This window comes from Erithacus rubecula, assembly GCF_903797595.1.
Source record: "Erithacus rubecula genome assembly, chromosome: 3".
Lineage (NCBI taxonomy): Eukaryota > Metazoa > Chordata > Aves > Passeriformes > Muscicapidae > Erithacus > Erithacus rubecula.
This window is the reverse complement of record NC_136689.1, coordinates 49196-161114: the sequence shown is the minus strand read 5'-3', so window position 1 is coordinate 161114 and position 111919 is coordinate 49196. Positions and strand designations below refer to the sequence as shown.

Below are 111919 nucleotides of genomic sequence, written 5' to 3'. Positions count from 1 at the left end.
AGCATGCTCCTCCATTCCCAACTCCAGCACACAGTTCTCTTCACAGGAGCTTGCTGTCTTCTCTTGGGCTTTGAGCATTGCCTTCTCACACATCCATTGTGAAATATTTTGTGGAGCACTGCAGACCATGTGCAGGTGCTGGCTGCCAGCTTGGTCTCAAGCCAGGAGTCATGGCCTGAACCCCACTATACCAGATGTTTCATGCCCCACTGTCCCTAGGCCTGTACTTCAGCTAAGGCAGTCCCCTCTCCCATTCCTATCTCTTTCCTGGATGTACTAGGCACTTACTTATCTTCTCAGCAAGCATGCTGAACTGTTGCTCATGGATTCTCAAAGGGGGCAATTTTCTGGTGACAGGTACCACAGAAACTCATTTTCCATTTGCAGGTGTTTTGCTGTCACAAATAACTGTAGGAAAAAGCTTGAAAATGTGACACAAAAAATGAAATAAAAAAGCCAAAAGCATGTGTACAGTCCCTCCTTAAAAACACCCACTGAGACTTAAATCCACCTTGTGATCTTCATCTTTCAGATTTGCACTGTTCTTCAGCATGTGAAGCTGTCAGGTTTGCTTGGCTCCTTGCAGGTGGAGCTCAGTCCTTCCACTGCTTCCTCACAGCTCCTTGAAACATCACCCCAAAGTATTGATTGTCAGTGCCCATTCTGTCCAACTTTCCCTCCACATCCCCATGGATTGCAGGGCTTTGGCAAATCACACTGAGGGTTCCTTCTGTTTGTCAAAGTGCAAGTCATAGAGATCTTCCCCCTGGGTGTTTAAGAAGCAATTTTCCTTTTCCTGTTAGAATTGACACTACACCACAAACCCATAGCCTGCCAGGCCCAGTACCCTCAGTTCACTCTCCCGGGAGTCACCAGCTCCTCAACACGAGAAAAAGCGTGCAGATAGTGGATGGCAGCTCTGGCCCATTCTGAATTAGAAGGACTAGACCTGCGTCAGAGCCCCCCTAGCCTGTTTGTTCTCTCATCCTGCTACGGTCGTCCCCATCGCCACTGGAATTCTCATGCTCTCAAGGTGAAGCCAAACCGCTGCGAGCCCCGCTCGGTCCCGGCTGGAAGCGCTGCCGAGCGGGCGGCTCTCGGCCCGGGCGGGGCAGGCTGTGCTCGGCCGAGCAGGTGCGGGTGGGGCGGGCTGTGCTCGGCTCGGGCAGTGCGGGCTGTGCTCGGCTCGGGCAGGTGCGGACGGGGCGGGCTGTGCTCGGCTCGGGCAGTGCGGGCTGTGCTCGGCTCGGGCAGGTGCGGGCGGGGCGGGCTGTGCTCGGCTCGGGCAGTGCGGGCTGTGCTCGGCTCGGGCAGGTGCGGGCGGGGCGGGCTGTGCTCGGCTCGGGCAGTGCGGGCTGTGCTCGGCTCGGGCAGGTGCGGGCGGGGCGGGCTGTGCTCGGTGCGGGCAGTGCGGGCTGTGCTCGGCTCGGGCAGGTGCGGGCGGGGCGGGCTGTGCGCGGTGCGGGCAGGTGCGGGCTGTGCTCGCCTCGGGCAGTGCGGGCTGTGCTCGGCTCGGGCAGGTGCGGGCGGGGCGGGCTGTGCTCGGCCGAGCAGGTGCGGGCAGTTCTCGGCCGGGCGGGGCGGGCGCTCTGCGGGCCCCGCGGCCCGGGGGCGATGCGGAGCGCGGACGGCAGGCGGCGCTGGGGAGCGCGCGGAGGCTGCGGCGGCGGCCCGGGAGCGCTGCGAGAGCGGCGGGGCTGCGGCGGCGGGGGCGGCAGGGGGCGGCGGTGAGTGCGGGGCGCCGAGTGCGGGGCCGGGGGCTGCGGTACAAAGGGGGCTGCGGCGGTGGTGTGCGGCGCCGGGGGGGAGAGAATGGGGCGGCTGTGGCGGCGACAGCAGGGGCGGCGGACCTAAAGCCAGTCCGACCCTCTCTCGAGCTCCGTCGGGGCGGCAGAGCCGGAGCGGTCTGCGGGGCCGGGAGCGTGTGGGCGCCGCACCCACCTGTCCCCGGGAGGAGCTCCGCGCCGCCCCCGCGGGGCTGGGAGCGGGGCCGGGGCCGCGGCTGCAGCGCCCTCCCGCCGCAGCGGCGCGGGCCCCGCGGGGCCGGGCTCTCCCGGCGCGGGACCGCGTCCCCGGCGAGCCGCACTTCACCGACGGCCCCGGCCGCTCTCCGCAGCGCCGCGCAGGCGCCCCGCGCGCAGCGGGGCATGGACGGGACGGAGAGCGCCGCGCTGCCCCTCCGCCCGGCCCGGGCCGCTGCGGGACGCGCGCGCCGGCGGGACCCCTGGCCGGGCACGGGCCCCGGGCAGCGCCGCCGCTGCTCCCGCCGGGGCGCCGCCCGCAGGGTTCGCCGGCCGGGAGCCTGGCGGAGCCCGGGCGGACCCCGCGCCGCCGGTATTGCCCGGCCGTACTGTGCCTCCTTCGTCCGCCGCCGCTCCCGCGGAGCCCGAAGCCCTGGCGGTGCCGCGCCGCGCTCTCCGGCCCTCGGGGCGGTGCAGCCCTCCCGGTGTCCCAGCGCGGCCCCGCCGAACCCCGCCGGCTCTGCTGCCTTGCAGGAACTCGGCTCGCTCCGAGAGGCAGGCGCGAAGGGGAAGCCCGGTGCTCATCTACCGCTCCCGAACATAAGCTGCAGGCCCCCTCGGAAGGGTCTCATTCAGCAGGCACTGACTTTACCGAGAGACACATCATCACTCTTCTGGATTTGCCCATCCTGCCTTGACACGGTTCATGCATCCTCTGGAGAGGAGGGTCCTCTCAACACCCTGTCCCTGGAGACACCCCAGCTCTGCCCTGCATCTGACTCCTGTCTCTGGTGCTCCAGGAACAACCATCTTTTGAGAGAGTACGACTTGCTGCCTCTAGGATGCTCATCAGTTCTGTCTTCAGAGGGAGATACATGGCCCAAGATGCTCTCTCAGGACTAACAGATCTGTATCGGTGGGAGACCGATGCTCTCTGTGGCCTTCTGGAATATCTCCTGCCTTCCCACACATGCAAGCCATCTCGCTTTGGCACCAGGAGCTTGCTGCTGGAGACTGCTGCTTCTCCCCTCCCTCTTGTTCCCTAAAGCCTGAAGTCTTCTCCATTTCCTCCATCACCGTGGTCTGAGGAGGATCCCTGTGTGCAAGTTGTTGCCGAGTGAAACCGAGGTAGAATTGAAACGAGGGACTGAGGAGCAAGCATTCACCAGTTAGCATGACCCAGGAGTGTGCATTATCCTTGCATGGTGCTCTCAGCACTGCCCTTCTTGGAGAGACTGACTTCATCCTACTGCCCATTCAAGTGTCTTCCCTCGCTGAATCCCCTCACCTCTCTGTGAGGAGGAACTTGCAGCTCAGCCTTGCCCCTGAGGCAGGGTGAGGACACTCAGCCTTTGCTCTCCTCCTTTTCCTCAGCGCTGCAGTAATGTTCCTTTCTGTGCCTCATGCACCCTCCCTTCTCACTTGTACTGCCTCCACTGCAGTGTTTGTCTCAGCCCCTGCTGCCTGGGCTCTGTCGTTCCTTGACTACAACTCTGTTTGAGCAGAATTCACCATTATCCACTTTTTGCTCTTTGTTCTTCTCTTTTCCTGACTCCACAAATCCAGAGCCTTGGTCCTGTCCCTGGTGGAGTTACCCGCTCTGCTCATGCTGCCTGTCACTGCCCAGGTTGCCACTGCAGTGCTCATGCTTCCCTTTCTTGCCTATCCATTCTTTGAACAGTTGTTTCTATCTGCATGTCTAGGTGTGAGCTTATGCTTGAGAATCCTGTGTGTGCTGGTTCTGAACCTGTTCTGCTTAATGCTGCTTTTCTTCATCAGCTACAGTACAGAGCTGTCAGGAGCAGCAGAGCTTTGTATGTGCACGTGTAGCTGGCTCAGCTCTTCCATGGAACAGGTGCCTTTTCCTTCTTAGTCTGGTTTGTCTTCTTTGGGACCCATCATAGCGTGCAGACACTGGAGCTCCCTGACTATGCCCTAAATCTGTGAGATCATTAATGATTCCAGTCTGCCACACTCTCCTTATCCTACAACTAATGGCAGCTAACAGTGCCTGATAAAATGCTAGAGTTTTCTAATCAGAGCTGATTTTTTTAAGGATGAAAGCAAACTGAATTGGTTAGCTAAACTGGAATGCCTTCCCAAGATTGAGAACATCTGTGTGAGAAGATAACCTTTCTTCTTGGGACAGGCAAATTCTAGGGGTCCACTCCAAACCTATCCACTCATCAGAGCCTGCTTAATATTTTGACAGGTTCTAGGCAAGCAATAACCTTCATCTTCTTTCCAGACTCCACAAATACAAGCTGGGTCCTGTGGAGAAAGTGAAGAGCCCACATGGAGGGGCCAGTGCCTGGGCAAAACTGCTGTGCTGGCAGCCTGGACATCTACCTATATATGCACAGTCTCCAAAGAAGTCCCAAACTACTATGCCAGTCTCATCTTCCCTTTCTTGCTCTTCTCCCCCCTCTTTTTTTTCCCCCAAGTTGTGCTGCTTATGAAGTGTCTCATAGGTTTATGCTAAAACATTATTTTTATTGTATGTTACTTCCCTCTCACCCAGTATCTACTTTCTCTTTTCAGAGCTGGATCCAAATGCATCCTCAGCCTTCTGTCTTAGAGCAGTTTCTGCTTAAGGTCAATGAGAACACCTCCTGCTAATTCATCATGACATAATATCTGGTGCCCTGCTCCATCCACAGGATAAGTTTGCTTCCTCTTGGTCTACGCAGATGTGACTCCAGGTGTTCAGCTGCCTTGTCTGGTACAGGTAGGTTTTAGCTCTTTGAAAAGTGAAATGTTTTAGTCAGGAAGGATGTGTCTGTGCTTTGTACTGGGGATGGAAAATGTTTACCTTTGGGCATATGGGAAGTACCATGTTGTGAAATAAGTCCTAAGATGCCAACTTGCTGCTGCTGACATAAACTGGTAATTTGTTACTCTCAGTTACTTCTGTGGTAGTTTGTGCTAGTGCTGGCAGGAAGATACTTATCTGGCAGAGGGGACTGGCTCAGAGGAAATGACATTGGAGGATGCAGTGGCTAAGAGGAGGAGGAGTAATAGTTGTAGTAGGTATTCTTTGTGGTAATTCATTACTCCATTTGCCACAAATAAACATGATTAGTTCTTGTCAGATGGTTATTGATCTCTGGGGTTCCCATATTTCTCAGTGCAGGTTTAAATTAGCTCTTCCCAGCTAGGAAGACTTCTTCAGTTCCTGCAGTTGCTGCATGGGCATTGGTCATCTCCATGTTAAGGTGCTCAATTCTGCTACTCACATCTTCATTTTCTACCATTAGTTACATTCTTGTTGCTGTTTCCACTGTGAATATCCACCTGTAACTACCTCTGTGTTTTCCCAGCCAGTACACAGTGTGCCTGTGGGAGATTTTGTTTTTGCCACACCTGGATTGGTGACTTCTCACCTTTCACAGCCTGCACAGGTTTACACTGGTAGTGTAAATTGTAATTTGTAAATTGTAAATTTACACTGGTAGTGTAAATTGTGTGGTAGAAGAAACACAAACTATTTTGGCTTTGGAAATAAACAGCCTAGGCTAAAACAATTCTCACTGGAATTGGAAGGGCTTATACATGAAAACTCCTTCAGGTTTTTGATGAAGATAAGATGTTAATGTTAGCATTCCGTTCTCTTTGTGACTCGATGTGTCTCCTTGTCCAGTGCAATGTTGTCACAGTGGTTTCCAAGCAGAGCTTGGGCTAACACCTGGAATTTGGTGGATTCTCCTTGAATTGAAGACCATTCCAGGAGCTTATCTTTTCTGGAAAGATGCAGGTGGAGGAATTGAATGGTTCTTATTTTAAACTGTGAAGGATTAAGAGTTTGGGTGTTATATCAGGGGAGTTATCCAGGTTTTGCATTTTTATAGAAATGTCGCAGTACATGGAAACAAGCAGGTGTCTACAGCTTATGTGCCTTTTCATTTAGTTTACAAGGTTGCACTGTGTTCTCCATAGTTTTCATAATGCAGACACTGGCTAATAGGCCTTGTTCAGGGAATGTTCCTCAGAGCTCATCAGGTGAGGGGTGTTTGATTTCCTCAGTGGTCATCAAGTGAGGTGTGAATTGACATCCTGAGATGCCCTTGTCAAATGTTTGCAATATTCACTGACTCAGTGTGGAAGTGACAATGATACTGTCATTTCTGTACCTGGAGGTGTTGGAGGGCACTGGCAGCTCCATGCTGGACAGGAACCTCATGAATTTTACAAAAAGCTGTTTTAGTCTTCCTTCCATTTAAAAAAACCCTCTGCATTCATAGGTTCCAGAGTTTAAGAGACAAACTTCCTATCCTTTTGCTTCTGGCCTCTTGCAGTCCTTTAGCCCTCTCTGTTTTCTGCACTGGCACAGAGGGGGTGTCTGTGCCAGTCTGTGATCAGTGCCCAAAACAAGAGAGAAAAGCATTTCTCTCTGAACAGAACTAGCCTTAGCTAGCTTGAAGGCCTTAGCTAGGCTGAAGAATTTGCCTGCTCCAAGAATGTCAGTGGAAGATTCTGTTCAACTTTGTATCTTTTTTACCCCAAATTTGGCACACTTACTCTCTCCCTGTGAATAAATTTTTTAAAATTACTTGTTTAGAGGTAGTTCAGCTCCTTTTGAGATCCTAAACTGCAGAGAGAAAACACAATTTAACAGTTATATATTCTTATATTTTCAGGCACAGATATTGCACTGAAGTGGGAAATCATGCAAACTTAACTTTTCAGCCTGTGACCTTTGATTTGCAAATATGCTTTTAATGAGCACCTCCCCTATGGAGACAGGCTGAGAAAGTTGGGACTGTTCAGTCTGGAGAAGAGAAGGTTTTGTGGAGGTGTCTGAAGGGGCTGCAGGGAAGCTGGAGAGGGATTCTTCGTTAGTAACTGCACTAAGAGGAAAAAAGAGTAACAGGTACAAACTGAAAAAGGAGAAATTTAGGTTAGATATTAGGAAGACTTTTTTTACTCTGAAGGTGGTTAGACACTGGAACAGGTTGCCCAGGAAGGTTGTGGATGCCTTGACCCTGGCAGTGCTCAGAGTTGGGTTGGATATGGGTGATCTGCTGTAGTGGGGTGACCCTGCCCAGGGCAGAGGGACTGGGGACTAGATGGTCTCTAAGTCCATTCCAACCCCTTAACATTTTATGAATGTATGATGTGAAAGAAATTTGACTTCACTTGGTGAAATTGCAAAGCCCAATAAAGTGTGATATTGAAAATTTGTAAATTTAAAAAATTTTAACCAGTCATTTTCTCCTGGCAAAATACTATGATTCATGGCAATGGCAGAATTCACAGGTATTAGGTGGTGTCTACATGGAATGGAAGAGCTGTGTTTGCAGCTGTGAGACCAGTGAGGAATGCTTTTAAAATATTATTTGAAGATTTTTAATATTTTCATTTTCATGGTAGAGAGAGGACATAGTGGAAGGTTATTTTAGGGGTTTTATTCTTGTTTGTTCCTTGAGATCATGGGGATAACCACATATTAACTGAATGAGCTGGCAGGCTGATCACACTGTGTGGACAGGGGCCCCTCTGAGCAGTTGCAGGAGAAAGTGCAAAGCTCATTCACTGTGGGTCACAGAGGGACAGAATGGGTTGGAAGGGGCCTTCACAGATCACCTAGTCACGTTCCAGTGTCTCACTTCACTCATTGTAAAAAATGTCTTCCTTAGGTCTAATCTAAAATTGCAGTATTTAAAACAGCAGTTCAAAAGTGTTGTCACTTGTCCTGTCTTACAGGCCTTGGTAAAAGGTCTCTCTCTGTCTTTCTTGTAAGCCCCCTTTAAATACTGAAAAGCTACAAGAAAATCTCCCTGGAGCCTTCTCTTCTCTAGGTCGAATACCCTCGTCTCTCTCAGCCCATCTCCAGAGCAGAGGGCCTTCAGCCCTCAGAGCCCTCTGGGCTTGCTCCAACAGATCCACGTTTGTACTGTGGCCCCAGGTGAGGTCTGGCAAGGGCAAACAGAATAATCCCCCCTGACATGCTGTCCCTGCTGTGGGATCAGCCCAGGACACAGGTTGTTTCTGGGATGGCAGCCCACGTGGGCAGGGCTCCTGTTCCCCCAATAAATGAGATGGAGAATTAGTGATGACCAAAATGGAGAAGGCTGAGGTACTCAACAACTTTCTCCTGCTCAGTTATCACTTGTAGTTGCTCTTCCCAAATCTCTGGAGTAGGGACGGGGAACAAAGTCCTTCCCACTGTAGGAGCAGATCAGGAGCTAGACCATCTGGGGAACATGTACATACAGGAGTTCATGGGACCTGATGAAACACATGCCAGGGTGCTCAGGGAAGTGGCTGATGGTGAATCCTGTCTCTCCTTAGTAATCTGTATTCATCAATGAACATCCCATGACTGGAGAAGCCAAAGCCTTGACATAACACCAGCCATGAAGCCAGGTGTTGATCTGCATTGATCATAGTCTTTTATACATTAATGGATCTTATGGTTAAAATAAACTTTTGGATCACCCGTATTTTACTGAGCACTTACAGTAAGCCTTACACCTTCCACAAAGACAAGCTGGTGAACCACTGGAAGTTGAAATGAGATATACTGTTTTTAGACTTTCTAGCAGTGGAGGGTTTAAGAATTTGGACAAATATATGTTAAGAAAGGTTTTGGCAGATCAAGGCTGACTTGGGACAAGGAAGGATTTAAAGCTCTAAAGCCACACCAGCCCCTCTGCTTCTTCTCTGAGTACTCAGCATTGTTGTATGAATGAAAGTCTCTAGTCCAAAGGTATCTGTATGTATTTTGTAAGTAATTCTTGTGCCAGTTTTGTGCTTGATAGTCCAGGCCTATCTTACTTAGGAAGTGAGCCAGTATGGACTGCTAAGAACAGCATGCCTAGATCTCCCTGGGATGTGCACAGACCAGCCAGGGACCAAGGCAGTGTGCCCTGAGACAGGACACTTGAGAAACATCTGCTCTCGTAACTTTGCTGTGGGCTGTCTGGTGCTTTTAGTCTCCACCGTCCTCTGAAGTAAATGCTGGTGTGTGTCTTGTAGACGTTTGACACATCCAGGTTTTGCCAAGTGGTTTGCAAATCTGAGAAAACTGGATGCTCCATATCTGGTTACTGCTTTTTGCATCTTCAATGTCTCTTGGCAAGTGTTAGTGTTAGTGTCCCAGGCTGGCTATTTTGCGTGGAAAAGATTTAATTCATTTTGAACTTAGTCCTCTATTTTTGTAGGTGATCCTCAAGTTCTTCTGTTACAAGATAATGTGCTCCTTTCATCACAGTGACAATTTTCATTCTGTATATTTCTCCCCTCCTCTGCAGTATAAGCAGGCACTGTGCTTCAGTTCCTCTTCATAAAAGGATTATTTTGTACCTAGTCTTTCTGTCTCTGTATGGTTATGATTCTGCTGTATGTTTTTAGAGATGTGACCAGCACTGGCTGCAGTGGGATAAACCAGTACTGACTGATGCCTTGTTCTATAATGTCTTCTGTCAGGCTCTTCATAACTCCTTCAAATTTTATTTTCTGAGTGAATGCTTCTGACAAGTGCTGCAGCCATCCCCACCCGTTAATATCTTTAACAATGTAAATTGCACACAAAGTTATAATTAGTGGAGTCCTGTTTTTGTTTGAAGATTTGGTGTGTAAGTGTGCCACTGCAGGTAAGGAGTCAGCGTGTCTTCTGCAGAGACAAACATATGTGTCCCATGGGTCTGTTATGTTCTTATTCTATTCTCCATTGTGTCCCTGTTTTATTAGGATTAGAATTGTTGATAGGTCATGTAAATAAAAGTAGGCTTGTCAGCATATTGCATTTCAGTGTTTTGAAAATGGCTCTCATCCAGGTTTCTAAATAATATAAAAGCTAATAAGGGAAATAGTCAATAAAGAAAGGCCATAAGCAGTAAGAGAAAGTAGTGAGTCATTCAATGGTTAAAGTTGGAAGGGCCTCTGGAGGTCATCAAGCAGAGCTGGTTCCAGACAGCCTTTCAAGATCTGCAGGCTGAGAGACTCCATCAGCTGACTGGGCAGCCTGTCACCCTCAGTGTAAAACACTATTTGGTGATGTGTCAAGGAACCTCTTGTGTTTCAGTTTGTGCCAGTGGCATCAAGTCCTGTCACTGGGCACCACTGAAAAGAGCCCAGATCCATCCTCATGCTCCCATCAGCTACTTATACACATTAATGAGCTCCCCTCTGAGCCTCCTCCAGACTGAGCAGTACCAGCTCTCCTGGCTTTCCTCACAGGAGAGATGTTCCAGTCCCTCTGTCATGCTCAGGGCTCTTGCCTGCACTCCCCATGTCTCTGTGGCACTGGGCACAGCACTGCAGCTCTGGCCTCACCGTGTCCCCTCCTGTCCCCATGGCCAGGGCATCCCAGGTGCCCTGCCCTGGCTGCTGCCTCCTGTTCCACCCAGGCTCTTCTGAGGAGCTGCTCTTGGGCTGAGTGGCCCCAGCAGGTCTTGATGCCTGGGGTTGCTCTTCCCCAGGGGCAGCAATTTGTACTTCAGGTGAATTTTGCTGGGAAATGTAAGGGTAGGTGCAAGGCGAGAGCACACCTCTTCTGCATTAAGGTCAGGCAGTCAAGGAGGTTCTCCAGGCAAAGGGGAAAATAAGTAAATGGGGAAAGTGCTACAGAGAGACACTGTTAGGCTGTTAATCAAGGGATCATGGCAACAAAGCCCAAAAGCAGACTTGCACTGGCTGATGAGCCTTTAGTAAACTACAGACATACCTTTCAAGAGGTGTGAGCTGGGTTAGTGCAATCCCTGGGACACTAGGGGTTGCTGTAGGTGGTGACTGTAAAATGTTGAATTCCTCCACCTTTCTGGTTCCCCACTGGTGCTCAGTGTATGATGAATGTTTTCCAAATGTCTAAGTAACAAAGCAACAAAATTAGATGATAATGTGTTATTATTTGGCACAGTAGAACCTAAATCTGTCTCTTGGGATTGGGGAAGAGTGTTTAAAAACTGGATGATAATACGGCAGAATAAATTCCAGGCTGATGAATTTATATGTAAAGTGCATAAATAAAATAAGCCTATTGATGTAGCCACATTGTTGCTAAAATTCTCTCTTTCAGCTCAGGAAGGAAATCTTGGCATCTTTATTGAGAGTTCTCTGTAAGCATGAGCTTAGCAGTAGTGATTAAAATGGAAAATTTGATGTTAGATATTACAGAAAAGGAATTAACAAAGCTGAAGTTACTGTTGCAATGTTGTATAAATCCATGGCTCTTTTAATGTTCTGAAGAAAGAATGGTGTTCTGTATCCCTTAAGGTGAAGTGACTAGTAGAAATAGAAGAATTCTAGAAAAAGTGATCAGGGTAGTCAGAGGTGCAGAGATTTCCATCAGAGGAGGCATGTGAGAATTCTTTAGAGAAATTATATAGGAAGGTAAAAGTGCTAGAGATCATCAGCCACCACTGAGGAAAGGCAAAGCACAAATGGACTTGGGATTTATAAAATATACAGACGTGTGATGAAATTATGAGGCAACAGGCTTAAAATTAGCACAAAATACTGTGGGTGCTGGGTTTTTTTTTTTCAGTTGAACATAAGCCCAGATGTGCCCAGGTGTGTGGGAGGCAGTGGCACCTGACTTGTCCCAGCTGTGTGGGCACAGCCCCAGGGCAGTGCTGAGCCACCTCCAGTGCTGGGGCAGCTCTGGGCCCCTTGTGACAAGAAAGAGCCTGAGGGGCTGGAGGTGTCCAGGGAAGGGAACAGAGCTGGGCAGGGAACAGCCCCAGGAGCTGGGGGAGCTGGAAAGGGGCTCAGTCTGGAGAAAAGGAGGCTCAGGGCCCTTGTGGCTCTGCACAGCTCCCTGACAGGAGGGGACAGCTGGGGGACAGGGCTCTGCTCCAGGGAACAGGGACAGGAGGAGAGGGAACAGCCTTAAGTTGTTGGGAAGTATTTCTTTACTGAAAGGGTTCTGAAGTCCCAGCACAGGCTTCTCAAGGAAGTATCAGGGTCACCATTCCTGGAGGGAATGGAAAATACTTATAGACATGACACCTGGGGACATGGCTTAGTGGTGGACTTGGCAATGCTGGACTTCTGTTGGATTTGATGATCTTGAAGATGTAAATGATTCTGTCGTTCTGTTGTGTGATTAGTAAGTGACCGTGTTCCCCTTCACTCTTAGGGCACTGCAGTGCCTTCACTCAGTAAATGGGGGTGAGGGCTGGAGAAGGGAAGGGGTCCCTGTGCTGCCAGGCTGCCCCGGGATGAGGTGTCTGCCCACTGCTCCTTTGAGCCCAGCCTGGCAGGGTCTCCTTCCCCAGGGTCTCCTTCCAGGTATATGGAGCAGCAGACCCGTTTCACTTGACACTCTACCCGAATTGCAAATCTTAAGTATCAGTGCAGTCTTTTCAGAAGGGTGGGGAAAAGGCTTGGGTGAGAGAGGAAGGAGAAAGTGTCATGGGGCTGGGGGGCAGCAGCAGTGCAGTGCATGCTGCACCTATGGAACTGCCCTGCTCCTCCTGCACGGCTGCAGGGCAGATCCCACCTGCACCAAGGTGCTGCAGGAGCTCTCCCTGCTGAGCTGGCCGAGCCACGGAGGGGCAGTAGGGACCTGCCAGGACTTGTCGAGACCTGCCGGGACCGTGTCGGTGCTGACCCGGCTGTGCAGAGCTCGGCAGCGTGGCACCAATCTGCCTGTGCTGCTGCCTGTGCTGCTGCTGCCTGTGCTGCCTGTGCTGCTGCTGCTGCCTGTGCTGCCTGTGCTGCCTGTGCTGCTGCCTGTGCTGCTGCTGCCTGTGCTGCCTGTGCTGCTGCTGCTGCCTGTGCTGCTGCTGCTGCCTGTGCTGCCTGTGCTGCCTGTGCTGCTGCTGGTGTCTGTGCTGCTGCTGCTGCCTGTGCTGCTGCCTGTGCTGCTGCTGCTGGTGTCTGTGCTGCTGCTGCTGCCTGTGCTGCTGCTGCTGGTTCTGCTGCTGGTGCTGCTGGTTCTGCTGCTGGTGTCTGTGCTGCTGCTGCTGCCTGTGCTGCTGTCTGTGCTGCTGGTGTCTGTTCTGCTGCTGCTGCCCGTGCTGCTGTCGCCTGTGCTGCTGCTGCTGGTTCTGCTGGTGTCTGTGCTGCTGCTGCCTGTGTTGCTGCCTGTGTTGCTGCCTGTGCTGCTGCCTGTGCTGCTGCTGCTGGTGTCTGTGCTGCTGGTGTCTGTGCTGCTGCTGCTGGTTCTGCTGCTGCCTGTGCTGCTGGTGCTGGTGCTGCTGGTGTCTGTGCTGCTGGTGTCTGTGCTGCTGCTGCCGCCTGTGCTGCTGCTGCTGGTTCTGCTGGTGTCTGTGCTGCTGGTGTCTGTGCTGCTGCTGCTGCCTGTGCTGCTGCCTGTGTTGCTGCCTGTGCTGCTGCTGCTGGTGTCTGTGCTGCTGGTGTCTGTGCTGCTGCTGCTGGTTCTGCTGCTGCCTGTGCTGCTGGTGCTGGTGCTGCTGGTTCTGCTGCTGGTGTCTGTGCTGCTGCTGCTGCCGCCTGTGCTGCTGGTGCTGGTGCTGGTGCTGGTGCTGGTGCTGCTGCCTGTGCTGCTGGTTCTGCCTGTGCTGCTGCCACTGCCTGTGCTGTTGCTGGTTCTGGTTCTGGTGCTGGTTCTGCCTGTGCTCCTGCTGCTGCTGCCTGTGCTGCTGCCTGTGCTTCTGCTCTGGTGCTGGTTCTGCTGCTTCTGCTGCCACGGGGCCTCCAGCGCTTGGAGCCTGCTGGTTTTACAGACGTGTTCTGGTTAAAGCTAGTGGTGAAGGCAGAAGAGAGATGGACGCTGCCTTTTGCCAACCAGCTTTTCTGGAAGTGCAGTTCTAGACCACAGGAAGCCCTTGGAGAGGAAGGAATCAGTTTTATTGTACATTAGATCAATGAGAGTGAATTGAAAGACAGGACAACAGGAGAAAAGACAGGCATACAGAGATGTGTAGGTTGGCAATATAATTTTAAATGTTGATATCAAAACCAGGTATTAGGGATAATCTGGCGTATTATAGCAAAATGCTTAAAACATATTCTGAAAATAGGAATGGGAGAATGATTGATATGCTTAACTGGGGGAGGTGATTATGACTGTGTAAAACTCCTTATGATCTTAAAGATGCTGAAATGCTTTGGGCACAGTCTCCAGCAGCAGTGGCTGTCTCCTTGGCAACAGGAAGGCATCCATCTGTTCCCATGGCAGCAGACTGGAGGGGTGCTCAAGGAGGGCTTGTGCAGAGCTCCCCAGCACAGGCTCCCAGCTCCTGGCTGCTCCTCCCTGGAGCAGAGGCTGTGGGCACATCCAGGTGCTCTGATCCTGCAGCTGACAAGGAGGAGTGAACTGGAATAGTGTGGTACTGTTTCTGCTCTCTGTCTAAAACAGATTAATTGTGCAGTGTTTTTCATCTGGGGAGTTCCTTTCTCAGTCCCTAATTGCCAGCATTAAAGACTTCTTTGCAGCTCCCCATAAGGAAAGCAGGATTTTTGCTATCCAGAGAGGCATCATAAAGTGTTTGATGTTGATTCTTTCAAAGGCTTGGACAGACAAATTTGAAAAACGGGAAACAACATATATGCAAGGAGTCTGCATCTCAGCAGCTCTTTCTGGCGTCTGGAAGGAGAACTGTGCAGAGACACTGACAGGCCTGTCTGCACTAGATCCACCACATAACATTATCATGCTAATAAAGTGAGCAAATTATGTATAATAGCCCCACTTTTTCTAAACCCACTCTGCTCTTCTAAGGGAGCCAGCTCATATTTAGCACCAGAAGTAGGACTGAAGCATGGTTGGATGTTTTTGCCTTTTTTAAATATGAGGCATGGGATGCAGAAACATTAATGTAACAGTGACAATTTCAGAGTGATGAACTGGGAAAATTATTTTAGCATCAGCATTTTGAATGCATTTATGTATTGTGTGTAGGTATTACTAAGCAGTGTTTGTTTAAATTTTTTTCATCAACAGCCTGCTTTTCATTCCAGTAGCTTCTTCCTAGTCCTGCATTAAAGGATAGCAAAATAGAAATAGATTACTTACCCTCATTGTTACACTGTTTTGCCCCCTAATACATACCTTTTAAGGCAAAAAACACTTTCTCTCACTGTTGCTGGACTGGCATGTGTGTTTGCAGGTAAGGGCACTCCAGGTGTTTTGTCCTTGCCTTGTTTCTGCTCCAGTCTCCAGGCTGGGGTTCCTCATATGAATTCACTGCATCTTGATTGGGCAAGTTGATTGAGTTACTTGTGATGTTTAAGTCTTTCCTGAGTATAATCATAAAATCATACAATGGTTGAAGTTAAAAAGGACCTTTGAGAACGTGTGTTCCAACCTCCATCTCAGAGCTGGGATAGCTTGAGCAATTTGCTGAGTACCAAGTTCAGTGAACTTCTAAATATCTGCAGTGATGGAGTGAACTTGCTCTTTCGGCTACCTTTTCTAAGTAAAAACCTGTTCACCTGTTGTGTATATCCATCTGGTTCAAACATCCCTAATCTGGTCTTCCTTCACTGACAGCAAGTCTTCCTCACTCCAGACTTCCTTACTGATCTTAGGAGCCTGGAATTCCTAAGAGCCAATCTTGCCAATAAAGATGCAAAGAAGGCACTCGGTACTTCAACGTTTTCTGTGTTCGTTCTCAGCAAATCTCCTCCCCACTAAGCCCACATTCTCACATGTCTATCTTTTACTGCTGAGATATTTGCAAAAACCTTTCTGTCTGCCCTTCATGTTCCTCATTAGATTCAACTTCAGGTGGGCTTTTGTTATCCTAATTGCTAATACACTGTCTTTGTATTCCTTCTGGGTTCCCTGCCCCTGCTTCTGCCTCTTGTAATGCTTCAGCTCAGTCAGGAGCTCCTTGTTCATGAATGCAGGTTTCCTGCTGCTTCTGATAAATTTCCTGCCTGTGGGATGAAGCAATCTTGAATTTGGAAGAGGTAATCCTTGAAAATCAAGCAGATCTCCTGGAACTCTCTTCTTTCCAAGGCTGTAACTCAGAATTCTTCCAGGATCGCTGAAGAGGCCAAAGTTTGCTTTTTTGAACTCTAGGGCTGTGATGTTGCTGTAGAGGTGGGTGTGATGTACAGACACACTACATCTCAGAAGGCTAACATCCCTTTATTAAAATAACCTGCTGTCTTTTATACCCTCTACAAAGTTTGCACTTTGTTCATTAGTTACACTAGATCAACATAATGTTCATTGGTGTAAAACCCACCTACACCTGTTTTTCCCAAGATTTTTCTAAAAATACTTTTCCCAGCGCAGGTTTTCTTCTGCTTATCTCCTTCTCCTCAGTCTCCAGGCCAAGGTATTCTTGATAGAATACCTTTCAGAAATAACCCTTATTCATTAACCCTCTCTGGCCCACAGACCAGCTGCCTGTCTCTCCAGAGTGTGATCCTGTTTTCTACCATGATCCATCCTCTCATGCTCCTGAAGTATCATCTCATGGTCTGGCCAAGGCTGCTCTGACCTTCACATTACTGGCCAGTTCTTCCAATCCCAGCAGGGCACCTCTCTGTCTGCCCCTCAGTTGCCCATGTTAGGGGTTTATCTTCAGTGTGACACAAGTGTCATCAACTGCCTGTGCCCTGCTCCGTTATCCCCTCAGCAGGCACTGGGCTGGTTGAAGTCTTCCATGGTACTGGGGACATGGGGGCTTTTCCTGCTGTCTGTGGTCTCACCACTTCTTCCTCAGCAGCTGGTCTGCAGCAGACACCTGCCTGCCTGATAACTCTGGTCCTGGCTCTGGTCTGTGAGCTCTTGCTCGTTCTCTGTCCATCCCAGGATGGAGCTCTGTGTGCTCCAGCCACACGCGTGGCTGAAGGGCAGCTCCTCTTCCTCACCCTCACCCCTGCCCTTGCTTGAAGAGTGTCTCCAGCCATCACAGCACTTCTGTCCTGTGGGCTGTCAGTTCCCTTGGAATTCAGTGCACGTTCAGGGTGAAAAGGGAGCAGAGGGAGCAGCACCAACAGTGGGGATGTTCAGAACTTGGGGTGCAGGGAGAGGTGTGCTGTTGGTCTGGGACCAGATACAGCACCATTGCTACAGGAGTCAGGAGAATATATCACACCTTCCTCAGTCTGAAAGACAATGACTGAGGGCCTTCTGTCCTCCAGCCATAGGCAATGGCAGAAAAAGCATTTCACACGGTCCTGCTCCCTCAGATGCTTTGCTGCAGGGAGACTGCAACAAGATCAGGAGCTGAAATGTTAACTATTGGAATTATATGTAGTCCATTCTTCACCAGGTGTGAAGTAATTTTCTGAGGGTGTTCTTCAGGACTTTGTCTAGTTTGAAATGATCAGAGACCTGTTGTTCCTGCAGGCAGGCAAGAGGGTTCACAGCACTGGTCTTTTAATAGACATATGGAATTGAAGTGTAAGGGAAGGTCATGAGCCTTAAAATAAGGCCGTAACAGGAGAGCTATGCAGGTCTGCCACTGATTTTTGATAAAATGTTTTCTTATGAGGAACTGTGATTGTTGACTCTTTGAAGCACTGTGGAAGAGACAAGGCATCCTGGGGTTGCATGGCAAAGTGGATACAGGGCAGGGTAAAATAAGCAAATGCATAAGGCTGATGCCATGCAGAGGGATGCAGAATTGGACCTTTATCTATATGCAGAATCTTTACTGCATATAGATAGTTTGAGACCAAATTTTTGCCTGTGGCATTCCAAGAGGATTTAATCAGAGTGAAGAAAGAAGCATTTGCCAAGTTCAGAAGAGACAGAATTTGTGATGTGCAACAGCAGGAACTTGAACTGGGGAGAGGAAGGGTTGACTTGAATAGAAAGAGGTGGAGAAACAGAAAAAAATGAGTAATTGTCAAAACAAAATTAGCCAAGTGTAAGAGTTAGTTGCTAAAAATTAAATGTGGCATAAAAGGAGTAAGTTATGTGATAGACAAAAGAACCTCTTTTGAAGAACAGAAATAAGACAAGTTTGTTTTGTGTTGGAATATTTCTTAGCTCCTGGTATTTCTTATTATTTGAATATTAGTTATTAACTTTCCATAACATAAACTTTCCAACAATATTTAGGTTTGTTTTATGCTTGTTTAGATTAGGTGAATATCCTACTGGATATTAATATCCAAGATCTTAACTAAAAGGATTTAAAGAAATACTGTTTTAATTTTCATGGTATCTCAGACTTACAATAACAATTTAGAAAGCCTTTCTCTCTATAACCTTAGCAGAAATTTATGTATTATTACTTGGCATCATATTTATAATTAGCATTTGGTGTTGCTGTGTCATATGTATATATAACAGCTTGGCTGTATATTCTGGTATATATATATATATATATATATATATATATATATATATATATATATATATATATATATCAGAACACTAGGGAATCTTTTTGAAGAAGGAAGCATAGCTATTTCCCAAGAGACAATAAGTGCCCCCACAAGTGCATTATTTCTATGGTTTCAAGTTGCAGGCTGGGTATAAATTTATCAGACAGCAGGTGGCAAGGATGGGGTGCAGAGGGTAGGAGTTTGGTGGCTGTTCCAAACAAGTGTAGCCAGACAGCTGGCATACCTGTCGGGATGGCTGGTGCTCTCTGTTCCACTGCGCTCCTTCTATTTCCATCTGATAACTTCTGTGAACTGTCAAGGGCAGAGACAACATTGTTCTTGGCTGCACCTGCTTTTACTCTCAGGCAGCATAAAGTACTGAGTCCCAAGAAGGGAAGGACTGTGGCATGTGACAGACTAAGTGACACAAGTGCAACACTCAGCTCTTGGCAGTTCATGGCCATGCACAAACAGCCCCTCTCCTGAAGGTTCTCCCAAGTAAACTGTGTTTTGAAAAGCACTAAATGCCATAATGATTCAACTTCCATTTCTTTTGCCTGCACGTTTTGAAGATGATTTAACAAGTAACTTGCGGCACCACTCATGTGCCTTTTGTTGTTGAGCTGTGCCTTCCGCTGGGACGGCTGCGGTGCCGCCGAGCCAAAGGCGGGCAGGGCCTGTGGGCTGGGCTGGGCTGGGCCGGGCTGGGATGGGCTGGGATGGGAATGGGCTGAGCTGGGCCGGGCTGGGATGGGCTGAGCTGAGCTATGCTGGGCTGAGCTGGGCCGAGCTGGGATGGGCTGAGCTGGGATGGGATGGGATGGGATGAGCTGAGCTATGCTGGGCTGAGCTGGGCCGGGCTGGGATGGGCTGGGCTGAGCTGAGCTATGCTGTGCTGGGCTGTGCTGGGCTGGGCTGGGCTGTGCTGTGCTGGGCTGTGCTGGGCTGGGCCGGGCTGGGATGGGCTGAGCTATGCTGGGCTGAGCTGGGCCGGGCTGGGATGGGCTGAGCTGAGCTATGCTGGGCTGAGCTGGGCCGAGCTGGGATGGGCTGAGCTGGGATGGGATGGGATGGGATGGGATGGGATGAGCTGAGCTATGCTGGGCTGAGCTGGGCCGGGCTGGGATGGGCTGGGCTGAGCTGGGCTGTGCTGTGCTGGGCTGGGCTGGGCTGTGCTGTGCTGTGCTGGGCTGGGCTGTGCTGGACTCGCTGGGCTGGGCTGGGCTGGGCTGGGCTGAGCTGAGCTATGCTGGGCTGTGCTGGGCTCTGCTGTGCTGGGCTGTGCTGTGCTGGGCTGGGCTGTGCTGTGCTGGGCTGGGCTGGGCTGGGCTGAGCTGAGCTGAGCTATGTGCTGGGCTGGGCTGGGCTGTGCTGTGCTGGGCTGGGCTGGGCTGGGCTGGGCTGGGCTGGGCTGGGCTGGGCTGGGCTGGGATGGGCTGGGCTGAGCTGAGCTATGCTGTGCTGGGCTGTGCTGGGCTGGGCTGTGCTGTGCTGTGCTGGGCTGGGCTGGGCTGGGCTGTGCTGGGCTGTGCTGGGCTGGGCTGAGCTGAGCTATGCTGGGCTGGGCTGGGCTGGGCTGGGCTGGGCTGGGCTGGGATGGGCTGGGCGCTGGGCTGTTCTGTTCTGTGCTGTGCTGTGCTGTTCTGTGCTGGGCCGGGCTGGGCTGTTGGAGAGGAGCACACAAACCCGTGTTATGCTGCAGCCTGATACACTTTCCACTTGTGCAGTACCTGTTTGCTCAGATAAGCCCTAGTCCAAGCCCACCGAGCAGCTGGAGCCCGGGTGGTGTCCCTGTGCCAGAGCTGCTGTGCTCACACGCCTCTGGTTTCAGACATTATTTATGGGCTGGTGGATCGGCGCTCCGAGGATGAGTGAGCCATCCTGCCTGCTGCACAGACACAGCACAGTTCTCCCACCACAGCAAAAATCTTCCACCAGCTTGATTCTTTCCATCTTAAATCTCCTGTCTAACATTTTAGGGCGATAGGAGTTTTTTATCCTCTCTCCTGGTTGGCTGTGAAACTTTTCCAAAATCCTCTTGTGTGAGGATTTAATCTACATATATTTCACTTTCTCTTTTAGATCTTTGAAGGAGGTAAAAAATCTGTATGTAACAACTCACCTTGGATTCCATAGCAGTCGCTTTCCTTCCACTTGTTTTTATTACTTGCTTATAAATTTTCAGTAATGGTACATGCAAATCCTATACAAATTATGTTCCTACTAAGAATTACAGGCATATGATAATGTTTTACTACATTGCCTCTAAGTCATATTTATCATTTCCTGCTGGCTGCCATTGTTTCTTTCCAAAGCCATTGTTTGCTGTAATGATGTATTGTTTGAGATTAACTTTGACTTTTTGGGGTAATCTGTAATTGTTGTAATTATTCTGCCAAATAAAATAATTTTAAAAGACATTTGGCCTTGTCTGGCAGTGCAGTTTTTTTTATGATCACCACTGTTACTTGCTCTGAGTTCCATCATGTTCTAAGGCAGATGTAATTGTATTCCCCTGCTAATTGTCCTTCCAGTTCAGCTGAAGTGAGAGCTGGATTTATGAGACACCCATGCCAAGATTGCTCTGTTTTCCTTCTTTGGTTCTGTGCTTTCTCCAGCCTCCTAGTGCTCAATTCTTAGGCAGCTTTGCATGGGAATACATCCTTCAGTCCATATTTACTTATCATTGATTTGCTTAAACTATTGATAATTTTCAAATTAATTTCAGTGAAAATAGACATAATTCTTAACATTGCTAGTATTAATCAAAATGGGCTTTAAATTTGTTTTTCCTGAAAACCAGGAACTCCTGTAGGTTTTCTGGGAGTAGAGAAGGGCAAGAGTATTCCAGGCAGATGTACTAACTTCATCCTAAGTCCATGCAAGGCTCAAGAATGATTTTTGAAAGAGAAAATAACTGAGTATGAAAGGAATATGCATGGTATGTAAAAACAGCCTAAGTTTACTGATCTGCTCTTTCTCAGATAAGCAATTCTCTGCACAAAGGAATCAGTGTCTTTCTTGTCTAGACTTGAGTGAAGCCTTTGATACAGTATGATCTGAAAATCTGGCTGGGACACAGAAGACAGGTAATAGCAGAACTGCAGAGTTGGTAAGGCTCCATAGAGAAGATACAAAAGACATTGCAGTTTCTTCAGTATTTGTCTTGGCATTGGTGTAATTTAATATTTTCACTAATGCCCTTGACACAAAAATAGGCAATGTAATAATTAAATTTGCTGATAATGCAAAGTATCTCTTGTTGAAGCAGAAGAGAGCAGGTTATATGGGAAGAACTGCTTGACTGTGAGTTGCACAAACAGGAACCAGCTGGTACCTGGTGACAGTGCAGTGCACAGCCACGAGTTTGGGCCCTGCTCACAGGAGTAGGCACTGTTTGCCAGAAGGGATCTAATGACAGTGCTTGAGAAGGAGAAGCAGCCTGGTACATCAGTTCACATTCAAGAGAATGTGGAGCTGTCACTGTCAGAATGTTGTGGAAGGCAGCTGTGAGCCCAGCAAGGTTTGATAGATTTCTGCTGGTGAGAAGCCTTAATGGCACACGAGCATGTGGCCTGGGCACTGGAGGCACAGTTCTGCATGCCCTTATTCTAGCCAGGTTAACTGGGACTGGCAGGAAAGGATGGAATGATGAGAAATGGGCACAGAGTTTTAAGAATGCAAATAACAGTTTCACTTGTTCAGTCTGATGAAAGGAGGAGTGAATGTGGATGTGACAGCTATGTAGAAATGCTTCAAAGCATAAACATTAGATATAAAGGACCACTAAGGACAATGTTGATAAGAGTAAATTAAAATAGCCACATATACAAAGCCCAGAACTCAGATTTTTAGCAGCTGTCCTATAGGAATATCAAGATTTAAAGTCCTGTGCAATAAACTTGTGTCTGAAAGAGTTACATGTGACATGGTTGCTGATTGATTATACTTAGAATCAGTGAACTGTAGAATGGTTTAAGTAGGAAGGAACCAAACAGACCAGGTTGCTCCAAGCCTGTCCAGCCTGGCCTGGGACACTTGGGCATGGGGGAGCCACAGCTTTTCTGAGCCAGGGCCTCACCACCCTCACTGGGAAGAGCCAGGGGTTCCCTCAGCTCTGTTTTGTCAGTGACTGACAGCAGATTAATCTTTTAAGATGCTCTTACCAAATGCACCCCAAAGCCATTATTCTAATCACCAAATATCATGAAAATACACTTTTTGGACTAGAGGGCAGTTGGTTTGAGGGCAATTGTTGATAGATGTTTTTCTCTGCTCCCTCAGGATTACCCACCAAGAATTCCTCTATTTCCTTCACTTTTGAAAAATTCAAATCTGTATTCCCAACTGCTCTCCTTCTATGGCCAAAGTTTTACTCCTAACCTCTCATGCTTTGCAGCTGTGCTCTGGCCTTGGCTAGAGGATCAGGATTGTGGCTGTTGCTTGCAGTGCTCTGGTTCTGTGCTTAGATGTTTGAAGTGGTGCACAGCTGTTGCTGCACACTTGGTGTAAAGAGGAGTGATGAGGATGGTGATGATGGAAAAGCAGAGATAAAGGCATGGTAGAACTAGACACCATACCATGAAGTGAAACAGAATTGCGCAGAATTGGCTAAAATATTAGTATGGTCAATGATGTGGTAATTGATGACTCATTATTTTGTATCCTATAATATTACATATTCATCTTATCTATTTATCTATCTTTTAGCATCCCTGTTGTTACCTTGATTACTTTAAAAATAATCAGGAAATAAGTTTCTCTATCTGCCTCTGCACAATCATGTTTGGAGCCTTCAGAGACAGAGACAAACACTTTTCTTTGTCTTAATCTTCCTTTCCCTTTCCCTTTCCCTTTCCCTTTCCCTTTCCCTTTCCCTTTCCCTTTCCCTTTCCCTTTCCCTTTCCCTTTCCCTTTCCCTTTCCCTTTCCCTTTCCCTTTCCCTTTCCCTTTCCCTTTCCCTTTCTTTCCACTTTCCTTCCCTCCCTTGCAGATAGATTTTAGAAACAAGTTCTGGAACAAGTACTTTCTCTAACAGAGAAAGAAACCTTTGTGTTATAAAATTTCCTACAGTTTCTGTGGGAAATAAGGCAGAAGGAACCTGTGGAAATCAGCTGGTCCTTTGTTCTGCCCCAAGCCAGAATCCACACCACCTACATCCCTCTGGATAGGTGCATGTCTAACCTGGTCTTGAAATCCCTATGGCGACTGAGATTCTCATCCTTGCTGAACAAATGATACCAGAACATCTCTACTGTCATTGCTGTGCTTCTTCTTAGTACCTAACATAAATCTTCCTGGGAGAAATTCACCCCATTATTTCCTGTACTCAGTGTGTGGGGAGCAGCTCTTCCCTGTATTTGCAGCAGCCTTTTGGATACCTGATGACTATTGTTTTATCTTGTTTGGGCCTTAGAGTTCTTGTCACTCTTATGTCCTCTCCTTCACCATCCTGGTTTCTCCCACATTTCCTCTGATGCACAGAGCCCCTGACTGCAAAGGTTGCTCTGGATGAGACATTGACAATTCATACCAGGATAGAATTGCTTTGGAGGAGTTCATCAGCAATTCTGGCAAAATTTAATTTTGCAACCTTAAGGAAATGTTGAGCTGGAACAGCTTGTTCCCTGGAGAGCTCAGGGGATGGGGAGAAGGAGGAGAGATGAGAAAAGAAGAATCTGGAGTATTGCTGTCAGTGCTGATGCTGCCACCAAGGGGATGAGAGCAGTGGGGCAGCATTCCTGCAGTTGATTATCTGTTTATTGTGTGACAGTGTACTACTGTGAACTCACATCAGCTTATGATCTATCATATCCCGAGATATTTTTTATGAAAAAAACTCTCTTCAATTAGTTGTTCCCTGTCTTCTGTATAAATAGTTGTTGATTTATGTCCTTATGTGGAACTCTGCACTGTTTCTGATTGAATTGTGGTTTGAAAAAAAACAGGACATATCTCCAGGTCCTCAGGATTTTAATTTTAATAATCTCTTGTAGCAAACTTTTAACCTCTCCAAACTGTATGTTGCTGGGAAATTGAATAAGCATGTTCTCTAAGTACATTATCCATATTGTTAATGAGACTATTGAATAATTCAGAACTCAGGAACAAGTGGACATTTCTCTAGATTAAGCAGAACCTTAGTCTTGGGATATTTTCTGGTTCCAGCATGTCTTCTATGCCATATTGCATCAGTTCCAAATCTGTTGCTGAATATTTTAAGTTTCAGTGAAAGGATGACTCTGACTTTAGTGAAACTTGGATGAGGAAACCACACCTGCTTAAGGCAGTCAGCACCTTAATGTACTTCTATAATTACCTACAGATCAAAAAATCACAAGTAACAGCAAACGTGTCTCCCCTAATACAACTTGGTTCATCTCTTTTCTAATGGGGCCATGTTGGTTTAACAGCCTGAAAATCCTGAATAGCAGTGCAGAAGTTACAGCAAAGCACAGACACGGGAAGCAGGTGGGCTGGCCGTGGGGCAGGAGGTGCCAGGGAAGGAGCTGAGCCCGTGTGTGGAGTGCAAGGGGCTGGAAAGGGGCAGGGAGCGGGCAGGGAGCAGGAGCGCCCCGGTGCGTGCCCAGCCCCGAGGGGCACAGCCCGAGCCCACGCTCCGAGCACCCCGGAGCGCACACCGCTGGCATGGCATCGGCACTTTATAGAGAACATCCACAATTATCTTACACACTTCTGTGAGAAAAAAAAAAAAAAAAAAAAAAAAAAAAAAAGGTTGGGAAAACAGAAACCCAACTTAAAATAAAATTATATGCTGTTTCTCTTAATATGGGAAGTTACATTCTTGCATGGTAACCTTCACGCTTTTGTGCAAATGCCTCGCACAGTAGTTTGAAGAATCACAGGAAATGGGTTTCATTCTCAGCTAGGTGATGTTGGGCAGTCACTTCCATCCCTTTGTACAGTATTTTCCATTTGCAAAATAGAAGAGCTGCATGTTCTGATTTATTTTCTATAGTGCTTGGAGAGCTACCATCATGCTAAATAAGAGCTGAGTTTTTATTGTTACAGGGTTTTAAAACTTCTTGGTTTTTTTACATTTACTCAGTCGACAGCTGAAGCGAGACTGCCATTCCTTCATTTTCAAGTGGCTGGCCTTGGAATTTGATGTTCAAGGAAATCTGTTTTTGGATGTCTGTTGAGAACATGCAGCTAGATTAGTTGTATATTGTATGTTTTTCAGTTTAAATTAGCAGCATCCATAGCAAATGTCCCGCTGCTGGGACGGCGGCGGCGGCAGCGCCAGGCCGCGTCTGCGGCGCGGAGCAAGAGCGGGAGGCGGGCCGAGCGCATGCGCGGCCGGGGACAAAGGCCGGGGCGCGCCCGCGCGGGGGGTGAGCGCGCTCCGCCCGCGCGTCCCCGCGGCCGCGCTGACCTTCACGGGGCTGCGCCGAGCATGCGCGCGCCGCGCCGGAGCCGCGAGGCCGCGCTTCTGCTCGCCCGGCCCGGCCCTGCCCGGCCCGGCGCGGTGGATCGGCCCGGGCCGGTCTCCGCCCGCCCGCGGCGGGGCCGAGGCCGTGGCAGGCGCACGCCCTGCCCGTGCCGGGCGCGCCGTTGCCATTCGGTGCCGATGGTGCTGGCGGCGGAGCGCGGGGGGACGCGAGGGGGGCCCGCGCGCCGCGCCCGGCACCGCGGCTGCTGCAGGAGCCGCTGCTGCAGGAGCCGCTGCGGCCCGGCCTCGGTGCCCTTTCGGGCGGGGAGGGCTCCCTCGAGGGGGCAACAGCCGCCGGGGCCGGGCCGGGACCGCTGGGACCGCCGGCCGGTGCGGCACAACAGCTCGTGCGGGCTGTGAGGAAAAGGCACGGTGTCTGCCGGGAGCGGGGCACGGGCTCAGTGGTGGCAGTCAGCATTTCTCTGTGAGTCTGGGGTCTGCAACGAACATGGCAGATACCAACTGGATGCTGCCTTGCCAGTCAAGCTGGCATGTAGAATTTAGAGTCGTTTAGGTTGGAAAAAGCCCTCTAGATAAGTTAACCTGACATTATTACGCCCACCAGACACACAGCAGTTTTTTCCAGATTATATGTGTCTTTAATTCAGCTAGAACTTGAGGAATTTTTCCAGCACAGAACAAGGCAAGGCTGTGTTGGTTTGCTGGCATATTCCTTCTGAGGGGCTGAGAGGGGGAGCGGATAACCACACTCACCCTCCCTAAGTTTCTCCGATTCCTAGGGCTGTTGCCACACACTAGCACTGACATTGGAGTGACCCTAAAAATCGTGGAGGTGCCTCTTCATCCCCATGTACAGAAGAGCACGTGACCTTGATGGCTTGCCTTTCACTGCCAGTCAGTGCAGCCTCTTCTGTGCTTGTTTTTAGTATTGGATGCGGGCAGAATATTTCTTATTTGCTTCTTATCTGATTATGTTCTGTTTGCAGTCTTGCCAGAAAATTCACAGCCCGTAGACGAGAATTTGAAGCAGAGGAGTAGAATAAAGCCCTGCTGTAAGCTGGCAGCACCGCGGCTGTTGCTGCGCTGAGGGAGCCCGGGAGCATCGGCCCCTGCGAGCTGCCGGGAGGCAGAGCGGGCCCGCGGAGGAGCCGCGCTGACTGCGGAATGGCCGCCGCGCCGCCCGCGCTGACAGGGGGTGAGCTGCCGCTCTCTGCTCCCCTCCCCGCGGGCTTCGTGTTCCCAGCAGTGCCCTGGCGTATCGCACACTGTCGAGCAGGGCTTTATGTGACAAGCAGCGAGCTGCTGATGTCTTAGAGCAGCTGCGGTGTTAATAATTAGTCTGCATCTGTCAATCGCCCGGGTCTCTAGAGGATGCATAACAGTGGTGCCAGAGAATCCCGAGAGTGGTCGCTGGGGAGAGGCGGTGGGAGTGGGGGTCGGCAGCAAGCCGTGGGAGCTGTGCCGCCATGCTGCCCCCCACCCCCTCCCTCCGCTCATCTCACACGCTTTCTTTCCCCTCGCTTCCACATGTTGTCCCTCCCTGTTCCCAGCTCCGGCCTCCCGCTGCTTCTCTTGTCCAAAGGGGTTAGCTCTCGTCTCTCATGCTGGAAATGCTGCCAGCGAATGTTTCTGTGTGCTGCCTGCCAGGTCCCTCGGGAAAGGGCCTGGAAATGCAGTGCGGGAGGAGCAGTGGGAGCAGGGGAAAACCACTGCTCGCCTGCTGCATTTTCTAATGAGAAAACATCTCTGCGAAGTGCTGAGCTCTGTGTCACTGCTGAAGTTGCCCCCTCCCCCTTCCCCTTGCCCCAGAATTTCCCATCCCTGATGCAGAGGAGGAGAGGCTGCAGCGCTACCACGGAAAACTGAGATGTGTTTTTCAATTTGCCTCCTGCTTATCTCTGCTGTTTGGACAGAGAGGTTTAAAAAGCTGGATTTTCTGTCCCTGCAGAGTAAACAGACAGAGCCCGGCAGCACAAACTATTTCTGGCTTATCAGTGGAGGAATGCAGCAGCTGAGGCTGAGCATGAGTGGGCCGTCAGGAAGGCCCTGAAGGGGCCCCCTCCCCACTCCGCGCTATTAGAAGTGTGAGAGCCCAGCAGGACTCAGAGGGGAGAGTTGGAGAAAAAGGCAGAAAAGGGAAAGAAAGAGGAAGAGAGAGAGTGAGAGAGGCTGAGGAGACCCTGATGGCTACAGATGAAGTTACAGGAGGGGCTCGCAAAGCTACGAAAAGCAAACTTTTTGAGTTTCTGGTCCATGGGGTGGTGAGTCGGGAAAGTTAGTGAGCTGGCTGGCTCTGAATAGAGGGATGAGTGGAAACTGGAGGTTCTGTGCTGGGCTGGATGGGCTCCTGCAGTGTGCTCCTGGGGCGCTGGTAGCTGCCTCACCAGGAGAACACCGGGGTCTGTGGAGCCCCCAGCCTATGCACTGATTCATGGATAATACAGGCTTGTGTCTGGGGGGATGTGTGCTGTGCTTTTTGCTGTGATTCTCCATGAATGGTGAATAGCATGCTTTTCAGCCTGATCATGGTGTAGAATCTGCTCTGGATCTAACCCAAATGGGCTTGTAGGACACTTTGTTCTGTAATCAAACTTGTGTTTTGAAAAACAATTCTGACAAGAGCCTGATGAAGCCTTGGGTGCTGCCTCTGGTTCTTGTCTCCAGTCTTGGCTCGTTATGTATCCTCTGGCTACTACTTAACAGGTGACTTTCAGGGGCTTGAAGAGATTAGCTCTGCAGATCTGTAACAGTCTATGGAAACTCACCCACGAGAGTATTTCAGGGTGCCATGCTTCATTAAAGCAATCCTTCAGGTCTTTAAAAATGTTCCAGCTTTTGTTTAAGAAGCAGGTCTTCGATCTCCATTTAAGGGGAAATGCTCACCCTGTTTTGCTGCCATTGGAAACGTTCTTTAAATGACTTTAGCGTCTGAGAGCAGTCACCATTTATAACATTTGGATTTCTAGCATTGATACACGTTTAACAGAAATAAGGCAGTTAAAGGAATGCAATATTGTTTGGATACTAATAGTCCCGAGTACTTATTTCTTGAGGATTCTGGCACCTCCTGTGACACCTTTTTGAAGACCTCAGGTGGGGGCTGTTGTAAAGAGATCACAGAAACCTGTGGGGATCATGGAAGATACTGAGTAGTCTCTGTGATTCAGGCTTACTCCAGACGTGTAGGATCTTGTGTGTGTCCTTTAGATCCTGGACATGGTGGGGCTGGCAGGTCCAAGGACTTTGAGGTGGCATTCTGTGTTGGTGAGAGCTGTGAAGAGATGATGTGGTGCCAGTGTACAGGAGCAGGCTGGGCGAGATTGGTAACTGTTTGGGGCTGGTGGAGAGTGGGTATGCAGGTGGTAGCAGTGGTTTTGTTGTGGACATGTGTGTTTGCCAGGGTGGTCTGAGTTGTGATGGCTGTATCTGAGCAGAACCAGAGCCAGAATAGGAGGGCAGATGGGATGATTTTGCCTTTTCTAAAGTTTCCCTTGGCATTTGCACACCACTGCTCTTCCTTTAGTATCAAGAAGAGCAGCAAAAATAGTTATGTGAATTTGCTTATTCCACATCTAGCTGGCCTTCGTGTGAAAGCAGCACGCAGGGCTCCTAAGCCTGGGAAATTTTTAATTTATACTGGAATGCATATAGCAGAACTCATTTCCATTACTTATTTGGATGCCAGGAAAGTTTGCCTTTTCTGCCCTGGGAGTTTTGTTGCTAGTGGCATCTTACTTGAATATATGCAATAGCTTGGAATATCTGTATACATCTTCCTGCTTCTTGTTGCCAGGGCTGGGTCTTCTTGGCTGTTGTTCTGGTGCTTCTTGTATCTCCCTCTCCTTTCCTTCATTATCATCTTCTTTAGTTCTGCTTTGGTACCTGGTTTGTTCTTTCCTTTAGTTTTTTGTTCATCTCAGGTTCATTTTGATCAAAACATGGGTTGGGGTAATCACTCTCCCATTACTTAAAAAAGATGAAAATAAGTTATAACTTCATTTTATCTCTCCAGGCCCTGTATCCTGCCAAATAAGAGAATGTACCATGCCAGCCATTACCTTGAGTTTACCTAGTGCTGGCACCTCTGTTTTATTGCTACCCAAAGTGTGTCAGCACCTGAATTAATTCCTTGAAAAGTCAAGTAGCATAGCAAATTTCAGTGGAATTTCTTGGAGTCAGATTCTGCTCTGATTTCAGGGACCAATCTCTTCTTCAAATGATTATTTTTTAAAAATTCTATCTATGATAACATTTTTTAATTTGGTTATTGAAAATTATTTTCTCCTCCCCCCCACAAAAGAAAGGGGGGGGGAGAAGCAAACAGAGATAGAATGTTGTGAGAAGTCTTTTTATTTATTTTTTTTTTTTTTTTCCTTGCTTTGTTGACACAAATGGACAGGATAATTCTGCCGTATTTCCGAAGGGCAGTTAGCTCTTGGATTCACTTGATCTTTCTGGAAACCTGTGTTCCTTTGCTAAGGTCACTTTGCCCTTTGCTCTTGTGCGCCTGATCCTGCTTTTGCGCTTTTCCATATTGCCAGCTTAGATTATGTCTTCTTTCTCATTTTTCCCAGGCAGAAAGGATCCTCCTGAAAGGTGAAATCTCTTAAAGTTGAAACTCTCAAGTGGGACCCTTCATTCTCTCCTCCTTGAGACCTTGATAGTTTGTTACACCTCTGGTTAGCAGTTGGGCTTTTAGAAAGGTTAAATTTCTTTCAGTTATTTCTTTTTACTATACTTATACTCCTGTTCAGTTTCATCAGTGTCTTGCACATCATTTTTGTGGGAGGAATGTTTTTCTCCCAAAGGCTTCATCCTGTACTTGCTCTTCTCTGTTGCTTTTGTTGTTCCTCTCTTTTTGTAGCATTTGCATGGACAAATGCAGCTTTAATCCCCACATTTATGTTTATTATCTTTTTATCAATGTGTTTTCTGCTGTCCAGTAGTACATTTCAGGCAGTCTTTATGACATTTCTCTAGGTAACCAGCTGTTGCCTTATATTTTGTTGAACAAGTTACTAGTCTTGCTGCAGTTCATTCCTTCCCTCAGTTTCCTCTCTCCTCTGGTCTCTGCCATAGGCCTTTACTGCTAGCTGGATCCCTTCAATGGATCCTGCCTGTGTCTCCCTCCCCTGCTTTTTTCTTTGTTTCTTTCTCTTTTTTCTTTTTCTTGTTCAAACAGGAATCTGCCTGTTTAGTCTTGAGAAGATCTGTGTTGCTGGTCTTGTCAAAACTCTTGTGCAGACATCTATCCTCTTGTGACTTGACTGCAGGAACCTTCACTTGGTACCTTGTGCTGGCGACCTTGGCTGTGTCATCTGCACACAAGAACCTGCTGAGAGGTTCATTTTCCTCTTTTGTTGTTCTGAACTTTTTAATCTGCTCCTGTGTCCTTTTCTGTTCCCACTTTATCTTCCAAAGCTAATCTTCTTGCCTTTTCTCCACCAGATACCCCTATAAAAGTCTATGTGCCTTTCTTAACTGTGGAGTCATAGCTGTATTTACAATGTACTTGCTGTCAGTTCAAATCACCTTCTTTTCCCCATAGTGATCTTGGTCTTTGTCCTCTTTGCTATGCTTAGGATGCTCTCTGTGGCAATATAAGTCCTTATCCATATTTATTTTCTGCTAATACATGTTATTTCATAGTTCCTGCTAATCTGTACAGTTTAATATTAGTTACACTCTGAGATTGCTAATTCATGCAAACTTGTGTATCGCTGATGTGACTCCTTTGCTTATCCTCTGTCCTCTTTTTGTTTGGCTATCTACCTCTCAAATTTGGTCATAGGATTTTATGGTAAATACATAAACTGTCTTATATGAAATGGCATTTACAGCAGGAAAGAAGAGTATCAGAGTATGCCAGTATGGTAACAAATATTTAATATATATGATAAATAACTTGTCAGTGTTAGAACAGACTGAACAACAGGTCTGATGGGTATGGAGGATCTATAACAGATTTATCAGTGATTTGGAAAAAGGGGTAAACAATGAGTTTCATAAATGAGTTTTTCATCTCCTGATACATTGTGGATTTAAATGAAATGTCACCATTCAGGAGGATGACTTGGATGTTCTGTGAGCTGCCTAGTGTCTAACTAGTAAGAAATCACGTAAACTGTTAGCCTGATTGGGAAGTGGGGCAAGGAATAATGCAGAAGCATTAATTCATGGCAATGGAATTGTAAACCCATGGCATATACTTAAAGAATGTTTTTGTGGTTTTGGTAATCTGTATGACTGACAAGCCAAAAGACTGAGAACTTGGAGGGCAGTACTGGTGGGAGACCTCTGAAGGCTTCATCAGTAAGGGAATAGGGGTATTTTTGGTTTTATTTATAATATCTAAGTATAGAGACTGATTACTCTGTCATTGGAGGTTCTTAGGTACTGGTTAGAGAAGTAGCATCTATCAAAGATGATGGAGATATTGGTGATACTTCTTTGAGATGAGGAAGAACTGCATGACCTCAAGGACTCACATTTCAGTATATTATAAAAATGATGGAGGTTTTATTAGAAGAAGAACTAAAGATATTTTCTCAAAATTGAATGGTGGTCTGTTTTAGTTTTTGAATAAAAGTGACTGTCTCTCCCAGTCAGTCACAAGGTTGTAAAGATCATCACTGGCAATAGTGAGGTAAAGAGAGTATGTGTGAAAACAGTGGAGCTTTGCCAATGAAAAATATCCTGCTAATTTTTCTTTTGTGATGGGTGTAGATACTGTCTTGTCAGAGCATGAGCCAGCTGACACTGGAGTGGCTGGAAGAGAGCCTCATGAGCTCTTTGTTTTGGACGTTGTACCACAGAGCTCCCTGCATGGTTCTGCAAGGGCATCCTTGGGGAGCAGGGCCTGGAATGGAGGCACTGGTTTGCTGGGGGCATGTTCCCTGTCGTGGTAAACAAGGAGGCATTTGGAGTGACTAAGGCAGCCTGAAGGAATCAAGGGACCTTACAGCAGGGAATTTGTTTGGGAAGGTAGTTGCAAGGAACAGCTACAGTGAAAATCTTGTGCAACGTTCAACTGTGTGAGCAAGCTGCTGGTAGATGCTGAAGGTTTGTCCTTTTCCAGCCATGGACTGGTTTCAGGCTGTGAAATAGAGAAAGGTTCATAAATAATGAAGAAAATAAAATCATATTGATGCTAGTCAAGGCTTTAATTGTGATCAGTGTGATTTTGTGCAACATGGGCTTGTTAAACAAATTTAAGTTGCTGTTTGAGAAAACTTGGATTTGCTGATGCATGTAGGTGTGTGGATAAAATGTATCTGTGAGATGTTTGAATTGCTCTTTTCTTTCTAAAAAAAACCAACCAACCAAACCTCAACTATAGGAATATAAAAATAGTCAGGATTGCTTAGTTCAGTGTCCCGTGCAGAATGGGGGCAGTGGAAGGCAGCATGGAAGTACAGGAGCAAGGCATAGCCTTAGTGATCCTTCATAAGAATACTCTGATTTGGAGCTTTCTGACCCAAAGCTGCCCTCTGTGTAGTGCCTCTATGTGGATTTTATTTATGGAGGTTAGTCTATTGATGTCTTCCTGAACTCTTCTAAACCTCTAGCAGTCAGTGTTTTGTGTCAGGAATTTTTTCAGCTTACCTTGCATAAGGAATTATCTGATCCTGCCAACTGTTTTTTAATTATTGTAATGGAAGAGACAATGAACTCTTGACCAGCTTCTTCTCTCTCCGTGCTAGTCATGGTGCTGCTGAGCTCTGTTGTTCCTCTCCTTCCCAAAGCCATCCTTTTCAAGAGGCACATTCTGGTAGCTCTTCATACAAAATCCCTTCCGTACATTTGATCACAGCAGTGGTATGATCTGATGTCTTAAAGCTGGTGGAACTCAAAGCTGGCCTGTAAGGTTTATTTGTTTTAATTCCAAAGACTTTTTTGGGGTTTTTGTTTGTTTGTTTTGTTTGGGGATTTTTTTGGTTTTTTTTTTTTGGTCTGTTTTGTTTTTTGGTTTTTTTTTGGTTGCATCCAAGTGTTCCACTGAGCTTGGTGGCAGATTGTTCTGAGCTGTGAACAGACACACATGAAATAGAACTGAGCTTCATTTCACGTTCCAATTCACAGTTCTGCAAATGGGATGTTTTCTCAGTTAAAGACTTCTGGATTGTTGTGGATGTTATATTAAAATGCATGGTACCTGGAAAACTTGGACTTACAGACTGCGAGCTTCTGGGAGATGGTGGAAGGTGAATATGGCAGGAAGCAAGAATTGTGATACTGATGTTTCATCTTACTAAGCCTCTAAAAGATTCATAGACATTGAAAATGGGAACTCGTGAAGTAACATCTATAATTGTAAGGAGGAGAGAAGCCTTGTACCAGTTTTATTTGTTGTACTTCTAAGAATCCATTTTGAAACAACACATCCAGTTGGGAAACCGTTTGTGCAGTCAGAAACTTGTTGCCATCACACAGTATCAATATAGTGTAAATATCTTAAGGGTTCCAGGTACTTCTAGTTACTCATTCTTACTTCAGACAGCATCAGGTATCTCATCTTGCTTGTGTTTATGCCCTATAGAAACCATAGAATTGGAAGGGTTTAGAATAGAATAGGTTTGGATTGGAAGGGACCTTAAAGATCATCTTGTCTCACCCCTCTGCCATGAGCAGGGACACCTTCCACTAGACCAGATTACTCCAAGCTCCATCCAGCCTGGCTTTGAGCACTTCCAGGGATAAGGCAGCTACAACCTGGGCCTCATGACCCTCATAAGTAAAGAATTTTCTTCTAGTCTAGATCTACTGTCTGTCAGTGTGAAGCCCCTCTCTCTTGTTCTGCCACTCCAGGCCCTTGTAAAGTCTCTTTCCATCTTTGTTGGAGGCTCCTTTTAGTTAATAAATGTGCTGTTTGTATACTTGGTGGTGGTGGTGATTTTCAGTCTGTCATTGTCTCTGTTGGCAGGAAGCTGGTGGCTGTTCCTCACGAGCCAGCCCTGAGAGCCTCCTGTGTGGTGCTGAGGTGGATGGAGTCTGTCAGGACAGGAGGTTGCTGTAAGTGCAGCTCAGCACTCAGCTGCAATGCAGCAACTCCTGGCTCTCTGTTCAGTCTCTTTCTAAGTCCTCTTGTGGGTGTGTTTGCTTTTCTTTTCTTGATGCTTCCTTTTACTTTCACCTGTCAGTTCCCAGGTTATTTTCTTCTTACTGGTATGTCCAGACAGGACTCCTTTTTTCTGCTTCTGTGTTTTGACTGCTGTGATACACATCCCCTGACAAAAGACTCCACGGTAGAAGAGTGTGGAAAAGCAGTGCTCCAATGTTGTGTTGTTACTGCTGTCTGACAGAAGTTCACTCAAGGATGACAAAGAGGACAGAGGCAGAGCTCTGCAGTGGCAGGAGGTTCCAGCAAGGAGGGCAGCAGACAAGGCAGAGGTGGCTCTGGAGGCTGGTCAGCGGGAGGCACTGGGCTGTGCAGCAGGTCTGGGGTGCTGTTGTGCTGCCTGCCCTGCTCACGCTGGAGCAGCTGCCCAGAGCAGTGCAGGGCTGTGCACACTGCACGGGAGCCACCAGAGCTGGCACCAGGACACGTGCCTGGAGCAGTGCTCGTGCCTTTGTGCACTCTGCTGCCTTTGCCTTGCTGCTGTGCCTCACCTCTGCTCTGCTCTCTGCTGCACTTGCTTTGAGCTGTGAGTGCTCCCTTCAGCTGGGGACAGGCTGGCTCCTCCTCATTTGCTATGGCCCACAGTGGTTTTGCCCTCTGTCCTGTGAGGTGTTTGTGCAGATTCATACATGTAAATTGAATCAATTAAGGAAAAAAGGAGGTGGAGCTGTGGGTACAGAGATGGGTCAGGGGTAGGGATGTCAGGTAGACGATTTCCTAGGAAGGAGGATGTGTCAGTGCTGTTTTGCACTGTGGCATTTCCTGTGGATGCTTCTTGTTTAAGACAGATACCATCCTGCTGAGGAAGAGGGGGAGAGGCAGCTACTACCCTGTAGATAGATGCACCTTCAAGATCTCTTTCAAAAGCCGTAATGATATTGGAATATTTTTTAGTATGAAAGCTTTTTTTTTTAAATGTGAAAAATGTGATGTATTGTCCCCCACTGTCTTGTCTCACTCATGTTTGAGAGCAAAATAAGCTTTTAGATAAGGTGAGATACTGCTTGTATGTTCTTCTTTTATAAAAACTTTAAATTCATAATACATGTATCTTGGGAGTCTGATGGGCTTGCAGCAGGAAGACAGTTGCACAGTTGTGTAGTGTGTAATATTTTATCTATGAGTGATATCAGAGGTGGGAACATGAGAACAGAGGCGAAGGAATGAGGCAGTCAAGGGCTGAGATCGAATATGCTTTTGCTAGAGCTGCTTCTCTTATGTTTGTTCTTTCTCTATGTTTCTCTGCTCTAGTGCTTAACAAAGGAAACTGGAGGAAGTTCAAAGACATAAGACCAAGACTGAGAGTAGATTTAGCTTGGACACCTTGTTCTTGAAGCCCTTGTTGTCCTTTAGAGCAGCACCAAAATGGGCCTTCATTTTTTTCCATTGGCCCGTCAGTGTCCGTGAGATGGCCGTGCTCGGGGTCGGGCTGCTCTGCACCACTGTCAGATGTCCCCAGCTGACTGACGGGCAGCAGCTGGCCCACAGCTCTGCCCCTTGCTGGAAGGAGGCCACAACGTGTGGCTTGACAGATGACAGATCCTCAATGCAGGCTCGAGAGAGAAGCATTTTCTGGGCTGTTTCTTTCTGTTGACTCTGCCTGGGTCAGAGGGTGGGGGCACATACACAGGGAACAGAGAGCACTGTTCCCTTCCAGCTGTTCTCAGGGCTCCAGGCTCATGGCAGAAGACTTCTGGAGCTTTGCACAAAGCTGTGGTTTGGTCTGTCAGCTGCTTGCTGCCCTCTCCATAGCCATGCCTGCCATTGCCTTCTTATGCTGACACTTGCTGAATTCACCTGCTTGGATTCCTGTGCTGGTGACTCTCCTGCCTCCTGCCTCTCTGTCCCTACCAGTTATAGCCCATATTGGTTCTTGGCTGATCATCCGTTCCCCTCCTTTTTCCAGTTCCCTTTATAGATACAAGTGTAAGGAGTATCTACGACTTGTGATGATCAAGGAGGCACTGAGCTGGGGCTTTGGGAGCTGTAATGGATTTGAGTGGTTAATTTCGAGATCTGGGTCCAAATTATTTTTAGAATTATGTTTTATTGTAATACATGGCTATATATTTAGAAACCATAGAAATTATGAGATAAAGATGAAGTAAACTTTAAAAAATAATTATATATGTTGACTGTGTACTAAATATTTTCTTCTCACCCCCAGTGGACTGGCTTGCATACCCTCAGGGCTGCATGCATCTTGGGGGTTTGGTACTGTATTTCTCCCAAGTACTTTCTCAGTCTGCAGCTGCTGAGCCAAGTATGTCTCCCATGTTGTTAGCACCCCTTTGAAGAGGGTTCCACAGGCCGATACCCATGGTGTGACAAACTCACCCCTCCAGTGGTCTGTGAGACTGACCCCTGTGCTGATGGCCAGGGTTCACTATTCTAGCAGGGGCAGTGAACAGTCAATACCCGACTGTCCTCCCCAGACACATGTGTAGAGCTCTGGCAAATGCCCCTTTAGATTGCTTTGGATCACCTCTTTCCAGATGAAAAGTCGCAATATACTTACCTTTACTTCCATGGATGCACTTCCATATGTTAAGAATTTCTGTGTCATTCTTGTCCTTGTTTCAGCTCTGCCCTGCCATCATTGAGCTGCTGGAGCCAGAGCTGCACACAGACCTTCACTTATGGGCACATCATGGTCATGGCACACTGATACCCTCTGTTCCCTCCACTCTTATTTCTCATTTCTTTATGACTTTTTTCTTATCTCTAGTAACCACCAAACTGATATTTTTCTGGAAGTGTCTTTTTAAACAAGATTTGGTTCTGCTTGAGAACAGTCAGCTCAGGACCCATCACCTAGTGGTTCTTGGATTTTTTTTCCCCTTCTGTAATTCAGTTCAATACGTATTGAACTACATTTGTATCTTCCTTTTAAGTGTTCATTCTCTCTCATAAAGTCCTTCTGCAGTTCTTGAAGCTGGCCTTCATCCTTGCCAGCGAGAATAACAGCATTTCCAACAAACTTTCTTACTTCCTTGCTTTTTTCCCTGGCTTTTTTGCTTCCTTTTTCCCCCAGGTTGTTTTAAATGTGCCAAAAAGGAGAAGTCCGAGCAGAATTTTACATTTACCTTTCTTTTATTTTAAGAATCAATTTCCCTAATTTCTATCCCTTAATCAATTGTTTATCCATAATGGATGCCATTGCATCTTGGTTTCCTTAAAAGACTTTGTAGAGGGACTTGGTTTTCAAAGGCCTTTTTTTGCATGGTTATTCTCATCCTGGTTCAAATGCCTAGAGAGTGTGTGTGTGGCTGTATTTTTGCATAACATGTTGATAATTCTCAGTATGAGACTAAGTTCATCTCTCTGTTTTGAATTACATTTTACAGGCAGTAATTATTTTATTGGTGGTTTTCTTGATGACCATAAACTTTTAGAATTCAGAATTGGGTTTACTGTGTGTCTCATGCAGCATTAAGCTTTTGATTTGAACCTCTGTCTCTTAAGAGCATGCAGAAGTCAGTATAAATGCCAGGGCTTTAGAATCCCTACAGGGACTGGTGAAAAACTACCACATAAATTTGTTTTTAAAAAAATTTATTTATTTTAAAGGCTTGGTCAGAGACATGACCTTTTTCTTAAAGGATTTGTGTTGCATTATGAGCTTACACTGCTCTCTGGTGTAGGCGAAGCAGAAGGCTCTTAATGGGCAGTGCTTCTCCTGTGTTTTGCCTGTGCTGGTTTGTGTCTGGCAGCTGATGAGAGCTGCCTGCTGGGCAGTGCACTGCAGTGGGAGCAGTGCAGCTCTGAGCAGCCCAGGAGCTGCACCAGTTTGGGCTGCTCTCCTCGGGCTGAAGGCAGAGCTCCCAGCTGGGACCTGCTCTGGATATGCTGCTGACCACTCAGTTTTCCCAAGCCTAATATTTGGCCTCCTTGTTTCCTGCCTGCTTTATCCCTGAATGCCTCTTCATGCCATCTATGATACACCAGTCACAGAGCTGGTGTACTTTGTGTTGCTGCTTAGTGCTTCCAGGATGGTCAAAACGGGGAACCTGTTGAGGCCAGTGTTGCATGATGTACAAATGTCTTGGCAGCTGCAGAAGCAGGAACCAAACTGGTTTTTCTTTCTGTTTGGCTTTTCCTCCAGCGCCCTGGGATGCCATCAGGAGCTCGAATGCCCCATCAGGGGGCTCCCATGGGTCCTCCAGGCCCCCAGTACGTTGGAAGCCCCTCTGTGCGACCTGGGATGCCCCAGACTGTGATGGAAACGACAAGAAAACGTGCTGCACCACAGCAGGTGCAGCAGCAGCAGGTGCAGCAGCAGGTGCAGCAGCAGCAGCAGCAAGCCACTCAGAACCGAGCTAGGAGGTGAGTGTTCTGGAAAGAAAACACAGCAGGGCCATTTGGGGAAGAAAAGGTGGTGCTGTTTAGTGGTAGGTAAGACCTTTAAGATCAAATGAGACAGAAGATCTATGTATTGTCAGTTTTTTTAAGCAGGAAAAACATTGGTAAAATTTACTCTTTTTTTTTGTTTGTGAATGGTCTTGAACAAATCAACCTTTAATAATGTCTGATTTTGAAGTTGCTCTGCTTTTACTTCGCAGATTCATTAGGCCATAAATCTGTCAAGTATGTTTAGCCTTTAGAATTAATGAACTGTTCTCTTCTAATATAGTACAATTATCATATTATTTGTTGCCTCTTCTGCATAATTGCTCTGATTTCAAACTGGCTAACATAGTAGTTTGTAAATGACACAAGTGGAAAAAACCTTGGTTTGTCATGTGAATGCTTGTACTGTGGTCACTCAGAAGCTTGACCATAAAACTTGCAGTTGTCCCAAGTGTTTTTACATATAGAGTAACTAAATATGCACTAAATAATTTAATAAAATTAGAGGGATTTCTATAAGAAACTTTCATTTGGAAATATGCTCACCTTACGCATTGCTGAATACATTCTTTCAAATAAGTTAACTAATTTCTTTTTGCAGTATATTAGATCTCATCAGTCTTGAGTGTTGAGTGTGATCCACACACTCATAGGGTGCAGTCATCTCTGTGGGCTACCTTTCACAAAATCATTATAGATGTATATAGAGCTTCAGGCAGTATTCTAGTGGTGTCAGGGAATCCAGCTGCAGCTAAAACACGACTCTCTAAGCTCAGTTCTTCAGGAGCCCTGCTCTGTCCAGGTTATATACCTTGGATCAGCAAGCCAGATTTGGGAATCCTTGTGTCTGGGATGCATCTGGAAAGGACACTGATCTTGACAGTATTAATATATGACAATTGAAAAAGGTTGAACAGAAGGAATGTGTGGGAGTGCAGCACGTGAGCACAAGCAGTGCATGTGCAAGTTGGAGGCCTTATCCAGCACCAGCCAGCATGCACATCCAGGAGGTTCTCCAGGGAACTGCACAAAATAATGACCAGTCTTCAGGTATTAGGGTGGATATAACCTGAAAAATTGCCCCTGCTGAATAATTAAGGTAAACTTCAGTCACTAACTAGTTTCCAGGGAGCATTAAAGTGCAGTATTTGCTAAAAGTTGGTGGCTTGACTCACAGAAAAAATGCCCTTCCCCTCTTAACTTCAGTGTTTCTAGTTTGGGACCCAGCAGTAATCTCTACTGCCTTGAGCCCAGTTCACACCAGTGCTCTCTGGGTTCTCAGAGAGTTTCTCTGTTTCTTCTGCCATGCCTTCCCTTCAGATAATGTGTTGAATGTTTTCCTTTTTTTTCATTTCCACCTCCCAGTCATTTCTCATTCTGTTTTTTCAGGCACACTTTTCAGCACCTTGGGTCCAGTTAGTAGGGGGGGGGCAGTAAATGAGTTCCATGTTTTCTAGCACAGGCCAAGAAAGTTGCACTTGTCCTTTCTTGGCAGGTTTGGTGGAAACAAAAATCTAATTTTGTAAAAAGCTATTGAAGAAGTATTTGAGATTCACATTGTTTGGGGATGTTGTTTTATTTTTTTCTTGCTTTTTATTTGCAAGCCTATGGGGTTGTTGCAGGTACATGCATATCCCAGTCCCTTTGGGGGGCTGGGGCTTGCTCAGCCTTTTCTTCCAGATTCTGTTCAGTGTTTCAGTGCAGATTTGATTTTGTGAGCTGTGGAAGGTACTGGAGTTTCACACTGTGTTGCATTCCATTCTCTTTATTCCTACACTTATAAAAAAGGACATTGTTCACCTATTAAGTTGGGTGTAACTGAATTTTCTGCCCTCTGTACCTCCAGGCACAGAGTTCCTCATCCTTGGCTTATGTGGGGATGGGGAAGAGTCTGATATTTCAGCCCTGGTTTATTATCAACAAACAAAGGAAGAGCATATGCCACACCAGTGTGCATGGAAACAGCTTTTATGTGGACATGGCTGATGATATTCTTCCAGTCTGGAAGTAAGGCGGGGTGTCCTTGTGACATGACAGAGTGGCAGCAGGTGGTTTGCTTTCTCCCATTTGTCTGTCACAGATGGAGTGATTCATCTCCTGCTGAAGATAAAGGCCTCACAAATTAAAGAGATGAAGAATAGGACCTCTTGGTCCTGTTAGAGAAAGCTGGGTGACAGGTTTGGTGGGAATGAACAGTTCTTAGAATCTGAAGACTGTCTTCCTGACAGTACTATTTCTCAGGCACGTACACATTTGTGTTTATGTACATGAGTACAAGTGTGTTTTTAAAAGCAGAGCTATAGAAATGTGCCTATGCCTGGGTATGGACACAGTATGTATTCACACTGCAGGCACACATACATCTTCCCACGTGTGCTCATAAAGATTAAGAAATGTGGAAATGTAAGGTCTTTTCCCTTTGTCCATGCAAATATGTTACAGTAAGAAAAAGTGTGTATGTAGGTGAGGAAGGAGGAGTGTGCATATGTGTGTGTTTTCATGCATCATATGAAATGCACACATACATATGGGCACGACTGAAGACAAGCGTGTTGTCTATTGACAAGTTGCCGTGCTGCTTGCAGGTGCTGGCCATGCCCGCGCACGGGTGTGGCCATGCCCACCACACCTGACACTGTCCCCTGCACGCTCCTCTGCCCCTAGAGCAGTGTGTGCACATGCACTTGCGTGCGCTGCCACCCTGCACCACAGACGCTGCGATCAAAGAACTTAGAGACTTCTTTCCAGGATGCATAACAGACAGCCCTGATTTATTCTTACCTAACTGCCTCCCCAGGCTGCTGAGAGAAGGGGTGCGAGGTCCTGGGCATGGGTGAGACCCTTTTGCTGATGCATGAACAGCTGTGCACCAGCATGTGGAGATGTCAGGATAATTTAGCAGGTGGCCTCGTTACTCCTAGATCTGTCACCATGGTAACGTGTTTTTTTCTTTAAAAAATGTACAGTGCCAAGAGGAGGAAGATGGCTGACAAAATTCTCCCTCAGAGGGTGAGTCGCTTTCATTTCCTATTCCCTTCCCAATCAGTTCAGCATCTTAGTGGAATTAGAGGAATTTTAGAAAATGGTTTCACTTTTTGTTTAGAAATGTAATTAAAAAGTAAGTAGGCAGCGTGTGAAGTGTGTAAGGCAGGCTGGGCCGGGCTGGCAGCGTGGGGCAGGGCCAGGCCTCGTGCCGGGTTAGCCGAGCCAGCAGTGCCGCTTGCTGGAGGTGCCCGGCGCTGGGCCCGGCTCCGGCACGGCTCCTCAGCCTGCCTGGGCTGGCAGCATGGAGCAGGGCCTGGCACCGGCTCCGGCACGGCTCCTCACCCTGTCTGGGCTGGCAGCATGGAGCAGGGCCTGGCACCGGCTCCGGCACGGCTCCTTAGTCTGCCTAGGCTGGCAGCATGGAGCAGGGCCCGGCACCAGCTCTGGCATGGCTCCTCACCCTGCCTGGGCTGGCAGCGTGGAGCAGGGTCTGGCTCCGGCATGGCTCCTCACCCTGCCTGGGCTGGCAGCATGGAGCAGGGCCCGGCACCGGCTCCGGCACAGCTCCTCACCCTGCCTGGGCTGCCCCAGACCTGTCCCCAGCCCGGCCCTGCCTCAGCGCTGCGCTCACACTCAGCTCTCTGGCCCAGCAGGGCTGCAGGGTTGTGATTTTTGTGCTTGTGCCACCTTAGGGCTGAAGTGATTATGTATAAACAACAGAGTCCAAGGGGTCTGTGCAGTCTGGAGAGTTACTAATTCTATTATCCCTGGGGATACGTCTAGCTTTTGGTGTCTGTCTGTGTTCTACGTTTTCTACTTCCTTTCTAAACATTGGAATTTCTCTCTGCTCTCCTCTCTCATTATTCCCATACTTTTCCTTTCCTTTACCCTCTTCAGTACAGTTCACAAGAGCCTGCTTGGTCCCTAAAGACTCCAAAACACACACCCTTCTCACATCCTAGTCTCAGCTGTTTTGACTGTTGGTGCTTTTTCTGGGCTCAGAATCCCTTGGACAGATGTGTCCTTTTCTTCCATATCCTTTTCAAGTTTTCAAGCTCCACTGCTAGTGTGAGCCCAAACTTGCTGGCAGACTCCAAAGTAACTTCTGGGAGATTTCACAGGTGCCTACTACCAGCCATCCAAAGAGGTGAGCCCACTTTGGTACCCCTGATGTTATATGATCACTTCTTCTCCTGCTATTCCTGCCACTTTCTGAAAGCAGAGCCTCTCATATGTAAGCCATTAGATCACTCATGTTGCTGTATTGAAATGACTAAGCTACTGTTAAACTCAGACCTTTGCACTACTTGCAGCCTCCCTGGTAATTGTGTTGCAGCCTCATTCCTGCTTTGCTGGTGGTCTGTACTTTTTTTATCATGAAAGCCAAATCTCTTGTAGTGTCAGTTTAGTATGTCCCACACAAACTGTTTTCACAGACAATGATACATCATCTATAGAGAGGCTCTTGCTGGAAATACTTGTCCATTCAAGATGCTTTGAGTTTTGTTTTGGATTGGCTGGTTGTGGGAGTGTTTTTATTTTTGGTTTTTACTTTGCCTGTTGCCTTTATAAGATTAAAAGGCACAAGAGGTAATCGAGCTTTTTTGCCAGTGGAAGATCGCTGACTCTGTTTACCAAGTCTGTGACAATTCTTTAATAGGTAGAATTGCTAGGTGGAATTAATAGGTAGAGCCTTATACAGGTATTTAAAAAATCTCTTCAGATGCTTTCCTGAGCCATGCTGCCACCAAATATTCTTGCTTTTCAGTATCTGTTGCTGCCAGCCAATAGCTTTAATGGATGGAGTAATAAGGCATTTGCTAGAGGTCTCTTCTGCAGTGGAGTTTTTATCAGTGCAGCTGCAGTGCTGGTATCAGTGATGTGACTTCTGTTTGGGTTAAGGTACTCTTTTAGGCTGCAGTTAGTGTGTAAGAAATCCCTTACACCATCTGTGGGATGAAGGTGTGTTGTGCTTATCATTGTCCTGTCAGGTGGAGGATTTGCACTGGTGGCTGTGGAATGCATGTGAAACAAGGGATAAAACTTCTTTAAGCTTTCTGGAACTACCTCTGGAGTGCTTTCCAGCCAGTCAGCATCTGTTACCCACATACTTTTTGCAGAACCTTGCTTATGATTTCTAGGAACTTTAAAGGGGAGATGGGACAATATTAAATATGTTTGACTCTTGAAAATGATCTTATCTAGTAATGGGAAAGGAGGTGCATTCTCAGTATTCCTCACTACAATAATGGCTCAGGCAGCTGGCACAGGTAACCTCTTGTTGGATTTCCAGCAAGTCTCTCTGGTCAAGCCTGTGCCATGGTTTTGGAGCATAGTGCTGGTTGGGTAGGACCACTGAGACACTCTGAAAAGGACTAATTGAAAAGGATTTAATTTTGCAAGAATGTAATTGTGTGAAAAAATCAACCCAGCAAACAATTGCAGATAGGAAGATTGGATTAGGGAGCTGCACGGGATATCCTGGCACTTCCAGTCTTGTTCCCTCTGTCATGGAAGCCATGGCACAACTGCCACTTCAAGACTAGTTAGGTTCCTCACTTGAGACATACTTTTGATCTGGCAGCTTGGGTTTTGTTTTGCTAGGCTCAGCAAGGGACATGCTTTTAGTTGGCCAAGTTAGAGAGGCTCCCCTCTTGAAATCCTCTTAGTAATTTGTTTTATCTGTTCCAGGCTAAACTAATGTCTTTCCAGCCTTTTTTAATCTAACTCTCAAGAAACCAGAACTATACGTAGTATTACAGATTGCCAGTATCACCAGTGCTTGAGTGCCACTCCTGCATTTTTAGCTCTGTTGGAAATAGCACTGCAAATTTGGGTTGCTGTGCTTGTTTCTTTTTTTTTTAAAGGCCTTTCTACATTGATACAGTCTCTGATCATTCTGTGATTGGCTCATACAAGTGAGCCATATTAGAGAAGTATTTTGACTCTGAGGCGTGATCCTGTGCATTGTGATGCTATATTTCATCCCATCTCCATTATACAGTTCTGAGCTGCCTTACATCCTCTGTACTAGCCTCTGCCTTGCAATGACAATGACAGTGACACCCAAATCTATCATTACTATTTATTAGCATACTTCTCCTTTTTGTACAAGAACACTTTTCCTATGCCAGGTCTTGTTTCATCTCCCATTTTTCAGTCTTAAGGAGTGGTTCCCTTTATGACTGTATATCAAATGCTTTACTTAAATCAAGTTGATTGTACTGACTGTCTATCTTTTGTCTAAAATGCAATTTTAATGAACTCAAGGACTTGGTTATGCTCACATTGACATACTGTAATATAACAAGGCTTAGTATTTTGTGTAGAGTATTTAACATTAACTCCAGTTCTGTCCAGCAAGCTCTTTCCTGCCCTATTTTCCTCACTTCTGGACCTTTCTCTTGTTCACACTTGGCTGTCGCTGGAACACTCACTCTATTTTGTAGAAATTCACAGGCATCTTCATTCATAGCTGGGGACCTAAATCTCTGGAGCTGATGATGTCCTTGTGACCCAAGTTTAGCAGCTGTGCCTCAATTTCGACCTCACACCACAAACTGTCTGTAGGGACACGTGACTGCACCTCACAGTGTACCTCTTTCTCCAGGCCTTGCCCCCTCATTATTTCTGATCAGTCTTATTTTCTCTTAGTAATGAATAATTACATTTTTTCCCAGGGAGCTATGAATGTGATCCACCATTCTGTTTTTTGACTTTCTTGCCTACCCATTCTGATGCAAGAATCTCAGCTGAGAACCATTCTGAGTTGATAGCTGTGCCTGTCTCTGCATTTCCTGGTTTAATTTGCTAAGTGGAGTGCAGCTTTGAAACAGCAAACTGCCTCTCCTTCAGTGGCATGCTTGTCTTTTAGTATTGGCTGCTGTTCTTCTCACTCAGCCCCAGATTTCTGAGGACTTTTTGTCTGGCTGTGCTGGCAGGTTTTTGTACACCTGTCCTCTCCTTTTAATCTTCTCTACTTAATTTTCTTTTATACAAATATTTAGTCAATTTTTGCTGCTGCTGTTCACTGATCACCATGTGGAATTCTCTGCACAGATCCCATGCCATAATAGCTGTCCTGCTGTGGTTTGGTCACTGCATGGCTGTTGTCCACTTCTTTCTTCATCTGAGCCAACCAGAGGTGAGGAACACCTGGATCTATCATTCACTTGTAAGAAAGAAGAGGTTAGGGGTGTGATAATCAGTGGTACAGTTGGATATAGCAGCTGTGAAATAAAGAAATTCAAGATCTTGCAGGGTATGAGAAAAGGAGAGTAGTCAAGTACAAACCCTGGACTCCAGACAAGCAGAGTTTAGCTTATTCAGGGAACTTGTAGGTGTGATTCCTTGAGAAGCAGCTCTGAAGGGCAAAGTGGCTCAGGGAAGCTGGGAAGTCTTTAAGGACCTTTAAGAGCAGCCTGTTTTAAATGCAGGAAAATGAACAGATTTACAAGGAGCCCAGAATAGGCTACTTGCAGTGGTGGTCCCAACATCAAAAGGCAGTGTACAGGAAGTGAAACAGGGACAGGCCACAAAGGGGGAGTTTAGAAACCTTGCCTGGGCATGCAGGGAATGATATCAGCAAAGTTAAAGCTGAGCTGTAGTTGAGATCTTTAAGGGACATCAAGGACAAGAAAAACTTATGCTATTGCACTAGTAATAAAGGCTGACCAGGGAAAATGTGTGCCCCATGCTGAGTGGGCTAGGTGCTCCAGTGATGAGGGAGGCAGTGAGTGTGAAGCACCCAAAGGCCTCTTTGTTCAGTCTGCGCTGCTGGTGCCTCCCATGCCCTGTGATCAGTGAGTAGCCGACCGAGGACGGAGACAGGACCAGGGATTAGTTGAAGAAACTTGACCCGCTCGACTCCGTGATACCCAACACACTGTGCTCAGGGAACTGGCCTATGTCCCTTCAAGGCTGCCCTCTCATACATAATAGTCTTGTATGCAGGTTGGGATATTTTGGTCTAAATGGGCTGACAGCCATGTGTTGGATGGTGAGGCTGAGGAGGTGGCTGATGGTTGCACTTGGCCATGAGGACAGTGACCGAATCACAGTAGTGCAGGGATGTGTCACAGCAGCTGTTCAGTCCAGCGTCTCTGCCCCTGCTGGAGGCAGCACAGTGCTTGCTTGTCAGATCTACAGATGGCACCAGTCACTGGGTGGAGAAGCCAGCTGATATGCTTGTGGACACACTGGAGGAATGAACCAACAAGAACTTTATGAAAGTCACCTAAGTCAAATGTCCTTCCTTGGGAAGGAGGAGGGCTGCCTGGCTGGGAAGCAGCGCTGCTGGAAAGGCCCTGGAGGCACTGGTGGCCAATGAGCTGAGTGTGAGCAGGAGCTGTGCCTTGTCAGCAAGGTGTGTGTACAGCAGTGTCCAGAGCTCTGTGGCCCAGAGCATAGCCAAGAGATGGAGGGGCTTGATTACCCTCCTAACGAGTACTCGTTAGCTCTTTGGTAGAGCACTGTGTCCAGTTCTGGGATCCTGAATTCAAGAAAAACATTGGCAGACTGGACTGAGGCCAGTGGATGATTGTCAGGTGGATCGAATGACTGCATCAGCACATGAGGAAAGACCGAGACACCTGACCTTGTTCAGCCTGGAGGAAGGCTCTGAGGGGACCTAGCAACAGCAATGTCTAGCCAACTTCTGAGAGAGGAGGACAAAGAATATGGATTGCTTTTGCCAATTTACTGGACTGTGTTACAATAAGAAATCCTCCTCAAACCACTCACTCTCTGGGGTCACAGGGTGCCACAGTTATGATTTATAAGGAGTGTCAGCCCTTAGCTGTCTTTCTTTGACCGTCATAGAAACATTAGTGGTAGGGACACTTTTGTCATAAAGCTATAGGCTGAAGTTTCCTAGTAGGGAAACTGTCCCGTAGCTGCTGAGTCAGACTTAAGGCACTGACACTTAACATATAAAAATTCTGGTTCTCAACAATACCTGTGGAATGTATGGGTCATGTTGATCTGCCATAGGCAGTAAAAAATGGGGTAAGGATCAAATCAAGCTTGTCAGACTTGGGAGAGTAACAGGTCTTGAATTTCATTACCTCTCTCAAAGATGGGAATTCTAGGGTAGACTAATTCTAAAGAAGCTGCCAAATCCCTATTTATTAGTGGTTTTTATGTTTTTTTTTTTTTTTTTGATCAAGATTCCTGAAACAGCTTTGTTTGTCCTGGTTAGGCAGTGGGGAATGCAGCTTCAATTGAAATAGATCCAATTTTATGTACTGGATTTTTTCCAGAACCTTGGAGGTGCACAACAATAGGACCTGTGAAGGTTGTGCAGGCCAGCTGTTATACAGACCATATTCCATTTACATCAGCTTGCTCAGGGCCTTGTCCAGACAGATTCTGAATACCTCCAGCCAAGGATGGACACTCCAGAGCATTTTTTGGCAGCCTGTTCCAAGGTTTTAATACCATCATGTGTTTTGTTTTGTCAGTGTTTTTTTACAAACCAGTTCCTTTATAGGGAGTGAATTGCTCATACTGCAGTGGGTTTCAGTTGCCTCTCACCCTAATCTCGTGCACCTCCAAGGGGAGACTGGCCCTGTCTGTGCTTCACCCGTGCACGTGGCCATCGCATTCTGCCAGGCAATCTCCTTTTCCCTTTTCTTCTGCAGGCTGGAGAAGCTCTTGCAGCTTCTCTGGGCAGGTCTGTGCTCCAGCCCCTATCCTACTGAGCCTCTGCAGGCCTTGCTCCAGAGTGTCACATCTTTGTGGTGCTGTGCCCACCAGTCCAGATCCAGTTTCAGCAGCGTGGCCTAGCAAGGAAGAGCCTCTTTCCTGGCCTTGATGGCAACGCCTGTGCTAGCACAGTCCTTTTTGCAACTGGCCTTTGCTATGGCTGCCCTAGCCCACAGGCTCCTTCTGCACGTGTTGTCTGTCCATCAGGGCCCCCAAGCCCTCTGCTGCCCACCTGTCCCCGTGCCCAGTGTCATTCTGTGCCAGGAGCAGAGCTGTTCCTGTGCTGAGCTTGACCGTGCTGAAGTGCCGTGCTGTTTCTGCAGCCTGTCAGGGTCCCTCTGCACAGCCCTGCTGCCCTGACTGCCTTGGGCTCAGGGCCCTGGGAGCCTGAGGACAGGACTCAGCCAGGAGCAATGGAGACAAAGACAACGTGGAGCCCTCCCTGTGGCTTTGGACACGAGTGGCAGAACCAGATCTGGACCTGGGTTTTCTTTAGCTTTCCTTCTGCAAGAAGTTCAGTTCCTCATTGCTTTCCCCAGCCTGCTGACTGCTGTTATTGCCTTCCAAGCTTTCGTAATGTGACAGCCAGAGCAACTATCCAAAGATACTGTTTGTATCCCAGGATTTGTGGTGTTGCAGCTGTTCCTTGGCTTCTGATTCTGTCTCATAAACCTTGCACATCCGTTTACAGGCAGGTGTTGTGGGGTCCCCACATTGTGCTGCTTCTACAAGGAAATTGTGAGAGACTCTCCCATCATGCCATTCCTTCCACGCTGTCCTCACTTGCAAGTTAGCCTTTTTTTTTTTGTCACCATTGATAAAAAAAACTTATGGAAATCAAGGATTAAAATACATAATTTAGTATAATTGCTTTTTACTCATCTTTAAAAGTTTGAATTTTCTTAATAGAAAGAGAAACAACTCCACCTTCAAGAAAGACATTGTCTTACTAATGTTCCTAGTAATCTCTTCCATTTATCCATGGAATAAAGAATAAGTGTATGTATTTCAAACCTTGCCTGACAAGATGCTGCCTCTGCTCGGTCCTTCATGTGGTTTGTTCGCTGTGGCTGCCGAGGCTGGGTGGTCCCAGCTTGAGCTAGCCAGGCACAGGGACTCTGGGACTCGCTGTGCAAGCTTCCAAAGGCACTTTGTTTCTCCAGAGTTTCCACTAGCAAATCTGGTTACATAGCATAGGAAGGGGTCTTCATAGATTTCAAAGGGATTGAAATTCTAACCAGTAAAATTATGAGTTGAGAAACTATCCAATTACTTTAAGATTCTAGGTAAGAAAAAGACCAATCATCTAGTAAAGTTAAAAACCAATAGAAATCCTAAATGATAACAGGGGTTTTGGCATGAAAGGTTCCATTGTCTTAGGGCACAAAATCCCAAGGGCCTTTTTCAGGCCTTCTTGTATCATCCACACTTCGATTAGATGAAGGCCAGAATGGAGAATTTAAGTACTGAAATACTCTTTTCACTTTTATAGTTAGAACTTTTGTAGGAGAGTGTAGACCTGCATGGAGCTATGAACATTTCAGTTAGGATAAACCATGGAAGAGAAGGAATTAGGCAGGCTGCACAGATCCTTATCATAGAAACACTATCTCTGCAGGCTCTCAATTCCTTGATGTTTTCAGGATAATGCTTGCACTTTGTGCTCATGTTTCTTGTATTATTCTGCTGATACTAACATTTTGAGAAAGCATACAAGCAGTTAAAAATATAATGGTTTGGCTAAAGCTGAACAGAGTTTTTGTTCTGTAGTTTCTGCTTTTCCAAAATATCAGTCTTGCAGTAAGTAAAGCAGGTATTCTACCATCTCAAAACAAATAGAGTAGGTCAAAAGAGACATTTGTTTGATAATCTTAATCAGTCTAAAAATACATCAGGGAGAAATTGTTCTTCTTCAGGCTGGAAAAGAAAATTATTAAGAAAGGGATGACAAAAACCTGTAAAACATATGGTGAAGGTGCCTAAGGAATGCCTGCCCTCTGCTGCTCCAGCAGTGCAGGGAAATGACATCAAATGAAACTCATGCATGGCAGGTTCCAAATGAACAAAAGGAGATTCTTCCTGCCACATTGCCTGGCAAGGTTCTGGAACGCTCTGCCTTGAGCTTTGGGGATACTAGAAGGCAGCAGCTTTGGAACCTTGTCAGAGATACAATTCTAGGAGAGCTGTTGGCATGGCCTCGTGCAATAATTTTCATGTCCTTGCAGGACACAGGGAACAGGTGCATGACTGGTGTCTCTAACATAAGTGTTTGTGTCTTACACCAGATATAAACTGTAATTTTAACTGTAACTAATTCTGATTCTAAAGCAAAACAGGAGTACCAACTCACTTTTAATTCCTATGGAAATGTTATAACAGTTAAATATTTTTGTTAAATAAGTGAAAGCTTGAGTGAACATTGTGAAAATAAAAAAGGTTGTATAATAGTCTATTTTAATTAGTACCTTACAGTACCTTGTTATATTGGTTTTTCCTGCATGAGTTATTCCAGATTAAGAACCAACATTTTATTTTAAAGGTGTACTTACCCATTTCTAAGCTCAGTTCATTAGGTCTTCCTTCCAACTTACTTCATAGTCGATCCTCTGCTAACTTCCTTGTAAAATAGAAAATTAAAAGGAGGGGTTGTCAATAGAACTAATGCGGTTAACTAATGTATTAAAATACCAATGAAAGTTGGCAGGATCATAAGTTGACACCCGAAAGGTTGTGATGTTGAAACTTTGATGTGAAGGTCAATTCCACTTCAGTCAGGAGGATGTGCTGACAAAGGCTGGCATCCTACGTGGCAGTTTTTACTTACAGTGGGTAACACTTATTTTTGAAACGTCAACATGAACATTTACACCCACCCTCCCCGCCCTGAGCCCTTTTAGTCTAGGGGTGTTCTAAGACTAAAATCTGTTTTTTAGTCTAGACAGATGCAGCACTCTTCTAGTTCTAGAACAGGAGAAATTCAGTGTACTTTGGTTTGCCAAGACTAGTGGCTCCCTGGCTTCTGGTAGCTAAGCCTCACTTGCAGAAAGCAGCCATGATCCAGACCTTGTGGGATCAGATGGGCTCTTCCAGAATGCAGCAGGCTCAGTTCTGTGCTCCTGCTTTCCAGTCTGTGCACGTCCCATGGCACTGGGACCTGCCCCACGCTCTGGGAGCTGCTCTCAGAGGGAGGACTCCTCTGGGCACGTCTGTCCCAGGGCTGGAAATGTGTCAGTGTTGCTGTGCTGGAACGTGGCACTTTCTGCTTGCAGTGCTTGGATGTTCTTGTTCCTCCTCAGATCCGGGAGCTGGTTCCTGAGTCCCAGGCCTACATGGACCTCTTGGCCTTTGAGCGCAAACTGGACCAGACCATTATGCGGAAGCGTGTGGATATTCAGGAAGCACTCAAGAGGCCAATGAAGGTATGCTGTGAGAAATTTGTTGATGTGGGAGGGGAGGGAAATAATTCTTGCAGTAAATGGTGGAAATACCTTTCCAGTAAAAGTCCCGTTAGCAGAAATGCTTTGGAATGGGTCAAAGCTCCAAAGGGCAAGCATCTGAGAGAATCAGCATGCATGGAAAGTGGTAGGGAAAACTGTGGCTGTTATCAGGTCTAGCTTCTGAAAGTCTTTAATAAGGGGAATAATAGCCTAGGGGTAAAGAAATGATAGATAAACACTGGCTTGGGAACTTTGCATTAAAATTATAAAAAAAGGGAAACTAAGGGATTACAGGAGTGTGCTGAAGGTATGTATTACATTTCCAATTCAAATGTAGTCAAAAATGGAACTTGTAGAATGACAGAACATACAATGGGAAGAATTACATACAGAAATTATAATTTGTGTAAGAAAAGAATGGATGACATTTTCTGCAGTTTTTAATAAATCAAGTCCAGCACTTCTCTCTTCCTAATATCCTAGTGAAATGGTCTGTTTTCTGAGTTTATTAATTGGAATCATGGAAGAGTTGAGATAGGAGGAAACTGGAAGTTATCTAGTTCAACCTTCTGCTAAAAACAGACTTGTCAAGGCTTTGTTGAATTTTGAAAATCTGTAAGAATGGAGATTTCACAGCCTCATCAGGCAGTCTGTTACATTTTTGCCTACTCTCATTGTGAAGAATTTCTTTTCATGTCTCCTTCAAGTTCTCATGACTGTTTGGGGTAGCTCATACTGTATTCCTCTAAAATTCCCCGTAGAAGGAAGGGTTTTGTAGCTGTATGTCTGCTGTGACATAAAGCTGTCAATCTTGTCTGTACCGCAGGGATGGGGGTCAGCCCAACAAAGATCAATATTCTGTTGTCTTTGTCACTGTACAGGTATCTGAAAAAATGTGGATGGCTTTTACCTCTTGGTGTTTTTCCAATTGATATATGTGAAAAAACAAACAAAAAAAGAGAAACAATTAAGTTCCATTAAAACCTAGATAGGTCGGAAACTGAATTGTGGATGGTCTAAATCATGAGTTCACTCTTAAAAAGTGTTGCACATAGTAGATTGTACTCTCAGAGGAATAATTTGTCATACTTTCTTGGTATGGGTAGAACACTATTCTTTTAAACTAGCTTGGAATCTGGCCTTATTTAAAGGTGGTTGAAGACTTTGACTTGAATTCGTAAATCAGAAGGGACTTATTTATTCTGGGGCAAACTCTTTAAAGAGCGAGTTAACCAGAAATAACAATGTCCTAGCTGTAAGCTGTGCAATGGAGATACTCGGTGTCTGGGATAGGGAAGAGTGTAGGAGGCACAACACTCTACAGAAACTGTAGACAGAAAATTCTGTTTCCATCTAGGATTCAGCTCATTTTCCATATCAATTACTCAGTTAACATCTAGAGAATGATCAAACAAATGCTTTTCAAATTCATGTGTAGATAGTCCTAGCATATAGGTACCAGACCTGTCAAAATAGAGCTAAACTTAGATAAACTTGCGTTTTTCTTAATGTTAAGTATCTCCATTTTATTACAGTTGCAGAATTGGTAACAGCAGTAGCAGCTCTCCCTGCATTTCCCTGTTTTGTTAAAGCTCTTCTCATTTTGAAATATTTGCCTTAAAACGGTGGTTCTCGAACTGGGATTGTAATCCTAGAAGACATATGAATTTGTCTGAGGTGTGTGAAATTATGTAAGGAATGTGCAGGATTACTCAGAGCTATCAGTTGTAGTTGCAGTTAGTGTTCATCACAGTGATTGAGCTGTAGCTAGAAACAGTCATATGGAACTGCAGATTTATGGTCTGGTGTTGCTCAGGCTGGGTTTTTTTTTTCTGTCTGAAGACTAACTATTCGGAATTTTAGGGGGAGGTGGTTTAAGGTTTTTTGGGGTTTTTTTGTGAGGTCAGTGCATAAAGTATGTTTGGCCTTTGGATCCTACTTGGATCTCCTGAGAGCAGTTGCACTCTGGAACCAGGTGACAGCCGTGAGATGGCTCAAGAAGTGAGGAGACCTGGGGTTTGTGCAGCTGTTGAAGGAGAAATGGCATTCCCCACCTGTCAGCTGCCAGCAGCCCCCTTCCTTCGGCTGCCAGCTTTTCCAGTTTAGCTCCTGCCTTGGCAGTTTGCTGCTGGTTGGGCGCTGCTGGGTACTCTCATCTTCTTCAGCCAGTCCTGCATTCTTGGATTGCATCTGTCATGAGAGTCTCAGAATTCCTTGTCTGCAAAGCAGCATTAGCAAGAGTCCTTGTACTCACTTCATGGAAGACCCATGTCGTCAGAATTCAGAAAGGACTTTTCGTGGTAGTCAGGCAGACAGGGCTGTTTGATAGATACAGCAAGCTCCATGGCCTGGAGGAAACAGAAACTGTGCACTCAACTCCAGACCAGCAGATGTCATTAAAGAATGAATTACTGAAAGTCTATGCAGCTCTAAGGCCATGGTGGACTTTGGGAGTGGGGTTTATTTGGCTAAGTGTGGACATAGCCATTTAATTAATTTTTATGTGAGTTACTCTCAACTCTCTTCATAGTTGAGAGATTAAGTTGGTATAGGCAGTGGTGTTCAGGGCACAGTTCTTCTCATAGAGAAGTGGATGTTTGAAAGAGTATAGATAAATAACACTCTAAAAAAATTCTCTCCATTGTGCAAGCCTGAGATAGATGGTTGTGGCCATAAACATAATTTTAATACTGAGATGATTTTCATCCCAAAGCTTGAACCAGGGTCTCCCAGCTGAAAGAGGGATGTGACCCATGTCACCAGCACGGCTCCTACTCCAAGTGCTGGCACCACAGACAGTACGTTTGTCTCACCCAAACCAGAGGCTGTCATCCAGGGACCATCACTCTTTTGCAGTGAACTGCTGTGAGACATTCAGAGTTTACCAGATAAGTGTATAGTTGCGTTTCAAAACTAAATTATTTGCTTCCAGGTTCTCAATTTTCAGGTGAAAAACAAGTAGTAGTGTCAAAATACAATTATAGTGTCTCTCTCCCTAGTTTTGTGAATTGAGATTTTTTTCCCCCCACTTTCAGGTTCTAAGATGGCTGAGGAATTGATCTCAAATCATTGCCAGGAAGGAATTTGGTTTTTTCTGAAGCACTTGTCTTGTGGCATAATTTTATCTGTTCTGCTTTTTGCATTATGAGATAAGGAAAATCCAAACACCTAATTTCCTTCTTTAATCAGTCAGTGTTTTCAATATGTCTTTCAGGCTCTTTAATGCTCTCTTTTCTCAGGTAAAAAATCAATTCCTCCCAATCAGTGTAGAAAAAGAATTTTTCAGTGCACCTGGCTTCTTCTTATTACCTGTCAGTATACAACTCCTCATTCTCTTCTGAAAAAGTACAATATACAAAACCCAAATAGGCTGCTACAGCTGATTTTGTTGACTATTGTGCATGCTAATTTCCATTTTATTCTTCAGTTGTGTTTGCTTCACCTTTTTTTTACTTTTGTTGTTGTTGTTTAAGCTTTTATAGAACTGTCTACAGGTGTTTTTCATGTGTTGGTGCAATTTTGAACTCAGCACATGTTGTCTCGTTCCTGTTATTATTTATGGTGCTTGTGTAGTTTAGCAAGTCACTGGTTTTTCTGGTTTGGGTTGACCATTTTTAAGTTCTTGTCCATTTTTCTTGGGAGTTACCTAACTAATTTTTTTCCTCTACAAATTTTGACATATCTTGCTGCTGCTCTGAGTGAAATGCCTCTATATTCCAGCTCTGATATGGACACTCTTTGTTTAATTCGGGTTTTTTATAATGATTAGACAGTGGTCATTGTTTTTTCTGTCTCCTGATGTTTAGTTTCCATGCTACCACTGTTCATTTTGCTTCCTAAAAAGTTTTTTGGTTTTTTTTTTTTTTTTTTTTCCTGTGAGACAAGGAAACATTTACTCTATATGCACAGGCAGAAACACAGATTTTAATCTTTTCTGGGCTTTCTGCTTGATGTTTTTGTCAGTCAGCAATAGGGCATCTGTTAATGGCTTTGTTAGTTTGTTAGAAATCCCAAGCACAACTTCCCTGGAAGTGTCCTGGAGGTTTTATGTCCAGACTGAGAGTTCATTAAAGGAAACTAACTTAAGCAGTTGATGGAGATTTGTCTGGAGGATAGTACACAGGTCATGGGATCAGATACTTCCTCATTCGACTTGTTAGGAATTCAATACTAATGGGGAAAAAAAAAGTAACACTGTAAACCGGGGAAGTTTTCTGAAGGATTTAACAGATCTCCAGCATTTCACCCATTTACTTGAACTTAAAGCAGTATTGATTTCTGTGAAGATGACATCAGAGAACTTGGAGAGAGAGCAAACTGTAGGTGTGCTGCTCCACCATTCCTGTCAGGCTCCCCTTCAGATCTGTTTGATTTCACAGGAGCTCTCCCTGCAGCTGTGCTGAGGCCTTTGCAGGAGTTCATTGCTGACATGACTACTCATCTGTTACATATAATTACTTTTTTTCCCTCTTCATTTTCTTAAGGAGAAATGGTAAGTGAAGTACAATGGGTTTAGGGGAAGACTTTTCATTTTAATATGACTGCTGTTTAAAGTTCCTTTTGCTGAAGCTGAGTCAAAGATCTATGTCTTACTCTTAGAGAACAAGCATTTACGGATTTTTGGAAAAGAGATGATTTGATTCACTATGTTAATCAACGTTTTGTGAAGTTCCCCCTGCTTAGCTTTGCCTTTTTGGGTAGTAAAGTTCTGGCATGTCTGAAGAGATGAAGTATGATGTTTTCTTTTTGCCCTAGGGCTGTAAGTCTTCTCTTTAGTTTTTGCTCCCAGCTACTGAGAATCCTTTGGTTGCTTGCTCTGCTGTTCTCTGAGAATCCACCATACAAAGAGTAGAACAGATTTTAGGCATGTGTGATAAAGCACATGGCTAAGAAATTTGCAGAATTTATTGAAGGACAGTGGCTTCTTGCCACTGCTTTATTTGAGCTGCAGAGCAATCAAGTTGCTGATGAATTTTATCACTGCCTGCCTGGATTAGATGGAGTTGCTCAACTGGAGATGAAAGAATATGTCCTTCTGAGAGTCATCTGAATATGAACTTGACATTATTGTGGAACACAGAGGTACTGAGAGTGAACCAAATGCAGTGTTTTTTGGTGTGTGTTAGCAGCTGAAGAGACTTAATGGCCTGTACTCTACAGCACCATGTTGGTTGGTGTCTTTCTTGAGCTCAGTTTGGACTAAATCTCATCTCTGAACTGGCATCTTCCAACAGTGGGAGTCCCTGTAATAGCAATATAGCTGTGCATGCTGGAGTTGTTACTCACTGGATGGATCTCTTCAGGTAGGATTCAGACTTTACTCTTGGGTCTCTGCCAAGTCTTGCTTCACAGGCTCAGTGGTAGTTTGAATCAGTTGCCAAGAGAATAGTCATGGTAGGAGAAAAGGAGCTTGAGCTTCCAAAATAACTGTTCCTGGCTGTAGAGCCATGGTTCTGAAATTTTGCTAGGGATTTCTAAATTTGTTTTCTTTAAATTCCACCTCATGAAGTTGTTGATAAGGATATGTAGGGCAACTTCAAGTGCCACTGTCTAGTTTCTGGACTTGGAAGAGGGGATAGCCTCCCAAAATGTCTGGAAGCAGAACCGTTCCTAGGTAGCTCTTACAAGGAGCTAGTGGTGCTGGTGACACTGCATGTCTATTAGGTAAAAGCCTGCTTGTGTATGTAGGTACAGTTCTGCAAGTAATCAAGGTTAGGGTACAGTTTAGGAATGGTGCATAAAATGTGCAGGGTAATTTGAAGAGATTTGAGTTTAGAAATGTGAAGTCCTTCACAAGTCTACCACACCAAATAGAGATTTGGGTTTATTAAAATAATTATATTATGAAAGAGCACTTTGGCAACAGAAACCCTGTGGGAAAGGATGGAGAAAACATGGATTCACAAGAATATTTTTCTGCCTATCTGATTGTTCTTACCTGTGTAAACCTGTCATTTTCTGCTCTGATGGCACTTTGGAGAATCCTGTTCCCTTGTCACAGCATACTGTTGATGCTCCATTTCTGTAAAACCTCTCTTGCCACTGTCTTCCCCAGATTTGGCAAAATGTAGTAATTTTCCTATTCCTCTTCAGCCATACATCTCTGCCTTCCCCATTCCTCTGTGCCAGATTATGCTGTATAATCTGCTGTATGTAACTTCATTCTCTCCTATGTGTGTGTGAAAGCTTTAGAAAATTGCTCCTTGCTTACACTGTTTTGTCAGCATTAACTTGGTAACTGTGGCATTTTTGACATTGTGTTATGCCTAAATATTGAAGATTAGAGTCCCAAAGTAATTTGGTAATAATCTTTTCTGGAATCCATGTGTCAGGCTTAATGGCTGGGTTTCCACATGGTGCTTGGAAGGAAGGGCACTGAGAAATGACACAGCCATAAGCCACTACAGTGACTGGGAAACTTCAGGTAGTCTGTAAAAATGACAGTGTACAGGCATGATTGTATCTCTGACAGAATTGAGCAGCTGGGTTAGGCATGAAGCAGAGTGCCCTCCTTCAGTCAGGTCTCCCAGGCAAGCTGGAGCTACCCCGTGTTTGCTGAGGCTGGAGGCAGGTGGGGTGAGTAGCAGGGTAAGGCAGCCGTTGTGGGTGTCACTATGTTCAGGTGTGTCTGCAGCAAGATTATTACCAGATGCTGCATGATGGTAGAATGGAGATGGGCAGAGATGTCCCCAGCAGTAGTTTGGAGCATGAGCTGTATTTGTGACTGCCATTTACAAATCTGAACTAATGCAACTATGAAAGGCATTTATGTTGCAATGGAGTTCCACTGAATTTTAGCAATCTAGCTAGGTTGAAGCCAGAAAGGACATCATATCATGCTTTTCACACAATGATTTCTCAAATATCTAATCCAAAAGTACAGGATATATCACTTTTCAGGCTTGGCAACCTCTTATCTTCTTCCATTTACAGTGAATTTTAGCATGTTTGTATAGCCAGGAGGTTTTGAAAGGAATTTTCCGATTCAGCTGTTCAATGTATTTTTGTACATGTAACAGAATCTTAAATTCTAAAACAACCGGTACAACTGTACAAAACATGGAGATTCCCTATTAAATGTGTAACTATCATCTTTCCTGCGGCTTCCTCAGATATTGAACTTAAACTGGATGTGTACTTTTCCCTTGTGCATAACAGCAAAAGCGGAAACTGAGACTCTACATCTCCAACACATTTAATCCTGCAAAATCAGATGCTGATGACTCGGATGGCAGCATTGCTTCGTGGGAGCTGCGCGTGGAGGGGAAGCTCCTGGACGATGTATGGCTTGTCTCTGCTTCCCTGGGGCTGGCAGGAGTCTTAAGATTGTTCTTTGGGGTGGTGGGTTGTACTGGGGGCATCAGCTGAGACAAGACGTGTCTGGATGGCAGTGTTGCCTTGTTGCTGCTGGGAAGGCACTGTGCCCAACCCACGCTCTAATGGGAATGTTGGGGAGTGCAGCCGAAAATGAGACAGACATAAGGACAGGATAGGTGGGAGGAAGTGGAGAGGGCTGAGATGAATCCCTTTAAAGAGATGGAAGGGTTCAGGTTACAACAGGTGTGATAATTCAGGCCTGCAGTGGGCATTGCATGTGGTGAAGCGCAGGATAACGAGGAGAAGGCAGTGCTTCATATTCTTAGGAGGTACAACATGATGTATGAATGATTAGAGCAAGGATGGAAGAAACATTTTACCCTTATGAAGTCTTCAGAAACCTCAGTGCTGTCCTTGGGGAAGGCTGGACATTCCTAATAAAGGTGTCATCTATATGAATAGACTTCACAAGCAAGAGTTTATGGGCTGAACAGATGGAACATGCATGCATGGAGAGGGCAAGATTTCAATCTGTCTGGAGGTAACTGTACATGAATCAGAGTCTTGCTGGAGGGGGAAGTGGTGATGAAGTGCAACATCTGCAAATTGAAGTTAGACAAATTCAGTTTAGGAATTAGAACATATATTTCAATAAAGAAAGAAATTCTTTATTTTAACAGCATAGCTTTTCAATTACCAGCATTTTTAATAAGATATTATCTGCATTAAATACAAAGAAATAAATTGGAATTCTGTGACCTGTATTCTATGGAGAGTTATATTAGGTAATATTTAAGTATGGATAGTATGAACTGTGCAATAAACAACAAATACTGATAATTAAATGGAAATAAAAAATTCAAAAGGAAATAGTTTTTCTTAGTGTATGACCGGTCTGTAAATTTACTGTAGTCAGACCAAGAAATTAGCATTCATCAAAAAAACCCAGGCTGTTAAAAAGAAAAGGACATAGAGGACTTGGGATCATAGAATGGTTTGGGTTGGAAGGGATCTTGAAGTCCATCTGATTCTATCCCACTGCCCTTGACAGGGACACGTTCCATTAGCCTGTGTTGCTCAAAGCCTCATGCAGCCTGGCCTGGAACACTTTCAGAGATAGGTCTGCCACAGCTTCTGCAGGCAACCTGTGCCAGGGCCTCACCACCCTGGACTAGAAAAACGCCTTTAAGACCAGTCCAAAGTTACAGTCTTTCATTAAAGCCATTGCCCCTTGTCCTGTCACTGCAGTTCTTGGTGAAAAGTCTCCCTCAATGTTTCTTACAAGCCCCCTTTAAATACTCCCCGGAGCTTGTGTTTCTGTGAGCTCAACACCCCCAGCTCTCTCAGCCTGTCCTCTCAGGAGAGGTGCTCCAGTCCTGAGATAATTTTCATGGCTGTTCTCTGGATCTTTCTCATGCTGTGTTCACTTTACAAGCCAGTCCTTTTCAATAGCATTAAGAGTCAAGGAAATCTTCCCTAAAGTGTGCACTGTTCCACTGCTGTTGAAGTTTTTGCATCTTAGCCTGTGTTTGTCAGAGGGAGTGCTCAATTAGACTGATCACACTTGTGGTTTACATGAGATTTAATGTTCAAGACAGAGAGACTGAGAAGAAAGTCTAGGACACAAGCTAATAAATGCAGCCTTATACATGTCTGGTTCTTCTGCTTGTACAGCTCAGCAAACAGAAACGGAAGTTTTCATCTTTTTTTAAGAGTTTGGTGATTGAGCTGGACAAAGATCTTTATGGACCTGACAATCATCTTGTGGAGGTGAGAAGGCTGTGCACCCTTTGCACACAAACCAGTTGCTGATACACATAAACACCTGGTGCCTGTTGCCTCCCTTGTTTAAGGGACCTTGCATTCATTATCTCATTTAAGGTATTTTCAAAGTTTCCAGAATTCCATTCTTCTTAAGAATGTTTGCTAAAGGAATCTTCTCTAAAAACATAGATATATTAGTGATGTAGTGCACATCTTATAACAGAATGTATGAAAATATGAAAATAATATTCACATTTCTCCTAACAAGTAAAGTGTGTTAAGAGCAGAGCAGATTCTGCACTAAAGCTGAATTGAAATGATTGGGACTTGGAGGGAGGGGAGTGTTGTGGTCTGGTTTTGTTAGTGTCAGGTTTCTTTTTTAGATTGCTGGATCTTCAGAAAGCTTGTACTTGTCTGATTCTGGCATGGTGTACTGCACAAGATGCACCTCCATGGACAATGGTGAAAAAAAGACCAACAACTTTGTTTTTCCCTTTGTTAGTGGCACAGAACTCCTACGACCCAGGAGACGGATGGCTTCCAGGTGAAGAGGCCTGGGGATGTCAGCGTGCGATGCACGTTACTCCTCATGTTGGACTACCAGGTCAGTGCCCTGCTTTAACCTGGAACTTAGAGCCCCTGGGACCTAGTGCAACAGAACAAACTCATCTTGGCACACACCTCAAAACCCAATATACTTGTACTTGCAATGCCACATTGAAGTTAGAATGATTATTTAAAAATTAAAGGGGACAAATCAAGTGAGTTTCTAATATAGTCTAGCAAAATATTGGCATTATAATAATTAGTATTTTTATTAGCCACCTCCATAAAATATATGCATTTCCTCCTCTAGCTTCTTGGAGAATAGTCAGATGTGTTGCACACAAGCTACATGTGTGGTTCTTTAAAAAAATTCCGAGAAGTAGCTTTTGCTAGTAGTACCTGAACTAGCTGTGTAGCTGTGGCAGCCTGACCTTGGCACAAGCAATTGATACTGCAGTTGTGGAGCTCACTAATCTGACCATAGGTGGAAGAAATGTTTTGTCTTAAGGAAATTGTTGAGAATGCACTGCTGCGTGTAGATGAGATCCCCCTTTTCAATGACAGCTCAGGCGCAGATGCATTTTGGTAGTATAACTTTAAAAACTTGTTCTCTGTCACCTTCTTTTGCCTCCAGGCAAGTAGCATCTGTTCAGGATGTAGACACTCAATTTTATGTTAACAGAGAGAAAATTCTATTACTTTTAGGGAGTGTATGGGCTAACTGAAGTACTGACGTAGGCAGCAATGATTTTTACTATTAAGACAATATAATGTGTTTTTTATGCTCACCTTTATTATAAATTTATGCTTTAAAAGAGATGTTCTTTTATCCTTAGGTTTTAATGTGTTATAAAGCTAGCTTTGGGTGACCTGCCACCCATCAGAGTAATCCTTGCTTAATAATGTGGTGAATGCTGAACCCCTGAGTATGAGTATACACTTGAAGAAGCATCAAATTCCAAATTATCCAAGGAATTTATGCTACAGGAGATGAAGAACAGGAAAGTTGAATTGTGTCACTGAGATCAGGAAGAGAAATAAAATCCATTGACAGGTTGCGGTTGGGTAAATGTTTTGGTGTGCACCAGAATGGTGGGAACATGCCTGAACAAAGAGTTCCAAGACAGTGCATTGATGTGAGACAGCAGTTATTGGCAACTGTGGAAGTGTCATCCTGCCTTCCTTCTCTCTCTCTGTGATTAACTTCCAGTAGTTAGAGGAAGGGCCGTTCTTTTTCTTCTCCCGTTCCCAAAAGTCAAATTTTGTATCGATGTTGAAAGGGAAAATTCTTCCTGAGTCTTTGTGCAAGTTTTTATTATTTAAAGCATGCTCTACGTGTAGTCTGTGTGCAGGTACAATGTTCCTCTTCTAGAACACCAGTGGTGGGCTACAAGAATACAAACTTGTAGTTTTGCAGTCTCTGCCACTGAAGGGGATGCTTCTCCTGAGGAGCAGAGTCCCCCGAGAATGCAGAGTGAAGGTTGGTGCTTGGTCTGCCTGCTGGGCTCTGTATTGCTGCCTGCTCTGTGTTGCAGCCTCCTCAGTTCAAGCTGGACCCGCGGCTGGCCCGGCTGCTGGGGATCCACACACAGACGCGCTCGGCCATCATCCAGGCTCTCTGGCAGTACATCAAAACCAACAAGCTCCAGGACTCCCACGACAAGGAATACATTAACTGCGACAAGTACTTCCAGCAGGTAACTCTTTTTTGGACACAGCAGCTCTTTAGAAGCAAACTGTAACATCCAGCCACAAATTTGGGATGAATGAAAATTATTTTTATTTTTCCCTTAATGATTTGCGATATCCTCAGGACCGAATGGCTTTCAGCAGCCACTGCAGTTAATATCATTAACACCCATGTGCCAGTGTTGACAAAACACCCTGCATCTGGTGGTTCAGAACTCTACAAAGTTGTGGCCTTTCCAGGAAAGAGGACTTCTGTATTGATTGAATGGTGTTTTTTCCTCCATTGTATCATTTTATACTAAGAAACATGAAATCATCTGCTGATTCTGATTATCAAATTGTATGTAGACCTGTCTTCTTCCCTTCACTTTCCCTGTTTATGAAGGAATACGACATGGAAGATATAATTAGAAAAGCTGTGTTTTCTTAAATCTTCTTCAGATAATGAAATACCTTTAATGATCTACATGATATTTTGAAAGTAGCATGTTAAGACTTTCTGTCTTTCACAATGACCTGTAGAATTAACCAAGAAGGCCACTTAAAAGTATCTCTGCCCTTTCTGTAAATATGATTATGGGGGTTTTTTTTGAAAGGTAATATTAAATGACCTATCACTGGCTTACCTGGCTTTGTTTTTCAGGCTTACATGACTTATTGTGAAAGTAATTGAATGGTTTGTGACATACTTCTGTGTAAGGAAAGTACTGGCAGTTACCATGAATAAATAGTGTTTTAGCGAGCAATGAAAGTAAATGTTGTGATTAAACTTGTGACCTGGTTTTCTTTTTAAGTTTTTATTTTTTGTTATTTATTTGTCCTACTACAAAGTAGCCAATGCTTGAAGTAAGCCTAAAGACAGCTTTGCACATTTAAAAATACAAAATGCAGCAAAATAATTATGAGACTCATGGGTATTTTTAGGTATCTAGAACCACAGTGATCAGGATTATATAGTTACTCGCTTGTTTGTTTGGGTTTTGGTTTTTTGAGAATTACAACATATAGTGTTTTTCACAAATAGTGAAAACTCTATTAAAACCACGTAAGAATTTTTGGCAAAATGACAATTCTGTTTGTTCTCTTGATTAGATGATTTGATTTGCATTATTTATTTATCTATAGCCCATTTAGACTGAGTTTTGTTTCTGCCAGCCCAAAGAGGAAATGGGGAAGTGGAGGTGGAAAACATTTGAAAAATCATAAACAGAAAGAAAAAGGTAGAAAAGGAGTAATTTTTAAATATTTTGGTCAATAATTACAGTCCATCAACTAAAATGGCAGGTAGCAAATTGAAAACAAACAAAAGGACTCAAGTATATTTAAACTTCAACACTCCTTGTTATAAAACCTTGCAAATGCTAGAAGTGTATATAGGTTCCAAAAGTGACAAACCAATGGATGAAAAATCTTGGGCTGTTTTAAATGCAAATCTGTGGAAGTTTGGGGGACTTTTTTGGAGAAGAATCAGTATATGCTTCTCCTGTTCTTACATTTTTCCTTTAGTATTCACTTTCGGCCACTACCAAGGGCAGGACAGTAGAGTAGATCTGCAGCAGATTCTTTGTGTGACCCTGTATAGATGTACATATCTTATTTTTAGTACGCAGGAGGGCCTTATCAATTTTACTTATTTTAACTTTCAGTTTAAGAAGTTTGCTAAAATAAGAACTTGTTGAAGCTATCTTCTCCTTGTGCATCTCATTAGAAAATTATTTGTTCTTAGGTCTGCTTTGTCTTAGAACTCTGCAGGAATGCTATGGCACCTTTTTGTCTTCTCATCCTCAGAAGATGAGTCAAGTGAGATGAGAGAGTTGGGAAGTAGCTGATTGCTTTTCTAGAAGACTGAATCTCACACCCACAAGAGCTGGCTGATCAGCAATAGTTTCATAAGAATGCAGTGCTTGCACAGCTTTAAATCATAAATGGGATTGTTTTGAGTAATTCTGTTTTTCTTAGGTCTCTGGCAAAATTGTCCTAATTAGCTGATCTTGCTTTCAAAACTGATGCTACTTCTTAAGAATCCAAATCTCCTTACAATAAATGGAATATTTCATTGTGAGGTTTTTTTTGTTTTTCACTCTAGTACTCTCAGGTCGAGAGATGGAGGTCAAAGGAATTGAGTTAGTAATGCCTTCCAGTCTGAGAATATTTCTGTAGATTCTATAGTTTTAGCCACATAACTCCTGGAAGGAAAACTGTGTGTAGCACTCAGGGAAGCAGTACATAATGCACCAGTGCCTCTGCCATTCCCCTTGTGGTGCTGGTCTTCTCATTTGGTGTGCCAGCTTTTCTGAATCCTGCACTGCTGTATTGTGGTTATGTCTAAAGACAGTCCAGTCTAAGAGACTTACCACTGAATGAGTTACCTGACCCACTAGGATCACTGTAGCCACAGAGGCTTTCAGAGCCTAACTTAGTTTTGACCACTAACTCCAGTTAGGCAGGAATGTGAGAAGTTTTAGGAAAAATCCAGCCACCTTTAGTTTTCAGCCTCCCATCCTCCTCTGACTAATGTGTGTCCTTGATCCATTTTCCCTTCCTAAAGCTCTTGTCACTCGGGCATGCATCCGTGCCAGGAGTTTGACATTGAGTGTTGAGCCAGTGGTGGCAGCAGATGGGATGGAGCTTGGTGTGGAGAGATTTTGGGTGGAAATTCCACAGTCACCTCTATCAAGTGTCAGAATTCAGAGCTCAAATAAGGAGTGAGCTGCAGACTCGGTAGGTTTTGTTACTTACTTGTTCTTCAGAAACTAGCTGGCTGAATTCCTGATGCAGACAAGTCCAACACAGGTTTTAGAGTTGATGAAGGTGGATCCTTTTCTGTTTTAAAAATACTGTTTACATCAGCAGGGAGATTGTAAAACACAGACTGTGTTACAAGCAAAAGCAAGAGAAAAGGTTCAAAGGTATTTCAAAAGCAATAGAACCTTACAAATGATTCCTAGAGCTGGCTCCTAGTTATTTCTGCTGCCAAATTCACTCACTTGAGAAAACTGTGAATTTCAAAAGATACCCCTATCTGAGGACCCAGAGCATCTGCCTTTGTATGTCTATTCTACAACCTGAGAGTCCTTTATTTTCAACCCTGCCTGCATCCTTTGTCTCTGGTGCTGCAAAGGTTGTTTCTGTTTGTAGATACAATACTATGAGTTGTATATCTCTTTTGTCAGGTGAAAATAGTTTCCCTAAGAGGCGTTTGCATAGGCCTGAACATTTTTGCAAATTGCTTCCCCATAAAGAGAACATTTTTAGGCAAATGTTAATATATAAAAAGTTCAGGTTTAGGATTTTTTAAGGTCAGCTTAAATGGAATGTCTTTAGAGAAAGTCCGTTTGCTTGTTCAGAGCATTTAAAATCTCAGTAGGAAACAAAGGCTGCAATAATTATATTTCTGAAAACTCCGGGTGCAAAGAGTTTTTCTATATTCATGGCAATGCACTGCAATTACTCACAGAAAATTTCTGAACTCTATGGCTTTTAATTCTTTCCAGAAGATAGTTTTTTTTCCCCCCCTGAATTCAGTAGAAAATAATTGTGTGATTTTTGGGTTTGTCCTGTGCAGAGCCAGGAGTTGAACAGCATATGCTGTGAGTCTATGATTCTGTTTAGCTTCTGAACCATAGTAAAGAGAAGGTAGCCATGAACCATTGTTTGGAAAGGGGTGAATCCCTCCCAAGAGGCTGTTCAGGCTTTGCTTAAAAACAAATAGTATCACATTGACTTTATTTTTCCATAATCCTAAAAACCCCACAAATTACAAATGGTTTTAAAATCTCAAAATGTTTTCTTCTACTTTTCTTTAGCATGAAATATTGCAGGAAACATTCCTTGGGGGAAAAGAGGCAAACTCTTTTTATGTTTTCTCTGGTAAAACAATACAGTCATTTTCTTAACAACATGCTGTTGCATAAACCCTCAGTAAGAGAGGGAGTGTTTGCTTCTCTCCCATCATTGATACCATTGATCCTGATGTCCCAATAAAGTGTCCTTTTCCCTCCAGCAGCTAAACGAAAAGAGAGATACCTGAAATTGTCACAACCTGATGGATATGTCTGCAAGCCCAGATGAAAGAACAGGGACAGAAGTGACCAAAAATTTAATCTGTGCAAGGAACTTGAATTACAGCTTTCAAAATCACCTTCCGTAACTGTCCCAGTTTCTTGTGATCTGCAGATTTCTTACCTTCTCATTTATCTGCAAGATAGGTTTCAGATAAACAGCTCTTGTTGTTTATTGTGTTCCAGATCTTTGACTGTCCACGGCTAAAGTTTTCTGAAATTCCTCAGAGACTCACTAACCTACTGCTGCCACCAGACCCGATAGTGATAAACCACATCATCAGGTAAACTCAGCATGTCATGTGCAAAACACTAGATAAAGTACAGAAACAGCTTCAGTAGCTGTAGGGACCAGAATCCAGTTTTTATGACTACCTTGGACTGTTGTATGTTCGTTCTACGTGTCATTGTAGTTTGTATAATTCTGAATTATTTTCAGTAGCATGGCACCAATTTTCTAGGAGTATGAAAAAAACAGCTTTTATATTTACTAGAATACCGTTGAGAAAATTGGTTGGGCTTTTTTCCTAAGGAAAGAGGAGTGAAAGTTTGAACCCACAAAAAGAGATAAAAAAGAAATTAAAATGAGGTATTGTATATCATGGGCAATCATTCTAATCACTGATATATTATGGAAAATGAACAACAGCATTACGATTTCAAATGCAGGGCCATTCCATGCATGCTTTGTTGGGATTGGGTCAGTCTTATCCTGAGAACGCCAAGGAGTCAAGAGATCTCCAGAGATTTACAACAAAGAATTCCTGGATTCAGAGGAGGTCATTGTGACCAAGATACTGAGCTCTCGTATCCTTGTCAAGACAGAAGTCTTTGTGGCATAGCAGATGAAACACAACTTTCAGCTCTCTAGGGCTCTTCCAGCATGTGCCTTATTTAAGTGACAACTGTGTACATGGAGGAGGGGGATAAAGACACTTCTGGGGATTGCAACTTTACTGTTTATATATTTCAATCCTTTTCAAGTTTCTTTGTGGTCAGGGTCAAAAATCTGATTCTGGGTGTTTAAACATTATTATTGTTTAAGTTACTGATTTGATTTCCTACAGAATATTGACAGCCAATATTTCTGAATTTGCTTAAAATTGGGCTCTTTATTTTAAATTTGTAACATACATAATAAAAGTTTAAGTATTGCATAGGCTATGAAAATAAAATTAGATTTTTGATCCATTTGAATATATCAGAGTAATGAAAAAGCAGCTTGGTGCCATGCAGATGGAGAGCTGTGTACGTGCTGTCATTGGGCACAACATTGGGCCTGTCAGATGGGCCACCATAAAGCTGAGATCCTCAGAGTTAGATAGTCATTGCTTAGAGAAAAATGTCAAGGAACTGGTGATTATGTTTCCAAGGGCAGAGAGAGATGCTGAAAAGGTACTGCAGGAAGTGTTTTTTGTCAGGTACCAGCTAAAAACCAGGTGTGTGTCACAAAGCTACAGCTTTGTGTCTTGCATCATTCTCTGATCTCCTGTGTGCACACCACACAGCACCTGACAACCTTGAATGGTTCTAATATAATGGTGTGGGAAAGGAAGAATTAATTTCCTGGGAACAAACAGTACTTTTACAGTGTCAGGCTAAGCTAAAATAAATCTGAAAGTCTGTCACTGAATTTAAAGAAAGTAAGTAATTTTTAGACTTATCACAGAATAATTTACAGTAGAAGGGATTGCTGGTGGTCATTGAGATCTCCCCCATCCAAACTCAAATCAGCTTCAAAATCTATCCAGGCTACTTAAGGGCCTGGTCCACCCAAGCTTAAAACAGGGTCACACAAATGCTGTGCCCTGTCACCCCGCATTCAGTTTTTCAGAGTGAATGTAGTCAGCCACTGAAACAATACATGCCAACTGCCTGTCCTGGTCTAATCCAATCTTCAGCTCAGACTGCCCATCCACTCGTTCTCTCTCCAGCGGGGCAGGGGTAAGTGCTGAAAAGGTAAAAGGGAGAAAATTCACGAGTTGAGATAAAGACTATAACAAAGGATGATGGTGATGATTATGATGATGGTGATGAACAAAGTCAAACACTACAAGTGATACAGATGTTGCTCACCACTGAGTGATGCCCAGGGAGACCCTGAGCAGTGAACACCTGGCCCAGTTTACTGCTGAGGATGGTGCCACATGGTTTGGAGTATCCCTGGGGTCAGCTGTCCCAGCTGTGTCACTTCTCAGCTCTTTGTGCACGCCCAGCCTCCTTGGTGGCGGGCAGTGTGAGCAGCTGAAAAGGTCTTGGCATGCTGTAAGCAACTATCAGCAATAACAAAAACATCTCTGTGTGACCAGCCATTTCCAGTGCAAATTCACAACACAGTCCCATACCAGCTGCTGTGGAGAAAATGAACTCTATCCCAGCCAAAACCAGCACACTACTACAGGGAATTTTTCATCACTAGTAATTGTGAGTATATGTGCTCTTAATTCAGATCAATCCTCAGGCCAGCCTTTTACAGGAAGATCAAGTAGATCAAAATTATTCATTCTAGCTCTGGGCAGTATGCCGAGAGACAAAAATTTGACGTATTCTAAACTTGTTCTAGAATCTATAATAGTATTGTAGAATCACTCTCTGGGCACCAACAACCTTCCTTTAAAAAAAAATGGAAGAAACAATGCAATGGGGTCGAAGTGGACATAAAGTAGAGATGAACAAAAAGTTTCTGATCTTGACAAATATTTTAAATACTGGGTAGATTCAAATATGCAGAATGCAATTAAAAATAGAGATTCTGTAGTGGTTTCTGATTCCCACAATACTGAATGCATCAAATCTAAAGCTGGCAGAAGTTACATCTTACCAGAGCTCAAGCTAGAAGTGGAGATTTTGAGTTGCGCTCCTAATTGCAACTGACACACCTGAAATCAGAGGTGAAAAGAATAACCTCTGTGGGATTTCCATTTCGGCAAAGAAGTAAGACATCTTCCACACAAGTAAAGAACACAAGCAGACTGCAAAGCATAGCTCTCCAGTGTTCTTGTAGTACAAACAGGTTATCTCTGGCTTCCCCCTTTTTGACTACCATTATGATTTTTGCAAACCAGTTCCTTTATAGGGAGTGAATTGCTCATACTGCAGTGGGTTTCAGTTGCCTCTCACCCTAATCTCGTGCACCTCCAAGGGGAGACTGGCCCTGTCTGTGCTTCACCCGTGCACGTGGCCATCGCATTCTGCCAGGCAATCTCCTTTTCCCTTTTCTTCTGCAGGCTGGAGAAGCTCTTGCAGCTTCTCTGGGCAGGTCTGTGCTCCAGCCCCTATCCTACTGAGCCTCTGCAGGCCTTGCTCCAGAGTGTCACATCTTTGTGGTGCTGTGCCCACCAGTCCAGATCCAGTTTCAGCAGCGTGGCCTAGCAAGGAAGAGCCTCTTTCCTGGCCTTGATGGCAACGCCTGTGCTAGCACAGTCCTTTTTGCAACTGGCCTTTGCTATGGCTGCCCTAGCCCACAGGCTCCTTCTGCACGTGTTGTCTGTCCATCAGGGCCCCCAAGCCCTCTGCTGCCCACCTGTCCCCGTGCCCAGTGTCATTCTGTGCCAGGAGCAGAGCTGTTCCTGTGCTGAGCTTGACCGTGCTGAAGTGCCGTGCTGTTTCTGCAGCCTGTCAGGGTCCCTCTGCACAGCCCTGCTGCCCTGACTGCCTTGGGCTCAGGGCCCTGGGAGCCTGAGGACAGGACTCAGCCAGGAGCAATGGAGACAAAGACAACGTGGAGCCCTCCCTGTGGCTTTGGACACGAGTGGCAGAACCAGATCTGGACCTGGGTTTTCTTTAGCTTTCCTTCTGCTGCTGAACTTCTTGCAGCTGGCCACAGCATCATAGATTGTCAGAATGTTTGAGGTTGGAAGGGACCTCTGGAAATCAAATGAACTCCCTCTGTTCAGGCATAGCCACCTGTAGCAGGTTGGCCACAGCCATGTTCCAGATGGCTTTGGAGTGTCTCCAGCATGGGAGACTCTGGGCTGGGGGAACAGCAGATGGGCTTTGAGGGTCTTACTGCAACTTGTGCTACTGCTTGGTCACCCTTACAGTAAAAATGTTTCCTGGTGTTCAGATGGAGCCTCCTGTGTTTCAGTTTGCACCAACTGCCTCTTGTCCTGTCACTGGGTACCACTGAAAAGATCCTGGCTCTATCTTCTTTAAACCCTCCCTTCAAGTTTTGGTAAGTTCCCTCCCCATCAGCTTTCTGGTTTCTAGGCTGAATAGTCCCAGACGTCTCAGCCTTTCCTCAGCTGTGAGGTGCTCCAATGCCCTAATCATCTTCATGGACCTTTGCAAAATTCTCTCCAGTAGCTCTATATATCTCTTGCACTGGAAAGCTCAGCACTGAACACAGACACACACTCCAGGTTGTCCTCATCAGTCTTGAGAATAGAGAAGGATCACCTTCCTCTACCTGCTTAGAACTCTGCTAATGCAAATCCATCCCTCAAAGTTCTTCCGTTCCCCCAAGTCTGTCAAGTTCAATTAGATCCTGAGCAAATTTTTTTACTACCTACTGCAGATGTACACAACCCACACATTTCCCAGGTAGGGCTGAGAAGCCGGCATTTTTATGTTGCAAGGAACAATTCTGATATACCAACTAGTGCACCAAAGACTGTTTTCTTGCTAAGAAACTTTAGTTTAACAATAAAGTAAATGTTAAGTCTAAACGTTGGCAAATTAAATATAAATTTAGGACTGGATAAGCCAAAGAATGATACTGGTATTTAATGTAACAGGTGTCAGGAGGATGTTAGAAATTAAATTTGATGGTCTGGGCAAATGCTCCAGCTCAAAAGTCTGAAATCTGACTGACAAAAGATGATAGAATATACCAGAAAATGAAAAATTATAAATGTACCCTGTTCTAAATCTTTTTTCACAGCATCTGCAACAGGCTTTATTGAAGAATGAATTCTGGGCTGGATTAAAATTCATGCTGATTCATTATGGCAGTTCTCATGATCTTGTGCTATATTTTCCATAGTGTTGACCCCAACGATCAGAAGAAGACGGCCTGCTATGACATAGATGTAGAAGTTGAAGACCCATTAAAGGGCCAGATGAGTAGTTTTCTTCTCTCAACAGCTAACCAACAGGAGATAACAGCATTGGATAATAAGGTATGAGCCCAAGAAGCAAGTCCCATGGTCCATGTACTCATTGTGTAGCTTCATGTTGGTTTGGTGTCATGTGTCAAAGACAATAATGTTGTGAGATGGGCCTTGTTCAGGGCGTGTGCTTTCAAGGGATGAATCAGCCAAATGCAGTGGGAATACATCAGATTGAATGGCATTCCCACTTAGGATTTGATCCAAGGCAACATGGTTGTTGAGGTGATAGAGTTTCACAGGTAGTGTACTGAGTCCCCTGACACTTGAGAGCCACATGAACTGTCCTATTAACTTTTTATGGAGAAGTCATGATAGCTTGCCAAATTGCTAAGCCAAAGCTAGGAGAATCTCATACTCAGGCATGGGTTTTGTGTTCATAGTTGCAGCATGGCTCTGTGTTAGGTGGAAATATGCAACCTACATGGCAGGAAAATCACTTGGAGTATTTTTTCAGTTTTAACTGTTAGTGGAAGAGGATCATGTGCACTTCAAATAATATCTGTCTTAAGGCAGTAGTGGGTTTTGCAGGCTGTTTTAGGGGTTCATGTCCTAGGGGCTGATAGGCAGTTCTGGCATGTGTCAATGGCTGATTTGGGTCAAAAAGAGATAAAGAAAAATACCTTCTCAGAGCAAGGCCCAGCTTCTCTTTGTTTACTGCTAATACAAACAAGCATGTTATACTCTGGTCTTCATGCAGCTTTAAAGGGGCTCTGGGCACCAGCAATGCAGTGGATTCTGGTAAATGTCACGGTGTCTTTGCTGTCATGGCTCTTGAGGAAGGTCCTTTCCAGCAGGGCAGCTCCTCAGTCAGTTGGCTCTGAGCCTATATAAGCCTGCAAGCAGCATGCATAGGGTTATTCTGTTCCCAGTCCCACTCACCTTTTCCTGTGTCTGTGTCACCTCTTTTTTGAATGTTTGCTACAGCACAGGGCAAGCTGTGTTCAGTGAAGCTACTGAGGTAACTGCTGGGAATGGGCATGGGCTGTTCCTGTTACCCTCTGTGTATTGCTTTGCTGTCCTGCCATGGAGTGGCCTCCTAGGAATTCAGCACACACCAATGGAATTCACTTTGCACAGCCATACCATTTTCCCAAAGAAGGAATTATTTTAAATGGACAGCAGCTCCCTTCTCTTAAGTTACCATGTTGTACCTACGCTGGTGGCCTTGATGGCAGAAGCAGATCAGGGGACGATAATTTTCTCCCACGTGCTTGGTCACCTTAGCTGTTTGGGCAAAAGAGATGAATATATGAAGCTAAACAAGATAGGTTTACTATTTCAAATTAGAATGTTAGAGTAACAGGGTAGCAAATGTTCACTTTTGTGTATGTTTATGTGCAAATGATTCATGAACTGTCCTCTACCTGTTCATACTTGATGATATTATCCATTATAGGACCCTAACTACCCTTCAGTCTTCATTCTTCCCTACTAGTTAATATTTCTGCCGTAATATTTCTGAAGATACGATTCATTTTCTAGAAACCTTCCATACTCATGATTTCTCATTGTTCTCTCTTCTTTTTGAAGCCATTGTGACTTTTACAGACTTCCTCTTAAGAAAAAGCCTAGCAGTCATGGCTATTCATTTGACATGGACTTGATCAGGAAACTCTAGAGTTTTTTAGGATTACATTAGGATGTTGAAGATGTGATAATGATGATGGTAACCAGGGAAATAACTGCTTTCTTGTACTGGGCACTGCTTACCTGCATATTTATGTAGCACCTTTCCTGAAAGATCCCACTCTTGGTAGGCAGAGTGATTCTACCCAGGGAATTATTACATTTTACAGTGGCATGGCTTAGTTCTGCATGCCAAGCAGGAGTTCAGTGCAGGAAGTGAAGGAGAATCCTATACATACTTGTATTGCAGAAGTACAAGTGAAACCAAAATGTAGTAGCAGGATTGCAGTTAAGTTGCTACTTGATTAATTGAAAAAGCCCTAGGAAGAGCTGCACAGGTTTGTAGTGTAGAATTGTCACCTTTGTACATTACTGGGAGTATGAAGATAGTAACGGAGCTGACCCGATAGTCGCTGGAGCATGGGAGAAATTAAAGAATATCTGCTTTGTTTCTTTTCTGTCAGATTCATGAGACAATTGAGTCCATAAATCAGCTAAAAATACAACGTGATTTTATGCTGAGTTTCTCCAAGGATCCCAAAGGATACATCCAAGACCTTCTCCGGTCCCAAAGTAGGGATCTTAAGGTGAGCTAAGGTTTGAAAAATAATGAATAGTGGAACCAGAATGGAAGAATTTTACCTAAATGTACATAGAGTGCATAGCCAAACATCTAGGATGGATAATTGGTGGCAGACAGACAATGAGTGGACTACTGCAATCCCAGAGTAGGCAGTATGCAGGAAAGATAGTTTAGGTTGTATTCCGCTTCCAGTGGAGTAGTGGCGTTTCATGGGAGTGGTAAGTCAATTTGTGGCTGGACAGTAAGTTCAAAAATGCAGAGCTTTGTTGATGTATTCTGTAAATTCAAACCTGTGTCAAACTCAGAAGGAGCATCCTATAGTGTGAGAACACAATCTAGGTGCTGGTTCATAATTTAATCTTATCCGCTTGATAAGAGTTTTTCTTTGAGATATGCAAGAAATGGAATGTAAAGAAGTTCAGTTGTTTGACAGCAAAAATTAATAATTTGCTTCTCATAAAGTTTCACATTTTCTGCCCTTAACTGAAATGCCTCAAAATCAGTTGTATTATTGAATCCATGAAATTATTTTAATAAAATTATTGTGTCTTTCTTCTGTAAATGCATATCGTTAAGTGAATAGTCTTCCAAAAATCTACTGTTAAGATTATATATTGTATTCAAAGAGGGACAGGCATCTGAAAGTATGTTTAAATAAAGCATACTTTGACTTGAGGAACTTACAAAGAAAGGTGTTGTGGAATTTCTCTAGCTATATACATGGAATAGCTAGCTGTTCACAGTTTTCACTGACTGACAGCTAGACCCATTGGAGCCTTTTCTATTAATGTTCTGCCGTGCTGGCATCAGAGTTGTGATTCCGCAGCACTGCTTTTCAGAATATACCAATAACTATATTTACCTGTGATTCTGTGATGCTGGAGACATAGTCATCAGAATTCTATTTTTTTGTAGAATGGTTCTAACCCCCTGCTGCCCTGTCCCTGGAGGCAGATTGGACAGGGCTTGGAGCATCTGATCTTGACACCTGACCTGAAGGTGCCCCTGCCCATGGCAGGGGGTGGAATGAGATGAGTTTAAAGGTCCCTTCCAACACAAACCACTTGATCATTCTATGATCCTGTTTTGGCAGTAAGCGCACATTGTCCATTGCTTTGGGCTTTCAGAACAGTTCTGACCATTTTTATGTGTAATGTAGAAAAATTTTCACTCTGGGTAAATCTGAAAGTTTCTATGTGTGGTAGAAGAGCTGTGGTGGAAAATGGTTTTATTTTTGTCACAGGTGATGACTGATGTGGTTGGAAACCCGGAGGAAGAACGCAGAGCTGAATTTTATCACGAGCCATGGTCTCAAGAAGCTGTGAGCAGATATTTCTACTGCAAGGTATGAAAAGAAATATCCACGCTGCTGACTTATAAATGCATTTCCTGCCACTGAGCAATTTAATCTGCTAAACTGTACAGTGTGTCTTTTTCTTTAAGATCCAGCAGCGCCGACAGGAATTGGAACAATCTCTGGGAGTGCGCAACACATAAGTACTGCTCACAAGATTCCATTGGCATCATGACCACCAAACCAACCAGTGGACTTGTCAGTGTTACTCAGCTCACTGTTACACATGGACCTGCTTCCTGACTGGATGAGACCATGCTGTCAAAACACCAGTCAGAACACCAGCTTTAGAGTGACCCTTGAAAATCTTGCCCAGGACAGATGTCTCAAACCATTCCATGCCAGAGATAGCGCCATACAAGTGTCAGTGTGAAAGACAACTAAAGGTTTACTCATCAGCGCACATCGTGAAGTTTTAGTGGGAAGTTAAACACTACACGGCACATCCTAATGGGCTGTGCTTAGATCGTGGGTGGCACCGAGGGGGAGGTTGAGATGGGTTTTCTAGGACAGTACAGATGAAGAGAAATAAATGCAGTTCTTACCCTACTTCAAACAGTAGCTTATTTGAAATTACACAAGATAGTCTGTCTTACAGTTGAGGAATGCTTTATATTCCTGAAGAGAGTTTTTATTTCAGCTAGACCGATGCAAGAAGCTATCTCACCATCTGAAAGAGCAAACTAGGAGCATTCGCATCCCGGAATGCAGAGCCTGTCTGGAAGGAAAGCATATAGTCAGGCCATCTCTTCTGCATCTCTTTTCTTCCCCTTGTCCCAGCAGTGAAAGGTGGATTGAATCACATATCACTGGAGGGGTGGGATCCGTACACTGTTCAGAGAGAAAGCGAATCATCCCTGGGATAAGAGTTTCTTATGCATCCTTAATATTCATGGTATTAGCAACAAATGAGACATTCTGAGAAAACTAAAATAATGTAACGGTGCTTTGCTGATGCCTGCCTTTAACACAGCAGATTATTAAGAATAAGTATATATGTAAAATAACAGATTGTTTAAATGTTTCTCTATGTGCCTGTAGGGTTCATCACTGAAAATAACTTCATAATTCTTGGTGTAGAATCAAAGAAGCTTAACTTCATGTCACATGGTAGTTTTTCCTTTACTTCAGGATGTTAACAGAGTCCTTGGATTGGTCTCACATTTTGATCATATGTGAACTGCCTCATACTATGAATTTTTTAGCTCTCCCATACATGATACATGCTGGTTATTTTGGATGCTGTTGAGTTATAAAGCACTATCAGCCTTAAATAGCACAGAGAACATATCCCTTGGAAATCATCTTCTTTGTAAATGTACAACAAATTCAGACAATGGGAATTTATAGAACAATTACATGGAAGCAGCGACATCTTCCTTAAATCCTTCCCCTCCTCATTTTTTGTAGTGCACAGATGAGTTGTAATTAAAGGCCCAACATGTTTTCTAGTCCAAAAAGCTAGTGCCAAAGTATAACTGTCCATTTGATGTGGCACTCAAAATCCTTTTCTGGTTACTCCTTTTCACCTCCTTCTTTCACTTCCTTGGAAAGAGAATCAAATTCACATGTGGTATGGAAGGGAGACAGCTCTTCTGAATAAATTAATTTTTTCTCTAGTGTTGTGTTTTCTACTGTCTTTGCCAATTTGTCTCATAGTTTAACTAAAAAGTTTCTTCTGTTCAGTCACAGAAGAGATAGTCTTCTCTTTACCACTTTATTTAATATCTTTGTTTTCACATTAATAGTGTCATAGCTTTTAGTCCATCTGTTGTGTTCAGAGATGTCTTGGAAAATTAACTTTTGTTTGAATTTATGTGATGGCAGTACTCTCATCTTCTGTTGCTGTGAGAAAAAGTATGGCAGTACCTTGTTGTCTGAGGCCTTTTACTGTGAATAGCTTTTTGAAATTTTTCCCTTTTGTGTTAAAACCTCTTTTTGCAGTAAAATGTGAAATCCTGCAGTCTTGAACTGGTTATACTGAGGGGCTGTGAGGTTGCCGCAGTGATTGACTTGAAATGTTACTTAATTTAGGACTCTGCTATTTGGACTAGAAGCAAGCATTACAAGGGAAAAACAGTGGGTGTCATCTGCTGCTGTGCTTCCATATTTGTTATGCTGCTGTGTGCATGCTGCTCAGTGTATAAAACTCTTGTTTGTATGTGGCAAACAGAGCAGCTACATTCAGGGGCTGTGCTCAGTCTGCAGGAATAAGAAATGCAGAGAAAGATATGCAGGGATATGAGAAGGGCATGGGGCTGAGACAGATGCCTGCAGAATGTCTGCCAGGGAATTCTGGCGTTTGAGAGCCTTCCTGCTGAAGTGGTAGATATTTGAGAGCAATACCAGTGATTTGCCATAGCTGAAAATATGCTAGAGTCCAACCTGGTGTAGAGCCTCTGTAGAATTAATTGGATGGATCTGGTTCCAGGTTGCTTTCAGAGCAAATTAATGAAACTAATGTGTTGGTGCCACAACTGCATGGCTGAAAGCTGGAGCTCTGTCAAGCAGCAGGATTATACTGAAATGGGTGTGTGCATGAATCAGCTGGAGATGGCAGTCCAGAATGTAAATTCTTGTATCCCACTGTCTGTGAAAAAAGACTGATCACTACCAGTGAGTCTTATGAATAGCTGTTAGGTGTCTTTCCTTTGGTTAAACTGGGGTTTGAGATTTTGATGCCTTTTTCCAATGCTCAGGAGCTGTTCGGGTCTTTTACTCATGACAGAGAAAAATTTTGTCCTTTTTTCCATAGGTGCAGCTAAGAGCTTGCTTGTTTACAAAACAAACAAATTTGAAGATAAATAATGGAGCAATACTGGAAGCAACTAGGCCACATGTTGCTTGAGCACTGAAAATGAAAGGTAGTGGCCCTGAAAAGGCAGGTAATTATGGCAACTGTGAATGAGAAATTTATTTTAAGTTCAGGATGGTTGTCTTTTTGTGTGTATAAAAGATAACAAGAAGATGTTTCAGGGTCTTCTGTTGCCACAGTATGCATACCGCAAAAAAACATTCTGTGCATAGAAGTAGTTCATGTATAGATGATAATACAGATTGTTGGAAAATATAGCATCAAACTAGGAAAGGCTTCAACAGAATTCTGGAGTACCAGGAGTAGTGAAATGTATCTTGGAGCAGAAGTGTTGATGTGGCAGGTTAGAAACAGGCTTTTTTTTCAGTCTTTGGGTTGTTGGCCATGAGGCAGGAATCAGATCAAATGTTTCTAAGAGATTGAAGGGGAAGCAAATGTTCAGTTGTGCAATAAAGAGAATACAACAGTGGGAAAGGAAATATAAAAATGGAGCAGAGTGCCACTGAAGCACCAGTAAGACAGCACGAGACAAGGTGCAGAGTAGTCTTGGAAACAGCAGAGCCCAGGTGAGTATGTGTGGACACCGAGGGCACATGGGAGAAGAGACAGTCAGTCGAGGGAAGTGGGGGCCAAGGACAGAAACAAGAGTTTTACAAATAACTCTGAGACACTGTCAAAGCATTCTCACTGTTCATTCAGCTGCTCAACGTAGCAGGGCTGGTAGCTGACATCATCTCGGCTGGCAGGTTTTTAACCACATTGTTTAGAACTTATCCTGTGGAAGCCAAGTGAAAATATTAGTGTATAAATCGATATTGGTGCGTATCCTAGGGCTCCTAATTTTGCCAAAATGCTAATCAGGTATTAGCTAATCAGAGTTGTTGGCCTGGTTTTGTGTGGGGAGCTCTTCTATGGCAATGCAAAAAGATAAAGAGGGAAAGAAGGTTCTTTTTTCCTAAAGAAAGCTGTCTCCTTTCTGTAACTGCTCTGTTATTTAATAAGATATATCTGTTCTGCCAGATCCTGTATTATAAGCATCTTTTCCAAACTCACTGAAGAGAGAGGAACTCAATTTAAAAAATACAGCTGTGGGATTGTGAGAGTGAACAAATACATGTATAAAGAAGAGGGGGAAGGGAGAGATTCCCTCTACTCTGTAGCCACCACATCCATTGTATGATGCCCAGTGATTCGAGTGATTCATAGAAGAGCCTTTGACAATAAATACTTTGTTTCTTTGTATCTGGTGCACCAACCTTATGTGTCTTAATGAAGACAGGTACCTTGGTTTCTTTCTGCTCCTGATAATGATCTCTAGTGTTTGGATTTCTCTTCACTTGTGAATGCACACACAAGACAGGCAAACATTTACAGGTTTTAATGGGATATGACAAAGGTGAGAACAGTTTTGCCTTAGATCTTTCTTGTGAACTCCTTTTTTCACTAGATTCCACAATCAGCCATTTCATACTCAGTAAGTGAGAAATCCTTTCCGTGTGAGAGATCTGGTTCCTCTCATGGACAGCCTAGAGCTAAAGCTTGGGTGCTGAGAGGTGGTGTAGGAATTAGATAGTCACCATCTCCACTATGGTAGCAAATAGGTGGATGCTACTTCTATTAAAAAAATCAAATGGAGTTTCTTCTACTATGTGTAATATGTCATTGTAGTTCCAGATTGAGCCAGGAGCTTCTGAAGAGGAGACCCTTGCCAGCTGTCCATTGTTGAATATTGTTTTTGTTCTAGCATTGGGGAACATTGTGGTTTATCAGCTTCAGAGTTTGATTGCAAAAGTCACTGAAAAAAAGAATGACAGCAAGGTCAGAGTGGTGCTGTCAGACTCCACTTGACATCTTTGCTTTGTGTTGGGAGTGGTTGTGTATTTGCACTGCAGGGAATCAATGTCCCCTTCCCAGTTCAGCCCAGAAGGTCCCAAAGGCTCTTGCTGGGAATATTCCTTATTTACTTCCTTTCATTTCTTATAGCATAATCTCCAAACTGCCACGAGCAATTCCTTAATTTCTCCTGTAGAAAACCATGTGGCTGAGGCAGTTTGCAAAGGAGCCCAGAGTTGTGTTTCAAGAAGGGAGCGCAGTGTGTCCTGACAAGCTGCTGCATCTGCCTGTGTTCTTATTCCAGGAAAAAAAAAAAAAAAAAAAAAGCTATATGACAAGCCTCTTTCAGTTCTTTCACCTAGAAAAGCTCTTTGTGTAGCACAGGGTGGAGATAGTTTTTCCTCGGGTGCTCAGGCTGCACGGGGACCAATCTGCAGCTGAGGAATAATTTCATTTTTGCAGAAGAAAGCAGAAAAATCATGGACTTTCATGTACAAATGGTTGGAGAGAAACTTGGAAGAAGTCTTGACACTTGTTTATAGATGTATAACTTGTTTATAATAAATATGTATATATTTTTATATAACCCATCTTTCCCTGCCCCGCCACGTGCTGTGGTGGTTTCCTCTGCAGACTCTTGTTTCCCTCTTTGTCTCTGTATCCCTCAGTCCTTGCTGTGTGTTTGGCACTGTGTCTCTTCCTGCGTCCTTCTCCGTGCCTCACTCGTGTTCCTGTTTTATTCTCTGTGGCTCTGTGGAGCTCCCCGTGCCCATGGGTTTGTCCCATTTGCTGTCCCTGTTTTTAATCCCTCTCTGTGTGCGGCCCATTCACCATCCCAGGTGTTTTTGTTTTTTTAATTTTTTTTCCATTTCATCCTGCGCCTTGATACTAATTTTCTTGCTGTGTCCTCTCTGCTGGCACTCCCTTTTTCTGCCTCTCCTCGCCTGTGTCTGCGGGGCTGAGGAGGAACTTCAGCCCTTCTGGGGGCTGTACCCCCTTCCCAGTGTGAGCACAGTGCCTTTTTGGGGGGATGGACCGTGGGAAGGGTTCGAATAAAGCCCCGTGCTCCTTCCCGGGGCAGCTGGAGTCATTCTGTGCCTTCTTTGGGGGTGAGGAAAAAAGGCTGAGGGGGGACGGGGTGGAGACTCGGGGGCTCCGATGTCATTTGGGGCACCCCAAGGTCCTGGCAGAGGGAGCCACGCTGGCAAAGGAGCAGCTGAGTGGGGAATGGGGGGGTCGTGCCGGGTGCCCTCCCCCAGAGGGACCCAAGGGTGCAGGACACTCACAGAGAGGGCTGGGTGGAGAAGACAGGAAAAATAGAAATATAAAAAAATACCCAACTAAAGCTTAAATAAATGTTTTATTTGTGTTATTTGGTTGGAGGCAGGATTTTTAATAAATAATATCCATGTAATTAATATAACCAAAAATATAAATATAGAAATGTGCAATATATACAAACATAAAACTAAAAATATATCTGCATTTATAAATATATGTCCGTGTAAATATATATAAATATAAAATATAAACAAATAGAAGTATATATGTAGGATATAATATAAATTATATAATATATATTATAGTGTATAATATACTTAATATATAAATTACAGATATGAATATGATATATATAAATAAAAATATATTTAAATATAGTTAAAAAGGGTTTTTTTTAATTTGGCTAGAGGCAGAGCTTTTTAATAATATTAAAAATATAAACATACAAATGTATGTAAAGATATATATACATAAAATAGAAATAAATTCTAGTAATGTAAAGATTATGTACATAATAAAGAATAAAAGTGTAGTATATGCTATAATGTAAATTGCATAAAATTTATTAAATAATATATGTAATATATATAATATCAAATGTGAATATAAGCAGAAATTAAATATTAAAACAGGTATAAGTTTTCTGTATTTAAAGGGTTTTTTTGTTTTTTATTTGGTTATGGGCAGGGAGTTTTTTGGTTGTGGTTGGGCTTTTTTTGGGGCATTCATTTAGGAGAATTTTTTCTAGGATCGGGGCTCTCCTTTTTGGCCCAGGAGCTCGGGGCTGGCCCCAGCCTGGGGCCTCTCCTGCAGGTGAGCGTGACACAGTAGAAAAGGGAGCCAGGCTGTGTTCTGGGACTTAGAATCTACACAAATATTTTCCACCCGTGTTTGCAGAGATCCAGCTGTGGGGAAGCTGCAGAGAAGGCTGCCCAGCACAGCCCCCCAGAATGGGCCTCCCCCGACTGGGCTCCCGCAGAGGATGGGGCAGGTGCAGCCCCCTGCCATTGCTGTGAAATTCGCTGAGTCTGGGCAGGGGTTTCCTGACTGTCCCTGTCTCCAAGCAAGCTGTGCCTTGCTGTCCAGAAGCCCTGCCTGGGCACCCCGGCCTGGCACGGCTCCATTCCCTCTCCGGGCTCACCAGAGGGATGCAGAACCAGGAAAGTGTCAGGCTGGAAAGGGGCAGGTGGGGCCTGCAGCCACAGCAGGGGGAAGGACAGGAGGCAAAACCTCTCCACCAGCCTGGGGCCAGCCTGCCAGGAGAAGCTTCTGAGAGGCACCGGGGGCTCTGGTTTGCCCGGAAAGCTGCAGCCTAAAACACTCACTACCAGTGTCAACACCAACAATTCTGACCTAAACATTAATACCAATAGCACTTACTATGCATATTATTTCTACTAGTAGAGATCGGTAGCGTTCTTAACAGTGAGGCTTGCATGAAGAACAGGAGATTTATTGAAGTTGTTGATTATGCTATTGTAGTGTTGAAACACTACACGTCCACTGCAATACCCCACATTAGCCTCGATGGCCTCCCCAGCAGGTCCCGCGGCACCGGGGCGCAGATCAGCTTCGGTTTCACCGAGGACTGAGGAGGAGAAGGAGGGGGAGCAGTGGGCTCGCAGCGGGCGGGGAGCAGGCACTTCAGTATTTTGGCCAGAATGCTGATCTCGGCCAGCACCCAGCCGGGGCAGTCCAAGTCCCCGCAGAAGCGGAACGGCTGTGGACTCTGCACGCCCTCCCCGCCGCCTCTCCGCCGCCGACCCTCTCCCCACCGCGTCACCGCCGCTCCCCGGGCCGCGCAGCGACCGCACAGCCCGCCTTTGCCACCCGGAACCACTCCCGGGCAGGCTGCCGGCTGCGCCCGTCCCCGCCCCCTGCGGCGAGTGCCGATGGAGCGCTCCGAAAGGGCCTCTGCGGGGGCCTTTTGGCTGGGACCTGGGCACGAGAGACGGTGGGAGAAGGCGAGGGGGCTCTCGGGAGCGGGACCCAGCGGGATCCAGCGCGACCGTGGAGCCCTGGAGCAGCCCTTGCTCCGCCCGGCTGAGCGCCCCGCGCTCCCCTGGGCTGCAGCCTCGCAGCTTCCATGCCCCGCCAATCCCGGCCCGCCTTGTCCAATCACAGCTGCCCTTTCAGTCCGGGGGCGGCCCCGCCAAGCTCAGCCAGCTCGGTCGCGAACCCGCTCCCGTGTTTGCCTGAGGCGCTGCTCCCGCCGCCGCCGCTTTGAGAGATGGCGGAGCCGTGGCTCCGCTGCCGCGGCCTCGTCAGGACCTGTTGGAGCTTGCGAAGGGCGGGCGGGAGTTCTGCCAGGGAAACGGGGACACAGCGGGCAGTGGGCGGAATCACGGGAGCGGGGCTTGAGGGGACAGCGAGGGGTCGCGGAGCCGAGCGCGGCGGGAAGGGACGGGCTGGGATTGGCCGGACTGGCGCTGCCTCGGTTTGTGATTGGCTGGGCTGGCCGGCCCTGGGCTATAAATAGGGTGCGCTGTGGCGAGGCTGCAGGCATTAGTTCGGCGGCGGCGGCGGCGGCGGCGAGAGCGGCGGCGGCGGCGAGAGCGGCGGCGGCGGCGAGAGCGGCGGCGGCGGCAAGACGGGACCCTCGCGGATGCCGGACTGGGAAGCACTGGTGAGCACGGACGCGGGGCCCGCGTCTGCCGGGGCTGGTGGTGTCCAGTGGCGGCGGTGCGCGGCTTGGGCGGCTGGTGGGGGGGCCTAGGGCGCGGCGCATGGGGAGCGGCTGTTCCTACTGGGGGCCTGGGAGTAGCGTCGTGTGGTTTCTGGATTTAGAGGAACGATTAAAATACCGGGAATAAAGCTGGCTTTTTACACTTTTGTTATTTTGCTTTGCTTTTATTTTCAATATTCCCAGTTTTTTTCTTTATTAGTCTGCGTCATTATTTTGCTCTTCGTATTATGTTTTTAGTAAGTTTTTTTCACTGATCATCTGATGTTAATTCAATAAAGGTTGTAGGGCTGGGGCTGGAACACGGGCTGCCGGGGGGAGGTGAGGGGGCCTTTGGGCAAGTGCGGGGCTGAGCCCTGGTGGGGGGTCGGAAGGTGCCTGTTGGGCATCAGGCCTCAAATGCCCCCAGAGCGGGTATCCTGTTAGCACAGGGGGGACAACTCCTGGAGATACCGAAGTGATGAGAGTAACTGATTTCTGGCCTTATCAACAGCCTCAGGCTGCAGTGAGAAGCAGGAGCAGCTTTTAGCTGTTGGCAGTGAGAAGCTGAGGAACTGGAGCTGAGGAAGCAGAGCTGGAGGAGACAGAGATATGGTAGGGTTTGAGGAGAAACCTCAACATTTGTGAATGGGATAGGGAGCCGGGATGTGAAGTATGTGGCTGAAAGGGAAATCACAAAGGGTTGAAATAGGGAGCCTAGAGGCCTAAGTGGAGTAAGGACTGTGGGACAGGAGCAAAAAACAAGGCTTTGGGAAGTGACCTGAAACATTACGAAGAAAAACATCATGCCCTGGGATGGAGAAACAGGGTTATGTGGCATAACTCGAAGATGTGGATCAAGAAGTGAAAGATAAAAGAAGAGCTGGCAGTGCAATAAAGCTTGTGGGTTAGAAAAGAGCTGAAATCACTTAAGCCGGGGAAAAGGAGACTCTGGAATCACTGGGACTGGGCTAAAAGCCGCAAATGGGGCAGACGCTGCAAGGGCTGACATCGAGACTGTGGGATTGATGTACTGATGTCACTGGAGGCTTGGTCTGTTGGTGTGGGGCTGGGTCTTGTACCCGAGAATGGGATGGGATGGGTAGCGCTGCAAGGGGGTCCTTAGGATTGCTTGCGCCTGAACTCCCGGCCATGCTGGTGAATTGCCCGTGTGTGTGAGTGGTACTGTAGGGGCTGGAGGGCGGGGGCGTGGTGTTGTGTGGATGGGAAACGTAAAGTGGGGCTTGGATTGTGAGTGGGAATGGGAGGGAAACTGGGGAGCTCAGAAAAGGACTGTGAGACTGAGGCTGAAGCCACGGTGGGGCTGGCTGGATGTCTCTGCAGCTGGGATGGGGACCCGAGGGTTGGAGGTGAAATCACACTGGGACTGGGACACCTGCTGTGGGATGGGATGGGCTTCAGGAGTCTTGAATGGGAACTGAATTGCTGCTGAGCTGGAGCCAAGACAACGATGCTTTCCTTCAAGACTGCTCAAGATTCAGTCTACCGAGATGGAGAAAGGCTTGTCTGGAGCTGGAAGAGCAGAGCTGGCAGTGCAATAAAGCTTGTGGGTTGGGAAAGAGCTGAAATCACTTAGGCCGGGGAAAAGGAGACTCTGAAATGACTGGGACTGGGCTAAAAGCCGCAAATGGGGCAGACACTGCAAGCGCTGACATTGAGACTGTGGGATTGATGTACTGATGTCACTGGAGGCTTGGTCTGTTGGTGTGGGGCTGGGTCTTGTGCCAGAGCATGGGACGGGCCGGGTAGCGCTGCATGGGGGTCCTTAGGATTGCTTGCGCCTGAACTCCCGGCCATGCTGGTGAATTGCCCGTGTGTGTGAGTTGTACTATAGGGGCTGGAGGTGGAGGGTGCTGTGTTGTGGATGGGAAATGGGAAGTGGGGCTTGGATTGTGAGTGGGAATGGGAAGCAAACTGTGGAGCTCAGAAAAGGACTGTGAGACTGAGGCTGAAGCCATAGTGGGACTGGCTTGGTGTCTTTGCAGCTGGGATGGGAACCCGAGGGTTGGAGGTGAAATCACACTGGGATTGGGACACCAGCTGTGGGATGGGCTTCAAGAGTCTAGAATGGGAACTGAATTGCTGCTGAGCTGGAGCCAAGACAACGATGCTTTCCTTCAAGGCGGCAGAAGATTCAGTGTACTGAGATGGAGAAAGGCCTGTCTGGAGCTGGAAGAGCAGAGCTGGCAGTGCAATAAAGCTTGTGGGTTGACAGGTGAGCAGTGTGCTGACACCTGCACACACCTCAGGCCTGCAGTGTATCCAGAATGTGTTCCACAATGGACTGGAAGCAGAGTGGTGGAAGCTGACAGAAGAGAGAGAGATTAGGCCAGGCAGCCAGCCCACCCAGGAGACAGGCTGAGCTGGGGTTGTTCAGCCTGAAGTAGAGAATGATGCAGGGAGACTCTAGAGCTCCTTCCAGTGCCTGAAAGGGCTGCCAGAGAGCTCCAGAGGGATTTGGGACAAGGGCCTGGAATGACAACATATACTGGCTGGGCTTCCCACTGACAGAGGTCAGGGTTTAGCTGGGATTTGAGAATAAATCCTTCCCTGGAGGGTGGTGAGGCCCTGGCACCGGTTGCCCCAAGAAGCTGTGGCTGCCCCTTTGCTAGAAGTGTCCAAGGCCAGGTTGGATGGGGCCTAAAGCAATCTGGGTTAGTGTAAGGTGTGTAAGCCCATGGCAGGGGCTGGGAATGGACAGGCTTTAAAGTCTCTTCCAAGCCAGACTGTTCTGTGGTTCCATGACTCTGAAGGGAGAGCAGCCCTGAGGAGAAGGATTTGGGTGTGCTGGTGGACAAAAGCCTGGAAATGAGCTGACAACATGCAGTAGCAACCCAGCCAGCCACCCATGTCCTGGGATGCATCAAAAGAAGGGCAATCAGGGCATCAGGCCCAGCTAATTTGAGGCTGTGACAGGCAGGTCCTGTCTGACCAACCTGATCTCCCTGGAAAGGCTGCATCCATGTTCCCTATTCTCACTTGTGGAACAGATCCAGTTTTTTTATTTTAGGCCATAGATTAGAATTTTGACTTTCCACAGTCTAGGAGTTGCTTTACCTTTGCACAAAGGGATCAATCCTGTGGGCAGCTATGCTGAAAGGATAGTGCAGGAAGGAATCTTTCCCAATCACTTGCAGCTGTACTGATTACCAATGTCTGGAAACATCTGTGTCTGGCCAATCAGTCTGGCGGATGGGGTTAGCTGGCCACTAGTTACAGGCACTTGCAGGCACTTGGAGCTGTAGCTTGAGACTCAGGGTCTGCTGGAGTAAGAGGAGACTGCTGGCTGTTCTGTGAGGAGTTAGGGGACATGTGCCCACAGACACACAGCAGAATTGGATGGATTGGGGCAGCAATCCACAAGGATAATAGTGCCCATGTACACACAGGAGCATTGGATGGATTGGGGCAGCAATCCACAAGAACAATATTGACACGGACACACGGCAGTGTTGGATGGACTGGGCAGCAATCCTCAAAAATACAAGTGCAAGCAGACAGAAGGCAGCGTTGCATGGATTGGGGCAGCAATCCTCAAGGACAATAGTGCCCAGGGACACACGGCAGCATTGGATGGATTGGGCAGCAATCCAAAAGGACAATAGTGCCCAGGGACACACGGCAGCATTGGATGGATTGGGCTACAGTTCACGGGGGCAATAGTGCCCAAAAAAACACGACAGTGTTGGATGGACTGGGCGGCAATCCACAAGAACAGTAGTGCCAACGAGGACACAGGGCAGCATTGGATGGACTGGGCAGAAATCCACAAGGACAATAGAGCCCAAGGACACACGGCAGCGTTGGATGGATTGGGGCAGCAATGCACAAGGACAATAGTGCCCATGGATATGCGGTAGTGTTGTATAGACTTGGCAGCAATTCACAAGGATAATAGTGCCCACAGACACACGGCAGCATTGGATGGATTGGGCGGCACTCCACAAGGGTAATAGCATTCTGAAACATACGGCAGCGTTGTATAGACTGGGCAGGAATCCACGAGGACAATAGTGCCCATGGACACACGGCAGCATTGGATGGACTGGGCTACAATCGACGGGGGCAACAGTGCCCAAAAAAACATGGCAGCGTTGAAGGGAATGAGCAGCAATCCAGAAGGACAATAGTGCCCACGGACACACAGCAGCGTTGGATGGATTGGGGCAGCAATCCACAAGGACAATCGTGCCCACGGACACACGGCAACCATGGATGGAATGGGCAGCAATCCACAAGGACAATAGTACCCACAGACACACGCAACGTTGGATGGATTGTGGGGCAATCCACAAGGACAATAGTGCCCACGGACTGGCGGCGTTGGATGGATTGGGGCAACAATCCTTAAAGACAATACCGTGCACAGACACATGGCAGCGTTGGATGGATTGTGGCGGCAATCCACAAGGACAATAATGCCCACAGACACAGGGCATCGTTGGATGGACTGGCCTGCAATCCACAAGAATAATAGTGCTCATGGACACAGTGCAGCGTTGGATGGACTGGGCAGCAATCCACAAGGACAATAGTGCCCACGGACACACAGCAGCATTGGATGGATTGGGCAGCAATCCAAAAGGACAATAGTGCCCACGGACACACGGCAGCATTGGCTGGACTGTGAAGCAATCCACAAGGATAATAGTGCCCACAGAGGCACGGCAGCGTTGGATAGATTGGGGAGCAATACACAAGGACAATAGTGCCCACAGACATATGGTAGGGTTGGATGGACTGGGCAGCAATCCTCAAAGACTATAGTGCCCAGGGACACACGGCAACGTTGGATGGATTGGGGCAGCAATCCACAAGGACAATAGTGCTCACGGACACACAGCAGCATTGGATGGATTGGGCAGCAATCCAAAAGGACAATAGTGCCCACGGACATATGGTAGCGTTGGATGGATTGGGCAACAGTTGACGGGGGCAATAGTGCCCAAAAAACATGACAGAGTTGGATGGACTGGGCGGCAATCCACAAGAACAGTAGTGCCAACGGAAACACAGGGCAGCGTTGGATGGATTGGTGCAGCAATCCACAAGGACAATAGTGCCCACGGACACACAGCAGCATTGGTTGGACTGGGCAGAAATCTACAAGGACAATAGTGCCCACGGACACACGGCAGCCTTTGCCTGGGCAGCAATGCACACGGACAATAGCTCCCAAGGACACACGGTATCTTTGGATGGACTGGGCTGCAATCCACAAGGACAATAGTGCCCACGGGCACACAGCAGCATTGGATGGATTGGGCAGCAGTCCACAAGGATAATAGTGCCCACGGACACACGGCAGCATTGGCATGGCTGTGAAGCAATCCACAAGGATAATAGTGCCCACAGAGGCACGGCAGCGTTGGATAGATTGGGGAGCAATACATAAGGACAATAGTGCCCACAGACATACGGTAGGGTTGGATGGACTGGGCAGCAATCCTCAAAGACAATAGTGCCCAGGGACACACGGTAGCGTTGGATGGATTGGTCAGCAATCCACAAGGACAATAGTGGCCACAGAGAAACAGCAGCGTTGGATGGATTGGTCAGCAATCCACAAGGACAATAGTGCCCACAAACAGGCAGCAGCGTTGGACGGATAGGGCAGCACTCCTCCAGAACAATAGTTCCCACGGACAGATGGCAGCATTGGGTGGATTGGGGTAGCAATCCACAAAGACAATAGCGTGCACAGACACATGGCAGCGTTGGATGGATTGTGGCGGCAATCCACAAGGAAGATAGTGGCCATGGACACACGGCATCGTAGGATGGACTGGGCAGCAATCCACAAGAACGATTGTGCTCATGGACACAGGGCAGCGTTGGATGGATTGGTGCAGCAATCCACAAAGACAATAGTGCCCACGGACACAAGGCAGTGTTGGATGGAGAGGGCGGCAATCCATAAGGACAAGAGTGCCCAAAGAAGCACGGCAGCATTGGATGGATTGGGGCAGCAATCCACAAGGACAATAGTGCCCATGGACAGACGGCAGCGTTGAATGGATTGGGGCAACAATTGAAAAGGACAATAGTGCCCTCAGACACACTGCAGCGTTGGATGGAATGGGCATCATTCCAGAAGTACACTAGTGCCCAATGACACACGGTAGCATTGGATGGGATGGGCAGCAATCCACTAGGACAATAGTGCCTCCGGACACACGGCAGCGTTGGATAGATTGGGGCAGCAATCCACAAAAACAATAATGCCCAGGGATATATGGCAGCACTGAATGGATTGGGGCAGCAATCCTCAAGGACAATAGTGCCAACGGACACACGGCAACCTTGGATGGATTGGGCAGCAATCCACAAGGACAAGAGTAGCCACGGACAAACGGCAGTGTTGGATGGATTGTGGTGGCAATCTACAAGGACAATAGTGCCCACGGACATATGGTAGCGTTGGATGGATTGGGCTACAGTTGATGGGGGCAATAGTGCCCAAAAAACACGACAGAGTTGGATGGACTGGGCGGCAATCCACAAGAACAGTAGTGCCAACGGAAACACAGGGCAGCGTTGGATGGATTGGTGCAGCAATCCACAAGGACAATAGTGCCCACGGACACACAGCAGCATTGGTTGGACTGGGCAGCAATCTACAAGGACAATAGTGCCCACGGACACACGGCAGCCTTTGCCTGGGCAGCAATGCACACGGACAATAGCTCCCAAGGACACACGGTATCATTGGATGGACTGGGCTGCAATCCACAAGGACAATAGTGCCCAAGGACACACGGTAGCGTTGGATGGATTGGGGCAGCAATGCACAAGGACAATATTGCCCATGGATATGCGGTAGTGTTGTATAGACTGGGCAGCAATTCACAAGGATAATAGTGCCCACAGACACACGACAGCATTGGATGGATTGCGCGGCACTCCACAAGGGTAATAGTGTTCTGAAACATACGGCAGCATTGGATGGACTGGGCTACAATCGACGGGGGCAATAGTGCCCAAAAAACATGGCAGCGTTGAAGGGAATGAGCAGCAATCCAGAAGGACAATAGTGCCCACAGACACACAGCAGTGTTGGATGGATTGGGGCAGCAATCCACAAGGACAATCGTGCCCACGGACACACGGCAACCATGGATGGAATGGGCAGCAATCCACAAGGACAATAGTACCCACAGACACACGGCAACGTTGGATGGATTGTGGGGCACTCCACAAGGACAATAGTGCCCACGGACTGGCGGCGTTGGATGGATTGGGGCAACAATCCTTAAAGACAATACCGTGCACAGACACATGGCAGCGTTGGATGGATTGTGGCGGCAATCCACAAGGACAATAATGCCCACAGACACAGGGCATCGTTGGATGGACTGGCCTGCAATCCACAAGAATAATAGTGCTCATGGACACAGTGCAGCGTTGGATGGACTGGGCAGCAATCCACAAGGACAATAGTGCCCACGGACACACAGCAGCATTGGATGGATTGGGCAGCAGTCCACAAGAATAATAGTGCCCACGGACACACGGCAGCATTGGCTGGACTGTGAAGCAATCCACAAGGATAATAGTGCCCACAGAGGCACGGCAGCGTTGGATAGATTGGGGAGCAATACACAAGGACAATAGTGCCCACAGACATATGGTAGGGTTGGATGGACTGGGCAGCAATCCTCAAAGACAATAGTGCCCAGGGACACACGGTAGCGTTGGATGGATTGGTCAGCAATCCACAAGGACAATAGTGCCCACAAACAGGCAGCAGCGTTGGACGGATAGGGCAGCACTCCTCCAGAACAATAGTGCCCATAGACAGATGGCAGCATTGGGTGGATTGGGGTAGCAATCCACAAAGACAATAGTGCCCAAGGACACACGTCAGCGTTGGATGGATTGGGGCAGCAATACACAAGGACAATAAAGCCCACGGACACATGGCAGCATTAGCTGAATTGGGGCAGCAATCCACAAGGACAATAGTGCCCACGGACACAAGGCAGTGTTGGATGGTGATGGCGGCAATCCATAAGGACAAGAGTGCCCAAAGAAGCACGGCAGCATTGGATGGATTGGGGCAGCAATCCACAAGGACAATAGTGCCCACGGACAGACGGCAGCGTTGGATGGATTGGGGCAACAATTGAAAAGGACAATAGTGCCCGCAGACACACTGCAGCGTTGGATGGAATGGGCATCATTCCAGAAGTACACTAGTGCCCAATGACACACGGTAGCATTGGATGGGATGGGCAGCAATCCACTAGGACAATAGTGCCTCCGGACACACGGCAGCGTTGGATGGATTGGGGCAGCAATCCACAAAAACAATAATGCCCAGGGATATATGGCAGCACTGAGAGGATTGGGGCAGCAATCCTCAAGGACAATAGTGCCAACGGACACACGGCAACCTTGGATGGATTGGGCAGCAATCCACAAGGACAAGAGTAGCCACGGACAAACGGCAGTGTTGGATGGATTGTGGTGGCAATCTACAAGAACAGTAGTGCCCACGGACAGGCGGCAGCGTTGGACGGATTGGGCAGCAATCCTGAAGGACAATAGTGCCCACGGGCAGATGGCAGGGTTAGGTGGATTGGGGCGGCAATCCTTAAAGACACTAGCGTACACAGACACACGGCAGCGTTGGATGGATTGTGGCGCCATCCACAAAGACAATAGTACCCACGGACATATGGCAGTGTTGGACTGCGCAGCAATCCACAAGGACAATAGTGCCCACGGACATACGGCAGAGTTGGATGGACTGGGCAGAAATCCACAAGGACAATTGTGCCCACAGACACACGGCAGCATTGGCTGGACTGTGCAGCAATCCACAAGGATAATAGTGCCCACAGAGGCTCGGCAGCGTTGGATAGATTGGGGAGCAATACACAAGGACAATAGTGCCCATGGACACACGGTAGCGTTGGATGGATTGGTCAGCAATCCAAAAGGACAATAGTGCCCATGGACACACGGTAGCGTTGGATGGATTGGTGCAGCAATCCACAAGGAAAATAGTGCCCACCGACACTGGGCAGTGTTGCATGCGCTGGGCAGCAATTCCCAAGGGCAATAGTACCCACGGACACACTGCAGCGTTGGATGGATTGGGGCAGCAATCCCCAAAAACAGTAGTGCCTCAGGATATATGGCAGCATTGGATGGATTGGGGCTGCAATCCACAAGGACGATAGTGCCCACGGACAGGCGGCAGCGTTGGGTGGATTGCGGCAGCAATCCTTAAAGACAATAGCGTGCACAGCACACGGCAGTGTTGGATGGATTGTGGCGGCAATCCAAAAGGACACTAGTGCTTACAGACACGCGGCATCGTTGGATGGACTGGGCTGCAGTCCACAAGGACAATAATACCCAAGGACCCACGGCAGCGTTGGATGGATTGGGGCAGCAATGCACAAGGACAATAGTGCCCATGGACACACAGCAGCATTGGATGGATTGGGCAGTAGCTCACAAGGAAAATATTGCCCACGGATGTGCGGTAGCGTTGTATAGACTGGGCAGCAATTCACAAGGATAATAGTGCCCACGGACACGCGGCAGCATTGGATGGATTGGGCAGCACTCCACAAGGGCAATAGTGTTCTGAAATATACGGCAGCGTTGGATGGCCTGGGCAGCAATCCAGAAGGACAATAATGCCCATAGAGGCACGGCAGCCTTGCATGGATTTGGCAGCAATCCTCAAGGACAATAGTACCCACGGAAAGATGGCGGCGTTGGATGGATTGGGGCAGCAATCCTTAAAGACAATAGCGTGCACAGACACACGGCAGTGTTGGATGGATTGAGGCGGCAATCCACAAGGACAATAATGCCCGCAGACACACGGCAGCGTAGGGTGGATTGGTCAGCAATCCAAAAGGACAATAGTGCCCATGGACACACGGTAGCGTTGGATGGATTGGTCAGCAATCCACAAGGACAATAGTGCCCACAAACCTGTGGCAGCGTTGGATGGACTGGGCAGCGATCCAGAAGGACAATAGTGTCCACAGAGACACGGCAGCCTTGGATGGATTTTGGCAGCAAACCACAAGGACAATAGTGGCCACGGACACACGGCAGCGTAGGGTGGATTGTGGAGTAATCCATAAAGACAGTTATGCCCAAGGACACACGGCAGCATTGGATGAACTGGGCAGCAATCCACATGGACGATAGTGCCTGCGGACATGCGGCAGCGTTGGATGGATTGGTGCAGCAATCCACAAGGAAAATAGTGCCCACCGACACTGGGCAGCGTTGCATGCGCTGGGCAGCAATTCCCAAGGGCAATAGTACCCACGGACACACCGCAGTGTTGGATGGATTGGGGCAGCAATCCCCAAAAACAGTAGTGCCTCAGGATATATGGCAGCATTGGATGGATTGGGGCTGCAATCCACAAGGACGATAGTGCCCACGGACAGGCGGCAGCGTTGGGTGGATTGCGGCAGCAATCCTTAAAGACAATAGCGTGCACAGCACACGGCAGTGTTGGATGGATTGTGGCGGCAATCCAAAAGGACACTAGTGCTTACAGACACGCGGCATCGTTGGATGGACTGGGCTGCAGTCCACAAGGACAATAATACCCAAGGACCCACGGCAGCGTTGGATGGATTGGGGCAGCAATGCACAAGGACAATAGTGCCCATGGACACACAGCAGCATTGGATGGATTGGGCAGTAGCCCACAAGGAAAATATTGCCCACGGATGTGCGGTAGCGTTGTATAGACTGGGCAGCAATTCACAAGGATAATAGTGCCCACGGACACACGGCAGCATTGGATGGATTGGGCAGCACTCCACAAGGGCAATAGTGTTCTGAAATATACGGCAGCGTTGGATGGCCTGGGCAGCAATCCAGAAGGACAATAATGCCCATAGAGGCACGGCAGCCTTGCATGGATTTGGCAGCAATCCTCAAGGACAATAGTACCCACGGACAGATGGCGGCGTTTGATGGATTGGGGCAGCAATCCTTAAAGACAATAGCGTGCACAGACACACGGCAGTGTTGGATGGATTGAGGCGGCAATCCACAAGGACAATAATGCCCACAGACACAGGGCATCGTTGGATGGACTGGCCTGCAATCCACAAGAATAATAGTGCTCACGGACACAGTGCACCGTTGGATGGACTGGGCAGCAATCCACAAGGGCAATAGTGCCCACGGACACACAGCAGCATTGGATGGATTGGGCAGCAGTCCAGAAGGATAAAAGTGCCCACGGACATGCGATGGCATTGAATGGACTGGGCAGCAATCCACAAGGATAATCGTGCCCACGGACACACGGCAGCATTGGCTGGACTGTGCAGCAATCCACAAGGATAATAGTGCCCACAGAGGCACGGCAGCGTTGGATAGATTGAGGAGCAATACACAAGGACAATAGTGCCCATGGACACACGGTAGCGTTGGATGGATTGGTGCAGCAATCCAAAAGGACAATAGTGCCCATGGACACACGGTAGCGTTGGATGGATTGGTCAGCAATCCACAAGGACAATAGTGCCCACAAACACGCAGCAGCGTTGGACGGATAGGGCAGCACTCCTCAAGAACAATAGTGCCCACAGACAGATGGCAGCATTGGGTGGATTGGGGTAGCAGTCCACAAGGACAATATTGGCCACAGACACATGGCATTGTAGGATGGTCTGGGCAGCAATCCACAAGAACTATTGTGCTCATGGACACAGGGCAGCGTTGGATGGACTGGTGCAGCAATCCACAAAGACAATAGTGTCAAGGACACACGTCAGCATTGGATGGATTGGGGCAGCAATACACAAGGACAATAGAGCCCACGGACACACGGCAGCATTGGCTGAATTGGGGCAGCAATGCACAAGCACAATAATGCCCACGGACACAAGGCAGTGTTGGATGGAGAGGGTGGCAATCCATAAGGACAAGAGTGCCCAAAGAAGCACGGCAGCATTGGATGGATGGACTGGGCTGCAATCCACAAGGACAATAGTGCCCCAGGACACACGGCGGCGTTGGATGGATTGGGGCAGCAATCCACAAAAACAATAATGCCCAAGGATATATGGCAGCACTGGATGGATTGGGGCAGCAATCCTCAAGGACAGTAGTGCCCACGGACACACGGCAATCTTGGATGGATTGGGCAGTAATCCACAAGGATAATAGTACCCACGGACACACGGCAGTGTTGGATGGATTGTGGCGGCAATCCACAGGGACAATAGTGCCCACGGACAGGCGGCAGCGTTGGATGGTTTGGGCAGCAATCCTCAAGGACAATAGTGCCTACGGGCAGATGGCATGGTTAGGTGGATTGGGGCAGGAATCCTTAAAGACAATAGCGTACACAGACAAACGCCAGTGTTGGATGGATTGTGGCGCCATCCACAAGGACAATAGTACCCACGGACATATGTCAGTGTTGGACTGTGCAGCAATCCACAAGGACAATATTGCCCACGGACATACGGCAGCATTGGATGGACTGGGCAGAAATCCACAAGGACAATAATGCCCACGGGCACACGGCAGCATTGGCTGAATTGGGGCAGCAATCCACAAGGACAATAGTGCCCACGGACACAAGGCAGTGTTGGATGGAGAGGGTGGCAATCCATAAGGACAGGAGTGCCCAAAGAAGCACGGCAGCATTGGATGGAATGGGCATCACTCCAGAAGTACACTAGTGCCCAATGACACATGGTAGCATTGGATGGGCTGGGCAGATATCCACTAGGACAATAGTGCCCCCAGACACATGGCAGCGTTGGATGGATTGGGGCAGCAATCCACAAAAACAAAAATGCCCAGAGATATATGGCAGCACTAGATGGATTGGGGCAGCAATCCTCAAGGACAATAGTGCCCACTGACACACGGCAACCTTGGATGGATTGGGCAGCAATCCAAAAGGATAAGAGTACCCACGGACACACGGCAGTTTTGGATGGATTGTGGCAGCAATCCAGAAGGACAGTAGTGCCCACGGACAGGCGGCAGCGTTGGACGGATTGGGCAGCAATCCTCAAGGACAATAGTGCCTACGGGCAGATGGCAGGGTTAGGTGGATTGGGGCAGGAATCCTTAAAGACAATAGCATACACAAACACTTGGCAGCGTTGGATGGATTGTGGCGCCATCCACAAAGACAATAGTACCCATGGACATATGGCAGTGTTGGACTGGGCAGCAATCCACAAGGATAATAGTGCCCACGGACATATGGCAGCATTGGATGGAATGGGCAGAAATCCACAAGGACAATAGTGCCCACAGACACACAGCAGCATTGGATATATTGGGCAGCAATCCACAAGGACAATAGTGTTCACAGACACACGGCAGCATTGGATAGACTGTGCAGCAATCCACAAGGACAATAGTGCCCACAGAGACACGGCAGCGTTGGATGGATTGGGGCAGCAATCCACAAGGACAATAATGCCCACGGACACATGGCAGTGGTTGACTGGGCAGGAATCCAGAAGGAAAATAGTGACCATGGACACACGAAAGCGTTGGATGGATTGTGGTGCAATACACAAGGACAATAGCGCCCACGAACAGATGGCAACGTTGGATGGACTGGGCAGCAATCCACAAGGACAATAATGTGCAAGGACACACGGCAGCGTTGGATGGATTGGGCAGCAGTCCACAAGAATAATAGTGCCTACGGACATATAATAGCATTGGATGGATTGGGCTACAATTGACGGGGGTAATAGTGCCCAAAAACATACGGCAGCATTGGATAGACTGGGCAGAATTCCACATGGACAATCGTGCTTGCAGACACACAGCAGCATTGGATGGATTGGGGCAGCAATCCACAAGGACAATAGTGCCCACGGACACTCGGCAATCTTGGATGGACTGGGGCAGCAATTCACAAGGACAATATTGCCCACGGACACACGGCAACCATAGATGGACTGGGCAGCAATCCACAAGGATAATAGTGCCCACAGAAACACGGCAGTATTAGATGGATTTGGGCAGCATTCCACAAGGACAATAGTGCCCACGGACACCCAGCAGTGTTGGAAGGATTGGGCGGTACTCCACAAGGATGATAATGCCCACAAACCTGTGGCAGCATTGGATGGACTGGGCAGCAATCCAGAAGGACAGTAGTGCCCACAGAGACAAGGCAGCCTTGGATGGATTTGGGCAGTAATTCGCAAGGACAATAGTGCCCACGGACACACGGCAGTGTAGGATGGATTGTGGAGTAATCCATAAGGAGAATTATGCCCAAGGACACACGGCAGCCTTGGATGAACTGGGCAGCAATCCACATGGACGATAGTGCCTGCGGACACATGGCAGCGTTGGATGGATTGGGGCAGCAATCCACAAGGACAATAGTGCCCTGCGACACACGGCAGTGTTGGATGGTCTGGGGCAGCAATTGACAAGGACAATAGTGCCCACGGACACACGGCAGCGTTGGATGGATTGGGGAGCAATCCACAAGACCATAGTGCCCATGGACACACGGCAGCCTTGGATGGACTGGGCAGCAATCCACAAGGATAATAGTGCTCACGGACACACGGCAACCTTGGATGGATTGGGCAGTAATCCACAAGGAGAATAGTACCCACGGACACACGGCAGTTTTGCATGGATTGTGGGGCAATCCACAAGGACAATAGTGCCCACAGAGAAACGGCATCGTTGGCAGGATTGGGGCAGCCATCCACAAGGACAATAGTGCTCACGGACAGGCGGCAGCGTTGGACGGATTGGGCAGCAATCCTCAAAAACAGTAGTACCCTCGGACAGATGGCAGTGTTGGATGGATTGGGGCAGCAATCCTTAAAGACAATGGCGTGCACAGACACGCGGCATCATTGGCTGAATTGGGCTGCAATCCACAAGGACAATATTGCCCACGGAGAAAAGGCATCGTTGGATGGACTGGGCGGCAATCCATAAGGATAATAGTGCCCAAGAACACACGGCAGCATTGGATGTATTGGGGAGTAATCCACAAGGACAATAGTGCCCACGGACACACGGCAGCATTGGATGAACTGGGCAGCAATCCACATGGACGATAGTGCCTGCGGAAGCACGGCAGCGTTGGATGGATTGGGGCAGCAATCCACAAGGACAATAGTGCCCTCCGACACACAGCAGCTTTGGATGGACTGGGGCAGCAATTGACAAGGACAATAGTGCCCACGGACACACGGCAGCGTTGGATGGATTGAGGAGCAATCCACAAGGACAGTAGTGCCCACGGACACACGGCAGCGTTGGATGGATTGGGGCAGCAATCCTCAAAAACAATAGTGCCCATAGACACACTGCAGCGTTGGATAGAATGGGCATCACTGCAGAAGTACACTAGCGCCCAAGGACACACGGCAGCATTGGATGGGCTGGGAAAGAATCCACAAGGACAATAGCAACCACGGACACACGGCAGTGTTGGATGGATTGGTGCAGCAATCCACAAAAACAACAATGCCCAAGGATATATGGCAGCATTGGATGGATTGGGGCAGCAATCCTCAAGGACAATAGTGGCCACGGACACACGGTAACTTTGGATGGATTGGGCAGCAATCCACAAGGATAATAGTACCCACGGACACACGGCAGTGTTGGATGGATTGTGGGGCAATCCACAAGGACCATAGTGCGCACGGACAGGCGGCAGCATTGGACGGATAGGGTCAGCAATCCTCAAGGATAGTAGTACCCATGGACAGATGGCAGTATTGGCTGACTTGGGGCTGCAATCCACAAGGAAAATATTGCCCACGGACAAAAGGCATCATTGGATGGACTGGGCGACAATCCATAAGGACAATAGTTCCCACAGACACACGGCAGCTTTGGATAGACTGGGCATCACTGCATACGGACACTAGTACCCACGGACACACTGCAGCGTTGGATGGATTGGGGCAGCAATCCCCAAAAATAGTAGTGCCCCAGGATATATGGCAGCATTGGATGGATTGGGGCTGCAATCCACAAGGACAATAGTGCCCACAGACACACGGCAGCATTGAATGTATTGTGGGGCAATCGACAAGGACAATGGTGCCCAAAGAGAAACGGCAGCGTTGGATGCATTTGGCAGCAATCCACAAGGACAATAGTGCCCACGGACAGGCGGCAGCGTTGGGTGGATTGCGGCAGCAATCCTTAAAGACAATAGCGTGCACAGCACATGGCAGTGTTGGATGGATTGTGGCGGCAATCCAAAAGGACACTAGTGCCTACAGACACGCGGCATCGTTGGATGGACTGGGCTGCAGTCCACAAGGACAATAATGCCCAAGAACACACGGCAGCCTTGGATGGATTGGGGCAGCAATGCACAAGGACAATAGTGCCCATGGACAAACAGCAGCATTGGATGGATTGGGCAGCAGCCCACAAGGACAATATTGCCCACGGATATGCGGTAGCGTTGTATAGACTGGGCAGCAATTCACAAGGATAATAGTGCCCACGGACACACGGCAGCATTGGATGGATTGGGCAGCAATCCACATGAACAGTAGTGCCTGCGGACACACGGCAACCATGGATGGACTGGGCAGCAATCCACAAGGACAATAGTGCTCACGGACGCACGACAACCTTGGATGGATTGGACAGCAATCCACAAGGACATTAGTGCCCACAGACACACGGCAACATTGGATGGATTGTGGGGCAATCCACAAGGACAATAGTGCCCACGGACTGGCGACAGCATTGGACGTATTGGACAGCAATCCACAAGGACAATAGTGCCCACAGACACACGGCAACATTGGATGGATTGTGGGGCAATCCACAAGGGCAATAGTGCCCACGGACTGGCGACAGCGTTGGACGTATTGGGCAGCAATCCTCAAGGACAGTAGTACCCACGGACAGACTGCAGCGTTGGATGGATTGGGGCAGGAATCCTTAAAGACAATAGCGTGCACAGACACACGGCAGCGTTGGATGGATTGTGGCGGCAATCCACAAGGGCAATAGTGCCCACAGACACAGGGCATCGTTGGATGGAGTGGGCAGGAATCCACAAGGATAATAGTGCTCACGGACATACGGCAGCATTGGATGGATTGGGGCAGCAATGCATAAGGACAATAGTGCCCACGGAGACACAGCAGTATTGGATGAATTGGGGCAGCAATCCACAAGGACAATTGTGCCCACAGACACACGATAATATTGGATGGATTGGACAGCAATCCGCAAGGACAATAGTGCCCACGGACATACGGCAGTGTTGGATGGACGGGGCGGCACTCGATAACGACAATAGTGCCCACGAACACACAGCAGCGTTGGATGGATTGGGCAGCAATCCTCAAGGACAATAGTGCTCACGGGGAGACGGCAGCATTGGATGGATTGGGGCAGCAATCCTTAAAGACAATAGCGTGCACAGACACACAGCAGCGTTGGATAGATTGTGGCGGCAATCCACAAGGACAATTGTGCCCACGGACACAGGGCAATGTTGAATGGACTGGGCGGAAATCCACAAGGATAATAGTGCCCACGGACACACGGCAGCATTGGATGGACTGGGCAGCAATCCAGAAGAACAATAGTGCCCACGGACACACGGCAGCATTGGATAGACTTGGCCTCACTGCACAAGGACACTAGTGCCCAAGGAGACACGGCAGCATTGGATGGATTAGGCAGCAATCCACAAGGACAATAGTACCCACGCACACACAGCAGTGTTGGCTGAATTTTGGCAGCAATCAAAAAAACTATAGTGCCCAAGGATATATGGCAGCATTGGATGGATTGGGGCAGCAATCCTCAAGGACAGTCGTGCCCACGGACAGACGGCAGCGTTGGACGGATTGGGGCAGCAATCGTTGAAGACAATAGCGTGCACAGACACACGGCAGCGTTGGATGGATTGTGGCGGCAATCCACAAGGACAATAGCGCCCACGGACACAGGGCATCGTTTGATGGATTGGTGCAGCAATCCACAAGGATAGTAGTGCCCACGGACACACGGCAGCGTTGGACTGATTGTGGCAGCAATCCACAAGGACAATAGTGCCCACAGACACAAGGCAGCGTTGGATGGACTGGGTAGCAATCCACAAGGGCAATAGTTCCCACGGACACAAGTAGCATTGGATGGATTGGGCAGCTGTCCAGAGGGACAAAAGTGGCAACGTACATGCGGTAGCATTTGATGGACGGGGCAGCAATCCACAAGGATAATAGTGCGCACGGACACACGGCAGCATTGGCTGGACTGGGTAGAAATCCGCAAGGATAATAGTGCCCACGGAGACACGGCAGCATTGGATGGATTGGGGCAGCAATCCACAAGGATAATAGTGCCCCCGGACACACTGCAGCATTGGATGGACTGGGCAGCAATCCACACGGCAATAATACCCAGAGACGCATGGAAGCGTTGGATAGACTTGGAATCACTGCAGAAGGACACTTGTGCCCAAGGAGACATGGCAGCGTTGGATGGGCTGGGCATTAATCCACAAGGACAATAGTACCCACAAAATGGCGGCAGCGTTGGATGGATTGTGGTGGGAATCCACAAGGACAATAGTGCTCACGGGCACAGGGCAGCCTTGGATGCGTTGGTGCAGCAATCCACAAGGGCGATAGTGTCCAAGGACACATGGCAGCATTGGATGGATTGGGACAGCCATGCACAAGGACAATAGTGCCCACGGACACACGTCAGCATTGGATGAATTGGGGCAGCAGTCTACAAGGGCTATAGTGCCCCCGGATATGCGGCAGTGTTGGATAGACTGGGCAGTAAGCCACTAGTATAATAGTGCCCACGGACACACGGTAGTATTGGATGCATTGGGGAGCAATCCACAAGGACAATAGTGCCCACAAACATGTGGCAACGTTGGATGGACTGGGCAGGAATCTACAAGGACAGTAATGCCCACAGTAACACAACAGCGTTGGATGGATTGGGCAGCGATCTACAAGAACAATAGTGCCCACGGACACATGGCAGCGTTGCATGGACTGGGGCAGAAATCCACAAGGACACTAGTGCCTACGGAGACCCGGCAGCGTTTGATGGACTGGGCAGCAATCGACAAGGACAATAGTGCCCACGGACACACCCAGCGTTGGATGGATTGGGGCAGCAATCCACAAGGACCATATTGGCCACGGACACACTGCAGCATTGGATGTATTGGGGTATCAATCTACAACGACAATAGTTCCAACGGACACACGACAGCGTTGGATGGATTGGGGCAGCAATCCACAAGGACAATGGTGCCCACGGACACACTGCAGTGTTGGATGGATTGGGGCAGCAATCCTCAAGGACAATAGTGCCCACCGACACACGGCAGCGTTGGATGGACTGGGGCAGCAATTGACAAGGACAATAGTGCCCACGGACACACGGCAGTGTTGGATGGACTGGTGAGCAATCCACAAGGACAATAGTGCCCACGGACACACGGCAACCGTGGATGGATTGGAGAGCAATCCACAAGGACAATAGTACCCATGGACACACGGCAGAGTTGGATGGGCTGGGCAGCAATCCACAAGGGTGATGGATGCCCACGGACACATGGCAGCGTTGAATGGAGGTAGGGCATCAGTACACAAGGACAATAAAACCTACGGACACACGGCAACACTGGATTATTTGGGCAGCAGTCCACAAGGACCACAGTGCCCACGGACACAGGACAGCATTGGATGTCTTGGGCAGCAACTCTCAAGCACAATAGTGCCCACGGACACACGGGAGCATTGGATGGATTGGGCAGCAATGCACAAGGATAATAGTGCTCAAAGAGACACAGCAGCGTTGGATGGATTGGGCAGCAATGCACAAGGATAATAGTGCTCAAAGAGACACAGCAGCGTTGGATGTATTGGGCAGCAATCCACAAGGACAATAGTGCCCACGGAGAAACTGCAGCGTTGAATGGCCTGGGCAGCAATCCACAAGGAAAATATTGCCCAAGGACACACGGCACTGTTGGATGGATTGGGCAACATTCCTCAAGGACAATAGTGCCCACGGAGACACGATAGTGTTGGATGGATTGGTCAGCAATCCAGAAGGACAATAGTGCTCACAGGCACCCGGTAGCGTTGGATGGATTGGAGCAGCAATCCGCAAGAAGAAGAGTGCCTACAGACACATAGCAGCATTGGATGAACTGCGCAGCAATCCAGAAGGACAATAGTTCCCACGGACACACGGCAGTGTTGGAAGGACTGGGCAGCAATCCACAAGGGTGATGGAAGGGCAAGGACACATTGCAACGTTGGGTGGATTGGGGGCATCATTCCACAAGGACAATAGTGCCCATGGACACATGGCTACGTTGGATGGATTGGTCAGCAATCCAGAAGGACAATAGTGCCCACAGAAAATGGCAGCGTTGGATGGATTTGGCAGCAATCCACAAGGACACTGGTGCCCATGGACATACGGCTGCGTTGGAGGTATTGGGAAGCAATCCAAAAGGACAATAGTTCCCACGGATACACGGCAGAATTGGATGGACTGGGCAGCAGTTCTCAAGGACAATAATGACCTCGCATATATGGCAGCGTTGGATTGATTGGGGCAGGAATCCACAAGGACAATAGTGCCCAAGGAAACATATCAGCGTTGGATGGATTGGGGCCACAATGCATAAGGACAATAGTGCCCACGGACACACGGCAGCTTTGGATGGATTGGGCATCACTGAAAAGGATACTAGTGCCCAAGGACACACGGCAGCATTGGATGGGCTGGGCAGCAATCCACAATGACAACAGTGCCCACAGACACACAGCAACGTTGGATGGATTGGGGCAGCAATCCACAAGGGTAATGGATGCCTATGGACACGTGGCAGCGTTGGATGGATTGGAGGAGCAATGCAGAAGAGCAATAGTGCCCACAGCCACATGGCAGCCTTGGATGGACTGGGCAGCAATCCACAAAGACAGTAGTGCCCACGGAAACACGGCAGCGTTGAATGGATTGGGGCAGCAATCCACAAGGTCTGTATTGCACACGGACACACGGCAGCGTTGGATGGACTGGGCAGCAATCTTCAAGGACAATTGTGCCCACAGACTCACGGCAGCATTGGATGGATTGGGCAGCAATCCACAAGGAAAGTAGAGCCCAAGGACACGCGGCAGCGTTAGATGGACTAGTCAGCATTCCAGAAGAACGATAGTGCCCACGGATATACGGCAGCGTTGAATGGATTGGGGCAGCAATCCACAAGGAGAATATTAGCCACGGAGAGACATCAACGTTGGATGGTTTGGGGCAGCAATCCATACGAACAAAAGTGCCCACGGACAGATGACAGCATTGGATGGGCTGGGCAGCAATCCACAAGGGTAATAGTGCCCACAGACATACAGCAGCACTGGATGGACTGGTCAGCAGTCTAGAAGAAAAATAGTGCCCACGGACCTCGGCAGCGTTGAATGGATTGGGGCAGGAATCCACAAGGACAATAGTGCACACAGACGCACGGCAGCTTTGGATGGACTGAGCAGTAATCCACAAAACCATAGTGCCCACAAACACATGGCAGTGTTGGATGGATTGGGGCAGCAATCCACAAGGGCAATACTGCCCACGGACTCACGGCAACCTTGGATGGACTGCGCAGCAATCCAATTGGACTATAGTGCCCATGGACACACGGGAGCATTTGAGGCAGCAATCCACAAGGACAATAGTGCCCATTGACACATTGCGGCGTTGGATATATTGGGGCAGCAATCGACAAGGATAATAGTGCCCTCGGACACACAGTAGCGTTGGATGGACTGGGGAGCAATCCACAGGGGCAATTGTGTCCAGTGACACACAGCAGCATTGGATGGACTGGTCAGCAATCCAAAACGACAATAGTGCCCACGGACACATGGCAGCGTTGGAGGGACTACACAGCAATCCAGTAATGTCCACAGAGATACGGCATCGTTGGATGGATTGGGCAGCAATGCACAAGAACAATAGTGCCCACAGAGACACGGCAGCGTTGGATGTATTGGGATGCAATCCGCAAGAACAATAATGCCCATGGTCACACGGCAGCATTGGATGGAATGCACAGCAATCCACAAGGACTGTATTGCCACAGACTCACGGTAGCGTTGGATGGACTGGGCAGCAATCCACAATGACAATAGTGCCCACGGACACATGGCAGTGTTGGATGGATTGGGCAGCAACCCATAAGGGCAATATTTCCCACGGACACACGGCAGCGTTGGATGGAGTGGGCAGCAATCCTCAAGGACAACAGTGCCCACGGACACACGGCAGTGTTGGATGGACTGGGCAGCAATCCACAAGGGCAATAGTGCCCACAGACACATGGCAGCGTTGGATGGACTGGGCAGAAATCCGCACGCGTGATGAGTTCCCACAGACACACGGCAGCGTTGGATAAATTGGGCAGCAATTCTCAAGGACAATAGTGCCCACAGAGACCCGGCAGCGTTGGATGGACCAGGCAGCAATCCAAAAGTGTAATAGTGCTAAGGACACACGGCAGCGTTGGAGGGACTACACAGCAATCCACAAGGACAACAGTGACCATGAACACACGGCAGCGTTGGATGGACTGGGCAGCACTCCACAAGGGCAGTAGTGCCCACGCACACACGGCAACGTTGGATGGATTGGCGCGGCAATCCACAAAGATGATGGATCCCCATGAACACATTGCAGCCTTGGATGGATCGGAGCAGCAATCCAGAAGAACAATAGTGCCCACAGACACACGGCAGCGTTGCATGGAACGGGCAGCAATCCACAAGGATAGTAGAGCCCACTGACATGTGGCAGCGTTGGATGGCCTTCGCAGCAATCCACAAGAACAATAGTGCACACGGACACAGGGCAGCGTTGATGGATTGGGGCAGCAATCCACAAGGACAATAGTGCCCACGCACCCACGGCAGCGTTGGATATACTGGGCAGCAATCCACAAGGACAAAAGTGCCCACGGACACACGGCAGTTTTGGATGGACTACACAGCAATCCACAAGGATAACAGTGACCACGGAGACACGGCAGCGTTGGATGGGTTTGGGCAGCAATTCACAAGTGCGATGATTTCCCACGGACACACGGCATCGTTAGATGGACTGGGCAACATTCCACAAGTACAATAGTGCCCACGGACACACGGGAAAGCTGGATGGATTAGCACAGCAATACACAAGGCTGATGGATGCCTATGGACACACCTCAGCGTTGGATGGATTGGAGCAGCAATTCAGAGGAACAATAGTGCCCATATAGACACGGCAGCGTAGCATGGACGGGGCAGCAGTCCACAAGGAAAATAGTGACCACGGACATATGGCAGCATTGGATGGACTGGGCAGCAATCCACAAAGACAATAGTGCCCAAGGACAAACGGCAGCGTTGGACAGATTGGGCAGCAATCCTCAAGGACAATAGTGCCCACGGACAGATGGCAGCGTTGGATGGATTTCGGCAGTAATCCTTAAAGACAATAGCGTGCACAGACACAGAGCAGCGTTGGATGGATTGTGGCGGCAATCCACAAGGACAATAGTGCCTACGGACCCACGGCATCGTTGGCGCAGCAATCCACAAGGGCGATGGATGCCCATGGACACACGGCAGCATTGGATGGATTGGGCATCCATCCACAGGTAGAATAATGAAACACGGACACATGTCAGCGTTGGATGGGTTGGGGCAGCAATCCACAAGGACCATGGTGCCCACGGACACACGGCAGCGTTGGATGGTCTGGGTAGCAATCTTCAAGCACAATAGTGCGCGCAGAGAAACATTGCGGCGTTGGATGGACTGGGCAGCAATCCACAAGGACAATAGTGCCCATGGAGACACGGCAGCGTTGGATGGACTGGGCAGCAATTCACAAGGACAATCGTTCCCACGGACACACTGCAGCGTTGAATGGTCTGGGCAGCAATCCACAAGGAAAATATTGCCCACGGGCAGACGGCACTGTTGGATGGATTGGGCAGCATTCCTCAAGGACAATAGTGCCCACAGAGAGATGACAGTGTTGGATGGATTGGTCAGCAATCCAGAAGGACAATAGTGCCCACGGACACACTAGCGTTGGATGGATTGGTGTATCAATCCACAAGGACAATACTGACAACGGACACATGGCAGTGTTGGATGGACTGGGCAGCAATCCACAAGGATAACACTGACCACGGACACACGGCAGCATTGGAAGGATTGGGCAGCAATCCAGAAGTGTCATGAGTTCCCACGGACACACGGCAACCTTGGATGGACTGGGTCAAATCCACAAGGGTGATGCGTTTCCACAGAGAAGGCAGCATTGAATATACTGGGCGGCAATCCACAAGGACAATAGTGCCCACGGACACTCGGCAGCGTTGGTTGGATTTGGGGTATGACTCCGCAAGTACAATAGTGCCCACGGACCTGCGGCAGTATTGGATGGACTCGACAGCAATCCACAAGGACAATACTGGCCACAGACATGGCAGCGTTGGATGGATTGGGGTAGCAATCTACAACAACAATATTGGCCGCAGACACACAGCGGTGTTGCATGGATTGGGGTAGGAATCCACAACGACAATAGTGCCCACAGACACAAGGCAGCGTTGGATGGATTACACAGCAATCCACAAGGACAACAATGACCACAGACACACAGCAGTGTTGGATGGGTTGGGGCAACAATCCACAGGTATGATTATATCCCACGGACACACGGCAGCGTTGGATGAATTGGGCAGCACTCCACAAGGGCAATAGTGCCCACTGACAAACGGCAACTTTGGATGGAATGGGGCAGCAATCCACAAGGGTAATGGATGCCTATGGACACGTGGCAGCGTTGGATGGATTGGAGGAGCAATGCAGAAGAGCAATAGTGCCCACAGCCACATGGCAGTGTTGCATGGACTGGGCAGCAATCCACAAGGACAATAGTGCCCATGGGCATATGGTAGCGTTGGATGGACTGGGCAGGAATTTACAAGAACAATAGTGGCCACGGACACACGGCAGCCTTGGATGGACTGGGCAGCAATCCACAAAGACAATAGTTCCCACGGAAACACGTCAGCGTTGAATGGATTGGGGCAGCAATCCACAAGGACTATATTGCCCACAGACACACGGCAGCGTTGGATGGACAGGGCAGCAATCCACAAGGACAATTGTGCCCACGGACACATAGCAGCATTGGATGGATTGGGCAGCAATCCACAAGGAAAGTAGAGCCCACGGATACGCGGCAGTGTTAGATGGACTGGTCAGCAATCCAGAAGAATGATAGTGCCCACGGACATACGGCAGCGTTGAATGGATTGGGGCAGCAATCCACAAGGAGAATATTAGCCACGGAGAGACATCAACGTTGGATGGATTGAGGCAGCAATCCATAAGAATAATAGTGCCCAAGGACAGATGACAGCATTGGATGGGCTGGGCAGCAATCCACAAGGGTAATAGTGCCCACAGACACACAGCAGCACTGGATGGACTGGTCAGCAGTCTAGAAGAAAAATAGTGCCCACGGACCTCGGCAGCGTTGAATGGATTGGGGCAGGAATCCACAAGGACAATAGTGCCCACGGATAGACGGCAGCGTTGGATGGATTGGGGCAGCAATCCACAAGAACAATAATGCACACAGACGCACGGCAGCTGTGGATGGACTGGGCAGTAATCCACAAAAACCATAATGCCCACAAACACATGGCAGTGTTGGATGGATTGGGGCCGCAGTCCACAAGGACAATACTGCCCACGGACTCACGGCAACCTTGGATGGACTGCGCAGCAATCCAATTGGACTATAGTGCCCATGGACACACGGGAGTGTTGGATGCATTGGGGCAGCAATCCACAAGGACAATAGTGCCCACGGACACATTGCGGCATTGGATATATTGGGGCAGCAATCGACAAGGATAATAGTGCCCTCGGACACACAGTAGCGTTGGATGGACTGGGGAGCAATCCACAGGGGCAATTGTGTCCAGTGACACACAGCAGCATTGGATGGACTGGTCAGCAATCCAAAAGGACAATAGTGTGCACGGACACATGGCAGCGTTGGATGGGCTCGGCAGCAATTTACAAGGGCAATAGAGCCCATGGACACACGGCAGCTTTGGATGGATTGGTCAGTAATCCACAAGGACAATAGTGCCCACAGACAGACGGCAGCGTTGGATGGACTGGGCAGCAATCCACAACGACAATAGTGCCCATGGACACAGGCAGCGTTGGATGGATTGGGCAGCAACCCATAAGGGCAATATTTCCCACGGACACACGGCAGCGTTGGATGGAGTGGGCAGCAATCCTCAAGGACAACAGTGCCCACGGACACACGGCAGTGTTGGATGGACTTGGCAGGAATCCTCAAGGACAGTAGTGCCCACGGACACACGGCAGTGTTGGATGGACTGGGCAGGAATCCACAAGGGCAATAGTGCCCACGGACACACGGCAGCGTTGGATGGACTGGGCAGAAATCCGCACGCATGATGAGTTCCCACAGACACACGGCAGCGTTGGATAAATTGGGCAGCAATTCTCAAGGACAATAGTGCCCACAGAGACCCGGCAGCGTTGGATGGACCAGGCAGCAATCCAAAAGTGTAATAGTGCTAAGGACACACGGCAGCGTTGGAGGGACTACACAGCAATCCACAAGGACAACAGTGACCATGAACACACGGCAGCGTTGGATGGACTGGGCAGCACTCCACAAGGGCAATAGTGCCCACGAACACACGGCAACGTTGGATGGATTGGCGCGGCAATCCACAAAGATGATGGATCCCCATGAACACATTGCAGCGTTGGATGGATCAGAGCAGCAATCCAGAAGAACAATAGTGCCCACAGACACACGGCAGCGTTGCATGGAACGGGCAGCAATCCACAAGGATAGTAGAGCCCACTGACATGTGGCAGCGTTGGATGGCCTTCGCAGCAATCCACAAGAACAATAGTGCACACGGACACAGGGCAGCGTTGATGGATTGGGGCAGCAATCCACAAGGACAATAGTGCCCACGCACCCAC

At 47.1% G+C, this 111919-nt stretch overlaps 1 protein-coding gene across 9 annotated transcripts; it reads left to right on the top strand.

Annotated features, from left to right (window-relative positions):
• Nucleotides 1-1663: 1663 nt before the first annotated feature.
• On the top strand, nt 1664-80281 carry SMARCD3 (SWI/SNF related BAF chromatin remodeling complex subunit D3). 9 transcript variants are annotated; one of them, XM_079301203.1, is made up of 15 exons: nt 1664-1727; nt 4503-4689; nt 38802-39022; nt 42013-42055; nt 52033-52155; nt 59332-59454; nt 61165-61260; nt 61757-61858; nt 63336-63497; nt 67737-67834; nt 71617-71724; nt 72535-72670; nt 74752-74874; nt 76114-76215; nt 76314-80281. In XM_079301203.1, the coding sequence occupies exons 3-15, from the start codon at nt 38811-38813 to the stop codon at nt 76365-76367; spliced, it is 1482 nt and encodes a 493-aa protein (XP_079157329.1). In that variant the 5' UTR covers nt 1664-1727; nt 4503-4689; nt 38802-38810; the 3' UTR covers nt 76368-80281. The 9 variants fall into 9 exon arrangements, with proteins under 9 accessions (XP_079157329.1, XP_079157333.1, XP_079157334.1 ...); XM_079301207.1 differs by lacking the exon at nt 71617-71724 and having other exon boundaries at nt 1670-1727; XM_079301208.1 differs by lacking the exons at nt 1664-1727; nt 71617-71724 and adding an exon at nt 2267-3089.
• The last annotated feature ends 31638 nt before the right edge of the window (nt 80282-111919 follow it).

What these genes read in the sequence shown, in the direction of transcription:
- SMARCD3 (XM_079301211.1), top strand. Translation starts at nt 27,762, where the DNA reads ATGGCTACAGATGAAGTTACAGGAGGGGCTCGCAAAGCTACGAAAAGC. An exon ending in CTGACAATCATCTTGTGGAG is followed by an intron (nt 61,261 to 61,756) that starts GTGAGAAGGCTG and finishes TCCCTTTGTTAG; the next exon opens with TGGCACAGAACTCCTACGAC. An exon ending in CCCAAAGTAGGGATCTTAAG is followed by an intron (nt 74,875 to 76,113) that starts GTGAGCTAAGGT and finishes TTTTTGTCACAG; the next exon opens with GTGATGACTGATGTGGTTGG.